The sequence below is a fragment of the Hemicordylus capensis genome, chromosome 4, assembly GCF_027244095.1.
Source record: "Hemicordylus capensis ecotype Gifberg chromosome 4, rHemCap1.1.pri, whole genome shotgun sequence".
NCBI classification, from domain to species: domain Eukaryota; kingdom Metazoa; phylum Chordata; class Lepidosauria; order Squamata; family Cordylidae; genus Hemicordylus; species Hemicordylus capensis.
Genome location: NC_069660.1, coordinates 176,233,410 through 176,361,978, shown reverse-complemented (window position 1 = coordinate 176,361,978; position 128,569 = coordinate 176,233,410). Strand labels below are relative to the sequence as shown.

Sequence of the window (128,569 nt, the reverse complement as noted above, 5' to 3'; positions counted from 1 at the left end):
GTACTACACTGCCCTTTATTTTGTTCTGTGGGAAGCACACTGTAAAATTTTAATAAAATGTTATGTCACCTGGAGGTCAAGAAGATACTCCAGCTTGTACCAATACTGGAAAACATGGGAATCACAGCATGTGCATTCATCTGGGGTTTCTTGGGATACTTTATTGTGATCCACCTTGAGCTTAACCTGGTTATGGGAAGGTAGCATAGAAATATTTATATCAAACCAAACTTGTGATGGGGTTGTCTACAAAACTAGAAGTGTTTGAAAATAACTTTTGTACACAATAGACCATACTTCCAACTTTTTCTGGCAAATTATGCAAGTATGTATTTTAATTACTACAGTGTGGTATATTGATTTATTTATTCAGATAGAAATTTCAAGAGGGGAAAAGCTAATCTTTATTCATCAGCACATGCACAATGTTATTTTATTTATTTTATTTTTATATTTTATATCCCACTCTTCCTTCAAGGAGCCCAGAGTGGTGTACTACATACTTAGGTTTCTCCTCACAACCACCCTGTGAAGTAGGTTAGGCTGAGAGAGAAGTGACTGGCCCAGAGTCACCCAGCAAGTATCATGGCTGAATGGGGATTTGAACTCAGGTCTCCCAGGTCCTAGTCCAGCACTCTAACCACTACACCACACTGGTTATGTATGTGGTGGAACATAATTGCTCAGTTGTGCAAGTGCAAACATTGCACAAACTGAGTTGCATGTCTGTGCAGCTATTATATATAATGGCTGCACTACTGTGCAGCTTGCACAGTTTGTGCTTGCACAAAGGTGTTCTTGTGCAACTGCATAAATATTACATTCCATCATATAATGTTGCACAGTATGTTGATTGAACGATTAAGTGCCGTCAAGTTGGTGTCGACTCTTAGTATGTTAGCCATTGCAATTATGTGACTGACTTCAACACTAATTCCAAAATATTAGTCGTGTGACATACCATAACCTTAACCAGTCTTTTAGAACTGAGTGTTTCTTAATATAGTTGGCATTCCTCCTACCTAGTTCAAACTGCAGTCCTAAACACACATCCCAGGAAACAATTCCCATGGGCTTTGCTGATATTTCTGGGCAAACATGCTCAGGATCAAGCTGAAAGTTATGGAGATTTCTCCTCAGACTAACTTCAGTTGAAACACTTAAACAGGGAATACACAATGTTCATGGTATTACAGGGGGAAGAGGAGGCACTGCTGATCCATTCACTAGTTTTACTTTCCAAACTGGGTCCACATTATGGGGAGACTAGGGATGTAACATTTCTGGAGATTTTGAAGCCGTGTGTGCGCGCGTATTGTTTCTGTGTGAGTGTGTGTGTGAGAGAGAAACACACACCCCCACGGAATCTACTTATCTTTGTATTGTATTTAAACTTGCATTACTCTTTTAAAGACCCAAGATGAACTATATAACTCCTTTTACATAAGAGTTTTCTTTTTAAAAACAAAGCAGTTATACTTTTACATTTCATAACTGTAAAGCTAAAGTGTGCCGTTGAGTAGGTGTCGACTCTTGGTGACCACCCTGTGGTTGTCTTTGGTAGAATACAGGAGGGATTTACCATTGCCTCCTCCCACGCAATATGAGATGATGCCTTTCAACATTTTCCTATATCACTGCTACCCGATATAGGTACCAGCAGGGATTGAACCAGCAACCTCATTACTGTACCAAATAATTACAAGTATATACTGTGCTAGAGACCACCAGCCTGCAAACTGCTACAGTCTGAGGAACTGTATTTGAACAGTCTTCTTCTGAGGCTTTGGTGCCCACAAAAAGCCACTTGCAGCATCTGCCCCTGTTGACTTTATTTTAACTCCACACAAGCAAGCAGGACAATAGACTGCTTGTTTCCCTGAAAGAAGATGAAACATGTCACAGTTCTTTGAGGTGAGAGAATACCCCCAAGAGGGGGCGGGAGGCCAAATCAGCTTTCCATATCAAAGAGAAAGACAGGCTAGAGAACTAAGGAAGGGGCAAGGCTGTGTTCCTCTAACAAAAATGACAGTGTGTCCTGTGAGGGGCAAAATGTATCTTGGAACGGAAAGTTGTAGTTTCTGTTAGAGGTGTGCATGGAACTGCCACCTGCCAGTTCGAAGGTGGGGAAAATATTTTTAAAGACGAGGGAGGGTGCTCTTGCCCCTCCTGCCGCATTTCCCCTGCTGGCACTGCCTATTAAAAAGGTCTGGCGGGGCAGCAACATACCTCCTTGCTGCCCCAGTGCCTGCTCGGACCAGAAGTGCACGCACAATGTGCACACCAGGCACTTCTGTGAAAGGGTCTCCGAACCAGTTCATGCACATCCCTAGTTTCTGTATCTAATATTTCTCATTGTCTTACATAACACATCTTCATATTATATAGTACAAATTAGACAGCATTTGGAAAGGACAATGGGCAAAAAGCGATAATATTTTAACACCATGCCTCATGAAGTGTTTCATGCATAATTCTTATAGAGAAAATATCTCATAAGAAGCTTCACCCCTGCCCTCTGAAACGGGGAGATTTCAAAATTTCCTGTCTCTGGTCTTGGGGGTAAAAAAGAGTTTTTTCCCCCCTGGACCTTCACATCTTTAATGGAGAGGAATTCTGTATTACAGAACAGAACAATGTGGAACATTAAGTATTGTATACATTTAGTTGAGTTTAAGTTTTATTGTTGTAACCACAGGCGATAACACACAACATATTTGTATTAAATAACTAGAGCCAGCACTGTAATGCTACCTCCAACATTAACTGCTGGCATGGGCAGAATATCTGTATAAATCAGTTGCCTCTGGAATACTGTTTGAACAGAATCTCACACCCTTAACATTTCTCTCCTGGTGCTCTAAATATCCTCTTTGAGCAGGAGTGAGTTGAAACTTTGAGCATTGATTGCAAATGTATTTTTCTAGAGCGTTTTCTAGTGTTGGTTCATTTTTGTAATGACTTATCCCGTGCTACAGCCCATGATTGCAAAACCACACTGCACAATTTATTTATTTATTTATATTTATTTTATTTATTCTGTTTCTATACCGCCCTTCCAAAAATGGCTCAGGGCGGTTCACACAGAGAAATAACAAATAAATAAGATAAACAAAATGGATCCCTGTCCCCAAAGGGCTCAGAATCTAAAAAGAAACGTAAGACAGACACCAGAAACAGTCACTGGGAGTACTGTGCTGGGGGTGGATAGGGCCAGTTACTCTCCCTCTGCTAAATAAAGAGAATCACCACATTAAAAGGTGCCTCTTTGCCAAGTTAGCAGGGATTTAATTTAACAAATTAAAATAGTCTTCTGAGTCTAACATCCCTATTGCACACCAAGGTTCACAGCTTGTGGGGGTCCCATCCACTATTATACAATGCTGAAGGCTCTTTTGCACCTGTGTCATGCTATATTCCTTTCCTTCTCCCTGTTCTCCTCTCCCAGGGCATGCTATGCCTACCTTGCCACAGTTCCATCCCTGGGCCAGAATGAGTTGATGGACACTACCCCTCTTCCCTCTCCCTACTGGGCATGCTCTGCCTCTCTCCGCCCATCCATCGCTCACTGCCATTGTAGCAGCATGAATCCAGAATGCTGGACTAGGACCAGGGAGACCTGAGTTCAAATTCCCATTCAGCCATGAGACTTGCTGGGTGACTCTGGGCCAGTCACTTCTCTCTCAGCCTAACCTACTTCACAGGGTTGTTGTGAGGAGAAACTTAAGTATGAGAAATGATATCAGTTACTCTTTGGCTGCTGCTGGCTCCCCAATAGCACTCTGGGCTCCTTGGAGGAAGAGCGGGATATAAAATGATGATAATCATACAAATAAAATTAAATAATAATATAATACTGCTGTGCTGTTGCCCTAGAGGCAGCCACTGCCTCACTCACCCACTGTTCTCTAGTCATAGGTGCCTTTCCAGCAGAGTACAGCTGGCTGGCTCATCCACCTATATCAGTTACTCTCTGGCTGCTGCTGCTGGCTCCCCAGCAGCACTACACTTGTCCACTTTGTCTCTGTGCTGGAGAGACAGCAGCAACCAGACAGCAATGTCTGAGTAAGCCAACAGGCTGCTGCAGGAGCATAGCAAGAGACCCTGGCGGATAGTAGCCAGATGCCTACAACAGTGGCAGTGAATGATGGATAGGCAGGTAGTCCCGAGCACACCTGGGAGGGGGAGGCAAGAGGGAAGAGGGGCATTATCGGCGGGGGGGTGGGGGATGAGGCGAGGCTGCTGAGGTGAGGCAGCAAATTTCTCCCTGATTCAGGTGAGGGCTGAGAGTTTAAAAAGATGGAGCGAAATTTTGTTTGTTCTAATTGGAAACTGAATAAGAGAGTTTTGAGAGGGTTGAGAGTCAAGAGTCCTGGAAGTCAGGGAGAAGTCAAGCAAGTCTGCTGGAACAAGTCAGAGCTGGAGTTTGCAGAAGAAGCAGACTTCTGGAAGAGTCTGCTTGGAGGCAAGTCAATAGAAGAAAGTCCTGGAAGTCAGAATTAAATCAAGTCTGCTGGAGGCAGAGCTGTAGGTTTCAGAAAAAGCAAATAAGTCTGGAAGTCTGCTAGAGTGAATCAAGGAAAGCAGAAAGTGAGCAGCCAGCAAGAAGAGAAGCCTAGCTGAAATCACTAGAAGAAAAGGAAGAGCCAGGCTGGATTGAGCCCCAGACCTGTGCTGTAATCAGAACAAGAGACTATCCTGCAAGCCAGAAGCAGGAAAGAAAGCACAGAGGATTCTGAGGAGGGAGCAGTATAGAGTCAGGCAGTAATTGCCTTTTTTCAATTTTTATTTTCTCTGACCTGCTCTGTTAGTAACTGTATTGAAACTGCATTTTTGCTGTAAAAGTATTTTTTTTAATTGAACTGATTTTTCCCCCTAAAAAGTAAACATTCTGGTTATATATATAAAAAAATTTCGAGGCTTGTTGATTGATCTCCACCCCACGCATATAAAGCCTTTCCACACTAGTAGAGTTTGGGGTTTTGGAATTTTTTTGAAGGCCTGTTGTAGTGGACCCAGCCATACCAAAAGTCCACTTGGTGGCAGCAGTAAAAGAGTTAAAAGAAATAGAGGGCTGTTCCACCACACATGCTGGCAGCAGTGGGATCTGTCACCCATTGTAGTGAAGTGGGATAGCTGTTCCTCCACACACCTCTATAGAGAAGAACTTGCTGAAGAAGAATCAACATGGTTCTACCTCAGTAACCTTCTAGAGTTCTTTGAATATCAACAGCCATTTGGATAGAGGTGATCCAGTTCTCTGTAGACTTCTGATTTCAAAATGTTGTTGACAAAGTCCCTGACCAAAGGCTCTTGAGTAAACTTAGCAGTTGTAAACTTAGCAATCATGAGATAAAAGGACAAATCCTTGTATCAATTGATAACTGGTTAAAGACCAGGATGCAGAAGGTAGGAAGAAATGGAAAATTGTTGTATGGAAGCAAGTAAGAAGTGATGCTCCAGTATTGATTGTGATGCTTCTTAACTTGTACATTAATGATATTGGTTTAGTGATAAGCAGCAGCATGGTGGCCAAAATTTTAAATTATATCAAACTCTCCAGGGTGGTTAAAAGCAAAATGGACTTTCTTCCTTTCTTTTCCTTTTCTTTTTTTTACACACTACAATAGACAAACATGGTTATCTTTTCAGAATTGGTTAAACAATTGCAAAAATTTGATTTCCTCAGTATAGGATTTGGAATGGGAAAGTGGAAATAGAATAAACTTAATACAACACAGTTGGTAAATCACTAACTTTCAGAATTGGTTAAACAATTGCAGAAATTGCAATGCTAGATTTCAGTTAAAGGTGAGAGAGGCAGGAGAGGGTTAAATAAATAAATAAATACATACATACATACATACATACATACAACATGTTGCCAACTAATTGGCTGTTATGCTCTGCAGATTAAAGCTCAGTGTTCTGGAGAAGAGAGTGTGTTGGGATTTGGAAGTAATGCGTGAAAGATGGTCCATAAAGTATGTCATACCTTCAGAGGCACTTTAACCATCTCATTCTCCCTTGTCACACTTTGTCTCAGTTTAACCAATATCCTATTCCCTCCTTTGTCACAACTTTGTTACCCTGAAAGGTGACAGAAGTCTAGATCACTGGCCCAATTATAGATAAGAAGATCTCCTTAGGAGAGCATTTTCCAAGAAAGGGACGCTCTTAATTTATTTTTAATTTTTTTTATTTAAAACATTTATATACTGCCCAAAATGCAAGTCCCTGAGCAGTTTACAACAGAACAATAAAAACAGATAAAAATATTAAAACATTACAACAATTAAAAATTAAAATGTTAAAACTATTAAAAACACAATTAAAACAATATCTAATTAAAAGCCTGGGTGAACAAATGAGTCTTGACTGCCTTTTTAAAGGTTGTAAGAGATGGGGAGGCTCTTATTTCAGCAGGAAGCATGTTCCAAAGCCTCGGGGCAGCAACGGAGTAGGCCCATTCCTGAGTAGCCACCCGATGAGCCAGGGGCAACTGCAAACAAACCCCCAGATGATCTCAATGGGCAGTGTGGTTCATAGCAAAGAAGACATTCTCTTAAATACCCAGGGCCTGTTTAGGGCTTTATATGTTATAACCAAAACCTTGTATTTTGGCCGGAAACTTATTGGCAACCAGTGTAGACCTTTTAAGATAGGAATGATATGGTCTCTCCTAGATGACCCAGAGACCAACCTGGCTGCCGCATTCTGGACCAACTGCAGTTTCTGGACTATGTACAAAGGTAGCCCCACACAGAGCACATTGCAGTAATCCAGTCTGGTGTTGACCAGCAAATGTACTACTGTTCTGAGGTCATTGATCTCAAGAAATGGATGCAGCTGGTATATCAGCTGAAGCTGATAAAAAGCACCTCTGGCCACTGCCTCAACCTGGGACCACTGCCTCAACCAGGGAGAGGTTTGTCCAGAAGCACCCCCCCAGACTGTGTACCTGTTCCTTAGAGCCAATCTGTTTTGATCACATTGTTTGCTCTGTGAGTATGTACACACACGTGCATGTATGTAAGCAAATGGCAGGCATTTTTATTTAATTATGGATTTCTATATTTGCCTTTCAAATACACATTTACCAAGTCAGTTTACAGAAAAGCTCTACTGCGGTCCTGATCCAGATCAGGACTCCCCTCATGATTATTTGTCCTGGGAGGGAAGCTGCCATCTATGTCAATTCACCAGTGCTCTGTCCCTGGGGTCAATAGCAGCTGTGCTCCCCCTCAAGCCAGATCAAGACCCCAGTGGGATGAAGGGTTAATTTATCCCTTCCCTCCCTATAATGGTCCCAGAACAGATTGGGATATTCTGTAACTGCTGTCTGCACACAAAAGAAGAACATGTAAACACTAATCAAGTACCATCTAGTGATCAAAGTCAAATCTTATTTAACAAGTTGAGATTGCACTGGTCAACATGAGCTTAGGCTGAAATGGATTTAAGAACTGTTCTGACTCTTCCCTCTCCTAATTGCCAATCAAGGCAACTAAATGGAACCCGTCTTCAAGTTCTAAATGGAGACCGCCATCCATTTTGCATAGGGAGAAAAAGAAAAATCCAGTCTTCCTACCCTTTTCAGATGGTGCCAGTTCTATGCTCTTCAAGGCTTCCCCTAATCTTCTATTCTGATCAGTATGATTGCACTATTTTTGGACTGCCTGGAACCTCTGGAGTCAGGGTGTATATAAATTAAAGAAATAATAATTATTATGGAATCTTAGACCAGTTTGTAGTTTCCTCAATTAAATAAGAGGGAAGAGAGGAGTAATTTAAGAATCCCAAAAACTGGGCAGGAATTTCTTCCTTGGGTCTGACTGGCTTGTGATTTTGCTGTATTTTAATAAACGTAGATTCCACAGCTTGTGACCCATTAGGTCAAATGCAATTTGTCAACTATGTATGACAGTCAGCCTGTTTTTACTCTCTGCCTGAAACTACAAAAGGCAGCAGAGGTTAAAGCCTGCCTAGGGGCACTAGGCAAGCTACAGAGAACATCTAGTGGACTGCATTCAGCTCAGTGGGTCACAAATATGTAGGCCTATATTACTATATATTGTACTTGGGCACATTTCCCATACTATACCATGGTTCCTTCTAAAGGAGACCCAGTCGTATTACTTAGACATGTCAGACTTCCCGTTAGAATACTTGGTGATGGAAAGTCTTGCCTTGGTGCAAAGTTTGGCCTAGATGCTCTCAGGTCCTCACACAGCTCTTACAATTCAATGGGTAGCCTGCAAGAAGCAAAGAAAGCACTCCTGTCCTTTTCAGACTGACAAGGTTCTACTAGATTTGCTAATAACAAATTCCAAAATATTAATTAAAACAGTACACAGGATGAAGTATTTTAAAAATATGACACAAATAGGAGTTTATTCAAATAAGTTGTCAAGGATGTGGTTTATTAAAGAAAAGGCATGACAACAAAAGCAATTGTACAAGATAAAATGTTGTGGATTATAGACTACTAGGCTGGGCCCATATATGCAAGTTTGATTTCTGAAACAATATAATTTATCCCCATATCCTAATTTCTACTTAAATTAATATTAAATGACATCTTACATGTAAACATGTGTAACAGTAGCCTGGTGGTCCTTGCAGAAAAAGAAAAGCCTCTTCCAGTGGAACAATCAGGAGCAGAAAAGAAGCAGAGGAGAGGATACACTTAATTATACGCCTGCCTTCAGTTTGCTTTATGAGTGACCAGTGAGGTATACATATACACACTAGTGGCTCCTCTTCTCCAAAATGCCCCATCCTGAAGCTGCGTTTCCTTAGGAAATGTAGGCATTTTGCATTGTGTACGTATGTGTAACCTTGACCTCATAGAAGTCATCAAATTCATCTTCATGTGAGCTATGCACTTGAGGACGCAAAGCTGCTTCAATATCGGAGTTGCTGTCATCAGAATCACCCCAGAAGGCTGGATAGTAAGGGAATGAGGGGCGGGGGGGGGGGGAGAGACTAAATATTTATCTTCTCCATCACTGATTAATATTATTTAAGATATTTATACAGTTTCTAACAGACCACAATTAGGTCATACCACAAAAATTAGAAGAAGCAATACGATAACTCCAAAATTTCACAGGTGAAAATAGGTACTTGTGTACTTACAATTAGTGATGTCACTGAGCTTTGTCATTATCTAGTTATGGATATGAATGTGGTGTGTTTTTATTGGGTCAATTCAAACCCTCTCTTGTTCTTCTCTGGTTCAGATTAAAGGGATAAGGGAGTGCCCCTTTAGTTAAGGCAAGTAGCAAAAAAGGCTTCCACCATTATAAGCTTCAAGATTGTATTGCTAATAAATATGTCCCTGCTAACTTGGCAAAGAGAAACCTTTTAATGTGGTGATTCTCTTTATTTAGCAGGGGGAGAGTAATTGGCCCTATCCACCGCCAGCACAGTACCTCCAGTGACTGTTGCTGGTGTCTATCTTATGTTTCTTTTTAGATTGTGAGCCCTTTGGGGACAAGGATCCATCTTATTTATTTATTATTTCTCTGCGTAAACCGCCCTGAACCATTTTTGGAAGGGTGGTATAGAAATCGAATAAATAATAAATAATTATGACATTTGTTGAGGTAATAACTTGAAACCTGGCATGCACAATCTACTTGATGAAGTTTATAAAATGTGCCTAATTTCAAAGCAAAATTAACACATGGACCCAAGCGCTATCCAGGCATTTTATATATTTCTTTCACATTTTGGTGAAAATGACTATGCCCTCTTGTCTAGGAAGGAGGTCTGTTTGGTGATGTTTCGAGCAGCAGCTCAAAAGTTATTAAGGTTTTCCTGTCCCATCATCGCCTATGGCAAGTTGCAGGCATCCTGCCTCCAATCCACTGCCCAAGGTTGTCACCTCACCTGCCTTACTGCTCGCCACTCCCTGCCTTGCCACCTGTCACCATTTGTCAGCCAGCCAGCCAGCGCAGGGCTAGGTGGCTGGACGGGTTCTTTTCTCTCTCACTCGCTTCAAGTGTGTCAGAAATAAAGGAACCCATCCAGCAACTGTGCTAGCTGACTGGGAAATGATGGTGGGTGGCAAGACGGGATGGGGGGCAAGATGCCTACAATTTGCCCAAGGTGCAGGTGCTACTTGAGGCCATTGCCTCACCTTGCCTCATTGGCCAGCCACCCCCAGATTGGAACACTTTCTCTATGGAGAAAAGGCTAAAGTGTTTGAGGGTTTCTAATTTATAAAGAAAAAACAAGGGGAGATATGATATGTTTATGCAGTTATGCACAGTGTGGAGAAAGCACTTTCCCCTCCCTCTTTTATGATATTAGAACCCAGAGTCACCCTATGACACTACATTCAGGACAGACAAAAAAACAACAAACAAACAAACAAACAAACAAAAAACAACCCAGAGAGAGAGAGATAACTTCTTCACATGATGCATAATTTATGTCTAGCCATCCCCGCTAATGTCATCTTGTGGCAATGACTTCCACAAGTGAATTGTGCATCATGTGAAAGAGTATACTTTTGCCAAAAGCTATTAGCCACAGCAGCTAGATGAAATCAGATACCAAGGAAGTTTCTCTCCAAATACTAGAATTGGGGGAGGCTATTGCCTTTAGGCCCTGCTTGTGGGCTTCTCAGAAGTATCTGGGTGGTCATTGCTGGAGCTTGGAAGCTGGACTAGATGAACCCTTGGCTTGATCAAGCAATATGTTCTCATAAGCCTTGTCAGAGGAAAAGGTCTTGGCAACCCTAACTACTCCTATCATACCATCATTTGTACTCACCTTTGGATTTTGTTGTTGTAGTTACCATTGCCATCTGGTTTGCCTCCCTATAAAAGAAAATATTAATTTAAAAATGTATTGACAATCTCATACATCAATATTCCTGCAACTGTACTCAGATGTATTTTGACACAGTTATGAAACAGATCACATGGCGTAAGAGAACAGATTTAACATTTATAAAATCAGTGGGCTAGCTTGAAAGCATCCTCACCATGTGAGTTGTAAGACAATTTCTGTAAGTTTACAGCACAGTTCAAATTCAAGCAGGGAAAATAAAGCTGTGAAGGATGCTTGCTTATTGGCTAGTACTTGTGACACTACCAACATACTTTCCCATTCCAATCTCCATGCAATTGTTCAACCCTTTTTGTGGTTCTTTATAATGTGAAGAAGGATAACAATATACACTGTTGTCAATATGACAATATATACAGTATTTGGAACGTCTTTTTAAAAAAGTGGACAGCCTTTCCGAAGAACAAGAGAAGTGGCAAGACTAACTTCTGAATCAGCATGTGACATGCGGAATATATGTGTGCAAGGCAAGTTGTGAACTATACTATGGGAGAAGGACCCACTGTGAGCAGTATTAAAATGTAATATCTTCACTCCAGCAACAGTTGGAAGCATAAGCCTGCAAATATTAGATGTATATTTCATAAGAACTTCCTTTAATTTGTACAAAACAGTAACTCTGAAGATCAGCTCCACCAGTACTGTAAAAGAGTGTTGAGAATTACTCTTAGCTGCTAAATTATATCCCTAAATTTCCTGACTGAACACACCTGAGCTAAGTTAACAGCCTAGGTCCTAATGTGCTTGAAACATGATTCAGAAGCTGAATCGTGGCACAATCCCTTTACAATCAAGGGCTTTACCAGCCGTTTTAACGTGGAGGATAGCAGGTCCATCCTTGTTCCTCCTCTACTCACTGCCATTGCTACACTCCCCCAGCTGCCCCTGTGCGGCACCGGCATGCAAATGGCCTCCATGCATGCTTGAGGTCAGCAACTATGCTGGTCCATAGCAACTATGCTGACCATGCAAATGGCTGCCATGCATGCACAGGGGCCATTTGCATGTCAGTGCCACATGGGGGTAGCTGGAGGAGAGTGCTGCTCATGTGTGTGGGATAGCTGAAGAGAGCGCCAGCAGTACAGCAATGACGGTGAGTGGAAGAGCAGCAGGGATGGACCTGCTCTTCTCGATGTTAAAGGGGCTGGGAAAGCCGTCAATTTTAAAGGGATTGTGCAACGATTTGGCTTCCGATTCACTACGGCACATCCCTGCTAAAACCTGTTAGAAGAAAACTCAATTCCTCTCCCCATGTGCTTAAATATCCTTATTCCCTGGTTGAATAAGTATTGACAGAACCCAACATTTGAGTTCCCATTGCCTCACCCCTGTAACTATTGCAGGCTTTCGGCTCCCTTTGATCTACCTTGATGCAAATGCAGTCACAATTCTGTTCCGCTAAATTAATGCTCTTATGTCTAGAGCATCACAGGCCCTTTTGAATCTGCCAAACAAACTGGAATCATTTTGATCTTTTGTGTATTGCATGTGTATTGTGTTGCCGCTGCTGCAAAATAACCTCACAAGGAGCCATGATGTAAGAGAATTAACTATTCTGTTAAGAGTCTTGTTATAAAGCACTGGAAAATGGACCTCCAACCTATTTTAGTATGAGAGATCTAATAAAGGAACGAGGATATTCTCTGACAAAGACTGCTCAAAGACAAATATGAAACATTTTGGTCAGGACACCAAAACTGCTTCAAGAGTATATCAGTCTGCAAACACTGGTTAATCATGACTAACTCCCATTCAAATTAATGGAACTTAAGTTCATCGTTGCTAGCTTGTCTAACTGATTTCAATGGTGTTTAGACTAACTATTCTGATGCTGCCCCTCAGCTTTAAAATCACAGTACATATTGGTCTGAATCAGGGTCCATAAAATATTGGTCTCTCAATAGCACTTCTATGGGGCACATTTTAAAGAACCTTAAAAGGCAAATTGAAATAGCCTGACTTCCACACAGGCCAATTCTCATGTTCTTTTAAAGGCCTTTTTACATGAGGAGAGCATGTACAAGCAAGAATAAAGCTGTTACTATGTTGTGGGAAGGGGGAAACCTTTTACTTTAGTGGGACTTCTTGTGTGAATAAAAAATCTCCTAAGGTATATCATTTGATCAGGTTTATGCTAAATATTTTTGAAATTTTATGTTTAAATGTTTAGTTTATGACTAATTTTAGTAATTATAAAAATACTGTTTTATTATTAACACTTTGAGTGTTTGGACTACAGCATTTCATACCTTTAAGGGCTAATTTAAGGATGACATTCAGTAATCCTTGTAACAGCCTTGTACAATATTATGCCCACTGCCTTAGTCAGTTATTTATCACAAAATAATTTGCTGATAGGAAAGGGTGCCAAGGCTGAGGGAATAGGGCCTTAAGGTGAGTTCTTCACTGAAGTGATCTGTATCTGGTCTGTAGGTCACACAACACTTTTACCTGCATGGACAGCCATGTGTGCAGAGCCCACTGTTTCACACAAAGCTCTCTGGAGAGGGAGGGGCCATAGATTTTAATAAAATGCACAGGCACATTAAAATGTTAGTTGAAGGAGAAAACAGGTGAGAAAGGCTCCTGACAGGCAATGTTTACATTTAGAAGCCAGAAATCCAATCAAGATCATGATCTGGCACTGTGTAGCTTCATAATTAAAGGTAAATAATCTCTCTATAAAAAGAATCTAGACAGAACATGGAAGAAGGCAAATTCAAATTTATAGAACAGTATTGTAGAACTACTTCTCCTGAGCAGGTTTACTACATACTGAATGTGAGACTTATGAAGTGAGATACAATTCAAACATTGCTTGTTCACAAGAAACTAGTAAAATATAAAAGTACATATACAGACTTTCTGCTAATTAATAAACATGGGGGGGAAAACTGGTACTTCTCCAAAATTAACAATCTGACATTTGATAAACATAAGTTCAGTTATTTAGGGTCAAGCTACATATTATGTGTAGCTGTGTATTCCTTTTCCCTATGAAAAACACCTGCAGGAGATTGGAATCTCGGGTGGAAAACTAGTGGAGGTGAGGGGCTGCTTGACTAGTGACTGGCAGGGCAAGTGTTAAGCATCTCCTCTCCCTGCTGCTCCTCCTTACAGATCTAGCTTTGAATGGGTACTTTTCTTTCTTCCATAGGAGAAAATGCTGGGGAAAAGAATTTGGCCCTTGGAGTCTCGCCAAATAATGGTTGTTCTTCGTTTTTCCCACTGCAAATTGTATCACAGCTTTTTCAAAGCAGTCTCCCAGATAGTGGCCCATTTGCATTAGGGACACTTAGTAGCAGGCCTGCTCTTTAAGGGTTGGTCTGTCATAGCTGAATCGTTAGCTGTTTTTAAGAGACTGGCAAGTTGTGCACTAGAGACTACATACAGTAACTGTTGCTGTACCTCCATCTATGTTGCTTGGACACAATGATCTGCCCCATCACTGCTTTTCCTGAGATGTTAGTTAATGAGCCCTCTTTCAATGGGGAAATATATCTATGTGGTTTTTAACCCCTTTTTATTTGAAGTCTGGGACATGCACATGGAGTGCTGCTGCACAGGTGCATGGAGCCACCTAAGATTCAAATCATGTTTTCCAAAATAGTTTACTGCATCTAGTTAGGCAGATTTTTATTAAATATTCTGATGACCATCCTCAGGAGTTCCTTCTGTGCTTAACCACAATTCTGACCAGCATTGGAGATAGAAGATAGTTTGAATTACCACCTTCTACAAATGGGGGCTGCAGATGGCACAGCATAGAGCAGGTCAAGAGCCCCCATCTTTGGCAAGCTACCATGGTATTGCAGAGAGGAAGACACCAGAGTTCTGCTGCCAGAGTCCCCAACTCAAGATCCTACTGGCTCATTCTTCCCCCTCTGAATCCAACAACTGAAATCCCAAGATGACTCTGTTTTGTACATTAATAATTGAAATCTGAAAATAGCATGTCCAAACCAAAGAATACCTTGCCACCCAGTACTCAAGTCACAGTGAGGATGTGGCTGCATGCAGGGGGCAATTTTTCCTTTCCCTCAAAGTCTGCTGTGCAGCTAGTCACAAGGACAATCATAGGGCTGGACATCATATTTTTAATCCTGGCATTTCTAGAATGCAAACACAGTGCATTCATATCAGAGCTGCACTCAGTTGTGGTCTTCCTTTTATTTGAATGTGGAGTTTTGGCAATTTTCTTAGAAAGCATCAACATTTCAGCTTGTTGCATGGAGTATCTCTGGAACATTTGCTCCCATCAAATCTGCAGAAGTCCAAATGAATCAATATGCTGATGACTGTAAAGTGGATGGTTTACCATAGCTATTTCTGAAGGACTTACCAGGGAACAAATGCTGGAGAGTATAAGCACACATGGCTAAGGAACTCTTTGGGAAGGGGTGGGTCACAGCCCATTAGTACAGCACAAGTCTCACGTGCAGAATGTCCAAAGTTTAATTCATGGAATCTCCAGATAGGACTGGGAGAGCACAGAGCTACATGAACTAATGGGCTGACAGTATAGGGCATGTTAAAAGCAGAGATGTAGCTACAATTGAACAAGGGCAACCCACCATCTCTTGCACCTCTTTGAAGATTAAGTGGGGGGGGCGGGCAGGGGCCCATTTTCACTTTTTGTTCCAGAGTGCACTTCAACCTTGCTATGCCTCTGGTTCATAGGCACCAATCAAAACGGCAGGGGTAGGGGGTAGGTGTCATATATGCTGGCCAAGTCATAATGAAGTAAAACGAATGGAGAGTGACAGAACCAAAAGGTAAAGTTGCACATCATCACAGGCAACCTCACAATATACACTCCAGGGGCGGAGCCACCATTGGGCCAATGGGTTCAAAGAACCCGGGCCGCTGACCAATCAGGGGCCGCAAGAGCGGCCCCGACACGCCCCCCGTGTCTGACGTCAGACGCAGGGAGGCTAGTTTAGCTCCCAAGCGGGGGCCGCACGGCCCCTTCAGGAGCTACTTAGGCTGGGCTTCGTTTGCTGCGCTCAACCAGGAGCGGCTCTTCCCTGCCTGCCGAAGGGGCCGCACTCCACATGTAGCCTACGCGTGAGGAGAGAAACTTGGTAGTGTGCTGCTGAGCAATCAAACTTGAGGCATGTTTGCACCAGAGTAAGACACTTTTCCAACCGCCCCACCTTTCCTGAGTTGTAAATCCACTCAAAAAGGCTGATTAAAATTGTAAAGGACCAAAAAGAAAAATAACCTTTATTCAAAATACTACAGACTGCTTCAGTCTGGGGCTCGCTTTCTCTCAGCTTCAGTTACAGATAAGATTAAAAAAAAGAAACACACCATACTTTCAAGAATAATTCAAAAAGAGCACTCCAGTTGATAGTTGGAGTGGTACACTTTAAAATCTTGCTTACCCAGTTGCAAAGATAATTCAAAAAGCACCCCCAGTTGCCAGGAACCTTTAAAAGCACCTTTATAGGGTACAGAGATTTCTACAGAGCCCTGGGTGGATAAAAGGGCTCAGGCTAGGGTTTCTTAGAAGGTTATGTTACAAAATAAAACACAACAAACAGGCTTCTGCCTGAGGGGCATGGCCAAGTAGGAATTTCAAGTCTTGATCTCCACTGCATATGAGCAGATTTCAGCAAAACAAAAAATGCCAACTTGTAATCATTTTTTGGTGAGAACTGAAATATATATTTAGGAGTCAACCCTATTCCTCCCAACCACTTCTCCATTACTTTTCCATAACTGTTTATGGCCCTATGAAAATATTAAAATATTCATTTTGTTACATGGGATATAATTATCCTCCTGCCAATTGGAATCAGGCACTGTTCTTGTGCTGATAGATAAATAGCCCAAAGTCATTGTCAACAGAGAAGATTTCTTTCCTCAGCTTAGATTTGTAATTGCTTCATTGTTATAATTTGGAAAGCAAATTGGACAGAAGCACTAAATAATGACAAATGAGAGTTTAATTCCCTCAGTGTTTGTGGGCTGGGGATCCAGAAATTCATATATTAGTTAGATTTTAAATTGATAGCAACCTTATGTTATTATAAATGAAAATATTCAAGTGAAATAACCCATTATTAGCATTATATCAAGATCTCTACAGATTTGCTAGAAAAAATTGCAAAGAAATGCCACTTTTGTTATTAAATGACTGCATGGTTCATGGGTAAAAATGTGAAGAGATTCACATCAAGATGGCACAGTATCACCAGAACTCTCATAGCAATCTTTAAGTATTTTACAGTCCACTCCAGAAACTAAAGGTCATTATTTTAACTGAAGCTGTTTTAATTCCGCTAATATTTATATCACTAACCTCATTTATACTGGATGAAACTGACTTTAAAATCAAGCACTCTGACTTAAATAGGTTTATGGGTCAGCGGTCAGTATGAAAAGATGCGCATCTATTTGCACAAAAATGGGGGGCAGGGGCAGAATAACTTAGATGCATACAGTAAAATAAAACACCGATATATTCAATATATTAAAAGTATGATATTATGACAAAGAGGAGAGGTGCATACCTCCATTTTCCATTCCCCAAGTTCTCCAAAGGACCAGGCTAGTGAGCACATTGCTACTCCAAATCCCATACCAGGTTCTCTCTTCTTCCCACATCATCTCAAGAAGAAACTTCACTGTTCTTTCCTCTAATTCTTCAGCATCCAATTGAGGGCAGTTGCCTCCTGTTGCTTTCTCACAAGTGGAAAGCATGGTTGGTTACCCAAGCCTCAGCCCCTTCCTTCTTCTACAGGCTGCCTCTTCCACAGCATCAGCCCAATCTCACCTAAAACAAGCTTGTGACTTTTTAAAAAGCCACCATCTGACTGTCACACTTCTTGCTTCCCATCTCACTTCCTGCCCCCTCTTTCCACTTTTAGGTAAACCCAAAGCCATCCAGTGCCAATCAATGTCATCACTTCAGGATGTCTGATGCTGCATTGTACAAAGCAGCCTCCTTGCTGGACCAGGGTCGGGGCGAAGCAGATAAGAACCAAACCTTCTAAATGAGATCATTGTAATTTCTGCAACATAAATAATTCAATACTCAGATATTCAAAGAAGTTCCTTTAGGGGTAGCGGAAAGAGCTTTGCTCTAACCCTGGAGAGAAAAGCAAGGAAGACTATTTATCCAGCAAGCCACTAGAGAAAAAGTGAAAGAGGGGTGAAAGAGATAATATATAAATAGTATCGTATACATGGTACTGCAGAAGCCTCACTTCTTAAGCTACTTCAACAACAAAAAAGGCATAATTCTGCTACTTGAGTGGTTGTTTGGTACTCCAGTGAAACAGCAGTGCATTCCACAGCACTGCAGGTATTCTAGATTTTCAGAAGATACACTTAAGACAGAGAACTGTCTGTGTTAGCCTGCATTGAATGTCAACCATTGATTTTAAGCAGCATGTGTTTGGTTTTTTTTAAATTGTATTTTAAATTGATATTATTAAAGTTTGAATTATTCACTTTGTAAACTGCTTGCACACTTTGTTGGGAAGGGTAGTTTAAAAAAGAATTAATGGTTAACATCCAGACTAACTTTTCTCATTGATTTGCATGATGCCAAGCTGGATGTTGCCCAGTGTCTCTTTTGTGGGTAACTCTTTAGTAGGTGGCAATTCAACAGGATCCCTATTTGTAGGATTAGTTACATGGTTTGTTTGTCGGTTTTTCCGCTCCCCATAAATGACATCATATCTGATCAGATGCTCCTTAGGAAAATGGGCATCCCAGAACATCTCATTGTTCTCATGAGAAACCTATACACAGGACAGGAAGCCACACAGTCCAGACAGAACATGGTAAAACAGACTGGTTCCAGATCGGCAAAGGAGTAAGACAAGGCTGTCTGCTTTCTCCTTCTTTATTCAGCTTATATGCTGAACATATACTGAGAGAAGCTGGATTGGAAGAAGATGAGCATGGTTTTAAAGTTGGAGGAAGAAACATCAATAACCTGCGCTACGCTGATGACACCACTCTAATAGCTGAGAATGCAGATGATTTGAAAGCTCTAGTGATGAAAGTCAAGGAGCACAGTGAAAAAATGGGACGATGACTAAATGTAAAGAAGACTAAACTAATGACAACCAGCCTCAGAATTGATACTTGTATTTATTTATTATTTGTTTAACATATTTTATACCACCACAAACTTATGTCTCTGGGTGGTTTACAACAAAACAAAATAAATAACAGAAAAAATTAAAACATTAGTTAAAATAAATGACAACAAAGAAGTTAAAACATTACAACAATTTAAAATTAAAAAAAAATGTTTTAAAACAATGCTAAAACTATTAAAAATTAAAGGCCTGTTTGAAGAGATGCATCTTTAAAGATTTTTTTAAAAAATTGTTAAAGATGGAGAGGCTCTTATTTCAGCAGGAAGCACATTCCAAAGCTTCAGGGCAGCAGCGGAGAAGGCCCATCCCCGAGTAGCCACCAGACAAGCCAGTGGCAAATGTAGCTGGACCTCTCTGGATGATCTCAGTAGGCACTGGGGTTCATGACGAAGAAGACGTTCTCTTAAATACCCAGGGTCCAAGCCATTTTAGGGTTGGTTTATAGGTTATAACCAGCACCTTGTATTTTGCCCAGAAACTTACTGGCAGCCAGTGCAGCTCTTTCAATACAGGAGTAATATGGTCTTCCTAGATGACCCAGAGACCAATCTGGCTGCCACATGATGAACCAGCTGTAATTTCTGGACTACAAAGGCAGCCCCACATAGAGCACATTGCAGTAATCCAGTCTGGAGATTACCAGCGTATGTACCACTGTTCTGAGGTCATTTATCTCAAAAAATGGTCGCAGCTGGCATATTAGTCGAAGCTGATAGAAGGTACTCCTGGCTCATCCTCATTTCTTCTGCTTCTCCTACGTTCTGTACTGGTTCACCCCCCTTGTTCTCTGTCCTGGCTCACCTCTCTACCTTGGCTCCACCCTCCAGGTCAGAGACTGGTGTTGATGCCGCTGCTCTTCCCCCCTCACCTTCTAGGTATGTGCAGTTTTGCTAGCCCCTGTGCCTCAAAGCTGCACACTTGTCCCAGCACCAAAAGCAGGCAAGCTTGAGTCCTGGAAGGGGAGCACAGCAGTGCCAGTGAGAGACGAGGCAAAACTGGAAGCAGCACATGCTGCCAGAGACCGCAAGAAGCAGTGTGTACCAGTCCAGGACAAAGACAGAGTGCACACTGCTTGATGCAATTTCCTCCCTCCCGCAAGGAAGTCCTTAGGACCCAATAGGAACAGACAGGTATTCTTGATGCTCACCAACACAATTTATTGGGCTTGTACAAAGTTCCTGGTGGTGGTTATCATCACCCCTCCCTAGCCCTTCAACACCCAGTAGGATGCTTGTTCTCTCACCCTGTTCCCCGCCACATGTCTGTCAGGCCTCCCATATCTCAGGTGGACGGTCTCTGCTCTTCTTCCAGCCTCAGGGAAGGCTTTGCTCTCACTCCACATAATCTCTTGGCTATCTCCTGTTGTAGCAGGTACCCAGCTTTTTCCAGCTCTGCCACCATTGCACATCTTGTTGGCCTTCTTATGTACTGGTGAGGAGAGGGTGGTGCCCAGGCCTTGCCTCTGGATTCCAGGGGGGATGGGTACATCACCTGACCTGTGGGCTCTCCGGCAGTCATAAGCTTAGTCCCACAATGCCCCTAAAAACATGAAGCTTGGATTTGAAACAGATGCTTGAGAGAGTGTGTAACAGATACACTTCTCAGAGATATGGAACTAGGAGTGTGCACGGAACCGCGGAGCTGCGGTCCAGCACTGGGGTGGGGGGTTCCTTTAAGGGCAGGGGAGGGTTTACTTACCCCTCCCGCCATTTCCCCCCTCCAGCACGTGTATTCTCATTAGTAATTGGGGCGGCAGGATACCTCCCGGCTGCCCCTTTCCCCACTTGGCTTCAAAACGCTTCAAGAAGACATTTGCGCGTGCGCATGTTGCGTGCTTCACATCTCCGTGACGTGCACGCGCGTGCAGCCACACACATGCGTGCACGTCGCGGAGACGTGAAGCGTGTGCGCGACGTGCAGCCAAGCGGGGAAAGGGGCAGCTGGGAGATATCCTGCCGCCCCAATTACTAATGAGAATATGCGCACCGGAAGAGGGAAAGTGGTGGGAGGGGTAAGTAAACCCTCCCCCACCCTTAAAGGAACCCCCCACCCCAATCCATCTGAACCCCAAACCGCCCCTGTCCGGACCGGTCCAGAGGCCTGTAGAATGGCCTCCAGACCGATCCGGGCACATCACTACATGGAACTGCCAACATCTCCATGTTGAATGTACACCTGAGTTTGCTGCTACATAATATGTGAAACAGCCTGCACAGGGACAGAGACCTTTGCCTATTTCTACATAAAGTAGTAAAAGGAACAGAATTCTCTATCTAAAGTTACTTAGTCTCACTATCAGCTTAGGAGTCCTCCATCCAACTTGGATTACAGTAACATCTGAAACACAAGATTTCCACAAGGTATCCGTTCTGCTGGGAAATGAGTCAGTGATCAATCTCAGTTGTATGGTAGGAGATGTACTGTGCTATCAAGATACAATGCTAAAATTTCAATAACTTTGTTTCCTATGCTTTGGCTAAAACTTTTATCATTTCCAAAGATGACAGGAGAGTCACTCTTATCATAATTATCAACTTTCATCACATGAATCTTATCTGTGGATCTCATGAACATTTGTTGATGCAACAAGGGTGTTCAATGAACTATGCAATTATGGGGTTGATTGACTGAATAAGTGCCGTCAAGTTGTTGTCAACTCTTAGCAACCACATAGATAGATTATCTCCAGGGTGATCTGTCTTCAACATGGCCTTTAAGGTCTCTCAGTGGTGCATTCATTGCTGTTGTAATCGAGTCCATCCACCTCGAGTCTCATCACCTGGTTATCCCAAAGTAGTACAAGATCAGGGAATAACCTAAAACTGCAAACCTGCACCTTAAAGAGGAGTGCAGCCCCATGTGATGCAGCTGCACAATCTATATGTAGAACAACTTACTTTCTAACAGTACTTTCTGTTTTATCTGGATTAAGTTTCATTTCATTTTTATTTAGTTTTACATGTATATCCTACTCTTCCTCCAAGGAGACCAGATGCTGGTTATTTTTATCCCCCCGCAACAACCCCGTGAGATAGGTTAAGCTGAGAGATGACTGGCCCAGAGTCACCCAGTGAGTTTCATGAGCTATCTATGACTTAGTAAAGAGCCTGACTCCAGTATACCTAAGCCTGTGCATATCCTAGAAATGTTGACATTCAGCAGATAAGTGCAGAACAGAACCACCTGTATACATTTATCTTGTTCTGCATAACTACAAAGTGTTTATTCTGCTCAAGGAGCACAGTGAAAAAATGGGACTACGACTAAATGTAAAGACATCTGAACTAATCATAACGGGTACAGCAACCAGCCTCAGAACTGATAATGAAGACATGGAAGTGGCGGACATCTTCTGCCTTTTAGGATCAACCATCAACAGTAAAGGATCCAGCAGTCAAGAAATAGCACTTGGTAGGGTTGCAATGAAGGCCTTGGAAAGGATATTTAGATGCTGTGATATGTCTACACCTACAAAGATTAGAATTGTTTGGACGATTGTTTTTCCCGTGACACTCTATGGATGTGAAAGTTGGACTTTGAAGAAGCAAGACAGAAAAAGTACTGATGCTTTTGAACTCTGGCGCTGGAGAAGACATTTGAGGATACCATGGACAGCCAGGAAAACAAATAGATCATAGAACAAATCAATCCAGAACTTTCACTCGAGGCACAAATGACCAGGCTCAAACTATCAGACTTTGGACACATTATGCAAAGACCCAGCTTCCTTGAGAAGTCTATAACGCTGGGGAAAGTTGAAGGAAAGAGAAGAAGACAACGACCAGCAGCAAGGTGGATGGACTCGATTACGACAGCAATGAATGCACCACTGAGAGATCTTAAAGGCTATGTTGAAGACAGACCATCCTGGAGGTAATCTATCTATGTGGTTGCTAAGAGTCAACACTAACTTGATGGCAATTAATCAATCAATCAATCAAAAGGAAGAGAGGCACAGAAATTAAGGGAGGTACAGAAGAAGGGACCCCTTAGAAGGAAACCTTTCCATGAATGATGAACTCATATCCCCTTACACAGGAGATATTCCTCCAGGAGGTGGGAGCCTCCAAGTAGTTGGCAATTCGATCATTAGGAGTATAAAGATGGGTCTGTGACCCACATGTAGACCTCAAGGTAACTTGCCTCTCTGGTGCAAAGGCTGCAGATGCCACACTGCATCTAGACAGGCAGGGAGGGGAGGAGTCAGCTGTCGTGGTGCATGTCAGCACCAACCATGTTGGGAAATGCAGTCAGGAGGTCCTGGAAGCCAAATTTAGACTGTAGGCAGCATATTGAGGTCCAGGACCTCGAAGATAGCATTCTCAGAAATGCTACCTGTTCCACGTGCAGGGCCAGTGAGACAGGTGGAGCTGAGGGATCTCAATGTGTGGATAAGGCAGTGGTGCCAGGAGAAGGAGTTTAGATTTGTTAGGCGCAGGAATACATTTTGGGACAAGACAAGCCTGTATAAAAGAGATGGGCTCCTTACGGTGCAAGGGTGTCAGTGCTTCAGATAAAACATAAGGGAACATAATAGAACCAGGTAAAGTGCAGACAGGTGGATGTGCTAGCTGGTCAAAAAGATGAATTGGCCATAAGAAAGAATTGCACTGTATAGGTGCTTATATGCCAATGCCAGAAGTTTCCAAGCTAAGATGGGTGAGATGGATTGCTTGGTTGCCAGAGGCGTATCTAGGGAAAATAGCGCCTAGGGCAAGCATTGAAATTGCGCCGCCTGTCCAAACATCTGACACCCATCTTTCAGATAACTTTACCATAATATCCGCTGAAAAATGCAAGTCTGAAGGTCACATACAAGTCACATATCTGAATATGTGTACAGTGACTTATGTTATATATATATATTTAAAAAAAATTACCTGTAGCCCCTTTGGGGGGCTTCCTAAAGGCCATGGCTGGGGTCTGCAAAGGTCCCCTCCTCCCCCCTGCTGGCCTCTAGGGCCTCACAGGAACCATTTGAGCATGTGCAGTGGCCATTTTTTAAAAATCTTTTTTAAAATGGCAGCTGAAAACAAAATGGCCACCATGCATGCTCAAGTGGCCTCTGTGAGGCCTGGTATGGCCTAGGGCCTCACAGAGGCCATTTGAGCATGCACGGTGGCCATTTTGTTTTTGGCAGGCTTTTTTTTTTTTTTTTTAATTAATTTTAAGAAATGGCGCCCCCTTCAAGTGGCGCCCGGGGCACGTGCCCTGCCTGCCCCACCCTAGATACACCCCTGCTGGTTGCTAATGAAAACATAGATATAGTGGGCATAACAGAAACATGGTGGAACAGTGAGAAACTGTGGGACACTGTTTTTCCTGGTTATAAACTCTATAGTAAAGACAGGGAGGGATGAATTGGGGGGTTGAGTCACACTGTAAAAATGGGTGGAGTAGCATTGTTAAAGATGGGATAGAATCTAACAAGCTAGAAAACCTAGGAAACCAGAGTGTTCCAAAGAAACACTATGGGTGACAATTTGGGATATGCACAAACTGTTTCATGCACTCCCAGGAGGTGGAGGTGGGGGCCTTTAAGGAGAAGGGAGGGTGCCCTTACCTGCCCCGCCTCTTTTCCATCGCTGGTGCTCTCCCCAAAAGTGTTGCAGCAGGGCTGCAGCATACCTCCCTGCAGCCCTGGTCAGTGTCGTTTCAGGAAGATAAGGGCACCCTCCCACACTCCGGGAAGAGCACTGGTGGGGAGGAAGCAGTGGAGCAGGTAAAGGTACCCTCCCTGCCCTTTAAAGGTCCTCCCACCTTCGAACTGGCTTAAATACCAGATTTCCGAACCATTTCGGCGCTCCAGAATAGGAGCGCCAAACCAGTTTGTGCACATCCCTAGTGACAATACAAGGCCTGAAAAGGAATGTGCTACTAGGAATGTCCTACTGTCCTCTGGATCAAAAGGCTGAGTGACTGGGAGTTGGAGAAGCAAGTCAGGGAGGCATCAAAGAGAGACAGAGCTGTAATAATTTATTGTTCATTAAAACAATCCCAAGGTGGTTCACACAAAAAAATTTAATAGACTATAAAAATTACACAATTAAAATATTAAGCTAAAAATATAAAAGGTGGTCCATCAGATATCCAGGGCCCAAACCATTAAGGGCTTTAAAGGTCAAACCAGTACCTGTAATAATGGGTGGCTTCAATTACCCACACATAAACTAGGCAAATTCACATGCGGTTATTGACAGAGATGCCAAATTTCTAGATACGCTGAATGACTATGCCCTAGAACAGCTGGTCATGGAAGCATCTGGAGAGAAGGTGACCTTGGACTTAATCCTGAGTGATGTACAGGACCTAGTACGAGATGTCAGTGTCAGTGTTGTGGAACCTTTAAGGAACAGTGATCATAATGTGATCAAATTAAGCATGTATGTGAGGAGAGAATCGCCAAGCAAGTCTAACACAGACACTTTGAATTTCAGAAGAGGAAACTTCTCTAAAATGAGGAGTTTGGTGAAAAGAAAACTGAAAGGAAAAATCAGGAGAATCACTTCACTCCAGAATGCATGGAGTTTATTTAAAACCACAATAATAGAAGCCCAGTTTGAATGTATACCCAAAAGGAGGAAAGGTACCACCAAGTCTGGGAGGATGCCAGTATGGCTAACAAAGTAATGTCGAAGAAGCTATAAAGGGGAAGATGACTTCCTTCAGATATTAGAATGCCTGCCCAAATGAAGAGAACAGAAAGAAATACAAACTCTGGCAAAAGAAATGCAAGGAGACAATAAGGGATAAGAGGAACATTTAGCTAAAGGCATCAAGGGGAATGACAAGCAGCAAAACTTCTTTAAATAAGTGTCCTGCTTAAAAAAGCAGGAAACCTGCCGGGGAGGTAGTTGGACCATTAAGATGATGAGGGAGTGAAAGGGATTATTAAGGAGGATATGGAGATTGCAGAGAAGCTGAATGAGTTTTTTGCATCTGTCTTCATGGCAGAGGATACTGAACATTGTATACCTGCGACTGAACTGAGGTTCTCAGGGACAGAGGCTGAATAACTGAGTCAGATAGAGATGATGAGAGATAACGTTTTAAACTGTCTGGAAAAATTAAAAATTAACAAATCGCGAGGGTCAGATGGCATCCACCTGAGAGTCCTTAAAGAACTCAAATGATAAATTGCTGACTTCCTTGCAAAAATATATAACTTGTTCCTACAATCAGGCTCCGTACTGGAGGATTGGAAAGTAGTCAATGTAACGCCGATTTTCAAAAAGGGATCCAGGAAATTACAGGCCAGTAAGCTTAATGTCTCGTCCGGGCAAATTGATTGAAAGCATTCTTAAGGATCAAGTTGTTAAGCACATAGAAGAACAGGCCCTGCTGAAGTAGAACCAGCATGGCTTCTACAAAGGTAAATCTTACCTCACCAACCTTTTGGACTTCTTTGTGAGTATCAACAGTCATGTGGATAAGAGTGATCCAGTCGACACAGTATACTTGGATTTCCAAAAAGCTTTCGAAAAAGTTGCTCATCAAAGACTCTTGAGGAAACCTAGCAGTCATGGGATAAGGGACAGGTCCATGTGTGGATTGGTAGGATAGGAAATAGAGTGTAGGTAAAAATGGAACAATTTTCTAATTGGAGGGGAGTAAGAAGTAGTGTCCTTCAGGGATCTGTACTAGGACCAGTGCTTTTTAATTTATTCATAAATGATCTAGAAGGTGGGGTAAGCAGCAAGGTGGCCCAATTTGCAGATGACAATAAACTATTTAGGGTAGTGAAATCCAAAAGAGATTGCAAGGAGTTCCAAAAAGATCTCTCCATACTAGGGGAGTGGGCAACAAAATGGCAAATGCGGATCAGTGTCAGCAAGTATAAAGTGATGCATATTGGGGCACAAAACCCCTAACTTCACATATATGCCAATTGGGTCTGAGCTATTGGTGACTGACCAGGAGAGAGGTCTTGGGGTTGGGGGTGTAGTGGACAGCTCTATGAAACTGTCAACTCAATGTGCGGCAGCTATGAAAAAGGCCAATTCCATGCTTTGGATCATTAGGAAGGGGATTGAAAATAAAGCTGCTAATATCATAATGCCCTTATACAAATCTATTGTGCAGCCACATTTGGAGCACTGTGGTCACCATACCTCAAAAGGGACATTATAAAACCAGAGAAGGCGCAGAAGAGGACAACCAAGATGATCAGCGGCCTAGAACACCTTCCTTAAAAGGTAAGGCTACAATTCCTGGGGCTTTTAATGAAGTATAGTGTGGAGTGGATAGAGAGAATTTTTTCTCTCTGTGTCATAACACAAGAACCAGGGGTCATCCTTTGAAACTGATTGCCAGGAAATTTAGGACCAACAAAAGGAAGTACTTTTTCACACAATGCATAATGCAGTTCAGTGTCAGCAAATGTAAAGTGATGCATATTGGAGCAAAACTCTCCAACTTCACATATACGCTGATGGGGTCTGAGCTGTTGATGACTGACCAGGAGAGAGATCTTGGGGTTGTGATGGACAGCTTGTCTAAAAAAGACCACCCCACCCCCGCCATAATGCTAGAAACAGGGGTCATTTCATAAAACTGACTGCCAATAAATTTTGGTCCAATAAAAGGAAGTATTTTTTCACACAACACATAATTAACCTATGGAATTCTCTGCCACAAGATGTGGTGACAGCTACCACCCTGGATGGCTTTAAGAAGTGCTTAAAGAAATTCATGGCAGACAAGTCTATCAATGGATACTAGTCTTTTGGCTATAGGCCACCTCCAACCTAAGAGGCAAATACCTCTAAATACCAGTTGCAAGGGAGCAATAACAGGAGAGAGGGCATGCCCTCAGTTCTTGCCTATAGGCTTCCCAGAGGCATCTAGTGGGTCACTGTGTGAAACAGGATGCTGGACTAGATAGATCTTGGGTCTGATTCAGCTGGGCTGTTCATATGTTTGGAAGGAAGGAAGGAACTAAATAAAGGAACTTTGGGGCTTGTGGGCATGGAGCTGCAGTAAGAAAGCCCCAAAGATGGGAACATTTGAATTTTACATTATAATTTGAATTAGTAAGAGGGGGAAATAATCTTTAAAATTATTCAGGAATAAATGTCTGTCCCCTGCCCCGCCCCCTGAAAAAAATTATACAATTATGCAATACAGAAAGATAATACTTTTAATAGTCACATTCCTAAGCTTTGTGGTATACTTTATTTATATTAAAAAATGTGGTCTCTTTTCCACAAACCCTAACAATTAGGACAGAAAAATGGAATAAGGAACCACAATGATTACATTAAATAATTTATATTATTATATAATGCAAATTACATGTAAATTAATTTGGTTTGAAGCAAGGCTAAGAATTAAAGCTGCTGTAATTTAGCAAAGAAACAGTGACCCCCAATGGCCATTGTGACTGTCTGCAAAGACTCAGCTAAGGCACTTATTAGAGGCACGTTCATCAATAGATGCCTTAAACATTACAATTTGAAGTAATTAACACAGACAACCATCACTGATAACCAGCGATTTACTCAAGTGAACAAAACATTTTGAAAATTACCTTCTGCTTAAGCAACAAAATTGAAGACAGCTTACTTCTGGAATCCAGCCTAAAGTCAACAATGCACATTAATTGTACACAATGTACGATTAATGTATCTGCATTTTGGTTTCCAATATAGCTTTAACCTTCAATAATTTTGAAATCTAGCAAAGCAAAGACACCTAAGAAAAAGACATTACATCTAGCCAAAATTGCAACAATAAAATGCTACTGACCTCCACTGGCTGATTGTATTGCTACAGAACTACAAAATGCCACACACATTGCCTAGGGGCTGTTGGTTTGGCGATTAAGCACAGCTAATGATATCCTTCTCTCCAAATAATTTTCTTTATTTTAAACACACTTTGTTGCCTCTGAGAATATAGTAAAAACTTGAAATAAAAAAAGTTAATCTCCTCGTTGAAGCATATTTATATTGAACTGTAGAAATCTTGCGAGAAAATGATTTTAAGCGAAAGGACAAGCGGGTAATATTTGCTGGTGAAGAAAGAGGAAGCTGTGGCATGCACCTCCGAACAAAAGAGAACAAGTGGCCTTCAATCGGAGAGCAGCTCCCTATTAAGGCTCACTCCTTCGTACATTATGCCTTTCATCCCCACTCAACCACAAAATGATTTTGCTGTAGGACACACAATGGTGCAAAAAGATTTACATTGAAAGAATCTTTAATAATAAACTGTTGCAGGTCTGCCTACTTCCCCCATGATTTATAATACAATAAACATTGGATTCTATTAAGTCTCATGCACTGAAGTTGCACTGGAAAAAAGAACGAATATGAAAGCACTCAATTCTTCCCATCTCCAGTGCCATAATAGTGAAATGAGCATGGATAAATGTGCTAAGAGTATCTCTTTGCATCTTTTATATCTGGTGTGTATTAATCTGTAAAGCTTATTAAGAAAGTCATTGCTATGCAAAGCAGCACCCAATCTCTTTCTCTTGCTTTTCAACAGAGTGCAGTGTTTAGCCAATAGGACTTGTCCGCTGCCCCTCATTCTGCATTCATAACATGCAACATTTGCACAATGTATCTCTCAAAGACTGCTGAATAGAAAGCCTTAATACTCATGTAAACAACTGCAAACCAATTACTTAATGAATCAGGCCCACGCATAATGAGGTGCCAGACAAAGAGCTATAAATGCATTTTTGCGCCCAAGCCTCTGCTTTAAAGTAAAATCCCTCAGCTGTAGTTTGGGCTTAACTAGCACATCATAATTATTGTCTGTAGGACATCAGAGGAAGCCATTTTTTTTATTTAGGTCCATCAGGGTATTTTTCGAGGTCACTCATCAGCTCAGTGACTAAACATTGCGGGGGGGGGGGGGAATTAAAAGTACCACAGTGGTACTAGACGGTTATGTTTATTTTCAAGTACTGGGTTTCAAGACCACTTGTAAAAGCAATAAAGCGCAAGAAGTGACTACAATAAGTGGAATCCTTAGACAGCAACCTCTAAGAAATTTCACTAGGTCCCAATTGCAAATAAGCACCTGTGCCATTTCCCATTCTTTCACACTTTATTCCTGCATTGTGCTTGTAAACATCTTTCTAAGATGGATGTCAAGTGTAAAGCATTAAGTATTACTAACCAATTTGGTTCAAAAGGGCATTTTATTTCCGAGTTATTCAGAAATCTAAAATGCACAGCATTTATTTATTAATAACAAATACTTCATACTGTACCATGAAATGTATTCTCTCAAGAGACTGAGGGCACAAAATCATATGGTGCAGTAAATAATTCCCAAAAATCTATCTGCCATGCATATGAATTTTCAGAAAATAATTTCAGTGATACGGATTTTGCATTGTATGGGAATCATTTCAGATATGCTAGAAACTGCTAGCTCATATTATAATGCAAACCATGCCCTCCAGAACATTTTTTTTAAAATGCTTGTGATATTTATACATATGCCTGTTCTTCTATACAAGACATACAAAATGAGATTTTGAAATTAAAGGCCTGATTATTCTTCCATTAAAGTTGCTGAAGGGCAAAATCTAGGGAAATGATTACACAATCTGCTTCTGACCAAATAATTGCTAAAAGCTACTTTGAATTTTGAGGCACCAAATATTATTCCCTCAAATTATTATTCCCTCAAACAGCAACTACCTTGGGAAAATGGGATTTTAACAATAATTTGTTAAAAGGAGATTATTTTCCAGCCCCACCTCCTGAAATTCAGATATAGGTGCTGGTTTTACAGCTCTTACTAGCAAATTATCCTTGTTCTCTGGAAATCAGGATTTCATAATCAGAAATTTTAAGAATGTTATAGGATAAAAAAATACAATATATATGCATGAGTATTCCTACATAGTGAAAGGCATTATCACACTGTAATTGTGTGCACACACACACAGGTATCATAACATAGGCATCTAAATGTCAGTTTCTAAGAAGGAGCCACATAAGTAAGTATAAGCAAGCCATGGAAGTGCTTTAACAAAATTATACACCACTCTAAAGCCATTCCAAAACCACATGATTGTTTACTATGCTTTATTTTCTATTACTGCTTGATTGCTAGTAATTTAATTCATGCTGCTAACAGGGGAAAAAGTGTAACTGTTACTCAAAGAACTGAAAAAAGATAAATTACACCCCGTTAGGAAAAAGCGAGGACGTTAATTAAATGCTCTCAATTTGAAAATACAAAGAAGAAAGTAACAAATAATCTAGTATCAAATACTCCTTTCAGAGGACACAAAAATAGGTATTGAGCTGAAGCTCATTTACATCTCAACTACATCCAGAAGATGACACACCACTTTATTTCTTCAAGACTTTATGTTTTACGTCTGCCCTTTTCCTGACAACTTCCATTGTCTGGTCTCTAAGTAGTCCTACTGAGAGCAGCTGTACACGCTAATTTGTGGTTCACTGAGATGTCAATTGAGTCTTAAAATGAGAAAACAACAGCTGCAAAACAATACCTGGCTTTAGTGCAAATATTTTCTAAGGTGTATGAAATTGTAAGTTGTTGTTTTAGAGAAACACAAATCTGAACCTTAGCCCTAGGATCAAAATATTGTTGCCAAAGCACCATTCACTTTCAAGAGGCATTTCTTGCTAGCTCAAAACTATTTAGGAATGAAGCGCTTTAATGACTTTACCTTGACAAAGGGCTTCTTCTTTCCAGAGACGAACAGCTAGCTTCTGAACTGGTTCCATTGGTTTTCTGTTCTTTTAAATCACTGCCATCAACATTCAAACCTATAATAATGGATAAACACCATACACTTTTAATTAGTAGTTGCCTAAGTTATATTAAGACAGCTACATACAGTAACTTCTGACCCAAAGAAACCAGTGGAAATAGACACTATATGGGTAGCAGGGAAAACAGTATGTTGCATTATTTATTTTGAATAACCCTATTTGTTAAAATTGTTTAGTAGAGCACAACAAGAAAATCCCATAACCTTTTCCAGTGCTTCTGGGGAAAGACCCAGTATATGCAATGTATTCTTAATACATGGCAACAGCTTGTAGAGAACAAGACCGAAGTTTTAATAGAATTCTGACAAGATTTTATTTTTTTCCATTAACAAAACAAACTCCTCATAAAACCCATACCGAAAAATACATTATAGGGCATCATTTCTTTTAATGTATAGCAGACTAATTATACACACACACATACATATACATATATATGGTGTTACAAATATCCATCAATACATACTGCCATTGCCTTTTCTTCAATATATTATGTTTTCTGCCCTGCTGTTCAGAACAATATTACTCTATGTATACCATTTAATGTTCAGTTGCTTCCAACTCCTGAACCTTTTACACGTCTGTGACCTACACAGTCACAGACCAGCTGAAACCCTTTAAACAAACTTTCAAATGGCAAAAATGTGCATAAAATGTGCTACTGATCTGAGTTCATATTGTGTCCCTTAATAAATATACAGCAACTATTGGGATCATCTTGGACTAATGGCTCTGGAAAAATGAAGATGTGAAGCTTTCCAGGTAGGAAAATTGGAGGTGGGGGAGCAATGCATGCTTAAAATATAAGACTTTGAGGCTCTTCTCACATGAAGGCAAAACCAGGCTAGAGAAGCCCAGCCCAGTTTTGTCTGCATGTGAGAACCACAACTCCACGGCAGCAAACCCATAAGGGAGCTCCGGCTATCAGCCCAGGTTAAGGGGGCAAATGAGCCATTAGCCCAGGCTAACAGATCATGTGTCGGTGCAGCGCATCTCTGTGCTGCACCCACACACCAGAAGCCTCCCAACCAGCACCACAATACTAGAGGTGTGCACGGAACTGTGGTCCGGCACTGGGGTGGGGGTTCCTTTAAGGGCGGGGGGAGGTTGTACTTACCCCTCCCGCTGCTTTCCCCCCTCCGGCGCATGTATTTTAGTCAGCAATTGGGGTGGCAGGATACCTCCCTGCCGCCGCTTCCCCCGCTCAGCTGCAAAAGGCTTCAGGAAGCCTTGTGTGCGTGCGTGCAACGTGCGCGCGGCCACGCACACACATCGTGGAGACATGACACACACAGTCCACCCAAACCGCCCATGTCCAGACTGGTCCGGAGGCCTGCAGAATGGCCTCTGGACCGGTCCGTGCACATCATTACACAATACTTCCCATAATGAACCACACACTTGTGCAGTGTATTATGGGAGTTCCAGGGGCCTCTCTGCCGCCAGCAGAAGCCAACAATTGTCTGGGCAGGCAATCCGACCACCCAGGAAAACAAGAGGATAATCTGCAAGGCAAGTAAGCTTTTCGCGGCTTCCTCTCCTCACCCCTTCGAGCCCTTCTCACAGATCATTGTTCTCTTCAAGCATTCTCATAGCACCAGGCATATGCATAGAGGCCATCTTAATTTTATAGATAGATAGATAGACACACATATACACACACTAACAGCCCTGCTGGATCATGCACAAGGCCCATCTAGTCCAGCATCCTGTTTCACACAGTGGACCACCCGATGCCTCTGAGAAGCCCACAGGCAAGAGGTATGTGCATGCCCTCTCTCCTGCTGTTGCTCCCCTGCAACTGGTATTGAGAGGCATCGTGTCTCTGAGGCTGGAGATGGCCCACAGCCACCAGACTAGTAGCCATTGATAGACCTGTCCCCCATGAACTTGTCTAAGCCCCTTTTAAAGCCATCCAAACGGGTGGTCACCTCCACATCCCATGGCAAAGAATTCCATAGATTGTGTGCTATGTGAAAAAGTATTTCTTCTTGTCAGTCCTAAATTTCCCGATCTTCAATTTCATGGGGTGACCCCTGGTTCTAGGGTTGTGAGAGAGGGAGAGAAATTTATCTCTGTCCACCCTCTCCACTCCATGCATAATTTTATACACCTTGATCATGTCTCCCCCTAGTCGCCTCTTTTCCAAGGTAAAGAGCCACAGATGCTGTAGCCTTGCCTCATATGGAAGGTGCTCCAGGCCCCTGATCATTTTGATTGCCCTCTTCTGCACCTTTTCCAGTTCTACAATATCCTTCTTAAGATACAGTGACCACAGCTGTATGCAGTACTCCAGATGTGGCAGCACCATAGATTTGTATAAGGGCATCATAATATTAACATTTTTATTTTCAACCCCTTTCCAAAGGATTCCTAGCATGGAATTAGCCTTTTTCACAGCTGCTAAGCACCAAGTTGACACTTTCAATGAGCTGTCCACCATGACCCCAAGTTCTCTCTCCTGGTCAGTCACCGACAGCACAGATCCCATCAGCATATATGTGAAGTTGGTGATTTTTGCCCCAATGTTCATCACTTTACACTTGCTTAAATTAAACCGCATTTGCCATTTTGTCGCCCACTGCCCCAGTTTGGAGATATCTTTTTGGAGCTCCTCACAATCATTTGTGGATTTCACTACCCTAAATAGTTTAGTGTCATCTGAATGTTTGGCCACTTTGCTGGTCACCCCAACTTCTAGATAGTTTATGAACAAGTTAAAGAGCACTGTCCCAGTACCGATCCCTGGGGGACCCCACTTTCTACCTACCTCCATTGTGAAAACTGTCAATTTCCCCCTACTCTCTGTTTCCTATCCTTCAACCAGTTACCGATCCACACATTAACCTGTCCCCTTATCCCATGACTGCTAAGTTTACTCAAGATCCTTTGGTGGGGAACTTTATCAAAAACTTTTTGGAAGTTCAAGTATACTATGTCAACCGGATCACCTTTATCCAAATGCCTGTTGACATTCTCAAATAACTCAAAAAGGTCAGTGAGGCAAGACTTTCCCTTGTAGAAACCACGGTGGTTCTCCTTCAGTAAAGCCTTTTCTTCTATATGTTTAACAATTTTGTCCTTAAGTATGCTCTCCATCAATTTACCCGGCACCAAAATTAAGTTGACCGGCCTGTAATTTCCCGGATTCCACCCCCCCCCCGATTCCTTTTTGAAAATTAGTGTCAAACATTGGCTACTTCCCAGTCCTCTGGTACAGAGCCTGATTGTAGGGACAAGTTATATATTTTTGCTAGGAGATTGGCAATTTCACATTTGAGTTCCTTCAGAACTCTTGGGTGGATGCCATCTGGCCTTGGCTATTTGTTAATTTTTAGTTTTTCAAGACAGTTTAAAACATCTTCCCTTGTCACCTCAAACTGGCCCAGTTCTTCAAATTCAGTTCTGGAGAGGGTATATGGTTAGTATCCTCTGCCATGAAGACAGATGCAAAGAACTCATTCAGCTACTCTGCAATCTCCTTATCCTCATTGTTTAAAGTGTGTGTGTGTGTGTGTGTGTGTGTGTGTGTGTGTGTGTGTAAATAATATTTAAACATTATCAGACATCCAATGAGAGGATACCTTAAGGTTGCAAGTCTAGACAAATACACTAAGAAGCAAGCCTCAGAGAACACAATGGAACAAACATCAGGTTCAAAAAGATATAGAAAGTCAAATATTTCAAAGGCAATTTAATAGTGAAACAATGTGCTCAAAGCTGATCTTTCAAAATGCATTTTTTCTACATGCTTTTATTGCCATAGTCAAATGCAAGTATGCAGCATGAAAATATGGCTGTACTTGTTCCATGTAACACAGCAAGGAATTTAAGAGTATGTGTAGAATTGATTGGTTGATAGGAAGTTTTCTTAACTGCTGTTTTCAGAATTAGCAACTCTATTACTATTTGTTTGTTTATTTGTTATTTGATTTCTATACTGCCCTTCCAAAAATGGCTCAGAGAAATAATAAATAAATAAGATGGATCCCCGTCCCCAAAGGGCTCACAATCTAAAAAGAAACATAAGATAGACACCAGCAACAGTCTCTGAGATACTGTGCTGGGGGTGGATAGGGCCAGTTGCTCTCTCCCTGTTAAATAAAAGAGAATCACGATGTTAAAAGCTGCCTGTTTGCCAAGTTAGTAGGGGTTACTAGTCCTACAATTGTCTTGATTTTATTTGCTGAGTTACAGTTTTAGGGAGGGGCCATAGTGGTAGATCACATCTTTATGTAAGGAGGTCTCAGGCACAATGCTTGGCACCTCCAGTTAGAAGAAGGTTAGAACAGGACTAGAAAAGGCTTCAGCCTGAGACTCTGAAGAACCACTTGCAGAGCATCTCTCCTTCTAGTTTAAGGGTGGGGGGGAAGCAGTACAATACCAATAGTACAGTTAAATAAGTTTGGCTTTCAACAGCTAACCCCAGCTGTTGAAAGCCAAACAAGGCTTTCTAAGCCATACTTTCAAAACACAAACAGGCTTAAGTTTTGACAGAGCTCTAGAAGAAGGCATCCACTCAAAATGCCTCTCTGTCCCTGTGTTTTCTTCAAACTCTCAGTCCCTGTGTTTTTTTCAAACCTATTGCACTCACAGTATAGTCAATGTGGTATTCTAATTGAGAACCACAAAGGGATTTGATGAAGCATAAGAGAGAGGGCAGTCTCTGAGATGTGTATGACCCACACATTTATGTGCTACACAGGTCAAATGTGCTTGGAAATCAAATGATAAGCCATGTTGACATTTCAGCAGGACCCGCCATAGATTTTAGGGAGCTAATTAAACCACCCTCCATGAGCCCCCATCCTACTTCCATGAGCATTGAAACAGAGTTGCTCTACCTCCACATGAAAACTATGAGCTCAGAAGTGGTCTTGGGCAGGGGCGGAGCCACCATTGGGCGAACAGGTTCAAAGAACATGGGCCGCCACCGATCAGAGGCCATGAGCGTGGCCCCAGACACACACACACCCCACATTTGACGTCACACACAGGGCCAGGGGGCTGCGGCCGCACATGGGCCGCCACCAGCCTCTCTACACTCCTGGTCTCGGGCATCAACAGTGAGCCCTTCTGAGGGCCGTTAGTAGTTGCCCAGTGATGTCAACTCCTGATGCCAGAAAAGTCTACATTTTGCATGTTGGAATCTTGATTTATTTAAACATGTGTTTGTAATGTACTCTTTGTGACCTAAATCCACTGTTCCCTCTAAGGCGTGCACACATGCGCGCGCTCACAAGTTTTCTGATGTCTGCTCAGTTAATTTTAGATCAGCTCGAATTAGGAAGGCCCCACTCTGAATGCATATGTGCTCACACTGCCTTGATACTGCCGCCCAGAACAAAAGTCATTCCGCACAGAGATGAAAAGAATTAGAGGGACCACTGCCTACATCTGATCTGTCATGAGGCGGATTGCCCCATTGTGCACCAACTTAAGCTTCCAGAGATTATGGTCAGCCACACACACACACACACACACACACACACACACAGAGCGCATGTTACAGTAGTATAGCCTTGAGATTACAAAGCCATGAATTATGGCTTCTACATAGACATGGTATTGTTCCTTAGTATATTAAATAGCTTGAGTATACTAGAGATATTCATGACAACTGGCAACACTCTTGTGCAATTCCCATTCATTTAAATGTGGACTGTGCAGGAGAACTTCCGAATAATTTATTTAACAAATATGTTAAATAAATTAAATAAATAATAAATTGGGCCCCTTAAGATTATTTTTGCAGATATAGCCTCCTTGATCTAAATCAATGAAGTCAAGGCCTTTGCTTCTAATAGATAGTGCCTGCCCAAGTCAATTTATATTCTGTTCTGAAGGCTGGGCATGCCTATACTTGTGTTCTGTGCTGAGCTTGTGGTGAGGTAGTAGCATGAGCTCTGAAATAAGTGTGCTGAGACTGACAGAAAGGAAGAAAGCTATGTGGAGCTGAACTGGATACCTTGGCCCACTGGAATATGGTTAAACTTACTTATTTATTTGTATACCACCCACTACTGAAGGTTCTAGGCCATTTACAACAATAAAACAAACCAAGAAAGTTTAACAATTAAAACATAGAAAAAGATCAAATTAAAATACCATAAAAACTTAGGATCCATAAACTTAGGATCTACAGTCCATTGATCTCCTTTTCACAGGAACCAACATAGGCAAAAGCCTAGGGTATACCTGAGAGTGCCCCCAGAATGTCTCTTCAGAAGCTACCAAATAGCATGCTGCCTCTTATTATTTATTTATTTAAAATATGTATACCCTGCCCCTCCAGGACACTACTGCACTTCATGCCCTTGGCTGCATATCCACATCAGAATGGTTCCATACTGAGGCACCAACAAGCATGATTCTCTGCAACAGGGAGGAGCATGAAACCAAGGTGGAATCTCCTGAGGCAAGTCTCAGCACAACAATGGTAATGCCTGGCTTTAGTTGTTTAAAATGCATAGTTTCATATGAGATGTCTAATGCCACTCAGAGTGGTGTTGGCTTGTATTAGATATTCCAGTGTACAAGCATGTTGCACGATTAGTGTTGTGGCAGTCTGAAGCTTCAGCTTATACTATCATAACCATGTAATGAAAGGAAATTCCACAGTCTGGCAATTTCAACTGTCGTGTGAATGTCAGAAAGCATGGCCAATCAAATCCTTGTTCTTTCTCTTGCAAAGTGTGAAGTCACCTCTCCATATGACCTTGCTTGTTTCTGTGAATAAAATCCTTTGGTGCTCTCTGAATGCACAATAGTGGAAATGTTGGACAAAATGTAGGGGGGGAGGGGGGGTGCTGATGCTATCCTGACTAAAGCTGCATGAATTCAGTCAAAGGATGCAAGCCCGTTGGCCATTTGCATGGTGATGCTGAACAGGGCTGCAAGGAGGAATGCTGCAGCCCCATGCCCATGCTTTTGGGGAGAACGCCAGTGGGGGGAAAGCGGTGGGGCAAGGATGGACAGGTAGGAGGCACCCTCCCTGCCCCTTATAGCAATCCCACCGCCCTCCCAAGAGTTGCAGAACCAGTTTGATGCACTTCCCTAAAGAGAGTCAAGCACCTCTTATGCTAAAGTCTCGAAAGACATGCAAACACATAGAAAGGAAATGCCCATTAAAAACAGGACCAGGAAAGAAATAAGACTGCGAGCCAAAAGACCACAAAATACTTTGCAATGCAAATATAATGACACGGTCTGATGAAAGTTAAAGCACGTTTAAGACTCATTGATTTCAATGGGACAGTTTAAGTACATGTTTAACTTTATCTCACTGTAACCAATTTGATCTGAAAATGCTTAACTTCCTGGCCAGATCATGCCTGAAATTTCAACAATACGATCTTAAAAGAAGGAGGAAAGCCCTCAATGAATTTGGTTAGCTAATTGATTAAATAGTAAAAAACAAACCATTAGAAAGGTCAAATTGATGTGTTCTTTGCACATGGCCACCGTTTAAATATCTCAGTATCTGTAGTATTTTGTCATGAATATTATTTTCTGTTTGCTGTATACCACCTCTCTACTAAAACTATATATAGTGGCTAGTAAGTCAATCAGATAGAAAAATATGGCTTCCCAGTTCCCGTTCATAAGATGGGCTAGTAAGAAATCAGCCACTGTTCATACTAAAACTTTTTATAACATCACTCTCTAATAGAATTATACCAAGAAACTGAATAAGATTATGACAAATATTTATATACTGCTTTTCAACAAAGGTTCCCAAAGCAGTTTACAGATAGATAGATAGATAGATAGATAGATAGATAGATAGATAGATAGGCTCCCTTTTCACAAAGGGCTCACAATCAAAAAAAGAAACATGAAATAGACACCAGCAACAGCCATGGCAGGGATGCTGTGCTGGGGATGGATAAGGCTTGTCCTCTTAGCTGAGCAGGGTCCACCCTGGTTGTATATGAATGGAAGATCTGATGTGTGAGCACTGTAAGATATTCACCTTAAGGGATGGAGCCTTTCTGGGAAGAGCAGAAGGTTCCAGGTTCCCTCCCTGGCAACTCCAAGATAGGACTGAGAGAGATTCCTACCAGCAACCTTGGAGAAGCTGCTGCCGGTCTGTGTAGACAATACTGAACTAGATGGACCTATGGTCTGACTCAGTATATGGCAGCTTCCTATGTTCCCAAGGCCAGTTGCTCTCCCCCTGCTAAATAATAAACATTTGAAGCTTCTACTAGAATAAACTTACGATGAAGAGAGCTGGTCTTGAGGTAGCAAGCATGACTTGTCCCCTTAGCTAAGCAGGGTCCATCCTGATTGCATATGAACAGGGGACTTGATGTGTGAGCACTGTAAGATCACTGGTGGATTAAAGGAGAGGCAGTAGAAGCAACTGCCTATGGTGGCAAAATTCCCTCAGTGGCAAATTTTGGTCTGGGGGGGATTAAATTTTTTTTGGGGGGGGGGAGTTCAAATCTGTGTTTTAACTTTAAAACCACTGCCACGCTGCAGCATGGTGGAGAAGAGGGCGGCGATACCCCTCCTTACCTAAGCCCGCCTAGCTCCCAAATGACAGCTATCGCCCATATGTGCAAAAAGGCCTGAAATCAGGTGATAGCTGTCATTTGGGAGGTAGGCAGGCTTGGGTAAGGAGGAGTATCGCCACCCTCTCTGCTGCCACGCCGCCGCACTACTGTGCAGCGATTTAACCCCCCCCCCCTTTGCCGCTGGGGTGGCAAATCTTTGGCTGCCTACAGGCGGCAAAGAGCTTAATCTGCCCCGTGTAAGATATTCCCCTTAGGGAACGGAGCCGCTCTGGGAAGAGCAGAAGGTTTCAAGTTCCCTCCCTGGCTTCTCCAAGATAGGGCTGAGAGAGATTCCTGCCTGCTACCTTGGAGAAACCACTGCCGGTCTGTGTAGACAATACTGAGCTAGATGGACCTATGGTCTGACTCAGTATATGGCAGCTTCCTATGTTCCTATGATGCCTCTAGTAGTTCACATAATGCAGAAAAGCCTAAGAGCATTTTATCTGTGAAGTTAAAATGGAGACCTTGATAGGAAACATGGCATGTGAGGAACATTCATAGGGCAATTTGCTCATTAATGATGACCCCAAAAGAAAATAAAAAGGCATGTGTGTCTTTTTATGCATCATTATGATGAAATGAAGGTGGCCTTATAATGGTTTCCTTATCTGTTCCAAAACTGGATAAACAAAGTGTGGTCTGGTTGCAATCACCCTCTCTGCAGACACTCATTTTGCACTGTTATGTTTAATTGTTCGTTAGAACTGTAGTATTACTGATGGCATGTCATCCCAAAAGTACTTGTGTTATGTGAGATCTTCACATTTATAAATATATAGAGAACACAGATGCAACACAAACATGAGAATGGTCTTGAACTCCATCTCTTTAACTTCTGTTGAAACACTACTACTATTATTATTATTATTATTATTATTATTATTAAATAATAATAACACAATACACCAGATATAACTGTAGTCAAGAAGAAAGAAAAACAAGTCAAAATAATCGACATAGCAATACCAGGGGATAGCAGAATAGAAGAAAAAGAAATAGAAAAAATCACCAAATACAAAGATCTACAAATTGAAATTGAAAGGCTGTGGCAGAAAAAGACCAAAATAATCCCAGTGGTCATTGGCGCAGTTACAAAAGACCTTGAAGAGCACCTCAACACCATAGGGGCCACAGAAATCACCATCAGCCAATTACAAAAAGCAGCTTTACTGGGAACAGCCTATATTCTGTGACAATATCTATAACAACAGCAACAACACTGACAATAAAATTCTGGCATCCCAGGTCCTTGGGAAGGACTCGATGTCTGGATAAAACAAACCAGTCAATAACACCTGTCTGACTGTGTAAAATAATAATAATAATAATAATAATTTTTAAAAGCAACAAAAATAATACCAAATTATTTATACCAAATCATACCAAATATATACCTTATACCAAATCAGGCCAGTATTGTCTATTCTGACTGGAACAGCTCTTTCAGGTCTCACACAGAGGTCTTCCCAGTCCTGTTACCTGGAGAAGATGGAGACTGAACCTGGGATCTTCTACATGCAAACAATAAGGCAATTCTCACGACACAAGCTGCCTTGGTTACCTCAGGCAGCTTGTGTCGCCTGGAGTGCTGAGAACCTTCTGCTCCTAGCCGCTCCAGTCGAGGGTAGCCTGCCTTTTTAACCCAGCACTTTACCAAGGTAGAAGGACCTCGGCAGGCAATCATCTGGGCAATCACTGCCGGGTAGCTGGGCTTCTCTCTAGGCTGCTGCCATTTCGGGCAGCGAAAGTGCAGTGGCTACTCTACTGAGAGCAGCCACTGCACTGCTGGGGCAGGTCACACTGGGATGCGGGAGGACTTCCTCCTCCGGATCCCAGCTCTGGACTCCACCGTGCCACCGCTTGTCCGGGCATGTGGCGGAGGCCAAGTTATCTGCAGGGGAAATCAGGCAGGCTCCTGCCTTCCCCCCAGCCCTTCCAAGCACGCGGCTTGGGAGGTTGTGTGCACAACCTCAGTGTGTTCTATCACTAAGTTAGGGTCCCAGTGATCTTCTGATGCATCATTCAAGAAACAGTCTATTAACATCATCAACTCCGAGGCTCTCTACTATTGCAGAGCTATTAGCTGGTAAAGAACACAGACACTATTTATGTCACTATAATGACACTAAATGGAGCCAAACTGCTCATATCACTTGCATCTATAACATTAATGTGTTCTGCATTAAAAGTGGAGAACAGCTTTGCCTGCTGGCCTGCAGCTAGTATCACGGTTTTTCAGTATTATTATTATTTTGTATTTGGGCATTTTATTTAGCATCTATCTATCTATCTATATCTCCTGTATTATTTTCATTGGAGAGGAAAAGCAGTAAAACAATAAATTAAAAGTAATTAAAGAGATTACCAATCCCACTTACTGACATGAACAGGAGCTTCCCCATCCCCTAGATTCACTGTCACCAAATAACATATTGTGCACAGAGAAAACTCATATCATACGACGTGAGTTTCTGACATCTTCATAATGCCACATGTAACCATTAATACATTGTAGGGGTGTGCACGGAACCGGTCCGGCACTGGGGTGGGGGGGTTCCAATAAAAACAGGGGGGGCTCTACTCACCCCTTCCAGTAAAAAAACGTATTTCTTGTACTAATTGGGCGGCAGGGTGCCGCCCGCTTCAATCTCCTGGCGCGGGCTCCTCGTATCCATCGGGGCGGCAGGATCGCTCCCAGTCCCTGCCGCCCCCTTCAAGTTAAGTCCCCCTCGGCTGGCGGCCGCCCCCTGAAGTTCCCCAGAGGTCCCCCGCCACCCCCTTCTTTCCCAAACTACCCCCATTACCAGAGGACGGCAGGAGAACTCCCTGCTGTCCCCTTCCCCCTTGCCGGCTGGGCTGCAAATGGCTTCTAGGAAGCCTTTCGCGCGCGCGTGCGCGAAAGGCTTCCTAGAAGCCATTTGCAGCCCAGCCGGCAAGGCGAGCGGACGGCAGGGAGTTCTCCCGCCGCCCGCTCGCTAAAGTAAGCGCTTACTTTAGCGAGCGGGCGGCGGGAGAACTCCCTGCCGTCCGCTCGCCTTGCCGGCTGGGCTGCAAATGGCTTCCTAGAAGCCATTTGCAGCCCAGCCGGCAAGGGGGAAGGGGACGGCAGGGAGTTCTCCTGCCGTCCTCTGGTAATGGGGGTAGTTTTGGAAAGAAGGGGGTGGCGGGGGACCTCTGGGGAACTTCAGGGGGCGGCCGCCAGCCAAGGGGGACTTAACTTGAAGGGGGCGGCAGGGACTGGGAGCGATCCTGCCGCCCCGATGGATACGAGGAGCCCGCGCCAGGAGATTGAAGCGGGCGGCACCCTGCCGCCCAATTAGTACAAGAAATACGTTTTTTTACTGGAAGGGGTGAGTAGAGCCCCCCCTGTTTTTATTGGAACCCCCCCACCCGAACCAAAACCACCCCGTGCCCGGACCGGTCTGGAGGCCTTTAGAATGGCCTCCGAACTGGTCCATGCACATGACTAATACATTGGAAAGCCACACCATGAGATACGTAGATGTATGTACATTGCACAGCCAGTCAGTCTTCCACTACGAGTAACACAAGTGTTTGCTGCTACATCTGAGCTGCTTAGGTCTTCTACTGCTACAAATCAGTGGCTGATATCCTTACTAATGAAGCACATGCATAAGGAAGGACTCCACAGTTGCAATGGGGGCCCATGCACAACTCCTCCAGTCTCTCTATGTGCACACTGTTGTGCAAGTAGGTGAAATTTCCCAGCTCTTCTCACACTCCAGAAGCAATCTGTAAGAGAGAAAACACATTGCTCACCCTTGGCATCATGTCTTCTCTCTTACAGATCATTCCGGAGTGCAGGCAGAAAGCTTCACTGCTTGCACCATAGCATGTGTGCAGAGGGACTGGGGGAGTGGCAGGTGGGTCCCCATCACAGCCCCACAGTCCCTTCTTGTGCCTGCTCTTCATTGGCTGGGATGTCAGTCAGTGTTTCTGTCCTTGGAATGTTCATGATTAAGAGGTCTCCTACAAAACAGGGCTGAGTCAACCAGAAGAACTTTGAACGGTTGAAATAAACATCAGTTTGAGCAAACTGAATGCTGAAAAAAGTGCAGTCTTCAACAAAAACAAAGCACACTTAAGGAAGCCACAACCTCTAGAATAAGTTCTTCATAGTCATTTATTCAGCAGCCTAACAACAGTATTTACCGTATTTTACGGACTATAAGACGCTATGGACTATAAGACGCACCTTAATTTTAATCCAGTTTTTCAGAGTTTTAACATATTAAACTGTTAAAACATATAAGACGCTCCTGAATTTTGGCGGATATTTTTCGAGGAAAAAAGTGAGTCTTATAGTCCATAAAATACGGTATTGAAGATTCCTGTAGTAATTTTGCTTTTATGGATAACTTTCTATCCAGAAGCCGAAACGTTTTGCAACAGTTTTCATGTAGGCCAATACAAAGTATTTGGAAACTACTTTGGCTTATGTATGACTGATGGACTTACTAATGTTTCAATATTCTATACATTTTAGAAGACAGAATGTGATCTTTGTATATTATTTTATTATTCACAATATCTTTAGGTGTACATACTACCACTTACAGATTGTCTTACAGTCAAAAATTCTTCCAGCAATGCTTAATAATTTAGGTAAGCAAGAAATCATAGGAGGAACATAGGAGGCTGCCATATACTGAGTCAGACCATTGGTCCATCTAGCTCAGTATTGTCTACACAGACTGGCAGAGGCTTCTCCAAGGTTGCAGGCAGGAATCTCTCTCAGCCCTATCTTGGAGAAGCCAGGGAGGGAACTTGGAACCTTCTACTCTTCCCAGAGCGGCTCCATCCCCTGTGGAATATTTTATAGTGCTCACACATCTAGTCCCCCTTTCATATGCAACCAGGGCAGACCCTGCTTAGCTAAGGGGACAAGTCATGCTTGCTCCCACAAGACCAGCTCTCCTCCCTAAGACCAACTCTCATCCAATGAAGCTATTCACAAGTTCTATCTTGGAGATGCCAGGGAGGGAACTTGGAACCTTCTACTCTTCCCAGAGCGGCTCCATCCCCTGAGGGGAATATCTTATAGTGCTCACACATCTAGTCCCCATTTCATATGCAACCAGGGCAGACCCTGCTTAGCTAAGGGGACAAGTCATGCTTGCTCCCACAAGACCAGCTCTCCTCCCTAAGACCAACTCTCATACAATGAAGCTATTCACATGTTCAGGCAAAACGTGGCTAAGGAAGCCCAGACCAGTTTTGCCTCTGTGTGTGGGACTGGGCCTGATCCTGGGGGCACCTCACAGGCAAACCCACCTCCACAGCCACACTGTAAATCAAGGTTCGGAGAGTGAGTGCTCTCCTAACCCCGTTTCTCTGATTGTCTGCCAGCTATGGCTGCTTGCAGACTGTGGGGATCCTAGCCAGTTCTGGGAGGGGAGATCCCCATAATACATTGCACATTTTTGCAGTGCATTATGGGTGCTCTGGGGACTAGGGGTGGCATGTCCAAGCAACCCGGCCCCCCAAGCTACCGGAGGCAGCCAGTAATCGTCTGGGTGGGTACTATGCCTGCCAAAGATAGAGCCCTCAATCGTCTGTGGGGAGGTAAGCTTTTTAAGGCTTCTTCCCCGCTAACCCTCTTTCCCTTTATCACTGCTTGTGAGAAAGCTCTCATTATTGGGCAAGGAACATGTTCCAGCAGTTTAGGGCTGCTCTGTGTGTTATTTACTCAGACAAAAGCCTGTTCTTTTTATTTAATTTAACGTATTTATATACTGCCCATTACCAAAGTCTCTAGGCAGTTTACAAGAACAAAACAAACAAAAAAGATTAACACATTTAAAACATATATAAAGTCAAAACAATCAACAAAATTCAACTAAAAACATCAAGTGTACCACAAACAGCATATACCTCATAACACATGAACTGCAGTTCAAGTGTCATCTCCCCTACCCAAATCCAAATTACAACTTCAAATAAGCCATGCAATTTTAATTCTTCCTTCAGTATTTGGACAAGAACTCTTGTGGGAAGAGCAAGGAAAGGGGAATAGTGAATCACAGGAATAGACAGAAGAGATGGGGATTATTAAGTCAATAGCAAAGGGCAGACACTCAAGATTCGTTGCTTACTAATGGGCTATTTCATTTTAATAATCATTCAATGCGTTCCCACTCAGCTTGAATAATTAAGTCATATGCATATGCTGTCAACTTACAAATTTGTTCAGATCTTTACCAGAAATATTAAGCTCAATGTTTTGGCCCGTCTTTTTTGCCTTCTACTGTGTCCCACTATGGCAACAGACAATGTTAATTCTCACCATAGTTTCACCCATTATTGATCCATGGATGGAAGCAACCTTACATGTCTGGTTAAGTACTAGTTTTTCTTTACTGTTTTTGTTATCAAGGCTTCTGAAAACCCCTAGTACACTGAATCCTCTGGATCAGGGATTCTCAACGTTGGGTCCCCAGATGTTATTGGACTTCAATTCCCATAATCCCCAGCCCCAGTGGCCTTCATTTGGGGATTATGGGAGTTGAAGTGCAATAACATCTGGGGACCCAACATTGAGAATTCCTGCTCTGGATCATCCCTGCAAACATCTTCATAAGCATAACATTTTTTACTGAAGCATAACATTTTTTATTCTAGATGTGACACAAAGCAAGCTCAAATGGATAAGTGGAAAAACCTGAACACGATACATGTTATCATATATCAAGTATAGAATCAGAAAGCCAGCAAAAACAAAAACAAAAAAACCTAAGATGAATAGGAATGATCATGAAAGAAAAATAAAGAATCAGGAAGAGGAAGAATGATTTGTGTTATATTCGTCACTAGCACCATACTCCTTCCGTTCTCTGTTTAGAAAGCCTCTTCCAACAGCAGAACAGCCAAAGGATATGTCAGGCCATGTCCTTTGGTTATCACTTTCTAAAGGTTGTTTAGTGAACTCAGTCTCATTAAGAACCTTCAGATAAAACATTTCCAAGGCCAAAGCAGGAGCACCTAAGCCACCAGGGAGCCTCCCTCTCCCCCTTTTGTGTCCCCCTCACCCCAAAATCAAGTTAGAATTGTAGTGGTGTGGAAAGCTACACACATTTTATTCCAAAATGGGAAACCCTGTCTGTTGGACACTAGGTGGTGCTGCAGTTGAAGTGGATGAAAGCTACTTTACTTCTTAAATAAAATATAGGGAACCCATATCTGCTACTAGAAGCAAAACATCTAAATCCTTGAATCTTTCAAGTACTTCCAAGAAAGGGGTACTGCTGAGGGGTAACTAATCTGCATTAAAAAGATTGTGAGTGTGCCCCTTTAGATGGCAGTAGAAATGTCTATCCATTAGGTTTTCCAAATACTTTACATGGTAAAAGACAGCCCCACGATTGAATAATAATCAATTATTATTTGGATAGATGGAGGTGACAAAACCTCCTGCTTTCTCAACAAGGAAAATAATGTTAATTTTACTATTGCTAGGACTCATAGTATTCTCTACATGTGGCAGTTCAGCTCTTTCCTTCCAGCAGCAGCCCCTAACCACCACCACCCACCACCCCTGCCACAAAGACTTCCACTGGGGAACTACTCCATGAAAAACTCATGCTTCATAGACTGGGATTCTTCCTAGAAGAAGAAAAATCAGTCTCACAGTCACACTCACATACAGTGTGTGTTCATGGAAGCACTTTGCCCACACAAATCTCTCTGGATCCCTGCCTATAACAGAAAGACAGAAAGAAATTATCAAAACTAAATTATTCATATTCCCAATTTCTATTTAAACATGCAAGCTTTTCTAGTGATACACATGGATTTTTAAAGTTGGGGATGTAAATCTATCATCAGGCTATGAAATCAAGATTATGAAAAATGAGAACTCTATTGTATAGCTAACTGAAAATTACTCTTTCGTGCTTTTTCAAAACAGCAGTAAAGATCTAATCTCAAATAAGGAAGGAATCACAACATATAAAACTTAAGCACACCAGTATCTGTTCTGTTTCTGCTATTCAGATCCCCTGAAATCCAAGTGTTCCTTTAAAAAGCACAAGACACATAAATTGGTTTTTGCATGTCCAGTACCTGTAACTCATATGTAGTCTCACCTACACTAGAATGCACAAATTTACATTACAATTGCTATTTTCTGCTTCCTACTCTGTATTAGCAGCAATTGGTGCTATACACAAAAATAGCCTACAAGAGGCTCAAAGGCACTTTTAGGGTGCTTCCACACTAGCTGGTTTTCTCAGCAGTTGTCATATTTCATTCACTCAATTATTATGGGCAATCCAGATGATGTCTCTGAGAAAAAACAGGTTGCTCACCTGTAACATGATTTGTAAGTGATCCATAGACATTAATAAGCCTGGGTTCTGCGCCGGCACAGAGGAGAACTGGTCTTGTGGTAGCAAGCATGACTTATCCCCTTAGCTAAGTAAGATCCACCCTGGTTGCATATGCATGGGAGATTTGATGTGTGAGCACTGTAGGATATTCCCCCTTAAGGGATGGAGTTGCTCTGGGAAGAGTAGAAGGTTCCAGGTTCCAAGTTCCTGGCATCTCCAAGATAGGGCTGAGAGAGATTCCTGCCTGCAACCTTGGAGAAGCTGCTGTTAGTCTGTGTAGAAAATACTGGACCTATGGTCTAGCTCAGTATATGGCAGCTTTCTATGTTCCTGGGGGTGGAATATCCAAGCTCCTCACAGCACTCACGCACCATCCCTTGCACTTGGTGTGACCATTTATTTCAGCAGCTGGAGTGCCCTTCCTTTGGTTCCTGGATGACTGCCTCCATACGACAATCATCCTACTAAGTCTTCCAGAGAGCACAGGTAAGTCTTTATCTACTCACTTACTGCTGCAGGGAGGATGGGAGAGTCTTATGAATGTCTATGGATCACTTACATATCATAAGTTACAGGTGAGCAACCTGTTTATCTGTAGCATGTAGGGAGGGGCACAAACCTGTTCAGAGGCCCTTTTACGGGCCTTCAAACAGATTTGAACCAGCCCGAAATCAAATAAATAAATAAATAAATAAATAAATAAATAGTTTCACAAAGGGTAGTTCAGATGACTATGTTGCTGCCTTACAGATATCTTCCATTTGGATCCGTGAGGCATGTGCCACTGATGTTGCATAAGCTCTAGTAGAGTGAGCTCTAATTGTGTGTGGGAGTTCTATCTCTGAACCTTGTATGTTAAAGAGATTAGTTCTACCAGCCAATGGGATTGGTGTTGCCTTGTTATTGGATGGTCCTTTGACCTACCCTTATAGGCTACAAAAAGTTGTTTACTCTTACGTTAGCTATTAGTCCTATCTAAGTAAAACAGAAGTGACCTCCAAACAACCAATGAATGTAAAGATGTCTCTAGAGGCATTGTAGGGTTTCTGAAAAGTGGGTTTCTGAAAAGTGTAGGTAGCATGATATTCTGATTCAGATGGAAAATCTGACACCACCTTAGGATGGAGCAAAGGATCCATCTGCATGTGCAGCTTGTCAAGATAAAATTTTATCTATGGCGAGTCAGTTCTTAGAGGTGGCTCAGTCAGAGTCAAAAGAACCAATGAAACACTCTACTGTCCAACTGGTTGTCCAGCTGGAGGATATACATTATTTAACTCCTTCAGGAATCTTTTGCAATCCTGATGAGAAAACGCAGACCTTCCATCCCATCCAGGATATGGCTACCAAGTGGACCTTCAGGGAAACATTAGCCAAATCACTGCTTTTAAACTCATCAGATATAAAAGTACTTGTCTAATAGTCACATCCTCAGGAGTAAAACACTGTACACCTGCATACAACTGAAATCTCTTCCACTTGTAAGCATAATTATTAGGGATGTGTACAAATGAATTTTTTTGATTCGATTTGTGCCCAAAACAAATCACCCCTGATTTGTTTTGTATCCAAGACTACCCCCTCCAAATCACGCCCGATTCGATTTGTGTTTGCTTTGCTTTGATTCAGATTTGGACTGATTCGGACCACCCAACAAAGTCCTAGGGGCACCAAATTTGGGTGGTAGGTAAGTCCCCAATGGGTGCCCCCATCACCCAAATTTCAAGGTAGTGGGACACTTGGTTGATTTTTAATTATTTTTGTTTTATTTTACTGATTTTGAACATTTCCACCATAGGAAATAATGGGGATTCGAAGTTGCCATATCCTAACCCTAACACGGATCCCCAGCTTTCTTTCTTTTTTTAAAGCTAAGCTTTAGCAGAAGTGGAGTTGTAGAAGTGGAGTTACGGAGCAAAATGTGCAATAATTATTTTTCAAGTGTTTGGATTCTTTGATGTCTAATAACTTTTCCTCATAATGAATCTCTATGAGGAGTCATTGCACCCCTTCATTTCTTCTGTTCATTTTGACTGTCACTGGACAGTGCCAACTGTCAACTGCCATGTGCCAAATCTCAATTTGATTCAAATCAAATCGCATGTGATTCGATTTGTACCCGAATCTAGTCAATGAACCACAGAGGTGATTTATTTTGTCTCCAGATCACCCAAATCAGCTAGATTTGTGTACAAATCAATTTGTACCCAAATCAATTTGCACATCCCCAATAATTATGTCTAGTGAAGACCTTCCCTTCATTTAAAAGTATTCTACCTAGAAGCCGACTCCCCAAGCTGTCAGCTTTAGAGGTCTTAGATTTGAATGTAGAATTTTATCCCCATCCTGGGACAGTAGATCTAGACAGTGAAGCAGTAGCCTGTACCCGTGTGCTTATTATCGGAGCAGAAGCGGAAACCAAGCCACCAAGGGATCAACAGAATGCAGGACACATCCTCTTGGAGAACTCTGGCCACTACTCTGCCCAGCAGAGGATAAGGAGGAAACATGTAAAATACTCCATTCCTCCAGTTCCGTTGAAATGCATCCCCTGTTGGAGGTTTTATTATTCTTATTGCATAGAATTGCAGGCTTATGGTCCATGTCACTTCTATGCGATGCCTCCATTGAATGTTTTCCCAGACCTGCTCTGGAGCAATATTTGGGGCATTTTTTGTTCTGTTCTATTGCTAACAGGTCCAATATCAGATTCCTACAGCAGTTGAATATTTTTGTTATTTATTTCTTATGGATCTTCAATTTGTGGTGCTGCAAGCCCATTGCTGCCCTGCTTAAATTGTCTGCCAGAGTATTTCCTGTTCCCTTTATGTGCAGAGCATTCAGGTAAATCTGCCAAACTCTGCTCCAATTCCACAATTGCACACTGAGGGTGCAGAGCCATTGGGTGACCCTACCCTCTTGCCTGTTCAAGTAGGCAATGGCAGTTGTATTGTCTAGTTCTATCTGTACCACCCTCCCTTAAAGTAAGGGAAGGAAATATTTTAATAAGTGGAATACTGCTAACAGTTCCAGAAACTGTATGTAAAACTCCCCCATGTTTCCTGCATTTGGCAACCCCCACAGTGTGCCCCCCTATCCTGAGAGAGACACATCTGTTGCAGCCCTGGCAGTAGGAGTCGGAACCTTGAATTTAATCCCCTCCAGCAAGTTTCTGTCCATAGATCCAATGCTCTTTTTTTGTGTGTGTCCAAGATTGACCTAATGTACTGTACCCTTTTCACAGGGTCCAGATGTGACTTCTTCCAGTTTACCTGGATCCCCAGGTCTTCCAGGAGATGCAGTACATACTTTATCTGAGAACGTAATCCACTTTCCTCGCCTGCTGTCATGAGCCAATAGTTGAAGTATGGAAATATCGTAATTCCCTCCATTAGCAGATAAGCTATACTGAGCAGTACTAAGCGCATCCCATGCAGACTGTGCAGCCTTTGTAATGTCTGGGAACATAGGTAGAGCAACCGGTTGTGCAGAGTGAGAAGCTGCCATGAAGTCATAGACAGGGTCTTTAATTTCTGAAGTCTGCTTTTTAACTTCAGACGCAAAATTTCTCAGACACCTGCACATGATACACCTTCAACTCCTCAGTGGGGGAAATGGAAAGTCTAGACGGTACATTTTCATCCCAAGATGGGTCAGAAGGGTGTTTTGTTACTGCAGATTTACTATCCAAATCAGAGGAAGACGTATAGTCTTTCCCAGAGGAGAGTCTATCCTCCTCTTGAATTGCCTGAGCAGATGTATCTGAAACACATGTACCCTGCACATGGCTGGTCCCCCCAGAGATCACCAGCATGTCCTTAACAGGCATAGCATGAGTCTGTGAAACAGCCGTTAATGTAGGCAGAGACCCCAAGGAAACAGACCTTTGTGCCTTCCACAGATGGTAGTCATCATAGACATATGGCAAGCCTGGAGATATAGTGCATCAATATTCTTGAACTCTAGTTGGTTTTCTACTGCAGCTGTGGTGGTAAGAACAACCCAGTGATGCAGGTGAACTCCAGTAGCTGAAGCAGCTGCAGTGGTGCGAGCACTGTATAAAAGCCCTATGTGCATCACCCAATGCAGAGGCATGACCCAAATGCTGAGTGCTTCTTGGAGAGTAATGTTTATCTGGAGACACAGAAGGAGTCTTTGGAAATCGAGTAACATCCTCCTCAACACCATTGTCCACATCTAGTCCTTGATTTTAAAATCTTCTAAATGTCGAAGCCAATGGAGTGCCTTCAGTAGTTTCTAACAGAGAAAGCAAAGAAAGCAAAGAATGGGTAATAGCCTAATTTAGACCAACGGCTTCCCCCATCAGAATTTCTCTCTCAACATCGATGGAGAAGGGTGACCATGTGAACAAGACTCTGTTCCCATCAATGTTGATGGATCCAGCAATTGACACAAGTGTCTTGACGTAGTCACTGTCGACACTGGGTCCGAAGCCTGCTCCTTCAACACTGTAATTGACTAATCGAAATTGTAGATGCTTGCTGACGAAGGGTGCTTGATTGATGAAATTGAAGGTGCTTGTGGCTTAGTCGTCACAGCTGACTCTGATGTCAATATCTGCTTCAGCACTGGCAGTGGAGATGCCTGCCCCACTGTCCTTTGAACCCCTGAAGGCGATGGTGTTCAAAGAGTGGAATTTGATGGCAAGGCATCCGGTCTTCACTTCTGCAACAGTGACTTTGAAAGCAGTTCCTCATCCAAGGATCTTTTCTTTTTCTTGTTTCCTGTGGTAACTCCCAGAGGCAGAATCGTTCAAGACCTCCACTGGGAGTTTGAATACATGTTCCCGTGATATCAGTCCTGAAGCTGAAGTAGATGTCGATGGTTCAGTTGGTGTCAACACCAAGGTCGATACCAACAATGGAGGCTGAGGGGAGCGCGACATCAGTGTTTGGGGGTGGGGGACAAAGCGCTTGCTCATACAGAGCTGCTGGGTGTCAAAGTGCCCAAAATTTTACGAGAGACATGCAGATCCTGCAGATCCATGTGTTATGATCCTCACCTAAACAGAATGAATAGGAATCATACCGACCCATTGAGGGCAACTTTCCCCCACAATCCTCACACTTCTTAAAAGTTTTTCCAACGTCCATTGAGAAACTGGAAACCAAAAGCCACATCAAACCAGGAAAATAGTCCAAATCCGTCAACGAAAACCAATCAATTTAGCAATAAAAGTAGTCAGCAACCAGTCCAATAAGTCAAAAATGCTTCAGACAACTATCACTCTCCCGCTCCCCCTCACTCCCTCTCACCAGAACCAAATTCAACAGAGGAGCCCTAGACAACAAAGTGAACGCTTCAGTAGTCAGAAAAGAACTAAAGGAAGGGTGCTCTAACCACCAAAATAAACAGCCGCACCGAGCATGAGGGGCAGTGTATGAGCGTCGTGAGGAGCTTGGCTATTCCACCACAAGGTCCCGCCAAGTGCAGAACCCAGGCTTATGAATGCCCTATGGATCACACTACAGATCTGTTGCATCCCAGTGTTGTCCTCTCATCTGTTGTAAGATCTGGCTTCTGGCAATTGTTTCAATTATAAATGCAGAGTATAAATGCAACTGCAACACTAGCCTGCCGAGTTTAGACTCATGAAGTGCCATCTTATAGAGAAAGGCACTCTCTCTGGTAATCCTGACCTAAGCCATTCAGGGCGTTAAAGGTAATAACCAGCACTTTGTACTTTGCCTGGAAACATATTGGCAGTCAGTGTTTAAGAACAGGCATAATGTGCTCTCTCCGGGATACCCCAGAGACCAATCTGGCAGCCATATTTTGGACTAACTGAAGTTTCTGAGTTTATTATCATCTAATCCATTACTGCCTATAGGCAGGCATTTAAGGGGCTAACACCACTTCCTGTTATTGATGACAAAGAGAAATAGATTTGGGTGTCATCAACAACACCAAATATTGATATACTGCTTTTCAATAAAAGTTTCCAAAGCAGTTTACATAGGGAAATAAATAAATGTACATGCCCATCTGCAGAGGATCTTGGACAACACACTGTTTCTGGGCCTGTTCCAATCTGGGTTTAAATCTGGCTACGGGACTGAAACTGCCTTGGTTACATGTGTGAATGATCTACTCCAGGAACTAGACAGGAGGATTGTCCCTGTTGGTTCTGTGGTGGCACCAACTCTTGGAATGTCCTCCCCACAGAAGCACATATGGCCAGTCAACCTTCATCTTTTACAGTGTCTAGTTAAGAGGTCAAAACTCATTCTAAACAAAATATATCAAATCCATATTATCATAATAACACAGGAGAACATCATTACTCGCATGGCTTCCGTTCCTCACCTACTGCCACAAGCAATGGAACCACAAGTAACGAGTCATTATTACTATAGGGAAAGTGGGGTTAGGTTCCAAAGTGGAGAGGAAATGGGGGGAAATGTCCTCAAAACAGCAAAATAACTCAAAAAGGCTTACTGTGGCGTGCTCTGCAGGGTGCTTATGTGGCCAGGAATCCCCCCCCACGTGCCCAGGAATGCCCCGAAATGCGCCCCCCCCCAAACCATGAAGAATAACAGAAAATAGTTTTAAAAATCCACTTTTGGAAGAAGCCACAAAATGGCTCCCCGGAGACAAAATGGTGACTGGAAGTGACATCCGTGGTTACTTCCGGCCCTCTAGGAACCACGGATATGTGGGTTTCAACCCCTTTGTATCCGTGGATACTGAAAACGTGTGTCAATGAGACATCCTGCGATATGCGGAACTGCAAATAGCAGTTCCACAAATAACGAGGTTCTCTTGTATTTTGTTCACATACATACTACCAAGTTAAAAACTATTTCATCACTAAGGACATCAAAACATTTGATACTTTGTCTAGATTTATAGGTGGCATCCGTTTTTGAAAGAGAAATAGCTATGTCTAAACCTTTACAATTGATGTTGACCTCCAAGGTCTATATACCATTATGCTCTTTTTGTCAATGTACCTGTGAATCAGGACTTCGGTTACTTCTGAGAAAACTTCTGAAAATAATCATTAGCAGATTCTTGTCATTTCAGTAAAGCTTGGACAGGATAGTGTCCTATGTTATTTCGATTGTATTTATAGGGTTGCATACAAAGTTTTCCTTTGTCCAGAGGATAAATGAAAACTTTGTCCTCTGAACAAGAGAACTTTTCCTCCTTTTGGAGGAAAGGAATCTTTAGATACAACTAATAAGTAATCTGATACCTGGTAAAAAAACACTGGAAACCAACAGAACATATCTATGTGAATAACTTTCACTTCCACCCCCCCCCCAAAAATAGGGAGAGTGTACAACCTCCCCCTTTCCTGATATTTCATTGCAAACACTTTTCGCATTAAAAAATTCCAAACCAGTTATTTAAAGACGTATTCTTCAAGATTTCAGGGCTTTGTACGTATATCTATATATTAATATAAAAATATTTACATTTGCAACATGTTTCTTCTTTATAAAAGGAAGGAATTGCTCATTTATTTACTATAAATGGGCATCTATCAAACATGCCGATGTCTTCAGTATCTCTTGGCCAAAACTGCCAAATTATATTTGATATTCTTTATTTTTAAAAAATGACACAGCTGCCAGAAAGAAAGACCTTAACAGGTCCCAATGAAACCTTATTGCAAAATATTTTTAAATTACCAGAGTGCCTTTGTAACAGAGGCACAAACCCAGCTTCTTGTCTGGCACAATTTTCCCCCTGCTCTTATTCTAATGATACACATTCAATTACTACAGAAAAGAAAAGAGTCAAATCAGAAACATCTGTAGTTTGCCATATAATTACTGATTCTTCCCCATGGAGACTGACCTTTGTAACACCGATACCAAGACCTGAAAGGCTAAAATGACAGAGGATATTCACAAGGTTTTAAACGTATAACATGATTACAAGGAATTAAAATAGGCACTGTTATTTTCCATCTTGGTTTATGTTAACGTACGCGTGGACTTTATGATCTTATGTTTAATCTCTGTGCTCAGTATGTAGTAGCTGAATTTACTCACTATTAGGGGGATTCACAAGCTGCTGAAATGCAATGTTTTGATTATATAATAAAGTCAAACCTTGCATTTGAGGCTATTATGCAGCCATTACTTTTACCTGTAATAGGAATCTTTTCCACCAGGCTTTCTTCCTTGCTCTCATCTTCACACCAGCTTGTGACTTCTGTATGTGAACATACACAATAATGAAGCACATTTCAAAGTCACAGTGATCAGACCAGTTTGTTGTCTTTTAAAGCCCCATTCCCTTTAATTTTTCACTTTTGTTATCTCTTGTTTATTGATCTAAACTGTCCATTGCAGTTCTTTATAAAAGGACCCTACTGTGAACTTTAGTCAAATATGCTGCTAGCGTATTTCTGTGCAGCCGCAAAAAAAACCACACACACACAAAACAGTAAACCAGCCAAATACCTTGAATAGTTTGAGTCTTGAGACTTTTTCCATTTTTTACAGCGAGGATAACTTCACCGTATTGCCCATTAATCCAAAAGCAATATTTGATATACATAAAAACAACTGAGCGCAGTTAAATCACAGTCTCTATCTTTTATTGATAAAAAACTAGTAAGGAAACCTAAATGGGTTTGCTTATGTTTACTCTGCAAAGGAGCTTGTGCCCTAATTGCTTGTCTCTTTTGCCTTTGATGCAAGGACACACTGAGCAAGTCACCATGTCCTGCTCCTAAATCAAATCATTTCTTTAGCAAAACAAATCCATCTAACAGACTTTTTTCCCCTTTGACATTTGGAAAACCCAACATGACTTTTCTCAGTATGGGGCTTTCCCCCCCTAAGAATTGGGGAAGGGTGTATCTGTGCTTTCCCTGTACTAATACTTTAGAGGCACATTTGTTCCTAATGTACATTTCTTCAGTGTTTCCACAGAGAAGCACATTTAATAATGTATACCCACTTCTGTTGCATAATATAAGTTGTTATTAGTGGCCAACATTTGCACAATGTTCCACCTGTGCTTCCAGCCCACACAGGCTGCTGTTCATGTGAAAGCCAGCACCAGTGACAGGTTGTAGAACTACTTAAAACAGGGTGTGGACGCTTGCGTAATATTACTTCCATTTAAATACTTGTACACTGCGCTGACAACGGGTACAGCAACCAGCCTCAGAATTGACGATGAAGACATTGAAGTGGTGGATAGCTTCTCCCTTTTAGGATCGATAATCAACAGTAAGGGATCCAGCAATCAAGAAATACACCGCAGACTAGCACTTGGTAGGGTTGCAATGAAGTCCTTGGAAAGGATATTTAGATGCCATGACGTGTCTACACCTACAAAGATTAGAATCATTTGGAGAATGGTTTTCCCCATGACACTCTATGGATGCGAAAGCTGGACTTTGAAGAACAACAGGTTACTCACCTGTAGCTTTGGTTTTTCTAGTGGTCATCTGTACTTGTACACAAATGGGCTATGCGCCTGCGCAGAGACCTCGTCAGGACCTAACAAGCTCAATTCTCCTGCTTCGGGCCGGAACCCCTCCTCCAGGTGCTATATGTGGCTGCGCCACTCCTCATCCCCTCAGTCATGGAGTCCAGCTTCAGTAAACCCCACGGGGGGGACAGGAGGGCGTGTAGAAGTACAGATGACCACTAGAAGAACCAAAGTTACAGGTGAGTAACCTGTTGTTCTTCGACATGGTCTCTGTCTTCTACACAAATGAGCACATAACAAGCTAGCACCCAAGGAGGAGGAACGAACAAAAGCAAATATAATCTGCCAGAAATTTTTATTTCAGAAACAAGTACATCAACTGAAAATAGATTTCAGGACACTCCTGCCAAACACAGCATCATTCCGTGCCCTGGTATCAAATGCATAATGGTGGATAAATGAATGGGGCGAGGCCCAAGTAGCTGCCTGACATATAACGTCCAACGGGACCGCATGATCAAAGGCTACAGAGGCCGCCACGGACCTAACGGAATGTGCCTTAACTGTAGCAGGCAACTGCTTATGAGCCAATTGATAACGAAGTTCAACTGTGGAAACTATCCATCTAGACATGGACTGGGCCGAAACTTGTAGACCTTTACATGGCCCATCATATAGAATGAACAAGGAAGGAGTTTTCCTAATTCGGCAAACCTCTGAATTTAGAAGGATAACGCCCTTCAAACATCCAAACGGTGTAACCTTCTTTCCGCATCCAATTAAAGATTTGGAAAAAACACGGGCAAAGTGAGCAAGGCCGAACGGTGAAACATGGACACCACTGTAGGCAAGAATTGGACATCTGGCCATCTTGTCCTTATGGAACTGAAGGTATGGTTGATCAACCCTCAGGGCTCTCAACTCACTGACCCTCCTGGCAGAGGTAACGGCCACCAAAAAGGCAACTTTACAGGTCAGAAGACGAGCATCAATTGAATCCAGAGGCTCAAATGTCAGGTGTAGCAGGCTAGCCAATACCACTGACAGATCCCAGGAGCCTGACATGACAGGATCGTCTGGGAACATATGAGTCAAACCTTTCAGAAAACCTTTTACCACCAGATCTTTAAACCATGAAGCCCGGTCAGTGGAGGAATGTGCCACAATTGCAGCCAAATACACCTTAAGGGATGAAAGCTTTAAACCAGATTCCTTAAGGGACAACAGATAATTACATACATCTTGTACAGATGGATTAAAAGCATCAAACCCATGCAGGGAAGCGAAGGAACAGAAACGAGCCCATTTGTGATCATATGACTTCCGTGTGGACTGTTTTCTAGCAGCAACCAAAACTTCCTTAAGTCTCAATGGGAAGTCGGCAAGACCTTCCACGCCATCAGATGGAGGGATCGAACATCCAGGTGGAGCACCCATCCCTTCTCCTGTGACAGCAGGTCCAGCAGGGCAGCTAGGCACTTCCAATCCACTGCCAAGTGCTTCAGGGCTGGAAACCAAGGCCTTGTGGGCCACCACAGGGCTATCAGGATCACCCTGGGCCAATCCACCCTTTTTGTTCAGGACCCTCGGAATGAGGGGCAACAGGGGAAACACATACAGAAGACAGGACGAAGGCATCACCTAGAGAGCCCTCGCCCTCCCCTCCCCAGAACAATAGAGGGCACCTTGTGTATTGTCCCTGGAAGCAAATAGGTCCAGAGTGGGACTCTCCAATTTACAAATATGTCCCCAACACCCAGGTGTAATGCCCACTTGTGGGAGACCACTGTCATTCTGTTCAGAGTGTCCGCTTGGAAATTCAAGGAACCTTGTACATGAATCACCTAAGGCGTTACCGCATGTGCCATGCACCAATGCCAAAGGTCCAGAGACAGAAACAGAATGCTCGTCGAGGACGTGCTGCCTTGTCAATTGACGTAGGCTTTTGCCGTCATATTGTCTGTTTGTATTGTCACTGCGTGACCTCTGATCATGGATAAGAAGCCCCTGAGAGAGTTGAAAATGGCCAACAGCTCCTATAATTGATGTGGTGAGTCCTCTCCCTGGGGGATCAATGTCCACCCAGATGAAACCCGTCCAGGTGTGCCCCCCAACCGACCTCCAAGGCATCTGTCGTGACCACCCAACAGGATCAAGGGGCCTGAAAGGGAGTACCGACACTCCGGTGCCAAAATTCCATCTACCACTCTGCTGTCGCCCGTACCCATTGAGGGTATGTGTGCTCTCGATGGCCCTGATCCCAAAGGGGATCAAACACATCCAGAAACCATCTCTGAGTGATGCGCATCCAAAGACACGCTTGAGGCAGCACATATGGGGTAGCCGCCATGTGACCCAACAGGTGCTGTACTGAGTGCATAGTCTGTGGACCTCCGGCCAAGAAAGCCGCCACCAGCTTCCAGAGAGCATCTATGCGGCCTATTGGAAGGAAGACTTTTTCCAATATCGTGTCGAATATCAGCCCAATGAACTGAATCCGTCAGGTCGGTTCTGAGATTTTTTGAAATTTATTTGGAACCTCAGGTCCTGTAGGGTATGCACCACGATCTCGAGGGCTTCCAGTACTGCACTTCTGGTGCTCGCCTAGATGAGCCAATAATCTAGAGACGGTAGCACCTACAATCCTTGCTTCTTTAGGAAAGCCACCACCGGGGCCAGAATTTTGTAAAAACCCTTGGTGCCGTCATGAGGCCGAATGGCAAGGCCTTGGATTGATAGGGGATCCCCCGATCTGAAACTGCAGGAAGCGGCGATGCTGAGGGCGTATCAATACATGGTAATATGCATCTTGTAAGTCCAGGGAAACCATCCACATATTCTTTTCCAGGATGGTCATGATGGTCGGTACCGACAGCATTCGGAACCTCTTATAGACCAAATGTTTGTTCAGAGCCCTGAGGTCTAGACTAGGGTGCTGACCGCCATCCAATTTTGGCACAAGAAAGTACCGGGAATAGAACCCGGGGCTGTCTGGGTTAGTGACCTTCTCGATTGCATCCTTTGACAGGAGAGCAGCAACCTCCTGATCCAACTCTGGGGTGTATGGTGTCACCACAATGCCGGACACCGGCTGTGTCCCGCAAAACTCCAGGGCATAACCCAAATGAAAGATTGTAAGGATCCACTGGTCTGTAGTCACTTTGTCCCAGCTCACAGAGAATGGAGCTAGGTGAGCCCTGAAGCACCCCAAGTCATTGCTTCTTTTGGAAGGTATTCGGGCGCTGTTTCTGAAAGCTTACTGGGCTGGCTACCCAACTTGTATCATGACTGCAACTTGTTGCCCTGAAAGGACTGTCCCGAAGGCGACTGTTGCTGGGAAGGGGCCTTCTGTGGTTGATAAGGTGACCACTTGGCAGTTCTCTGCAGTTTGCTAGCTGGTGAAGCATATGACATGTGCTCCTGAACCTTCTGGAGCATATCATCAGTCTGTTCTGAAAAGAGGCTAGAGCCCTCAAAGGGCAGGTCCTCGACCCTAGCATGGGCCTCATAGTTCAGTCCTGATGAACTCAGCCAAGCATGTTGTTTGAATGCCACTGATGTGGCTATCACCTTAGCCGCACATTCCACTGAATGTCAGGCCAAATAAAGTCCCTGTTTTGCCACCTGAATGGCCTCACAGAAAAATGCTTTTGCTGGATCCCTCTTGTCCTATGGGAGGAGATCCAGAAAGGGACCCACCTTCTCCCACAAGAAGTGGTTATATTGGGCATTATAAGCCTGATAATTGGCTACCCTTAAGTGGAGGGCTAAGGCCGAATAAAGCCTCCTCCTGAAGGAGTCCAGTTTTCTGCCTTCTTTTTCGCTCTGTGCCGACTGGCTGTAACCTTTGGTCCTTTGCAAAGAATTTGCAATAGAATTTGGTGTCGGATGATTTTTCAAAAAGGTCGTATCATCCTATAGTTGCACCCGGTAAAAATTCTCTAAATGCCTGTTTGGCTAAGAAAGCATCGCTGGCTTCTTCCAGTGAGCCTGCATAACCTTTAATAATTCTGAGTTCAGGGACAAGGTGACCAGTACCTTGGTCTCCGAATCAAGAATGCTGAACAACGGGTCCAGTTCTCCCTTCTGCTGGTTACCGAGGCTCATGCCCAAGGCCGAAGCCATCTGGGCTACATAAGTGGAGTATAGCTTGAGGTCCTCCGACAGGGAGACAGGTTTTGAGTCAGACTGTATGTCGAGCGGGGACGAGCCCAGGGAAACAGCTTCAGAGTCCTGGGAGCTAGAATTGCTCTCATATTTGGGCTCCTGGGGTCTTGTGCCACAGGCATCGATCCCGAAGAGGAGCCGGGTTTGCTGCCCGGATTGTCCGGTATCGAAACGGAAAGTTCTTGGACAGGTACGGTAGCTGATGCACCACTGGAACCGAAGGGGGTGGTTTACAATGCTCATATCGATCCCTAGAGGGGTGTTGTGGCGAGTGGAACCATTGCCTTCCTTCTGAGTGTGAGGGGGGTTCAAGCCAACCCCTCATCATTACAGGTTTTCCATACGTGGAAAGGAAGAAACAAAATATTGTAAAGAAGCAGGGAGAAAACAACAAGAGGATAGCAAGATCCTACTCATTGCCGAGCTGCAGACTCCATGATGTTCACTGAAGCACAGGCAAAGAAAGACTGAGACCACGTCAAAGAAGCAAGATAGAAAAAGCATTGATGCTTTTGAACTTTGGTGTTGGAAAAACCTTTTGAGGATACCATGGTCAGCTAGGAAAACAAACAAATGGATTATAGAAGAAATCGATCCAGAATTTTCACTCGGCACAAATGACCAAGCTCAGACTATCATACTTCAGACATATTATGTGAAGACCCAGCTCCCTTGAGAAGTCTATAACACTGGGGAAAGTTGAAGGAAAGAGAAGAAGAGGACAACCAGCAGCAAGGTAGATGAATTATGACAGCAATGAATGCACCACTGAGAGACCTTAAAGGCCAAGTTGAAGACAGATCAGACGGCACTTAATCAATCACACTGTGCTCTTGCGCAACACTTCTGGGGCTAGAATTCACATGTGCAGCAATTCTGACAGGTTGGAAATATAGGTGTTGCCTTGAGCAAAATGTCGGCCATTATTTTTATATTTGTAGCCTTCCTTTCCAGAAAATTATATCCAAGGCTATTAACAATTTATGAAATAGTAAACCTATGCACACTTACTAGGGAGCAGGCTTGTGCTATTGGGAATATCAGAACTCCTGATAGCACCATTCCCTCCTACAGCCGGGGGGGTGGGGGTGGGGGAGCTGATCACGAGGCAATTGCCAGATAGTACGTGGGGGGATTCCTGGGAGAAGCTCTGGAAGGAACTACAGTCCCCAGGCAGCCCACACTTTTATCCAGCCTCCCCATGCTAATTCCCATCTTCTCCACAGATGCTCCCAGCATTCTTCCCACCCACCTAGCCTTCCCCACATGAGTGCTGGGTCAGGATTTAAAGAACCACCACCGTACTACCTGAGGCAATCGCCCCACGACTGGCTACCTTCCCATCAGGGGCGGAGGTGGGGGGGGGAGAGGGAATGGCAGTACCAGGAGTTCTGATACTCCCAACAGCACAGGCCTACTAGGGAGTACATCTCATTGCAGTCAGTGGCACTTGCTTCTGAGTAAACATACTTAGGGCTTCAAAAATAGAGTAAACATGCCTAGCCACATTCATAATGGGACAACACATAATTGCATTTCTAATTTAGACTGGAAACAGTAAAGGTGTCAATAAGGTAGAAGTAATTACAACTGTTAAGCTACAGACAAAAGCAGCTTCCTCAAATACAACTAAACACACACACACCTATTCACACCAGAGGTTTAGGCCTCCACAGCACATGGAGAACATTTAAAGAGAAAGGTCCCTTCAACTATACAGAACATTCCACATATAGAATTCTGTATCTAAATAAGTGTAATGAATAGCAACTCCATATATCCTACAGAGCCATATCCCTCTAAACACCCATATGCCCACTATAGCTACTAGTCTGGGGCAAATACCTCCTTACGTATGCAAACACATTCTAAGGCACTGAATGTTACAATAAACTGAACATGCATCCTTTAAGAATATTACCTTGTTCCTTTGCACTATTATTGCCAAGCCATTGTGCATATTTCTCTTGCTTTATTTTGCTATTGTCTGATTGCAAATTACAAGATGTTTTGTTGCTACAAGCAAGTGACCTGTCTTCATATTTTTCTGGAAAGCTCTCTTTCAATAACGCCTACAGCATTAGGGAGGGAAAACATTACTATAATAAAAACAACTACATGAATATTCCCTTTTAAAACTCTTGTTAAGACAAGAAAAGCTTAAGAAATTGCTATGTTACCATACTATTTAGCAGTATTATAATCATAAATATATAATTAAACACATTCTCAATTTTAAAAGATCAGCACTAGTTCCCTCAGACTTCACCTTGATATATTTTGAACAGAAGCAATGAGTTTGTGTGTTTCGAGTACATTTTATTACATTGCTACTTCATCAGCATTCTGGAAATGCAAACTATGACTGCCAATCTGCCTCCTGAAGGGATCTTTCAGAAAGCACTTTTTTTTCCTCACCTCAACCCCAATCAATGACTTTCTTTAATCAGAATGCTTATGTTTTGTGTCTGTAAAACCTTTGCTGCCAAGTGATGTTTTATTATAGAGCCTGACCAACCATGAGTGGATTGGATAACTCTGGTCCCCAGATGAGTGTCTGGAGAACAGATAGTCTCTGAGAATATAGAAGTGGGTCATCCCTGATATATGCAAATTATTATGACTACAATCAAACACACACTTACTTGACAGTAAGCCCAACTGAACTAGGCAGGTCTTACTTCCAAGTAAATATGTATAGGATCTTCCTTTAAGACAGACAGACCGACACCCCCACCGCTCCTGACTTTTTAAACCAGATACTCATCCCAGATTATCACGGCAGCATGAGATAAAAAGTAGTAATATACTCTATATTCTGCCTTCAAGCTGATACTATCTGGAGAAAGCTCTCAGAAAAAATATCCTTCTTAAAAGGTGTTTGTATCTTGTTAATATTGGATCTGTTAGGTGCTTGCTGAAAGGTAAGGGTCTTTTGTCATTTAACTGATGATTGCTTCTTAGACTATGAATGCACTCACCACTATTCAGAATCTCTAAATGCCAGAAAAAAGACTAATCATATTAGCAGCAATGAAATGAGTACTGACCAGGCCTCCTTGTTCATGTCTCTCCAAAACCACTAAGGTACCAAACAGATCTTCTGCTTCTTGTCCAAGTAAAACATGGTGCTTTTGCAAAAATAAGGCATGCTTGCTAAAACGTTCCCATATCATAGCAAAGTAAGGTGGCAATCCAGATCTACAGAAAATTAAAAGTAAATATGATAGGCAAAACAGACTGTAGCAATACAAAATGAAAAGTAGCTATTTTGGAAGCTATTGTGGATCTTCAAGGGAGGTTTGTCAGAGGGTGCCTCCGGCTCTAGACGACTCAAAGGAGAGCCTTCTCTGTGCTCCAGAGCTGTGGAACTAAATGCATTCCAAGTTATAGGCATTGAACGTACAAACAAACCTTTGGAACACAACCTGTTTGTAAGTTAGGGACTTCTGTACTGCTTCAGCTTCAGATTTGATTTTACATACCTTTGACAAAACAGATATAAAAATGCAGAGCATCCTCATCCCTACTCTTTTCCTAAATCTGCCTTACCACCAATCTAAGTACACATGATAACATGTGTATCTAGTAGCCCTTACTAACTGCATAATTGGTAAAGTATCTCCACATCACTATCATCATGATGGAGAGGTCTGTTTATATCTGTTTTGTCACAAGAGGAGAGCTGGTCTTGTAGTAGCAAGCATGACTTGTCCCCATAGCTAAGCAGGGTCTGCCCTGGTTGCACATGAATGGGAGACTTGATGTGTGAGCACTGCAAGATATTCCCCTCAGGGGATGAAGCCGCTCTGGGAAGAGTAGAAGGTTTCAAGTTCCCTCCCTGGCTTCTCCAAGATAGGGCTGAGAGAGATTCCTGCCTGTAACCTTGGAGATGCCACTGCCAGTCTGTGAAGACAATACTGAGCTAGATAGACCAATGGTCTGACTCAGTATATGGCAGTTGCCTATGTTCCTAGAGGTCTAGTTATGGCTGCCTGCCACCGGCTTGTCTGGTGGTGACCCGGGAGCCTTCTCTGTGGTTGCCCCAGGGCTTTGGAATGCACTTCCTGTCAAAATAAGAGTTTCTCCATCTCCGACTGCTTTTAAAAAGGCCCTTAAGACACACCTGTTTTCTTATGCTTTTAATTAAAATGAATTTTAAACTGTTTAATTATTTTATTCTGTGAAATAATATGTGTTTATGTGTTTTAATTCTCTTTTTATATTGTATTTTGGATTATGTACACTGCCTAGAGATACATATAACAGGTAGTATAGGAAGGAAGGAAGGAAGGAAGGAAGGAATAAAACACATATAGAGTTCAATTCTAGGAAGCCTTTGAAGAATAGAAGTTCTCAGATTGATAAACAGACCAACACCACTTTTTGGTTTTCCTTTGTTCTTATTCTGTACACAGACTGTACTGTCTGGAGATCCCACCTCCTCCTTCATCACAATGAAACAGAGAGGAGATTGATCCTTACTTTTGGAGCCAAAGAGGTCAGTACTGTAGTAAAAGTAAAGTGTGCCATCAAGTCGATTTCGACTCTGGGTGACCACAGAGCTCTGTGGTTTTCTTTTGGTAGAATAAAGGAGGGGTTTACCATTGCCTCTGCCTGCACAGTATGAGATGATGCCTTTCAGCATCTTCCTATATCGCTGCTGCCCAATATAGTACCAGCAGGGATTCGAACTGGCAACCTTCTGCATGTTAGTCAAGCATTTCCCCATTGGAGTCTTTTTTTGCATGAAGACCCCAGTTTCGATCTTTATCATCTCCAGGTAGCGAGATTGGATTGGCCTGTCTGAAACCATAGAGAGCTGCTGCTACTCAGAGCAGGCAATACTGGTCCAGATCAGGGCTGCACAACTCAAATGTCCCAGTGCGCTTGGCGGCAGCAGAACAAAAAGTTTACTGGTGAGATCCTCTTTCTTCATTTGGTGTTGAAAGGAGGGAAGACAATTGCAGCACTAAAGCAAGTTATTGTTTGGCAGCTTTTTCTCTTTAGGGGTTGGCTTGCCTGCAGGCCAGCAAAAGGCCTCCAAGGGCTGGATCCAGCCTGTGGGCTGTATGTTGTGCAGGCTTGGTCTACATTGACTGAAGATCTGATTCAGTATAAGGCACTTCATGTGGTCATATTAAGTATGTAAGGCACAACCATTATGAGATTTATAAATTAAAAATCAGCCCCTTGGATTGTGCCCAGAAGCAAATAAGATAATAAATTCGGGGTGATCCTAAGGCACTAAGGTATTTTGTTTTCTGCAATTCCATTGTATTAGGCAGCCAATCTCAGTTAAATACTAGTTGCAGTTTCCAGATGGTCACAGGGGAATCCCAAAGAAAGTGTGCATATTACAGTATTTAAACCTGAAAGTTATGAATGCCTGAATAATTGTTGCTAGATCCCCATCTCAGAAAAGGAGTTGCAGACCTATCACCAGAGAGCACTGATAAAAAAGCACATCCTTGCAACCTGAAGTATATGATGGAAGGTGGATAGGAAGGTATCATAATATGACTGTCAAACAAGCAAGCAAAGAATAACTCAAGGGAAGCCTTACTCCCCTATCCCTAACTAGCACTGGTTTGGAAATTCAGATTTATCCACTCTTTTCTAGAGAAGTGGAGCAAAGTACTGTCTGTCTCCTACACTCCAGGAGCTGACTTCTCGGAGGCTAGGCACATGCTTTTCATAGAGAAACACACAGTTATTGTTCAAGACGTCCTTTAAAATATTCTTCAATGGTACATTTTGAACTGTGAAATCATATACCTGAACTTTCAAATGTATGAGTTCCCTCTTGAAATTCTTGGGTTTCAGTATTAGCCATGCATTCTTATAGGTCACGTGCAAGTCTTAACAATGATCATACCTGATTTGCTTTTCATTGAGTGTTCCACTTTTGTCATTAAGCATTTTCTCTGGTAGAAAGCATCCATTCAATGCACTGTGCAATAATCTCTGAAGCTGATGAAGGACAAGTGCTTCACATACCTCAAGGTATTCTTGTTCTAATCTGCCAGTTTGATTACAGAGGCTATGAAATAAAAACAAGTACTTAATGAAATGTTTACTTAAGCCAATTATAACCAGTTATACACTATTCTTCTCCATTGAATTTACTAGTTCTCATGGCATATGGATCAATCTTGAACTGTAATAAACAATCAGACCTGGAAGAGATCAAATGTCATCTAGATCAACCCTTTCAGTTGTAGACTATTGAGGTCAAGAAAAGTCATTTCCCCAACCCTCAACACACTAGCAAGTTGACTTTTCCCCCTGGTGCCTGTCATAACTAGAGACAGGATGTTCAAATCGGATGGGCAAGCACTCCCAATTAAGTTTCCTTTAGGGAAGAATTTGATTATACCTTTGGGAAAGACTAATGGAGGCTTTGAAGGAAAGGATCAGAGCTTTTGCTGGATCTGGGAGCAGACCAGTACAAGGATTTAAGAAAGGGCATGAATGCCCCCAACATTCTGAGTACCCAGAATGTTGGGGGCAATATGCTAAAATCATTGTAAACCGCTTAGAGAGCTCCGGCTATAGAGCGGTATATAAATGTAAGTGCTATTGCTATTGCTATTGCTATGATATAATCAGAGTGATGAAAGAGGTAATGATTTTGGCAGCAGAATGCTGGATGGAGGTGAGGGCGCTGAGGTGAGACAGAGAGGAGAAGGCTGCAGTAATTAAGGCAAGAGATAATCAGGGCATGAATTAGGGTTTTCACTGAGGGAGCAAAAAGGAAGGGCCACAATTTTGCAGTGTTATAGAACAAGATACAACATGATTTGACTACAAATTGGGTATGGAGAATAGAGAGGCGTCAAAGATAAAATCAAAGCTTTAAGTCCATTCAACTGGGTGGGCAGTGACATTGTCAATGTATAAGAAGAAAGTGTGAGGAGATGGGGCTTGGGAGGAAAAATGAGAAGTTATGTTTTGAATACATTGAGTTTGAGAGGATGATGAAACATCCAAGCAGAAATATCAGACAGAGGTATGGGACTGGATGGAGAAAGTTCTGGAATAGAGAGGTAGAGCTAGGTGTCCTCAGCATACAGGTGATACTGAAAGTAATAGATTTGATAAGATCCCCCAGAGATAGCAAGTAGAGAGAGAACATCAGAGAACCCAGAATAGATTTTTGAGAGAGCCCAGCACAGAGACAGGAGAGAAGGAATTTCTCCCTGTGGAAATATTTATTTATTATTTTATTTATTAAAAATATTTCTATACCACCCAAAATATCTCTGGGCCGTTTACAATTAAAATCATTTAACACATTAAATCAATTAACAACTAAAATCATTTAAAACATTAAAAACCCAATATTAAAAATTTAAAACCATGAATCTAATTAAAAGCCTAGGTGAATAAATGTGTCTTCAGTCCCTTTTAAAAAATTGCCAGAGATGGGGAGGCTCTTATTTCAACAGGGAGCGCATTCCAACAACCGGGGCAGCAACAGAGAAGGCCTGTCCCTGCGTAGCCGCCAAACGGGTTGGCGGCAACCTCAGGCAAACCTCTCCAGATTATCTTAACAGGTGGTGGGACTCATGGCGAAGAAGAGGTTCTCTTAAATACAAGAGAAATACAATCTTAGACAGAAATTATACAACATTTACTCGACCTTCAACTTTGGACTGTTGATATGTGTTACCTGTTGAACTGTTTTCTATCAAAGAAGTGGCAAAGAAGAGGAGGTTTTATCAATCTGATCTAATTTTAATTAAATGTTTGCAGTTTAATGAAAATTCCTTGGAAGCCCCCCTCCCTTACCAGTATTCATTCATTCAATCAATCAATCAATTTCTATATGCAAATCATTTTTAGCTAAAATTAAGTAAATGATTAGGGAGGGTTGTTATTTGTTAGCATTTTTTCTTCTTTTTTCATTCAAATATGTAATCATTTATAAGGATCATTATTAATTTTTGTTGTAGTTTGTTTTGGGAGGGGGCAGACTGGAGAGTACTTGATAGCTCCCCTCACCCCCAGCCACAGCCCCTCTCACCTCAGAGATCTCTCCACCCTCACCTGAGCTGCACTCCTGCTCCTCCATCCAGTTGCTTCCATCTCCCTCACCCCTCTTGGTTACTCCTCCACCCTCACTCCTCTTGGTCGCAACTGCAGCGTAGCAGGCGCTTATTGGCCATGCTGCAGCCCCCTATCCCCAGAGACCTCCCCACCCTCACCTGAGCCCCACTCCTGCTCCTCCCACAGGAGCAGCAGTGGTTGACCGGGCCCTTCCTCACCCCCTGCCCACTATCCATATGTGTGTGTGTGTTTACACACACACACACACACACACACACACACACACACCCCTCTCCTCTACAACCAAGAACATCTTCCAACCCTTAACAGCTGCATTCCAACTGACCTTAACCATCACAGGCTCCTCCTCCCTATCTGAATATGGAATCCCCACTGTCCAATCACCATGGTGCTTCTGCCCTCACAGGATCCTCCTCCTTATCTGCATATGGAATCTCCACTGCCCAATCACCATGGTGCTTCTGCTTGCGAACTCTCATGAGAGCTGCCACACACGGGATTAGCCACAGGTATGCCTTAGATAAATGTATATATAGATAACAATATCTACCTTATAACGGTTTCCAGTTCTGCTGCACTCACAGCTTTGCTCTGGTATAATGTCAAACATTCAGTTGTTTCACTGGTCACCAACTCTTCTATGAATGTCAGCACATGAGATAATCCTTCAAATGACAAGCATTCTCTAAAGAAATAAAAACAAATGCTATTTACAACCTATTAAAATGTTCATATTAAAAAAAGGAAAACATGAATCCAACTAGTATAAGAATAGCTTCCCGGGGCATCTGGAGGGCTACTGTAGAAAAATCAGGATGCTGAACTAGATGCTTGGATGCCAGGATCCTTGGGCCTGATCCAGCAACGCTCTTCTTAAGTATATAAGCATAAAGTATATACAGTAAAGCATACTTTAAAGCAAAGAGTTTGAATATTTTGCTCATTCTGCCTCTGCATGTAGTGTATAAGCTGTATGGTTTTTAAAATTAACACAAAAAATGTGTTGTGTTTCCATAGTACTGAGTATAAACAGCCATGGGAGCAATACCTCCATCTTAATGTGCATATTTTTAATATGACACACAGTTTTAAAAAGCTATAAAGCTTGAAATATGACAGATCATTCTCTAAAAATAAATATAAACCTATCTTCTCAAGCACCTATGGATATTTTCCACTTTGCTTCGAACTGATGCGGTTCTCATTTCTGAACTAAAAAGCATAACAGAAATGAATGCTGCATAAAAGTCACTTTCAACTTTCTTTAGCCTCAGAACATTCTCTTCTGTTACATAACATATTTAAGAGAACATCTTCTTCACCATGAACCCCACCATCTATTAAGATAGATTATTTTGAGAGGTTTGTCTGCGGTTGTCACCAACTCATTTGGTGGCTACTTGGAGACAGGCCTTGGACTTGGAATGCACTCCATGTTGAAATAAGAGCCTCCCCATCTCTGGCAACTTTTTAAAAGGCACAAAAGACACATTTATTCTCCCAGGCTTTTAATTAGATTTATGGTTTTAAATTTTTAATGTTGGTTTCAAATGATTTTAATGTTAATGGTTTTAAGGTTTAAATGATTTGAATTGTTTGATTTAGTTTTGATTTGAATTGTTAATTGGTTTTATTTAGATGTTAACTGCCCTGAGCCATTTTTGGAAGGGTGGTATATACAAAAAACATAAACACAAACACAAACATTACATGCATATGGCTAGAACTAGATGTTATGGCAGATATAAGGCTGCTGCTGAAACAAATGTGCCTAACTTCTCTTTACCATAATAACGCTACTAACCCCTGCTAACTTGGCAAAGAGGCACCTTTTAACATGGTGATTCTCTTTATTTAGCAGGGGGAAAGTAACTGGCCCTATACACCCCCAGCACGGTACCTCCAATGATTGTTGCTGGTGTCTATCTTATGTTTCTTTTAGATTGTGAGCCCTTTGGGGACAGGGATCCATCTTATTTATTTATTATTTCTCTGTGTAAACCGCCCTGAGCCATTTTTGGAAGGGCGATCTAGAAATCAAAATAAATGAATGAATGAATAAATAAATAAATAAAACTGCAATACTATGTAATCATGTTGTGAGTGTCCTTGCCCCACACGCAGCAATCCCCCACATGCAGCTTCACACTGAGCAGAGGCACGGAAAATTCACAGCATAAAGATATCACCACATATACTAAGCATTCCCAAGTAATATGGGAAGAGGAGAAGGAGACAAGGGTGCTGCTGTTTTCAGTCGCAGTCCTGCATCTGTGGGAATTTCTAGTTCCAGCATCAGTTTAACAGTGGTGCTTGCAGGAGGACATTTTATGGATCTAGTGCTCTGCAAAGCTGTGCTACCACTAGCAGAAAAAGAACCACCCGAATGTATGCTGCGCAAGGAATTCTCATTTGTACATACAGGAAGACCTCGATATTCACGGGGATTCCATTCCACAGTTGTACCGCAGAGATGAAACCCACAAATTCGCGGGGGGTAGGTTTTCAGTCGGCTGAAAATGCTTCAAAATTGCCAAAAATTGGCCAATTTCCAGGGGGAAACATGGGAGGGATCTCCTTACCGTGTTTTGTTGTTCCCCCTGAATCATGCGGTGCTCCTGGAATGCCCCCAAATCAGCCAAAAATTGCCATTTTTAAAAATTATGATTGTTTTAAAACAGGCGCCATTTTGTGGCTCCAACAAATAAAATGGTGGCAGGAAATGACTTCCATGGTCATTTCCGGCCACTTCCAACCTACAGATATGCGAGGCTGACGTGTCCCCCCACCCCGTGTATGCCGAGGTTAGGTGTCTTTTTCCCGTCCATTGATACACAAATTCACAGATAATGAATCCGTGGGTAACGCGGTCATCCTGTATATGGGCTTGTGCCAGAGGTTGTACTAGTGCGAAAACTAGTGCGTGACTGTGCACTATGTCCTTGCACTAGCGCAAGAGCATTTATACTATGTAATCTGGACTGTTGGGGCAGCCCCTCCCCCAACCTCCCCAGGAGTATAGAAAGACCAGTGTTCCCTGAGAGGAAGGCAAGAAAGGAGGCACCCAGACCAGGGAGCTCTTGTCCTCAGCTCCTGAAAAGACCAACAGCCTGAGGCAATGTTTCATTAAGCTGTTATTTGCTTCTTTCAATATTGTAAACCACTTTGGGTGCCTTTGTCAAGGCAGAAAGGCGGTATAAAAATGTAGTAAGTAAATAAATAAATAAATAAATAAATAAATAAATTTTGTCCTGATATAATTATTAAATAATATGAACTGTTTTTATTAGACTATTCTAGGATAAGACTTATTTAGTTTATTTTTTTAAAAAAACCCTCCAAAAACAGAAATTGCATAACTCATCATTAGAGGAGTTAAATGGATTTCAAGCACACGTTTGAACAAAGAAGCAATGAAGTTCTTCGCATAAGCAGCCCTACCAAGGCTTGGGCAGTTCTACCTAGGTAGGGCTGCTCATGTGACATGCTGGGATCAGGACCGATCCCGGTGCTGCCTCCCAGGGTACACTGGGATTTTTACCTGGTGTTTTACCTGAGTTAAAGGTGCAAGTGCACCCCTTTACCCAGGTCCAGGGTCATGTGTGTGCAGACACAGAGCAAGGCACCTAGAGCACCCAGCTTGAGGGGAAATTCCTCAATATACCACACTCCTTATGCGGTACACTTAGGGATATCTGGAGGCCAGGTTGCATTTTCCCAGCCTCCAGAATTCAATGCTGCCCATAGCAGCACAGATCATGTGGGCACGCGAACCACACATCCCACACATGGATCGAGATCGTCTGTGGGGGAAGGTAAGCTCGGTCTTGCCTTCCCCCTGCATCCTCCTCACCTGCTGAAAATGGTCTGGAGAATGACCTTAATGAGCATTTAGCCTGTTTTAAATCTAAATCCAGGACTCTACCAATATATACGCACTACACACACACACACTTATTTTCCCTACAGCTATATCAATGGAAAATGCCAGTGACTGCCCACAGATATAAAACTCAGCTGAGATCTAGGGGAAGTTTGTAGTAAAATGATACTTCTATAATGATGCAAATTAAGATTTAAGCAATTTAACAATGGGGCATTGCTAATCCTTTTACAGAGGTGTAAATAGCCATTCAGTTTTTTTATTTCAGACAGCCTTCTTTGTTCTGACATTCAGCAGCAGAGCCCCACAAAGCAAACACACAGCTGGGCTATAAACCTTACAGCAGCAGCAACATTCAATAACTTCATCAAAGTTTGGTTTAAAAAAAAAAAACTTATTTACAGCATTAATGTGTATTATGGATTACCCTCATGAAGCTGTAACATGTTATCCCAAATTGCTAAACAGTACAGCAATGTACTTCCACAACAGTGACTGAGAACAGTGCAAAATGAAGATGGTGCGGGAGTGAAGTTTTCAAGTTTAGACTTAACACACATCCAACCAGTGAGAACACACAAGCAGTTCAACAGAGCTTTTCATCGCGCTGAAGTCTTACAAAATCTCTATTTCAGCTAGCTCATTCCCTATTGTGCTCCTCCCTCTGGGTGGTCTTTCCAGGGTGCCACTTGAAGGGAATACATTAATAAAAAGGAGGGGAAGGAAGGGACATATAAATAAAGAAAAGCAAAATGGATGACATGATGCAGCAGGCTATGGATCAGGGGTCAGCAAACAAGGGGTCTTTCTCTTTTACAGGTTGCTTCCTGGAAACAGTCTGATTAAGCTGACAGCTTGAATTATGTGTTACATTTTGTAATGCACAATCCATCTGTGCTAAGTCCTCTTGAATGCAGCTGAAGCAGCACAAGCAAAGGTCCCTGCCTTGTTCCTTCTTAAACATGAGTTTGAAATACTCATTATCTTCCTAAGTGCTAAAACTAAGAGGCTGGACTTTTTAAGGCTCTAAAAATGAAGCACAGGTTAGTTATGGGAACTGGCAAAGCACAGGGCAAGCTTTTTAGCCCCAGTTCAGCAATACTGACATATGCACATTTTGCAACACCCTGTATTATTCAATATCTTACTTGCTGTGTCAGTAGTAGTTATGGGTTGACAACCACAAGACAGTACTATTTAGACATCTTGTGGAAAGCTCAGTCTGAGCACAAAAACTGAAATCTGTGGAAGAAAAAAACCTGGATGTTTCACTGGTGGAACCTAAAGATGTGTGCGTTGCAATGGCACAGTGAACAAAGCAGAAACAGAAAATGTAAATGTGGTTTATGTCAGTGAGAACTAAGCAGCCTAATTGTGCATAGGGGGTAAAACCTTAAAGAGTTTTTAAAAAGATACACAATATAGCAAATTATGTATAAAATCATCTCCATTTATTTATAATAGAACAGCACTTGAACTAAACACACACAATATAATTTTAAAAGGAGTTAGGACTGGTAATCTTATATCTATTTATTTAGGCAGATATACATATAAAATATATATTTTCCAAATTTAATGTCTGGAAAGCATGAAATGCCAAATAAGCTAGAACACTTAAGATGATCATTGTGTATCACAGAGGTTGCAAAGACAGTTTGTGTACAAATAGCTAATTACACTAAAAATAAAAAACCTAGCATAGCTGAATCAAATACCTGGCTTCTTATTGATTGATTGATTGATTGATTGATTGATTGATTGAATTTATATACCGCCTAGTATAAAAATCTCTTCTCTTAAACCACAGTTTACAGTAGGGATGAGCATGAACAGGTTTAGTGCTTCCTTCCTGGAGCACTGGACCTGTTCGAATGCTGGTTTTCGAGCCAGATTGATGGGCAGCAGGGGGGTGCCTTTAAAGAACAGATAAGGTGCTCCTTACCTGTCTGCCCCCTCCCCTCTGTTCTCCCGCTGGAGCTTGAGTTTGAAAGAGACGCTCAAGTTTGCAGCGTTCCTTCCTGCAGCCCTGATCTACATAGGCACACACACAGCCAGGGCGCACGTAAAACCAGCCATTTGCATGGTCAGCATACCACGCAACAGGTAAGGAGCACCCCCTGCACCGCACCAGGGAGTCCACGAACTGTTCATGCACATCCCTAGTTTACTGTGTAGTCAGAATTCAGAAACTGTGGTTTAAGCAATTCCAGAACAGAATATCAAACCAGGATCAATATCCTGGTTTGTCAGGATTACGTAAACCTCTGTTTAAGCAATCCGAGTTTGGATGTCATGGGAAACTGTGGGTTAAAAAATAAATAAATCATGAAGTGTTTAATTCCGCTAGGTGGTCAAAGAGACTAGCAAAGGGGACATGCATGTGCGTATCAGCTTGTTCACGATCCAACAAACTACTAATATTGCGTCTCCTGAACTACTATCGATTGCATCTTCTGGCATAAACAAAGATACCTGAAAAAAGCAACTTTCCTAAGACAGTGGATAACATCCAAACTAAGCTATTAATGACAAAGTCCCACTAAAATTAACAAGACTTAGGTTAGTCTTGGCTAATTCATCTTATTGATTACAATTGTATTTAGTCATGACTTGTTCCTGATGTTGCTCCTTGTGGTGGTGGACAACTAATGGTCCAAACTACCACAAAAAGCCTGGGGGGGGGCGGAATTGGAGAAGCAGGAAGAAGATGAAGAGCAATAGGAACAATTATGAGTGCAAACTTGCAAAGAAATCTGACACCTGCCCGCACTGGGCTATGGACAGTCAGGAGAATAACGAAGCTGCAAGAGAAAATTCCATTGGAAATGGATTGAGTTGAAACAAATATATTATGCTAGAGCTTGCAGGACACAGGCAGGACTAGGAGGGGAGGCAGAGAAAATGAGAATAGGCAAGAAAGCTGGGGTGCTGGTAGCTGAAAGACATCACAGAGAAGTCTTCATACAAGGCAAGAATCTAGCTGTTGCCTGGGCAAGGATCCCGGCTTAAGTCAGACACAGTAATAAATGAAACCAAGAAATCAATAAGTTACCTAGATGGATAGTGCTGTGCTAGAACCCAAGAGAGTAATGCAGATGTTTCAGCCCTCTCTCTGCCACCTCACATGGCTTACCACAAGGGACAGTAGAACAGCACACCCATTGCTCTCAACAGCACCTCATCATCTACCAGTATAAATCTGCAACGTCAAGGGCAGAGCTTTGCTTGATCGTCTTATGGAGAAAGCAGGTTAAAACTGCTTGAGGATCAGAAAGGAGCGGCAAAACCTTTCAAAAAGGTTGTCCACACCTACATTAGATTGTCAGTAGAAATAATGCTCCAAAAGCAATAGCAGCTGAAAGGAAAGACGACACAAATGGCTTTGTTTTACCTTATTGCAAGACTAGCAGATGAACCTTCATTTGAGATATGACATATTGTTTCTGAACACTGATGTTCTTCTTTAGGAAGGACTTCCTTGTCCTTCCTATTGGAAGGACTTCCTGATGTTAAGTCCCTCTTGTCGTCTATATCCTGGACACTTTGCTGTAGCTTTAATGGATCCATTTCTTCATCCTCCTCACTCAAAGAAACAGTAAGGTCACTGCTTTCATCAAAACTTTCATCTTCCTCCTTCTCTTGTGTATCTCTGTCTAGCTGCAGGCCATCTTCCTGAACTGTAAACAAAAACTGAATAACGTTATTTGTACATTTAAAGAATGACAGCATGGATTTATTACCTTATGTTGCAAGACCTAAAAAATGCATTTCAAAACAAACAGCCCAACAAGATGACACGGATGATAATGTTAGTTATCACAGACCATAGGGGTTATCAAATTTTAAACTATCGTCTTTCAAAAATAAATAAATTCAAACATGACATACAGAAAATCAACATAATAAAAGGTTAGAAAGCTAGATAAGAAATCTAAAAACAAAGGGTCAGTTTAGATGTGACCTTAATTAAATTTAACCTTAATTAAATTTGGCTAAGGTTTATGAAACAGAGTTGCAGATGATCATCAATCTTGGCTTGTTTATCTAAACCAGATGTTTCCAATAGGGAGCATCAGGACCCCTAAGGGTACCCCAGGGTACTGAGAGTCCTCCTGCCTCACCACTCTACAGCCACACAATTTGTTTCCCATCTGAGGAGCACATGAAACAGTTGTATTGAAATTAATGGGACAAGTTTACTTGTCCTATTAATTTCAGTGGGCGTACTTATGAGTAATATAGTCTGGATGTTAGCTGTAACCAGAATAGCCTGTCTCATAACTGTAACATTGAAATGTGTGTGTCTAGCTATCTATATTTGTAGTGTTAGAAATATATGCACTAAACACACTACCTGACATGAAGGTTTGAGAGAAAAGGGGTACATTTGTTTAAAAAGGTTGGGAACCCCTACTCTAAACAATGGTTTCTAAGTGGCCTGTCCATTGTCTTCACCACCCATGAAGGGCCTCATATGCAATCCCAGGCCTTGTCCAGTCACTCATATGCAATCCCAAGCCCTTGTCCAGTCACTCACTTTCCAGTTATTGGTCCCAATTACAAACGGGGTGGGCTTACCTGGAACAAGCTTCCTTGGTTCTTTCAGCTCACTTTCAGAGTTCTCCAGATGCTCTCTGCTCCCTACAGAAGGGAAAGCAGCTGTAGTGCTAATCCTCTTATCCCTAAACTGAAGTCTCTCACCAAGCACAGAACCATTTCTTACCTGATCCTAGGCTAGCGGAAAGCAACGTTAATTCCTATTGGGGAAAGCTGAGGGATATTGAAAGGAGCCAAAAGTGGAAGTGAAGTAATGGTGGGACAGAATTAACTAGAAGTCAATTATCTAGGTTTAGATGATGGGAGGAGATAGGCAAAATAGCGCCTTTTTAGGAAGCGGAAGCAAGGCAACCTGACAGTGATAGCATACCTGAGCAAAGGGAAGACAGAGTGACACTCAGTGAAGGGAAAGTTGTATGGGTGGAAGGGGAAACTGAGGGAAATGTCCTTTTTCAGGAAAAAAAACCATGTGTGTGTGTTTTTTAAAAATGGGGGGTTGAGGGACCTAGTTTGTTCTGGTTTTATTCCAGGCCATCACACCTCTAATCGTGGCTATAAATAAACCACAGTTAATGCCATGGTGTGGGTTCAGAGGATAAAACTAACTTAGATTACATAAAATAAACTGAGGTTCCGTGTGACTGACATCTGAACCGACTCAAAGTATAAACAGAATATAAGTATTAATCATCTCACAACCTTCTTAAATAATGTTTCTAAAACTTATACTATTAAAAGACTCTTTCCTTTTTGCCTGCTGGGGTAATTTCCACCAGGACTTGCCACTCCCAAATTACACCAACAATCAACTGTCAGGTAGCAGGAGGAAAGGATGAGACCAAAAGGCCTCTTTCACTGACCTGCTTTGACCTATTTGTATATTATATACTTTTCTGTGTTAGTAACCTACACTAAAATCCTGACTAATGAAGCACTTGCAGAAGGACATTGCGCTAACACAAAGCTGTTGCGCTAGCTACTTGCACTACATCTGGAGTTTGCATTCTAGACTAGTATTGTGCTACCATAAGCATGCTTACACTTGTGCAACAGCATGCAGCCACAGCACATCTCATTGGTTTTAAAAGGATCTTTTGTACAAATTGTGCACACATCTGGTTTTTAGTGTACCATATGATTCTCTTGTGCTACTGCAATTTTTTTTCATTATGCAAGTACTTCATTAGGCAGAAAGTTAGTCAAAATATACATATTAATAAATATGAGGAATATGTGTGCAATTGAAGTTATAGATATCTACTGCTGATCTCTACCTCAAACTAAAAAAATAACAAAGAACAGTGCTAAAACATGTAATCAAGAAGCTCTGATAAAAAAGATCAGTTACACTTCTGGAGTCTCATTTAATTTAATTTAAAAACTACAAACATATCTCATAAATAATACGGAAAGAAACTGAAACGAGTCCAACATCCATCCCTGGATAAAATACAGATCTCAGATCAGACATGGTGGATCTTTGAAGAGGCCAATTAGAGATATATTTGAACTGAACTGCCCCGTTAAAAGTGCTCAAGTTATTTTATTTTATTTTGGTTTCCTATATCCTTTGAAAGAGACAGCTACAACAGAAAACAATGCTTGTTTGCCAGAACAAGGGGGAAAAACTCCTATAAAGTTGCACTCAAATGGAGCATATAAGTGACACAGAACAAAAGTCTCTTGCATGAAGTCTCACCTCAGGAGCTCAGGCAGTAAACCATATTGAATGCAAGCAGTGGATACTCCCAAACTGCATCTCTGTCCTCCTTGTACTTAAAGCACTACCACTTCTTTTGCATTCATAGATCTTACAGTGATGTGTACCACTATAAAAATCCCACTAGACAGGAGGCGAGCCTCCTCCTCCCTCAGCAAGACCATCACAGTAGAAGAGCATCCCCCAGCAACATCATAACTATACCTGGGATTTTTTCTCTTGAGTGCTCATTGCCAGAAACAAGCTGCTCAGGGCAAAACATCAGTGAGATTGGCCGTTTAGATCTCTGTTCATTTAGTACAGAGTGCTCGTGTGACAGTATTTTCTCCACGGATCTGCAGAAACTGTCACTTTGAAAACCGGTAGTTCTGTTCTCAGGACTTAATCTTCCATGTAACAGGGAGTTAAGTTCAGGAGACATTTTGCTTTCCACAAAATTACTACTGCAATTATTTGTCTTGCTTTCTACTGTTAAACAGCAAGTTATTCCATTCCCACATGATACATGGGATGTGACTGGCATTTCTTCACCCATCGGCAGATATGTCTTCCCATCTATTTTGTCAGACTTATTTGAGCACTGTAGATCACTATTAGTTTGTACTACACAGCTGTCTGTCACATAACTACTCTGTGATGGCTGTCTATGTGAATGTGGGTCAGAAATTGAAAAGCTCTTTGTGAGCTGGGAAGATTTCTGCGGCGCACTGAAATCTTCAGCGCTTGAGACAGCTGACATTTGGCGGCCCATAAAGATTGTTGCTGTGCGATACAGTCCTCTTGACATGGCTGTCCTGGTGTTAATTCCTGCCTGTCTTGCTTCTGGCACCATCTGAAAAACAGTTTGAAATCAGAGTAATTTTTCATCATTGTAGATGTAGAGTTTTTTAAAATGATGTCCTTGGACTGGGGGAACAATGTGCTATTCTTTTTAAATATACTGTTTCTTCACCTGAAAGATTCTCTAGGCCTAAGGCAGACATGTAATGTGGACATTTTACCCAGAAGGTTTCTTATGCAAGCCCCGATGAAATGAATGGGAAGCATACAGTTTACATTCATTTCAATGGGCTTTGCACAGGAGAATGTCCAAGTGGATTGTGTCAAACTCTTTTGTAAAATTCAAGTACACACTCCTGAATGTTGCAAAGTACTTTGTGCTTAGGTATCCTCAAGTCACACTAAAATCAGTAAAGATGGAGACACTTAATAATTGTGAACAAACAAAAAACCCAAACAATATAGAAGGCTACAGAGAGTAACTTGCTATCAAACTTAGCAAATAACCTAAGATTATTTGCTACAAGGCTTATCTAAAGTTAAATCACTGGCTTTATTATTTATTTATTTATTTATTTGGAAAACTTTACCCTCCCTTTCTAATCAGAGAAAGCTCAAGGCAATTTACATGAACAAATAGAGCCAAACAAATACACATCAACAGCAACCGAGAATTAAAAAACACCAGCATTAATATGAAAAGCAGCAATGACACAAAAACAACAAAGAGAACCAAGCAACAAACACACCTCAGAAACTAACTCAAGGCTTGGCAAAACAGCCAGGTCTTTAATGGTTGCCAAACAGGGTTGAGAGCAAAACGGATTTCCCAGGTGTCCTAAGAGTCACCACTGATTAGGACCCCTCTCATTTTACTACCAATCAAGCTTCTACAGGTGGTGAAATGCACAGGCTCTCCCTGGTTGATCCTGATGTGGGGGAGCGGGAGACAGTCCCAAGTCCCAACTACAGAAAAACTTTCCTGATTATTTCAATAGGCAGTGGGGTTCATGGAGAAGAAGACATTCTCTTAAATATGTAGCCAGCTAAATGCTGCCATGGCCAGAGAGACCTGGAACTGACTGTGCACATAGCTCTCTGTCTCCATTTTGAATCTGAGAAATTCAATTGTATCTACTTTTAGCCCAAGTCAAAGAAAGAGATTATGAGGACAGAGTACTGCAAGCCTGATGGAATATCTAGGTGTTTCAGACTCAAAGCAAAAGGACCTACCGGGACAAAAGGCTATTATATTTTATATTAATTTATTGTTGTTGTTGTTGTGTTATTTTGTTATTGTTATCATCATCATCCAGCTTAAGGCCAACTGAAATGAATGACAGGCTGTGTCCTTGCACCAAACCCATTCATTTCAACGGGATTTGTACAGAACTTGCCAGTGGATTTTGTCAAACTCTAAATGTTCAAATACTGGTAGATATATATCTGTTCACTTCCACTGAGTCACTGAGTCAAGCAATATATTGACCATTTAGTAGCTGGTAGCTAGGGGAGAGGGACCCCGTGTTCACCGTCTCTGGCGACCCCTCAGAGTGAGGGATATACTGAAGAAAATAGGGAGGGGTGGTGTTGGGGGGCCCTCAGAAGCTGGGGGGACTGGGTTCTTTGAACTCATCTGCTCAGTTATAGCTACAATCCTGACTATTAGTAATCGGAAGATTGTGTAGTTTTAAATTTACATGAAAATGCACAGCTTGGCACCATCCACCAGCTATTGGACCAATGGCTACTGACAGTCTATGCCACCTTCCAGTAATAAGATCATCAGTGAAAGGAACACAAAAACATTATGTCCCCACTTACTGGCCAGGGGACTAACAGCTGCTGGGAGCTTATACTGCCCTCTCTCTCATCACAAATGCTATCTGAACTACCCTGCGTTGTGTAAAAGGCTCTGACTACTTGGGAGTTGTTTATAAAATTAACAGGGGGGGAACTATTTCTTAGGTGTCCCCCCGCCTGCTGTTTTTAATGTTACATTTTAACTACAGTGTAAGTGCCCTGAATCTTATAGATGGGAAAGGACATACGTATTGGCCAGGATTAAAAGGGTTGTGCACAGGATTTCCATGAGAGCAAAGAATTTTCCAGCTTTCCAGAAGCCTTTCCCATACTCCCTGCTGTGTCCCTGTACTGCATAATGTGCTTCTCTGGAGGGTTTCCAACTCTCAGGAGCAGTTTTTCTTGGGGTGGGAGAGGCTTCAGGAAAGCTAGGAAATTATATGCTCCCCAAAACCCCATGAAGCCTGCTGAAAGCACTTTCACACATTCTTGGGGCTGTTAGAATCCCAGCTGTTATGTATATAGCATCATTGTTGGACATGGTGCTTTACAGAAGGTAAGAAAAAACATAATGAACACACATCCATGACAAGAATTTACTTTGTAGCGGTACGGCAGAGTTTCTAGTATCCAGGTAGTTATAAAACTAGAGCAGAAAAGGAATGTTTTCTTGAGATCAGAAACTCATGACAAACATTATCATACCCCCTTTTTTAAAAAAAAGCACAGGAAAAGTTAGTATTTCAGAACTCTAACTATATCGTTTCATCTGAACTAAATGCAATTCATACACTGTTGAAGGCCTACTTATATAGGTCAAGGTTGGGGAGGCTCATTGCTCTGTGTATTAGGAAGAATGGCCTAAATTCAATGTTTTTTTCACTTTTTAAATCTACAGCAGGGGAAAACATCTATAAACTCAGATTAACGTCTGCTAACGCAATGAAGAAAGAAAAATGAAAACCTTCCTCCTACTATTAAAACACACACACACAAAATAGTGTCGCCTCTGTTTCTTTTCTGATAAGAGTCTTAAATACCAAACAGTTAAATGCATAATAACATTTACTGGCAGCAAGACAGCCTGCTTAGCTGATACATAAAGCAGGTAAAAGGAGGAAAAGTTAATTTCTTGGCTGAATGATTCCATCGGTAGCTATAGGGCAAACTAGAAAGTCTTTTAGTAAAGTAGCAGTTGATTCTTCTATCAATCTGCAGCACACATACTCTTCCAAGGAATGCATTAAATATGAAAATCATATCCTGTTATCATCTGTTTCCAGCTTTCAGCCCAGTAAGCTTTCCTTAATGAATGCTGTAGCCTAAGGGACAAGCATGCTGTTGGCTTTTCTGAATAATGGAGTGATGCTACCCATTTTGGCTTATTACAATATCGACTAGCTGAGGGGGTTTCACACATAGTCACAAGTGACTACTCTTGCCAGCATGCTCCAAGTTATTACAAGATGTTTTTAGACATTTCATCTAAAAGAGCTTTCCTGCTTTTAGGGAAGAAAAACAGCTCTGGTCTTGAACTGTATCATTTATATGGAGATAGGAGGAGGGATTAGAAGCCTGCATTACTGCAGATATATAGCGGAATATATTTAAGTATTCCTTGTCAGCCTTTGTCTGCAGCTTAGATATGCAATCTTTTCTTTGGGGGGAGAAACTTCTCTTGGGGGGAAAGATCAAAATGTACAAAATTATAAATGCTACATACTGTGTTTTGGCTGTAAGTTTAAAGATTTTGCTACACTTTTTTGAGTTTAACACATAAGAATACTAGATGAACTGTATATAAGCAGAAGCAGGAGCTATTCTTCCCACTTTCTAATTACACAATGAAAGGGTTTGCTTTTTCAGCAGTGTTGCACAGTTTAAACTGCATAGTGGAAATAACCATACAAGAGTTTGGCAACAAGTTTTCCTTTTAACTAAATAAAATAAAATCCACGAAAAGCTTCTCAATTAATAAAGATTACAGGTACGATCCAGCCAGAGCTAAAGACTTCTAAGTCCTGTTGATTTAAATAGGAGGGTCTTAAAGACAACTCTCCCATTGAGATCAATAGGCTTTATCGTGAGTGTTAAGCACTGGCTGGATGTGTTTTACATGCTTTAAACATCTGTTTTCTTACCTGCTGTTTAACATAATATTTCTCATCACCTTTTAATGTACTATTTTTCTGAAATGTCAGCCTGCTTTCAATTTCTTGTTCATATTCTGCCTAATATAGAGAGAAATGTTATACATTAAAATTAAGATTAAACCAATTTAATTTACACAAGTTACAAGGCAAGGTTAATCAGGTATACATGTCTCAAATTTCAACAGAAGAGGAGAGGTAAGATATTAATTTTCAACTCTCCCATTCAAATCAGTGGGACTTTCAAGTGTCTTACTTTTGCGAGATTGCACTCACATATAAATACAATTGTATAGTATATGCAATAATACAGATAAACACATTTATTTTGTTTTTGAAAAGAAATGGCGTCAGCACTTTGAACAGGGGAACGATATTATCAACTTCCAAACAGGTATAGCATAATGGTTCCAAAATTCAAACATTTGTTATGCAAATTGTTTTCATTTTCCTCCAAAACCTAGTACGCTGACTTGTATGATATTTCTTTCCTTTCCCCATTTCCCCTTCATGTATGAGCAACCATATACCATACAGCCATATTCATTACGACCTTACTATATATTAGGTTGTCTTGCTATCCTTTATCTGTTTAAGGAAAACGTTTTAGAACTTTTAATACCATTTCCTGATCCTGCCACCCACATACAAACCTCACTGCAAGACAGTTTCATAGGATTTCTCTTTCAAATGGCACATGTAACCAGCTATTCTCGGCCGGGGTGGGGGGTGGGCGGGATTCAGGTAAAGATTGTCCTTGCAAGGTACTTACAAAAGGTTAAGAACTATGAACTAGACATCAAAATGAATCCCAACAAAGAGTTGGGAGACACGAAACAAAGGAGGATGAGGTCAGGTTCAAAGGCACACAGCCCACCAATCAAACAACTTCATATAGAGTATCAATAAATGGAAGACATCAAAGCAAAATAAAGAGCACAGCAGGGCCAGCATCCATTAGGCTAGGGCTGCACAACATTGGTCCTCCATCTGATGTTAGACTACAGCTCCGATCGTCCCTCACTATTGGCCACTGTGGCTGGGGAAGATGGGAATTGTAGTGCAACAGCAGATGGAGGACCAATGTTGTGCAGCCCTGCATCCCAGAATGCTTCAACAGCTAGGATTAAAAATAAATAAAAGATCACATACTACCAAAAAACAAACAAAAAACCACCCTACCTCAAAGCCAAAAATTTGTAATGGAAGAGTTGAGTGATTTTTTTATTCCTTTAGATCCAGTTTTATTGGTTATAGAACCAAGACATCACCACAAGATTACCGCAAGAGAATTCAATGCACTTTGTGCCCTCAGCCCTCCATCATTTCCAAAGCTACAGGGACACGTTGGGTCAACACTTAATTCTAAGAAAGGATTTTAGGACTAATTGATATCTGAAATCTCAAAGTCCTCAGTATGTTTTTATCACCATTCAAATTCAGATTTTATTAATTACAGTACAGAATGGATTACCTTCAGCTTCTGAAGGGACTCTGAACTTGAACCAAGCTTCCGAATATGCGCTTCAATGAAATCGAATTCCTTCAACAAATTTTGGTTTCGGAGCAGAGATTTCTTCTGACGCTCACATATTTCTTTTAAGTACTTTTTAAGCTTCGTGTATTTAGTTCTACACAAGATAAAAACAAAGATACACAAGGAAAAACAAACACATGCTGCAAAAAGGGTATATAGTTATGAAATCTGTTTTTAAAAGACAAATGTTGGTTGCACATAGGACTCTCTCAGAAACCCTGTCCAAAACCATTCTTAGAAAAGTCAGTGGAGAAAGAATTCCAATATACCATTAATTGTGTGATTTTCACTTTAAAAATACTTATCAATTTCCTCAACAAAATGTTCACAGCTACAATTAAGAAAATAAAATGCCTATGTAAAATAAGGGCCATAGCTTGATTCACTCCAAGTGCATGGTTAAAAGTATTCTCACAAGGCCCAGTAGAGGCCTCTTTCTCCCCACTGCCCGCCACTGATGTGTATACAAATAGCACAAAGAGTACTGTAGGGAAAAGCAAGTCCATCTCTGTGCCATTCAAGTTGCTCCTGCTCTAGGGCACAAGTAACTTTTATGCTGCAAAAGAAGTGGCACCCACACTTGAACTGGTTTGCATTCCTAAGATTTTTGTTACAAGCTGCTGTGACAAGTTAATTGCATATAAATCCAGTTTCAAATATGATAATATCTGTATACTTGGTTGCTTAGCTTAGAAATTTCCCTACAACTTTGCAGGTTCATTCATTTCCACTTCTCAGTAAAAAGGACTCTACTGAAATAATACATATTTTTAACGGTTTCATCTTATCTTATTCCAAGGTTCTGGGTAATTTCATACACATCTATAATTTTAGCCCTATTCAGACGTTTCAGACAGTGTCCACATGTACAAATCTGTATGCACATATAGTTATTAACACGTTATGTTGAATGAATGTATAGCAATACACTTCCTTTCTGTATCATGCATTTGAAGGACCTGTACCAAGGCTGGCTTTTAAAAAGGACCAACACATTAATACAGAAATATGTACAAGTGTAAAGACATGGATGTACAATGTAAGGTCTGATAGGGCTTTTATTTTAAAAGGGGGAAGGGAAAGAACAGTTATTACTAGACACACTGTATATGCAGAATGAGATTATTTTAAAAACAAGGAAATATAAAAGAATAATAAGAGTTTGAAGTTATCCTCCCACCACCACCACTGCCCATAGACTTCCATTACCAGTTTCCACTCAAAGAAATAACTGTTTCCCATAAATGTATTTATTTATTTATTGAATTTATGTACCACTTAATATAGAAATTGCTAGGCAGTGTACAGAATTAAAACATAATGTAAAATATAAAACATTTAAAATTCATAAAAAGATAAAATAGATTACAAAAAACATTAAAATTGAAAAATTTGGTTTCAGTTAAAAGCCTGGGAAAATAGCTACGTCTTCAGGGTCCTCCTAAAAACAAACAGAGAAGGAGATGCTCTTATTTCAGCAGGGAGCGCATTCCAAAGTCCAGAGACCAATCTATCTGCTGCATTCTGTACCAGCTGTAGTTTCCGAACTACATACAAAGGCAGCCCCATGTAGGGTGCATACAGTAGTCAAGCCTAGAAGTTACCAGCATATATACCACTGTTCTAAGGTCATTTTAAGGGCTGCCTCTGTACACAGTTCAGAAACTGCAGTTAGTACAGAATGCAGCAGCCAGGTTGGTCTCTAGGGTTGCCCGAAGAGATTATATTACACCCATTTTAAAAGAACTACACTGGCTGCCAATAAGTTTCCAGACAAAATACAAAGTGCTGATTATTATCTATAAAGCCCTAAATGGCTTGGATCCAAGGTATTTAAGTGAGCACCGCCTTCTTCATCAACCACACCGCCTGTTAAGATCATCTAGGGAGGTTCAATTGAGGTTGCCACCGGCTCAGTTGGTGGCAACTCGAAACCGGGCCTTTTCTAAAGTTGCCCCCAGACTCTGAAACATGCTTCCTAATGAAATTAGAGTTTCCCCTTCTCGGAATGTTTTTAAGAAGGATCTTAAAACATACCTATTTAGTCAGGCTTTCAGTTTATAGTTTTAAAGCTTCAGTTTTAGAGTTTTTATTGTATTTTAAACTGTTTTAATTATGTTAATGTTTTAATGGTTTTATATTGCGAACCGCCTAGGGACATTTTTGTACAGGGAGGTATATAAATGTACTAAATAAATAGAATAAATAATAATACTTTTCTCTAGATCTTCACTGCTCTCTCAGCCCCAAATCTTCCCTCTGGTTTATTTTTATTTCTATTTATTTATTTATTACATTTATATCCCGCTCTTCCTCCAAGGAGCCCAGACCTGTGCACATAGTTAAGTTTCCCCTCACAACTCTGTGAAGTAGGTTAGGCTGAGAGAGAAGTGACTGGCCCAGAGTCACCCAGCAAGTATCATGGCTGAATGGAGATTTGAACTCAGGTCTCCCCAGTCCTAGTCCAGCACTCTAACCACTACACCAAGCTGTGTTAGCCTGCTGCAAAAAAAAAAAAAGAACAAAATATTGTGGTTCCGTAAAGATTAATGATTGATTGTGGCACAAAATATAAAGATTCTGCCACAAGCTAGGGTCTCATGGTGCCTTAAAGACTATTTATTTATTTATTAAATTTATACCCTGCCCAAGCTTACGTCTCTGGGCGGCTAACAACAATTAAAACACATATAAAAGTTAAAACAGTCAAACATAACACATATAAAAGTTAAACAATACAATAATTGAAATGGTTCATGTGTTCCTTACAAAGCCTATCCTGGCCCTTCTCCCCCACTCACTTGCCCTCCCTCTCTCTCCCCTTTCCCTCCGCTCTCTATGCCTCTGTGCTACCCTTGGCAAAGCCTACTCACAACTATCAACGTTTTGTAAATGAAGTCATTACGCTTGTACCCCTGTTCTCATCTCCTGGATAACAGTGCTTTCATTCAAACATTTCCAAAACAGCAAGTGCCTCTTGACACCATCCATTGGCAGCCTTCAGTTGGAGGTACTGCTAGAAAGAGAAGCATGCAGCCACCAGCAGCTGTTGGTCCTCTGGCTGGGAGGCAATTGTTGTGGCATGCCATGGCCTCCAAGGGCATGTTGGCAGCTTACCACTGCCACACAATAAGAAATGGAGCTGCATATGTCTGCATGCATATGCAGGGAAGCTCTGGCTTCAAACACCCCATGGCCCCCTGTTGCTAGGACGTATTGTTTTGGGGCTACAAGCAGCACCTCACCATGTGATTTGGAACTGCAGGCTTGCAGTCTCCATCTTGGCTATGAGCTCATGAGACTGTGAACTCCGCACATGCTCATATTGGGCAAAGCTCTTAAGTTGGTCACTTAGCACGGGCAAACATGGGGTAACTGTTACCCTAGGCCAGTACAGAAAGCGACTGCAAGATATAACCCTATGGTCCCTCTCTGTATAGAGAAGGAAGCCGGCTGAGCACTTCCTTCATCAAGTTAAGGAGAGAGACTATTTCTCAATAGAATAGTAAAACTCCCTTTCTTTGCATAAAGGATTAGTTTCACTAATCATATTCACCATGAATTCAGGTAAGGCTGAAGCACATCCACCCAACTACTGCTGCACTAATGGTCTGTCACAGACCAGAGGGAATGGCCGTTAGTTTAAAAAGAATCACTATCTCCCCACCTGTAAGGTCTTCCTGGTGTGCCATATAAGCCTTGAGCTCGCCCATTCACTCCAGCCCATACAAGTTGTTCAAACCATTTCACTTTATTGTTCATTGAGATAACATCTACCAGTGAGCAAATCAAGCAATATTAATTCTTTTGTCAACCATGGATGTCAGCCCCAAAAGCAAGGAGGTGTGACCCGTGGATGGCTTGTGGATTTTGCCTATTTCTACCCCAAACACCAACAAATAGTGTGTGTGTGCTTTAACACAGCTACAGGTACCAGGTACTACAGGTACAGTACCATCAGCTACAGGTTTTACTTCAGTCTTGATTCCAACTCAGATCCCAGTCTCCAGTTTGTACTTCTCTCCAGACCCAAACCATACACCATGCTTGGCTGCCCTAGAGAACTGAACCCTAGAGACCCAGCCACCTCTGGACTTTTCTTGGAACCAGACACTATCCTGGTTTCCCGGCTTGTGAGTGGCACGCTTGCCTCTCCTTTCCCCTGCTTTCCTACCTTGTCCCTGAGAGGAGACCCGCCAATGCACACTACCCTGCAAGTGTAACTGACACACCACCAGATATTGGATTACTGTAGGTATTACTAATTGCCTATCTTCCTAAATCTCCTTGCCCCCTCTCTTTAAGTCTAAACCTGCTCTTCAGGCCCTTTTGCTAGCCAGCCCTGAGCTGATTCTGTAATACATTAATAATTACTAAGCTAAAATGCCTCTTGGGAAGATTCCAAATTAGCACTATTAGTTAATATCTTATTCCCTCCTTAAACAATTTTTCTCTTCCTGTACCCTCAAATCCCTAAATAAATCTGATTGCATCACATTCCATCTCCTCCTCAATTTCCAAATTGACCAAAACTTTGCACCAAAACTTTGCACAAATTGATACTCTAACAGACTGTTCACTAGAGTTTTGCTGATTCCCCACACAAGCCCAAAACAGTATTGGGGCATTCCTCCAACAGTCCAGAACAGTCCTGTTAACACCCCACCCCAAGAACTCCCCAGAGTAAATAGCTCCAAAAGATGGAATCTGGCATCACTCAGGCAGATGATGTGTGAATAAGTGGAAGAAGATTTCAGTCCAGGGCCGTAGCTACAGTTAGTCCTGGCCCCTTTACTAGATTTTCAACTTGTATTAATTTTTAAAAATAATTATCTCTCTGGCTTTTCACTCTCGGAGATATAAGGAAAAGCATAGCAGCACTAATTGCTCAGCAAGATGCAAGCCTGTTCCTGCCTTTTGGTGTTCTAGCTACCGAGTACAGACATACTGGGATAACTGCTAACACTCAACAATTTTTAAATGTTTCCGTAATTACTGGAGCTCCTTGACCCTCAAGCCAGGCTTTGAGAATCCTGCTGTATCTCAGAAGTGTGGGGAGGGAGTTAAGACACCCTATTCCTCCTTCACTAACCTGGGAGAGAGGACTGGCTCCTCACCGGGAGACACAAGCCCCACTGCCACCTGTCTCTACTGACCTTCCACATCACTGGTGTAGGCTCCTCTAAACATCCCAGCACAGGTGGGACACTCTCCCGGAACCCACCTTGCTTCCTGTCCTGCCCCTGCTGCATTTCCCCCAATTGTTTGCTGCCCCGATAGCTCCGGAGTTCCGCCCCTCTGGGCTGCAGCTGCTTCCATCTCCGCTGGACCCTCCCCTTCCGGCTGCTCCATCCAGTGGCATTCCAATGCTGGGGCAGGGGCTCCATTCAGAGCAGCCAGGAAGCTGTGTGCCAGGCCAGCCCTGCCCAGGTGCAGGCCCATTGCTCGCCATCCTCCTGGCCCATCCTGACATCAAGGCTGGGCAATCACCACAAGCCCACGTCACAAGCCCAATCCCAATGACGCCACAAGCCTGTTCCCGATGGCGCCCTGCCCGTCGCCCAACCGGAGGAACAGGCCGTGCAGTCATGTGCTGGCATGAGGTCTTGACAGTTACAAAATTCAATTTTACTATATCAATATTTAATCCAATAAAATAATTTAATATGTTTAATAATTAAACATATCAGGCTACGCGGGGATGTAGCAAGGTTCGAGTGCACCCTGGGACAAAAAGTAAAAATGGGCCTTTACCCCTCCCCACCGTATTGTTTTCACAATGTGAATTCATATTGTGGAGAATTCACAATTCTCCACAAGGTGGAGAGCAAAGAGCAAGTTGTCACCCAGCCAACGGGCCCTCCCTCAAGGGCCCAGGGACATTTGTCCCCCACCCGCTTGTTCAATTGTAGCTATGTCCCTGGGGTTGTCTACATTCAGGTTTCAGCTGTTCTGCATCAAATCTCTCTCTTTCACCCCAAGGGTAACCTTGGACCCCTTCGCCAAAAAAAACCCTAAGGTGATCAGCAGCAGCCAGTGGGAGGATGTTGTGCTGGGGTTCGGCCACTTGTTCTCCCCCTGCTAAGTAAGAGAATGATCACTTTAAAAAGTGCCCCTTTGTTCAGCTACAAGGGCCTCCCTTTCCCCTCTGCTCTTTCCTTCCTTTGTTCTGGTTTTCAGTATATATTGCAGGTTTCTCTGCCCAGCAGACTTAACCATTTAGTATTAAGTTTAGAGGACAACACCACAATATCTTTTACATATGTCGGCCAGTATTGTAGTGTAATTATTAAATCAATTTCAAAATTTAAACATGGCAGTATAAAGTTCTAAGTCAAAATTTCCTAATTGCATCATATTACATAAGAATTACATAATATAATGTATTAAATATTAAATCTCTTATTAAAACAAATACAAGTCCTGTTGAAATATTCTTACCTGCAAGTATCAGATTTACTGTATTCCAGCATTTTTCTTTCCAACTCCATCCTCTTTGCTTCACTGAAAAACAATACAGAATGATCAAATTGCTGTACAAATGGAACTCTATAAGTTGCTTTAGAGTAAAGACATGTTGTTCTGGAAAGAACTATTCTGCCTACTCTCCTTTCACTATAATCTTAATTGATAATTCACAAGTTAGCCCACTTCAGCTAACTTGTGAACATTGGAAGCACAAGTGGGATAACTTGTGGACCACCTAACCGATTTGGACCAAATTTGTTGCAGTAGTAGTGAGTGACACAAAAGGACACCTCAACAGTGTCATTTGTGATGATGTCATCCACCCCAATTCAAGATGGTGGACACGTAAATGTTTGAGGCACAGTCCCAGTCCCTAATGGTAATAAAAGGATGAGCCTGGAAGCTGCACTACACTGTAACAACATGTTTTGCCCCATATTTCTGCAGAAAAGGAGGCAGGGAAAGGATAATGTGAACCAGCTTTATTCTTCCAGAAGATCAGCAGTATTTTGTGGCACCTTAAAAACTAACATACTGATTGCAGCATAAGCTTTAATGGAATAGAGCCCATTTCAGTTTTATCCCATAAACCTGGAACAGAGAGCCAAGGGTTCAGATGCAATCTCTGCTCTGGGTTCTTTGTGTAGCTTTGAGCAAGTCATCAGTTTCTCCTTTATAAAATGGTAACACCCTTGCTCACATTACACCCTAAACCATATCAAGGTCTATTTCCTTACCTTTCTACCCCAGTTGTTTGCTACCACTTTTGTCACTACTACCACCATCCCTTCCTGTCACCTCTCCAGTACTTCCAAGTCACTGTCACATCTCACTGAGACAGAAGGCACTGGTTCTAAATCTGCTCTTTCAAGTAATCAGCATTCGATTAATTAAGATTCCATTAATATCAATGAAGCTTCTTCACCACTGACAACCAGCTGTGAATGCTACATGACTTGGTGGACCTAATCTGCACCTAACACCAGGACTTACCTTTAACTGCCAAACTACACAAGACTTCCATTATTGTATCTTCTGGCATCTTTTGTAAAGCCTAAAAGTGGCTGCAAGAGAGGGATCACTAATGAAGCCACTATGTCAGGACCTTGGTGAGGTCTCCTCTACTGGGAACAAAGAAAACCCAGCCCCTGCAGGAGCCTCTAGCATCAACCAAGATCTCGGAGGAAAGACATAGAAGGACAGCTGAGACTTGCCTCAAGTAACCAGGATATCAGGGGACCCCACACAGCCCCATCTGTATCCCTGGCACCACTCTAAACGTTCATTATCCCCAGCACCCCAAGAGCCTGGACCACTACCAGATCTGGACCACTACCAGATCAGGGCCAAGGTCCAAAACCGGTGGAAGCAGGCGCATGGCTACCATGGAGCACAGGGGACAGCCATCCTCTGGGTGCTACTGCCCTGAGCACTTCTGGGGGCCATCTCTGCATCCTGTCCTAGCTTCTGCTTCATCCTTGACCTTCAAACCAGACTCAATTTGCCTCCCTCGGGCTATAGGCATGGATACACCAGCCTATTGTTCTGCTCAGCAACAGCATTTCACTTGGGAACTGCTAGTCTGTATTGTCTTTTAAACCTTTAACCATTATGTTGTACTCACAGTTGCAGTAATGAATAAGTGGATTTAAAAAGAAAAAAAATTTCAGTATAGACACTTAATGGGTTATGCGAAGGCCATCAATATCAAATACAAGATAGGGTATGATCAGAGTGGTTTCTCCCTTCCCATTTCTGAGCCCCCACTCTCCTCTCCTCTCCCCTCCCACTCCTCACACACACAGCTAATATGCACCTTTTATACATCAAGATATGATTGTTTAGTGAAAAGGGAGATTTTGTGAGCAAACAAAATTGCCATGGGTAATTAAAAGAGAAACTAATGGGTGGCCTTTGCCAGGGTCCTTCTGTACCCCTCCTGATTATTTTTATTTTTTAGCATTTGTACTCTGTACAGAATGTCCGATCTACAAAAAGATTAATGATTCAGTCTCTCCAATTTGTGGATTCACTATCATTATGACTGTTTTTTTAAACAGATGTTGAGTGCTTAAACACTTTAACTGAAGCATTTTTCATGTACAATTGCCTTATTTATCAAGCATTCTTCTAGAGAAAGAAACAGCAGAGGTTGGGGGGTTTCACAGGTGGAATTAGCTTGTGAAGGTTGAGCCTTGACCTTTGTGGAAGGGTATCAGTCACTCTTGGCAGACCTTACTTGTCTTACCTGAAAGTCCTTTATTCTCTTACAAAACACTTTTCACCTCACTATTTGCATAGCATCCCAGGCCCTACTCTGCCATCACTAAGCAATGAACTCCATACAGCATTACTACACCACACATAAAAATACCTCCCTGTTTATTGTAAATAGGTAACAACAATAGAAGCATTGTGTGGAAAAGGGCAAACTATCTACCACAGTAATACGTAGAGGGTAATTTCAAGGGTAACTGAATCACCCAAATTACTTCAATAACTGTAGCCAAGAGCAAATGTTTAAGTTAATGATAATATCTATACTCAAAGGCAAGAGGTATGACCTACTATATTTAGGTCACATTTAAAGAAAAACTTGAATTATAGATACAGTCTGAAACATTCAAAATGCTTAAGTAACATAACCATCTTTTTTAAAAAAATTCCTTTCTGCACTTAGTGCAATATTATGCAGATTCAGCCCAGTGCACAAATCCTCAACAAGCAACTCTTTTCATGGGCGGGTTCTGAAACCAATAACAGCTTTGGCCAATTTCTGAACCACTCGCTATTCCTCCACCAACACTGATCTTCCACCAGACGGAGGGAAAAGACCATCTGCATCATACTTCTGAGGACAATAAACTTCCATGTCTTGCTTAGACACAGAAACAAGTTGACCAATGCCAAGCAACTGGGTCAATTGCTAATCTTCCTGTCAAAACGTTGCAATGGGCAAGTTCAGACATCACACACAACCACAGTTAAATCCTGATTCCATGCAATGTTCTCGAGCCTTGGGAGAACTTGGTCCCCTCTCCCCTCGCCATGTAAGCTACAACAGCCTTCTACTTCCAATTGAGGTTAAACACAAACCAAGATCTGTAGTAACATCTGAACCAATTAATTTTGGTTTATTCTAACCAAATTCCCTAAAATAAACCTAGATCTGAAATGTGCTTCAAACCCTTCAGTTCAGTTATTGTAGGGAAGTTGATTAGAATAAACCAGGACTGGTCAGTTTGAACGTCACAACTGAACTTGGTTTGTGTTTACCCTCCATTGAAAACAGAATTCTGTTGCAGGCAGGGGAGGAGGAAGTGCATACTTCAGAAGTTCAGATGTCACATGGAACCAATATTTTAACCATGGTTCCATGAGACATCTGACTTGTTGAATCTCTTGTGGCTTTCCTAAATTGTTACACTCCTCTTGCTATGGTCACCTAATATATCTGCTAATCCCACACAGAAAATTTTTCTCACTTATCCTGTTACATTTTATTTATTCCTGCCTATTCAGAGCACTCCTGAAGTTTTCAAAGATTTAAATGAACCATTATTAAGAAGCTGATGAGCCTGTCCTTCCTATATGTTATGCTCTTAAGAGTGTATCATCATTATAATACAGCAGTTTGCAAAACATAAAGCTTCTCAACTCTGACTTGTTTGTTCCTTGATTTCATGTGTATTAACAAACAATTTACAGTTTCATTCACACAGTGCAGAATATTAAGCAAGCAAGATAAAAGAGGAGTCATACAGTACATGCCTCAGCATGTTTAAAGGTAAAGTTCCGCCATTGACTCCTGGCAACCACAGAGCCATGTGGTTTTCTTTGGTAGAATACAGGAGGGGTTTACCATTGCCGTCTCCCGTGCAGTAGGAGGTGATGCCTTTCAACATCTTCCTATATCGCTGCTGCCTGATATAGGTGTTTCCCATAATCTGGGGAATATACCAGAGGGGATTTGAATAGGCAACCTCTTGCTCACTAGGCAAGTTACTTCCCCACTGCACCATGTTTATGCAGAAGTGAACACCATAATGATATCATCCACCTCGATTCAAGATGGCAAACATCTGAACTTTAGAGGTATAACTGAGAACTGATTTAGACCAAATTTGATACAGCTGTATGGACACATAGGAACACCTCAAATGCATCGTTTGTGATGATGTCATCCACCCCAATTCAAGATGGCAGATGCTTGAATATTTGAGGCATGAGCGGGCTAACTTGTGAACTGCCTAACTGATTTGGACCAAATTTAGTCCAGTTGTAGGGACAATGAAAGAAAGGTAGGCAGGTTAATTCTTACTATAACAACTTGTTAAGTATTTATACATTATTTTTAAAGCAGAGATCTAAAATTGTCAAATGCATACAGGCATTTGAAACATATATATAATACAGATACACTTATTAGAGGGCAGAGTTTGGCTGTGACTCTCTATAGAAGGAAAACTTTGTATACCTTGAATTCATTATGTGTAATTTTTTAAACTGCAATCTACTTTGAGCTTCCACAGAGAAGCAGAAGATAAGTATGAGAATAAATGAAATAAAATTCTTTATGGTGGCAATACATCTACGCCTGTCGCTATGGACAAAAGCAGTATATACACCTGTCAAACTGGACACTATCATTTGCTGCAAATCTATCCCAGCTCATATCTTGGGACAGAATTCCTTTAAACAAGTATTTCATTGTAAACGTCTGAAAACTAGCAGATTCTTGACAGCCTTGTAGACCTCTACTTTGTAGAAAACTGAAGAAGCCATCCCCATTGAAGATTTCTCTGAAGTAAGCAATACAGTCACTTCTTCGATCTTTCATACAGACGAGTTTCCTTTCATATATTCAACTGGCAGTGTTGGCAGTTGATATAAAGGTGACCCTTCCCCAAATTTCTCAAAGAAATCCTAGCCCACATTGTATAATGTTAAGCTTCGCACTAGACTATGCCTCTTGCATCCAACTCTGCTGTTTTAAATGCTTCACACAGCTGATGAAGTGGAGGGTAGCCTACTTTATGCTATAATAAATTTGCCAGTTTTTGAGGTGCCACAAGACTTTGTGGCTGACATACCGTGCAATGCTCTGGGTGTTTTTAGCACAATGCAGACACTGCTACATCCTTCTAGCGCAAACTGCAAAAGTGCAAATGCTGAAATTATACAATGGAACTTGTGCAATCACACAGCCACTGGAAATAACAGCTGTGCAATTGCAGAAATCCCTTGCACAATGTTGGCATTTTCACAAGTACATGCTCTTGCACCTTGCATTAGGAAGATGCCACAGAGCCCATGTTGTACTAAATGCATGTCATGGAGCGCTGCACAATAGTCTTTGTTGTTTTATTCTAACAGTGTGATCCTACCCATGAATTAGGGCCACTGAGTGAGGACATGATCATGCCTAACCCCACCCCCCACCGGTACAGCATAATACAATGAGGTCAGGAGAAAAACCCAATGTAGTTTGTATTTATTTATTTAATTATTCATTCATTCATTCATTCGATTTCTATACCGCCCTTCCAAAAATGGCTCAGGGCGGTCTACACAGAGAAATAATAAATAAATAAATAAGATGGATCCCTGTTCCCAAAGGGCTCACAATCTAAAAAGAAACATAAGACAGACACCAGCAACAGTCACTGGAGGTACTGTGCTGGTGGTGGATAGGGCCAGTTACTCTCCCCCTGCTAAATAAAGAGAATCACCACATTAAAAGGTGCCTCTTTGCCAAGATAGCAGGGCTCCTTGCACCAATGGGAAGAAATATCCTTGCTCCAATAGGAGGAAACTGCCAAATAACCATAAAATAAGCAGCACTCTAACAGTGCAAGGACATAGGAAAACTAGGACATTGCAGGGGAGAAGCCGTTAGGTAGAATCCTTCGCTCAGTCAGGAATCAGTCTTGCCTCCACCACAAAATTGGTACAATATTCTTTTTAGCATGTGAGCCCTGTCAGGACAAGGAACTGTCTTCTTTAATTTTTATTTATTTTTCTATGTAAACTGCTTTGAGGAAATTTGTGGGAAAGCTGTACATAAATATTCATTGTAGTTGTATTATGCTGCAAAACAGGTGGCACTCTCTTTGGAGTCAATGACGAATCCCAAGTAGATGACTCAGATTTTTGGAAAATGTGGATGGTGAGGGCATTTTGGAGGAGTCAGTAGCAATCAGGTGCTCCTTAATGGGGTGGGGGAGAGTCCTGTATTCAACAGTATCTAGGATGCCACATTTTAAGCCCCATGGTTCAATTACCATCCTGGGGAAAGGCTGCAATTTTTCAGAAACTGCTATATTTATAAAGGAACTTGAGATTTGCAGCCCTAAGAAGTTTTGAATCACCACAATATACACCCGCACAACTGGAAGACTGCCACTTTTAAGCTGGATCACAATCGTCCCCAGGCCAGTGCTTCATTTTGAAGCAAGTCACTCGCAAACATGCTTCCCCCTACACCTACAGTTACCAGTATTTGTGAAATGATTAAGAAACTAGTGTGTGTACTCCAAAGTAAGCTTCGGGGCACATCCTACACTCACACAACTGCAAGACAGTATTTATTGATTTAACACATTTCTATACCACCACATACGCAAGTCCCTGGGCGGTTCACAATCTTGTAGTACCCTACCAGTTGCCCTAGCACCATATCCAGCCCAATGCTTCATTTGTGTGCAAGTCACACTCAAGTATGCTGCCTTCATGCCAATAATTTCCAATATCCATAAAATGAATGCAGGTAATTGTACGTACCAAAATAAACCTTGGGCTCCCCCAATGGCACACCTACAATACCAGGAGACTGTTCTCTACAAGGTTATCCAGCATTGTTATCTGGCCCAATGCTTTGTTTTTTGCAAACCATTATCAAACATTCTTGCCCTGTATCCATCTTGGAAAGCACATGTATAAATGAAAAAAGAATTAGAGGTGTTCACTGCAAATAAAGCTCTAGCCCACCCCAGTCATCTACACAAGTGGGAAACTGTCACCTTTGAGATGTCTTACCTTCTCCACCCTATATGATTTGGTGCTGCTGCCATCACAAGAAGTTTTCTCTATAACAGACAGCCTTTATGATCAGACAGCGCATGTTGGCATGAGCAGCAGTCAAACTGTGGGGATATAAATTCTGGCCACCTAGATTTCCAAATTCAGCCTATTGTTTCCATTAAGGCTTAAGCCCATAATCATTTATATATACATTTTTCAAGTAGGAACAGCATGCTTAAGAATGGCTTGTGCAAAAATAAAACCCTGGGCCTTAAGTGATGCTAGGGTACTTGGAAGGTAACAGTCTCTTCACTGTGTTGTGTAAGATTTGGAGAGGCCCATATCACTTATTGGGGGGGGGACTCTGTCCCCCCACAGTTTCTTGTTCCTTCATACATATATTTTCAAAGTTTGTTGTGGGGGACAACACACTTGAGTGTGACCTGAGCATAAATGAAGTTTTTGGGTGGAAATTATTCAAGGGCATCTTGATAGGATACTGAGGTCATTTACACAACCTTCAAGTCAGGTGGGAAGAGAAGGCAGGAAAACATCTACCTTCCCCCCAGATGATCCTCAGTCTGCTTCTGGCCAAGGGGCTCACGGACCCACACAAGCAGCTCTCTTGGGAGCCATGCAGCCATCTGTAGGTCAGGGAAAAATAGCCCAGCCTCCAGAAATCCTTAAATGCACTGCACAAGGAGCCTAGGAACATAGGAAGCTGCCATATATTGAGTCAGACCACAGCTCCATCTAGCTCAGTATTGTCTTCACAGACTGGCAGCGGTTTCTCCAAGGCTGCAGGCAGGAATCTCTCCCAGCCCTATCTTGGAGAAGCCAGGGAGGGAACTTGGAACCTAGATGCTCTTCCCAGAGTGGCTCCATCCCCTGAGAGGAATATCTTAAAGTGCTCACACTTCTAGTCTCCCAGTCATATGCAACCAGGGCAGACCCTGCTTAGCTAAGGGGACAAGTCATGCTTGCTACCACAAGACCAGCTCTCCTCTCCTGAGCAGACACATGACCGGGGACCCAGGGGTAAGGGCGCACTTGCATCATTCTACCTGGGTAAAAGCTGGGGTTAAAACCATGGGCTACCCAGAGAGGCAGAGCCAGGATTGGCCACAATCCCAGCGCTTCACATGAGCAGCCCTAACCAGATAGGGCTGCCTAAATCTGGGTAGGGGCTGCTTGTGTGAAGAGCCTCACTGTCTCACAATTATGAGGGTGTATGATGGGAGGGGGGGGAATGCTCATCTTGAGAAGCATACACCCAGTTCCGTATTTGTGTCATGTTGACTGATGGGGGAAGCATTTTTGCACATTTTTTAAAAAATTTATTACATTTATATTCTGCTCTTTTTCCAAAGAGCCCAGAGTGGTGTACATGACTATACGTGACTGGCCCAGAGTTACCCAGTGAGTTTCGTGGTTGAATGGGGATTTGAACTTGGGCCTCCCTGGTCCTAGTCCAATACTTGTAACACCCCTTAGGCTGCACCAAAACAAAGCACTAAACAGGACATGGTGTTAGAGCAGCTCATAACTGACAGTCTTTCACTAGTATGGCTGTATGGTTCGGGGTAGCTCAAAACTTATTTTAGGCTGCAAGACCCAAGTTCCTAACTCAATTACATGTATAGCAATTGTGCCTTGATCCCTACACCACCAAGGGAACTCCCAAGCAGAAGGAGTTATCAGCCTGATTTCTACTGCACTGTAGGACCACCTTTATAATGGTTGGAGACAGAAGCTGCTACTCATCAGCACACATACCCGAGGAACCAACAGGGGCCTGGCTAGCTCTAGGTACAACAGTTACTTCGGGTTTCTGAATTTCTCTGACCAGAAAGCAGTCGAGTCCATCTTGTCTTCAACTATGCCTCTTTTTTCCTGTCCATTGACCCTCATCCACATGATCTGTTACTTGACTGCTTACTTGCCCTTGACCATATCTTCTGCCTCTGGCCTTCCAATTCTTGTTCACCTAATCCAATAGCTGATCACCAGTCACTTTTTGCAATGGCTTTACCTCCAGTCTCTTGATCTCTGTCTGCCTGGGAAGAAATTGGATCCCAACCCATTCTGACACTTCTCTCCTCAGGTAGTGAAGAAACTGTATAGTGAAATAACAATCCTCCCTTATTAAACAGGAGACAGCAATGGCCTCACATAAAAGACACACTGTTATCTGATTATCATAAACCGCTGAATACAGGCGAGTTCCAGTGAAAACAACAGATAGCATTGCCACTTTCACTGGTCAAATTCACACACTCCATTCCACCCACTGGTGGTCAAAATCTCAGGACACATTTTTCCTTGCACAATAAAACCCAGGGCATATTGGGGTGACCGTATGGAAACTAGAGAACCACTACAACTCCCTATTTAGTATGGTTGAATATTGTTCCCATGACCACAATATACCCCTTAGTCCTCTTAGTGAGAAAGTGGGGTACTAGATTAAGGCATATTAAATAAAAGAGCATTTAACTGCAATAGATAGTTCCTGGGACTACATTTGTGAGTGAGAAAAGTGCTATCACTCATTTCTAGCTACAACCTGCAGTCTACAATAAAGTATCTACACAAGTAGTAAGGATAAGTAGGAAGCCAACATTTCTTCCATGGAATTACGGCCTTTTTATTCTAGAAGACCAGTTGTATCTTTCCAGAGTGCACGATGAACAGTCATGTAATAAATGCAACACTACCCACAGAGATGAAGCGATGGGGATAAAAGGTGCCACTGTGCCTCTAAGCTCTACAAAGGTATAGCAGCCCTGCAGTAACAAGGAGGCTAAACCCATATTCCCCATATTTGACACATAATGCTGTTCAATGAAAGTGGAGATGATTAGCAGACAAAAAATTACCACTCCTTGTTATTCATGTAAGCTGCCTATCAGATCTCTCTCTCTCACACACACACACTCACACACACACACACACACACACACACGGAAAGTGGTTCTTCATCCACTTCAAAGCACACAGTCTAAAATCCTGCCACTGAGGAGGTAGCAAGGGGAAGAGGAAAAGTTCTAATAACTCCAACTGGGGCTGCACAAAATTAGGTGAACAAGAGGTGTTCCAGGACAATTATCTAGACCCATTTCAGACTGGCTTTCGGGTGGGCTATGGGGTGGAGACTGCCTTGGTTGGCCTGATGGATGATCTCCAATTGGGAATTGACAGAGGAAGTGCAACTCTGTTGGTCCTTTTGGACCTCTTGGCGGCTTTCAGTACTATCGACCATAGTACCCTTCTGGAGCGTCTGAGTGGGTGGGAGGCACTGCTTTACTGTGGTAAAGTCTTATCTCTCGAGCAGATTCTAGATGGTGACCCTCGGGGACTGTTCTTCAAAAACTGAACTTCGGTATGGTGTCCCTCAGGTCTCCATATTATCTCAGATGTTGTTTAACATCTACAGGAAATGACTGGGATTGATCATCAGGAGATTTGGTGCAGGGTGTTATCAGTATGCTGATGACACCCAAATCTATTTCTCCATGTTAACATCATCAGGAGAAGGCATAGCCTCCCTAAATGCCTGCCTGGAGGCAGTGATGGGCTGGATGAGAGGCTGAGGCTGAATCCAGATAAGACGGAGATACTTATTGTGCGGGGTCAGAACTAGGGAGATGGTTTTGATCTGCCAGTTCTGGATGGGGTCACACATCCCCAGAAGGAACAGGTACGCAGTCTGGTGGTGCTTCTGGACACAAAACTCTCCCTGGTGTCCCAGGTTGAGACACTGGCCAGAGGTGCCTTTTATCAGCTTCAGCTGATACGCCAGCTGCATCTGTTTCTTGAGATAAATGACATCAGAACAGTAGTATATCTGCTGGTCACCTCCAGACTTGTCTACTGCAATGCACTCTATGTGGGGCTGCCTTTGTACGTAGTCCAGAAACTGCAGTTGGTCCAGAATGCGGCAGCCAGGTTGGTCTTTGGGTCATCTAGGAGAGACCATATCACTCCTATCTTAAAAGATCTACACTGGTTGCCGATAAGCTTCTGGACAAAGTACAAGGTTTTGGTTATAACCTATAAAGCCCTAAACAGCTTGGGCCCTGGGTATTTAAGAGAATGCCTTCTTCTCTATGAACCACACTGCCCATTGAGCTCATCTGGAGAGGTTCATCTGCAGTTGAAGTGGCTACTAGGAGACGGGCCTTATCCATTGCTGCCCTGAGGCTTTGGAACATGCTTCCTGTTGAAATAGGAACCTCCCCATCTCTTAGAACTTTTAAAAAGACAGTCAAGATGCATTTGTTCACTCAGGCTTTTAATTAGATATTGTTTTAATTGCATTTTTAATAGTTTTAATGTTTTAAATTTTAATTGTTGAAATGTTTTATTCTTTTTATTGGTTGTTTTTATTGTATTGTTGTAAACTGCCCAGAGATATGGATAAACACATTAAAAGTGGGTGTGTATGGCTGGATAGGTAATTAGGCAAAATGAAAGGTGCCTTGTAGTCTGTGGACAGGTCAAACAGTTACTTCAGGCAATCTGTCAAAGTGTCACTCATGCACTGGTTGTCATACTGTACTCTCTCAAGTTCCTTGAGTATGTAACCCCTTACCTGCTCCCACGCTGGCTTCCCTCACAGGCACAGCTTGATTGTGCATGTGTACTGAGTTGAGGCACACCATGGGATTGTTTCAGCCATCAGTGTGCATCAATTGGTACCTGCACATGGGTAACTTGTTGGTGCACAACATTATTGTGCTTGGAGAATGGCAGCAAAGTCAGTAGGCTCACCGGGCGAGTGTCTGTTGGCATTATACTGTTTTGTTTCTGCAGCTGTTGTTTATTGTGGATTCTGCTGCTGGGCATGCATAGGATTGTAAAGATTTTACTCCACTATGAGTCCTGGCATAGTGACCACTGGCATTGTAGTCCGACAGGATTGGCCCATCAGTTTCAAAGAGAGGAATACAGAGACACATAGAGGCTGTTCTCACACGCAACCTAACCGAGGCTAAAGAAGCCAAGCCTGGGTTAGGCGGAACATGAGAACCACCAGGATCAGGCCTGATTCCAGTGGGGCAGCGCCGCCTAGCCTCGCTTTGTAGCCCAACTGTTAATGCTCCCTTGGCCCAGGCTATAGGCTCATGTGTTCATTGGGGCTGTTTAGCCACAGCAAACAAAGAGACAGGAGGCTACAGCACCTGTCTCCTAGGGAAATCCCTCAATGCATTGTGTGTGTCATGCAGTGCATTATGGAATCTCCAGAGGTCTCTGGAGACATAGTGCATTGTGCGAGTCCCAGCCTCCAGAGCTCTGCAATGCGGGCACATAGTGTGGATCATCTGGGAGCATGCTCCCAGAAACAGGCAGTCATCAACTGGGGGGAAGGAGAGTGTAACCAACCTCCCCCGCTGCCCCACCAACCTGGTTGTGTGAACGACCACAATTTTTTTTTTTAAATGGTTGTTGATCTCTCCTGGCTCAAGAGTGGAACTCCATATCCAAGTAACAGGCAAGAAATTACATTTTACTTTTTTCCCCCAATGACAGCATTTTCATTTTCCTCACAAGTATTCTACCTACTTTATCTCCCACTCATAGTGCCTGTTTGACCCTGTTAAGAATAAATTCAGTCAGAGTGGATATGCATTTATTGTATTCATATTTACTGTGGTGAGAGTGTGAAGTGAATCTCTTTTGAGGTCCTTTTCTAATTTATTTTTAAAAATCTATAATGAGGAAGACATTTCACAATGCTCACTCACTATGCATCCAAGTGGCAGTCATCTTGAAAAAGATCCAGCTAATTTTGGAAATGCATCAATGGGATCTGTTAGAGTGATTCAACTGTGGTCTTGGCCCCAAAATGAAGAAAGGCATTATCTCATTCAAACTCATCAGTGTCTTCCATGGCTCTTTCTTCTCCAAAAGCAATGCAACCACTTGATCAGAGCCTTACAGTAGAATGCTTTCAAAAGGCTGCTTATCTGCATAAAGCGCTCTCATTCACTCATTCATTGATTGCCCCTTCCCTACTCAAACAGGCTGGACCCAGGGAAGAAGTCACCTCACCATTCTTGATAGATTTGTCCAGTTTTCACAGCAGGCTTCATCTTACAAGTTACCATCATAGCATGTGATATGGGCACGACCCCATTTAAAAGGGGCCACAGCAATAACTCAAACAGTGATGTCATAGTTTATGGCATTATCTGGGCCAGGTTGCCACTTACCTTTGAGTGAAACATGTAAAGCAAAACCTATACCAGTTCACAAGCACACACAGTTTGGCAACTGGAACTGAGACAAGGAAGCTGATGCATAGGCTACAGGATAACAACAGGGGCACAACGGTGCAGTAGTCAATTATATCAAGGCACATATAAACTGCAAGACAACAGAGCACAGACCTACCTAACCTAACCCTATACTTGTATAAAGGTAAAGTGTGCCGCCAAGTAGATTTCGACTCCTGGTGCCCACAGAGCCCTGTGGTTTTCTTTGGTAGAGTACAGGAAGGGTTTACCATTGCCTCCTCCTGTGTAGTAGGAGACGATGCCTTTCAGCATCTTCCTATATCACTGCTGCCTGGTACCAGCAGGAATTCAAACCAGCAACCCTCTACTTATTAGTCAAGTATTTCCCTGCTGCTGCGCCAGGAAATAGAGGGAAGGCAATGAATACCATCAGTGGAAATGAAACAGAAAATCTTCATAATCAAGGGGAAAGTCCAACTTAAAATATGACTTTAAATCAAGCTTCCCATTTGTAGTTTTCCTAAACAAAAGTGCATGTTAACTGCTTTATATAACCATTAAAATATGTTGACTGATAACTACATAGAACCTTTATTCTACCCCAAGGAATTACGATTTAACCAAATACAAATGTCTTAAACCCTTCCTCAGGATTTTAAAAAAGAATTGAAAACTCATCTTTTTAGAGAGGTTTTTAATGTTTTATCTACAACTATGTCTGGTGGGTTTTATACTTTCAGTTTTTAAATTTGGTTTTAGCAGGGTCCTTTAAAAATTTTTACTATTATTATATCACTATTTCTTGTGAGCTACCCTAAGCAGTATGGACAGTAGGGGCAGTATGGATTGGAGGGAAAGGACATAAATATTTTAAATCAATAAGAAATTACTTAAACCGGGGATGCCCAACTTCATCGCTCCAGCTGTTCAACAGCTCCAGCTGTTGTTGGACTACAATTCCCATTATCCCCAGCAGCAGTGGCCAATGGTCAGAGAAGATGAGACTTGCAGTCCAATTGGAGTGATGGAGTTGAGCAACCCTATATCAAACAGCAAGCTTATCTCCTTTGATCAAAGGCAGGAAAATAAACAGCAGAATAACTGATACATAGTGCAGTGGTTAGAATGTATGACTAGAATCAGGTTTACATAACCCATTTCACCATGGAGGTCAGTGGATGATCTTGGGCCAGGTACCATCTCTAAGCCTAACCCACCTCACAGGGTTGTTATAAGGATAACACTGGAGTGGAGAGAGGACTATGCACTGTTGCCTTGAGCCCCATGGTGGAATGATGGATAAAAATGTAAACAAATAAAAATAAAAATAACAAATTAAATGAGTTTTTTTACATTTCTTTAATGTGTAAAATAGAATAAAATAAATGACAACATATCTTACTATCAAACAGCAATTCAGCACACCCACAGGTGCTTAAAGAACAGTTAGCGATGAATGTTATACAGACAGCTATAGGGGTTTCATCAGGAGAGCAGGTAGGGGGAGAACTGAAGAATGAGTAAGAAGGGATAGTTATAAATTCCCAATGGCTCAATCTAGGAAAAATAAATTTAAGAGAGGATTACTCTACTTAAAGTTCCTTATGTGGCTGATATTTATTAATTTTTTTATTTATACTTATATCTCGCTCTTCCTCCGAGGAGCTCAGAGGAATATGGTTATTTTTATCCTCACAACAACGCTGTGAGGTAGGTTAGGCTGAGAGATACATGACTGGCCCAGAGTTACCCAGTGAGTTTCATGATTGAATGGGGATTCAAACCTGGGTCTTCCCGGTCCTAGTCCAACACTCTAACCACTACACTATGCTGGCTATATTTATGTGACAAACACAAAAGATCCTGCAAGTCAGCTATTGAGGGGGATATTGTGGTGATTGAAACAATATTCAACCATCCTAAGTATGGAGTTGTAGTGGTTCTCTGGTTTCTGTATGATCACCTCAAGGTGCCCTCAATGTTTTATTCTGCAAGGAAAATAAAGCCACTCATTTCCCCCTCCTTCCTTTTCTCCTATCCTTGGATTGGTTGCTTCACCTTGGATTGGTTGCTTCACCTTGACTGTTTCCAGCTGCTTGAAATAGAGCATTGATAATGGTGTTTGCACACCAAAAAACGTTTGTTCGGTTTTGGAAGATCTGTCATATTTTATTTTATTCTATTTTACACATTAAAGAGGTCTAAAACACTTGTTTGGAGAACAGAAATTTGCACATATCACCATTATAGTCTTATTTAAAAATCAAATGAACAGAAGAACTACAGATAATACGTATCGAAACACAAGATATGAAAAATTAGAAATTTTAAAGTGCATACATCAAAATATTTATCTCAGAATCATTAGGCAAGGACAAATACCTATTCTTACTATTTCTGGAAACAGTATGTGATGCATAGCTTATTCACCAGATAGTTTAGGGACGTTAGGTCAGCACTGGGCCTAATCTCCAAAATCAGGGATGTTCAACTGGCAGCACCTGAAACAATTATATATGCCCTCTATCAGCGCAACCAAATTTAAACTGTGATGCTTTTTTTTAAATTTTCACGTATAAGGAAAAGGAAACAATTTTTCATGCTGTAAGAAACAAGGGATATTTCACACTTCATTTATACATCTCTATTTTATTTTATTTATTTATTTATTTATTTCCACCATTATTATTATATTAGATATTGTCTAACAAGCACTCATTACTATGAAGCCCTTACCGACAGATGGCGCCAATTGTACTATACAGCCTGACTATCTATGACGGGTGCATTTGTGCAGTGAAATATACTTCTGCCTCCTGGACCACTGTCTCAAGAAAGGTGGTCTCTCCAAATATAGACCCGCCTTGGGGTTGTTTTTAACGAAAGGCGGTATATAAATCTAACAATAAATAAAATAGAAGCTTGGCATCCTTGTCCTAAACCATGATTAGAAGAAACAAACTGTGCTGCAGGCTTTCTCCCTCTCCCCATGTGATTTCCTCCTTCCCTTCCATCATTTGCTTTGACCATAGTGTAGTGAGGGTCTAAAATGTGGTGAGAAACCTGATGTGGCAGAGTTGCTGAACCTAAGCAGGCACAGACTGGCAACCTGGATAGCAGACCCATGTAGATGAAGGACAATAAATACATAATTCAAAGACACTGTACAATGTTACATCTGCATCAGCACTATCAGTGCTCAACACTAACCACATTCCTTTATAACCAGGGTTTACAACCCACTTTAAACTCTAGTTTCCAGAACAATCCTAGTTAGCATTAACCATGCTTAGCATCAATAAAAACAAAAATGCTACACCACAGAAGTGAGTGGAGAAATTGTGCTGGAAAGGGGAGGAAGAGAGAGCAAGTTATTGGCATGCTTCCAACTGGGAATATTATATCTGTCTATGCCTTAGTCTTTCCTCCTGATTTATTTAAGACTGCATTAGGATGGAATCTACAAACAGAGGGGGTTTGTAGTACTATGGAGGCGCTGTAAGAAAAGGCAGTTCTGGGGAACACTTGAGAAGTTCCAGCTCAGAGCATGTCCCTTCCCACTGTGTCTCCTGCTTCTTCCAAATAAGGTTAGGGGTGGTGACACGGGGAGACAGGCAGGCTGTCACGCCCTCGATATCAGACAGCAAGGAGGAAGGGGAAGCTGTCAACTTTCTAGGCGATGCAGGAGTGTCTGATGGGCAGAGCACGGCTGTCAGTGTTCATGAAACAGCTGAGGCTAGTTTGGAAGGGATTCAGAACAGGCACAACAACCTGAGGCAGCAGAAATCGTGAAAGACCAATCTGAAGAAGAACTATGCAACCAGCCCCCGCTAACTCCACAACAGTGGCGTGTCACGAGACGCAGGGATCAACTGGAGACTATTAGGAGAAGCAAATGCCTGTTGCAGAGGGCTGATAAGCCTTGAATTCCTGCCAGCTGGGAGCTCTCGGCTTGCACTATAAATCACGTCACCAGTCTTCTACTCACTGCTGAAAAGCAACATTCATCATCCCTTGTGTCAACAGCATGCAGCCAAGTCTGGTCAAGACGAACTTCCCGAGCCGTATCCAGTTTCAGCAGCTTCGCTTTGTCTCGTGATCTTCCCTGGCAGTCGGCCAGACCTTGACACAGGCAGCCCATAGGTCTGTGGCACGCAGCCAAAAAATGGGGGCACATGCTGCTTGTGTTCAGTGCTAATAACACCAATGGTTGGTAAGTAAATTCAATATTCATAACTTAAGAAGCTGCAGGGCTTCAACAGTTAGAGGCAAAAGATTGTCCAGGCAAGCTCAGTGGATTATTCTGATGATGTGAAGGATGGTACCTCCTAGAGTCACAGGTGAAATCTCAACATCTGTGATGATTTGCTAGTCCCTGGTAGGGATGCTCACAAACCTGTTTGGAGGCCCTTTTACAGGCCTCCAAACAGGTTCAAACACAGGGCCGGTTCGAAGTTCGAAGGCCCCAGGGGTTGGCGCTTTAAGGGCGGGGGAGGGTGCACTCACCCCTCCTGCCACTTTCCCCCCACCAGCGCCGTTTGTTCCTAAAAACCTTAGGGGTGACAGCATATCCCCCTGCCACCCTGTTGCCCTCATCAGCTGGAAGTACCAGGCACGCATGTGCCTGTCATGCACATGCGCATGCAACAGGCACATGGGCACACACGCACCTGGTACTTCCGGCCACTTACAGCCAATGAGGGCAACGGGGTGGTAGGGAGGTACGATGCCGCCCCAAAGGTTTTTAGGAACAAACGGCACTGGTAGGGGAAAAGCGGTAGGAGGGGTGAGTGCATCCTCCCCTGCCCTTAAGGAGACATCTCCACCACCTTCAGACCGCGGAGGCATGGTTCTGTGCACATCCCTAGTCCCTGGCTCACAGTATTGTGTCCATAATAAATATAGTACATGATCTATGCTTGACATCACAAGGCATTTTTAAACCCAGAATTCCTCCTTTACACAGAAAATGAGCATTTAACTCATGTTTGACACTGGGTCTTGTGTTCCACAGAGGGTAAATGATTCTGATTTTAAAAGATTATAACTGTAGGACTTTATTTTAATGTTTATATTATATTCAGATTTCATTTTAAACCACCTTTTATTTCAAGAAAGAAAGAAAAGCTTACTTTAACTTTTTACAAGTTCTTGTAATAAAAGTAGTTTCCCAGTTTTTAAAGATCTGCTGAAAGATACCTTTTCACTTGATTAATATAAATGACTTATTTCAGCCCTAATAGCATAACATGTTTCCTAGGAGTAACAAATTCTCTCCCAAACAGAAGCCATAAGTATTTGATTTTAAAAATAGAATAAATTCTCATAGAAAATTACTCTAAAAGTTTGAGCATACTTTTAACCAACAAGGTTTTTCATAAAATATTTGTCAATTTCATATTCTTGCACTGTTTTAACAACAATCTCTGCTGTACTGTGACCCATGTAGGATTAAATCCTCTTGTAGGATTGAACTGGATCACTTTCAGTTTGTTACTTCTGAGGATGTGGACAAACTGCTTTGGACTGTACACCCTACCACCTGTTCTCTTGACCATTGCCCAACTTGGTTTATTTCATCCGGCAGTCATATTATCAGAGAGGGTCTGGTAAATATCATAAATGCTTCTCTGAGGGAGGGCAGCATGCCTCCTTGTCTTAAGGAGGCTATTATTAGACCTTATTTGAAGAAACGTGCATTGGATCCCTCAGAGTTAGCTAATTACAGACTAGTTGGTTGGGCAACGTGATTGAGCGAGTGGTTGCTTCTCAGCTCCAGGCAGTTTTGGATGACACTGAATATTTAGATCCCTTCCAAACTGGCTTTCGGGTGGGCAATGGGTCTGAGACTGCCTTGGTTGGCCTGATGGATGATCTCCAATAGGCGACCGACAGAGGGAGTGTGACTCTGCTGATCCTTTTGGATCTCTCCGTGGCTTCCGATACCATTGACCATGGTATCCTTCTGGGTCGCTTCAAGAAGATGGTATTGGATGGCACAATTTCACGGTGGTTCTGTTCCTACCTCTCTGGAAGATTCCAGATGGTGTCACTTGGAGACTGTTGTTCTGAAAAACGAGAGCTAAAGTGTGGTGTTCCACAAGGCTCCATACTGTCTCCAATGTTTTTTAACATCTACATGAAACCGCTGAGATCATCAGGAAGTTTGGTCTGGTATGCTATCAATATGATGATGACACCCAGATCTATTTCTCCACACCAACTTCATCAGGAAATGGCATGGCCCCCCCAAGTGCCTGCCTCGGGGATGATATTGAATCCAGACAAGGCGGAGGTACTGTCTGTAGGGAGTCGGGATCTGAGAAATGGTTTAGATCTGTCTGTTCTGGATGGGGTTACACTCCCCATAAAAGATCAGGTTCGTAGTCTGGGAGTGCTCCTGGATCCCAAACTCTCCCTGGTTTCTCATGTTGAGGCTGTGGCCAGGAGTGCTTTTTTTATCAGCTTCGGTGGATACGCCAGATACAACCATTTCTGGATATAATTGACCTTAAAATGGTGGTACATATGCTGCTGGTAACCACTAGGCTTGACTACTGTAATGCACTCTACATGGGGCTGCCTTTGTACGTAGTTCAGAAACAGCAATCGGTACAGAATGAGGCAGCCAGATTGGACTCTGGGTTTACCCGAAGAGATCATATAACACTGATTCTAAAAGAACTGCATTGGCTGCCGATATGTTTCTGAACAAAATACAAAGTGCTGGTTATTGCCTATAAAGCCCTTAGCGGCTTAGGTCCAGGGTACTTAAGAGAGTGCCTTCTCAGTTGTGAACCCTGTTGCCTATTAAGATCATCTGGAGAGGTCCGTTTATGATTGCTGCCAATTCATTTGGTGGCAACTTGGGACCGGGCCTTCTCTGTGGCTGCCCCAGGGCTTTGGAATGTGCTCCCTGCTGAAATAAGTGCATCTCCTCTGTTTGTTTTTAGGAGGACCCTGAAGACGTACCTGTTTTCCCAGGCTTTTAACTGAAATCTAATTTTTAAATTTTAATGTGTTTTTAATCTATTGTGATTTTTATCTGTTTTATTAATTTTAAATGTTTTATATCTTATATTATGTTTTAATCTGTACACTGCCTACAGATTTCTATATTAGGCGGTATAGAAATTTAAGAAAGAAAGAAAGAAAGAAAGATATACAACATTCCACAAGTAAATCACATAGCATAGTCTTTATTTCGGGTCTTTGACCAGCATAACAGCAAAATAGACAAAAACGGTTCAATCTACCAAGCAAATCCATCCAGTTACCAGTTAACACCTGACTTGATCCTTAAAAGGTCATGCCAACCAAAATATATATAATACCCAACAACAATATTTAGAAACAGTATTATTACATTTTTAATATGTTCACTAATACTATGCTGGGCAGTATCCCATTTGGCAAAAGCCATCCTTTAAAGTGTGAGGCTGCAAAGAATTCAAATAAAACAGATGGGGACGGAGCAGAACCGCATAAAGAGCAGACGGGAGGCTGTGCCAGCAGGTCAAAGAGTCAAAGGAATAGCATACATCAGGGGAAAGATTCAGTGTATAGGTGCTTGTATGCCAATGCCAGAAGCCTCCGAGCCAAGATGGGTGAGCTGGAGTGCTTGGTTGCTAATGCAGAAATAGACATAGTGGGCATAACAGAAACATGGTGGAACAGTGAGAACCGGTGGGACACTGTTATCCCTGGGTATAAACTCTATAGAAAGGACAGGGAGGGGCACCATGGATGAGGGGTAGCACTGTATGTTAAAGAAGGGATAGAATCTAACAAGCTAGAAAACCTAAGTGGACTGGAGTCCTCCACAGAAACCCTGTGGGTGACTATACAAGGCCGGAAAGGAATCGTGCTACTGGGGACATGCTATCGCCCTCCGGATCAAAATGCCGACAGTGACTGGGAGTTGCAGGAGGAAATCAGGGAGGCATCAAGGAGAGGCAGGGCTGTAATTATGGGTGATTTCAACTACCCACACATAGACTGGGTAAATTCACATTCAAGTCAGGACAAAAAGGTCAAATTTCTAGATACGCTAAATGACTGTGCCTTAGAACAGTTGGTCATGGAACCGACCAGAGAGAAGGCGACCTTGGATCTAATACTGAGTGACACCAAGGACCTGGTGTGTGATGTCAGTGTCATCGACCCTTTAGGGAACAGTGACCACAGTGCCATCAAATTCAGCATACATGCGGGGAGAGAATCACCAAGGATGTCAAACACAGACATTTTAAATTTCAAAAGAGGAAACTTCTCCAAAATGAGGAGTACGGTGAAAAGAAAGCTGAGGAGGGAAATCAGGAGAGTCACTTCGCTCCAGAGTGCATGGCATTTACTCAAAACCACAATGCTAGAAGCCCAGTTAGATTGTATACCCAAAAGGAGGAAAGGTACCACTAAGTCCAGGAGAATGCCAGCATGGCTAACGGGTACCGTCAAGGAAGCCATAAAAGGGAAGAAGACTTCCTTCCAAAATTGGAAGGCCTGTCCAAACGAAAAGAACAGAAAGGAACACAAACTCTGGCAAAAGAAATGCAAGGTGACAATAAGGGAGGCAAAAAGAGAGTTTGAGGAACATTTAGCCAAAAGTATCAAGGGGAATAACAATAACTTCTTTAAGTACATCAGAAGCAGGAAACCTGCCAGGGAGGCGGTTGGGCCATTAGACAACGAGGGAGTGAAAGGGATTATTAAGGAGGATATGGAGGTTGCAGAGAAACTGAATGAGTTCTTTGCGTCTGTCTTCACGGCAAAGGATACTGAGCATATACCTATTCCTGAACCAGGCTTTTTAGGGATGGAGGCTAGAGAGCTGAGTCTGATAGAAGTGACAAGGGATGATGTTCTAAACTGTCTGGAAAAACTGAAAGCTAACAAATCACCAGGCCTGGATGGCATCCATCCAAGACTCCTCAAAGAACTCAAATGTGAAATTGCCGACCTCCTTGCTAAAATATATCACTTATCCCTGAAATCGGGCTCTGTACCAGAGGACTGGAGAGTAGCAAATGTAACACCGATTTTCAAATAGGGATCCAGGGGCGATCCGGGAAATTACAGGCCGGTTAGCCTAACGTCCGTTCTAGGCAAATTGATGGAAAGCATCCTCAAGGATAAAATTGTAAAGCACCTAGAAGAACAGGCCCTGCTGGGAGTGAGCCAGCATGGCTTCCGCAAAGGTAAATCTTGCCTCACCAACCTTTTGGACTTCTTTGAGAGTGTCAACAAGTATGTGGATAAAGGTGATCCAGTTGACATAGTCTACCTGGACTTCCAAATGCTTTTGACAAAGTTCCTCATCAAAGACTCCTGAGGAAACTTAGCTGTCATGGATTAAAGGGACAAGTACATGTGTGGATTGCTAACTGGCTGAGAGACAGAAAACAGAGGGTAGGTATAAATGGAGAGTTTTCACAATGGAGGGAAGTAAGAAGTGGGGTCCCCCAGGGATCTGTACTGGGACCAGTGCTTTTTAATTTATTCATAAATGATCTAGAAGCAGGGGTAAGCAGCGATGTGGCCAAATTTGCAGATGATACCAAACTCTTCCAGGTAGTGAAATCCCAAATGGATTGTGAGCAGCTCCAAAAGGATCTCTCCAAACTGGGGGAGTGGGTGACAAAATGGCAAATGCGGTTCAATGTTAGCAAGTGTAAAGTGATGCACATTGGGATGAAAAACCCCAACTTCAAGTATATGCTGATGGGATCTGAGCTGTCGGTGACGGACCAGGAAAGGGATCTTGGGGTTGTGGTTGACAGCTCATTGAAAGTGTCTATTCAATGTGCAACAGCTGTGAAAAAGGCAAATTCCATGCTAGGGATCATTAGGAAGGGGATTGAAAATAAAACGGCTAACATTATAATGCCCTTATACAAAACAATGGTGCGACCACACTTGGAGTACTGCATACAATTCTGGTCACCACATCTTAAAAAGGACATTGTTGAACTGGAGAAGGTACAGAAGAGGGCAACCAAGATGATCAGGGGCCTAGAGCACTTTCCTTATGAGGCAAGACTACAACACCTGGGGCTTTTTAGTTTAGAAAAGACAACTGCGGGGAGACATGATAGAGGTCTATAAAATCATGCATGGTGTGGAGAAAGTGGAGAGAGAGAGATTCTTTTCCCTCTTACACAACACTAGAACCAGGGGTCACTCCATGAAATTGATTGCCAGGAGGTCTAGGACTAACAAACGAAAGTACTTTTTCACACAACGCGTGATCCACTTGTGGAACTCTCTGTCACAGGATGTGGTGACGGCCAACAACCTGCATGGCTTTAAGAGGGGTTTGGATGACTTCATGGAGGAGAGGTCTATCAATGGCTACTAGTCAGAGGGCTGTGGGCCACCTCCAGCCTCAAGGGTGTGCCTCTGAGTACCAATTGCAGGGGAGTAATGGCAGGAGAGAGGGCACACCCTCAACTCCTGCCTGTGGCTTCCAGCTGCATCTGGTGGGCCACTGTGCGAAACAGGATGCTGGACTAGATGGGCCTTGAGCCTGATCCAGCAGGGCTGTTCTTATGTTCTTATGCTAGGATAAAAAGCATATTTCAACCACCCAGTAGGTTCACATGCTCTACTGGGTGGGCGGGCAGGTGGGGGGGAAGGCTTCCCAAACTTTGCCTTCCCTCCAGACGATTGTTGCTTTGTTGGTGGGAGCGCACACCACGCTCCCACACGATTAGCTCTGCTCCATGAAGCACGGAGCAGGGCAGAATGACTTGAGGCCAGGCCTCATTGCCCCGGTGGCCTCTGGGAAGCCCACAATGCACCACTCTACACACACGCTGCATTGGGGGATTACCCCAAGATGGGCGCTCTAGATGCCTGTCTCTGTGTCCAGCCGGGTTGGAAGCAGCCCATGCTTGCCCATGAGCAAGTAGCCGGGGGTTAGGCAGCACTTGCTCCCTTAACCTTGGCTAACAGCCGGGGTAAATAGCAGGGCTAGGAGGCACTGCCCTTTGGCAGTTCTCACGTGCAGCCTAACCCGGGCTGGGCATCCCTAGCCCATGTTCAGCTGCGCATGTGAGAACAGCCTCAGAATGTTCTAGAATACATAGCAGCTTGCATGTAGGCAATTGTATTCATGGATAGCAATCGGCAAATTTTGAACATAAATATTAAAACCTGCCTGCACTTTAACTCTCAAGTACTTGGGCCACATATAAATTTCGGTCACTTTTTTTCCAGTAGTGTCACATCAACACAACCCAAATACAGCACACTCTGAAGTATTAGCTAAATTTGTGGGAAAGTGTATGTAAGGGGAAGGTAGTTTTACATTCAACCATGAAATACCACGAAATTCAGAACTTGCAGAAATAATTCCAGGGGCAGCCCAATATGGAGCTTTTTACCAGGACGATCATATTTACAAGAACGTGTTCTTCATCACAGCGCATGGCCCAGTTTTGAATATAATTGCCTTAGAAGATTACCAATGCTTCTAGATCAGCATTTCACTCCCAGGAGCAGCAAACTAGCCACCAGTGGGAGCTCATAACCAGGACATAAAAGAGATGGTCTTCCCCTATTGCTTGCCCCCTAAATCAAGTATTCAAAGGTAAACTGACTCTATATATGGAAATTCATTTAGCTGCCATAGGAATATAGGAAGCTGCCATAGGAATATAGGAAGCTGCCATATACTGAGTCAGACCATAGGTTCATCTAGCTCAGTATTGTCTACACAGACTGGCAGCGGCTTCTCCAAGGTTGTAGGCAGAAATCTTTCTCAGCCCTATCTTGGAGATGCCAGGGAGGGAACTTAGAACCCTCTGCTCTTCCCAGAGCGGCTCCATCCCCTAAGGGGAGTATCTTACAGTGCTCAAACATCAAGTCTCCCATTCATATACAACCAGGGCAGACCCTGCTTAGCTAAGGGGACAAGTCATGCTTGCTACCACAAGACAGGCAATCCTCTCCTGTCACAGCCAACACTGTCCTCCATGCACTTATCTAAACCTTTCTTTAAAGTCATCAGAGGCAATCTATACATTAAACAGAATGAGGTGAGAGACCACATTTGCATATATGAATGTCAGACCACATTCATCCATATAAATCTGCCAGGGTCCTCTGCTCATCATCTCAGGCCCTGCTCATGGCCCCGCCACTAAAAGAGATCTGGGTGGCAAGGACTAGAGACAGGGCCTTTTTGGTTGTGGCCCCTCAGCTTTGGAACACCCTCCCTGAGTGTTTTTTAAAAACAACTGAAACATCTTTTTAAAGAAGCTTTTTAATGTTCCATCTTTGGTTATATTTGGTAGGTTATTTCATTTTTATAATTGTTTTTAGCTTTTTAAATAACTTTTAATTTGAAACAGCAATGCTAATTCTGATTGTGGTTTTAGCCTAGACTTCTAACTTACATTGTATCTATTTTACTGTTGTGAGCTGCCCCAAGCAATAGTATGCTGGAGGAGCGGGGTATAAATATTTTAAAGAAATAAAAATAAATTTGAAGATCATCATTTTGCATAATTCAGCATGTGAGAGTTCCCTGCATGTAGTAAACTAGCATATCCAAAAGAAAGGTGATATGCTAGCTTACTACATGCAGTGAGATTCACATGATAGTGGGCCATTCAAAGATATTATCCTTTCACCTGCAGTCTAATATACTTCAGCTCGTTGCCCCATTCTTCCTGATCTACAGATTGGCTGCAACGTGATGTATAAAAACCTCAACAAACTTTAGCAGCAGAATCCTGAGATGTCAGATTGGGCTGTTTCACTTCATATACTGCTTCACATACCATTTTTGAAAACTCCACTACATTAACTCCAGTTAAAGCTCCATATAAGTTTAAAACACAACAAAAACAAACATATACAACAACAACAACAAAATGTTTATATACGCTTTTCAACAAAAGTTTCCAAAGCAGTTTACATAGAGAAACAATAAATAAATAAGATGGCTCCCTGTCCCCAAAGGGCTCACAATCTCAAAAGAAACTTAAGACAGACACCAGCAACAGTCACTGGAGGAATACTGGGCTGGGAGTGGATAGAGTCAGCTACCGTACTCTCCCCCTGCTAAATAAAGAGAATCACCACGTTAAAAAGGTGCCTCTATGCGGTTCTAGCCCAATCTGCTCTCTGTATGGTAACTTTCTATTTAAACTGCAGGTAACTCTTTATTCAAACGTTTCATGTACACCATCTTCAGGCTTAAGATGGACAGTCTATTCTGCACACATATGGCTAGGACCATTACTACTTCCTGTATCGTGAGTCAGCAGGCAGAAAGCATCCTCCCCACCACCGCATAGTATCCCAATGGCTTCCTACAGGAGCACTTATAATCATTTTACAGGGAGTTCAATGCAGACTCTGCATCTCTGTCCTAAACAACCCCGCTGCAGGCCCTCTACTTCCTTGGAGTACATGATTTATTTAACCCCGCGCAACCCCGAATTCCTTCATCAGCCACCCACCCACCCACCCTCTTCCCTCTCTCACAGACGAGCCCTGCGGGATGCTGCTGCTCCTTGCCCTAACCTGACCGGTCGTGTACCACCAACAGGACGCGCAGGCCCCGCCCCCAGAGGCACCAATCGTTCTGGACTATACCAACTTGGGGCGGAAGGAAAGAAACCCGTTAAGGCGAGCCGTACCATTTTTCCCGAGGCGAAAGACTGAAGGGACTGACAGTGTGCCGATCTCACCTGTCCCTAAGCTGCACCTGAAGGCGACAAAGCTGCTGATCATAACCACAATCGCCGTTGCTGCAGTCAGCCGCCAAGGGAGTCCGGGCGCTACACATGCCACCGACACCGAACAAGCACGGCCAACAGGCCGACCCACCGTTGTTTATTTTTCGGGGTTTCTATGCTACAAAATCTGTTCCCGACATGCACCACGACCAGCTCTTGTCTCTCCTCCCTGCAAGCCAATCGCTAGCCAGAAAAGGAGGGGAAGTCACGCCCTTCGTCCCCCCATCAGAATTGAAGAGGAGGGAGAAGAAGATGATGGACCTATCCGCTCATACCCTAGTCTAATGCATCTTTACTCGGAAGGAAGGAAATCTCGTTGAACCCGATGAGGATTGATCCCAGATAAGTATGCTGGATCCTGAGTACAATGACGCAGAAGCAGTTTCCACTTCAGTTCTAAAAAGTGTGCTATAGAACTGTAGTCTTTTTAAGTGTGTGTTTCCGTTTCTCAATCAGTGGCGGTGGTGGGTGTGGGATTGAGGGGCACAGAAGGGGCAAAGTCCATTTATGGGTGGGCAAGCTGTGTCCCATTCCCACCTGTTGGATTTTTGAAACAGAAAAGGGGAAGGCAGGAAGAGCAAACTACTGTCGAGGCGGGGCAGTTGCCCCCCTCAAATTCTTCAATCTGGCTGCATCACCTTGATTATTCATTTAGCATGCAGCCGGATTTCCTGTTTGTTTACTCGGAAGCATGGAGTAAACCAGGGAGAGCAATGGCACTTCCTCCCAGCTAAATGTGCGTAGGATTGCTGACTAATGCATGGAATAGTGTTTCCAGTTATTTTTTTCTTAGCTGTATCTTAAAAAAATCTCATTATAATAATAAAATCAGCCCCCAGAAATCCAGAACAAGGAATGCTCTTAGCTGGACAGAGCCACATCTCAATGAAAAACAGAAATGAAAGAAGTTGAATCTGAGCTAATTTATTCTCACTAAAGACTTGCATGGCATAACGAGATTCTGCTATTTATTGTTAATGTTCCATAGAAGTCTCATTTTTTTTTAACATTTGTGGTATTTCAGAAATTTTGAAACTGAGAAGCTGTTGTTATTGAGCCTCAAAAATTGTAATTATTCATTCTGGCAATTAGCACACAATACCTCTGAGGAACTGAAAATAAAATGTTGAAGGTTATGCCAGACGTGATCTCGCCATAGCTGAAATTCAGGAAGTTTGAAATGGAAATGTATACATAAATGTTATTACGCAGTGCAGTAGCATAGGCTGCATAGCAAGTGCATGGAACACATTAGGAGATGACAAAAATCATTGTACCTCTCCCCTTGGGCTTGGCACTATCAGACATATACAAAAAGGACCTAGTTACATGTTACAGAGATAGATATCCATATCCCCTTCACTCCGATGCATCTGCCTAGTTGTTGTGCCATGAAGTCGGTGAAGAGGAAAGTGAAGAATGAGCTGTTGCCCAGCCAGCAGACACCCCCACCCCCCAGGGATCCAGGGATATTTGCCCCACCTTATTCAATTATAGCTATGCCCCTGTAATTACTTCATGTATCTGCAAGTGGGCTCTGGCCCATGAAACCTGCCACAATAAATGCGTTTGAAAAACTCTTGTTTTTGCTGCAGCAAACTAGCATGGCTACATTCTTGTATATTGCTTAGTGGTATAGAACAATCTCACATAAATAGCAAACAGTGTAAAGATGGATTAAATTCAGTTTTAAACAGTGATGTTAATAGCCCAATTTTAGTCTTTACTGAGAGGTAAATTCCACTGAAATCAATGGAACACTCCTCAAGAAACATAGTTCAGATTGGACAATATTTCCATTTTTTAATCCTGGCAGAGATTCTGTGCTCTAAATAGCTGAGTAATAGGCAGAAATTATACATGTCACTTTTGCCACCAATGTATCTGCATGTCTGGAAAGGTTTTTAGAGAGCATCCATTGCTGTCAATAAACTCTTGTATAAAGTAAAGTAAATGTGTACCGTCTAGTTAGTGTCAACTCCTGGCAACCACAGAGCCATGTGGGGTTTACCATCGCCATCTTCCATGCAGAATGAGATTATGCCTTTCAGCATCTCCCTATATCTCTGCTGCCCGATATAGATGTTTCCCATAGTCTGAGAAACATACCAGTGGGGATTCAAACCGGCAACCTCTTGCTCCCTAGGCAAATTACCTTCCCCGCTGTGCCATTAGGTGGCTGATATCTTCCTAGTAACATTTGGTAAAAGAAAGACAACATGAAATCATCACAGTCAAAAATTTTCACTGCTACTCCAGTTCATTGACTGCCACTTACAGAGAGAAGGGAAATGATGAATATGATTCCATCACATCACATGTTTCTTTTCTCAAATGTTACTAGAGAGATGTGGGGGCAGAGAAAAATACAGATCAGTGGTATCCATGTACCTTCATATTGTGCAGTTAGATCCCAGGTTTCAGTACAAATAGCTGCTGCAGGAGATAAGGATACCTCTCTAGGATAGTGTGAGGTGGAGATTAAAGAATGGAGAGGACTGTTGAGAATACATTGTTCCTCAGAACATTGGGAGCTTTGACACCTCTATACAAGTGCAAAGAAAATTAAATGAATCTTAATTCAGATAGTAGTCAGACATTCATTTTGGAACTTTGAGCATCTGTGGAGCTTCTTATTTTGCAACTGGTTTCATGTATTTAATACTCAATGTCCAAAGTGCAGAATAAATCAGAAAGATCTACTACTCCCGACCAACTAGAGCATCTGGCTGGCCACTATTAGAAACAGTATGCTGGAGAGAAATTCTGGATCTGATCCTAAAAGGCAATTCATATGTTCTTAACAGCATCCCCCAGCATTACTGGAAGAAGAAAAAGTAGTAAAAGAACCCACCACCTCTTAATTTGTTACTACATGTTGTGAATTTGTTTCCAGCTCCGTTGCATTGCTCGTCACCTATGCTTGTCCACAGCTGGCCACAATATTACCGAAGCTGCACTGGATCTTTAGAGAAAACCACACACTTAATGGACACAGCATATCTCTGATCCACAAGGCTGGCTGGCAAGTTAAACTGCATAGCCGATATATAGTGTGCAGCCCAAGACAGAATAGCCCAAGATAGAACTACTACAGCCCAAGATAGAATAGATGTAACAAATGAGAAGAAAGCCACTCTCCTTTCCAAAAAGTCTAGATTGTGGACTTGCAGACAGTGACAGCCCCCATCAAACCTAAGTGCGGCCCCCTGACTAATTGTTTATTACACCTGTCTGTAGCTTCGTGCACAGTCCCCCTGGCACCATTCGGAGATTACCATTCCCACCATGCAATGCTATGTTTTGTCCAGTGCTGGTGGAGTTCCTTTAAGGGAATGGACCTTCTTGAAACCTGCACCACCTTGGAAGGTGCGCACAGAGCGCTGGGATGTTTAGCCCTTCCCAGCATTTTCCTAACAGAGCTCTTATGAGAGGGCACCATCTCTCCTAAAGGGTCCTCCCAGCACTGAAAAAAATGCAGCAGTGGACAGAGGTCAGCTCAGTAGTGTACAGAGGTCAGCACAGTGGGAAATGGCTCTTGCATTGAAGGTTTTTTGCCAAAGTGGCCCCTGCTTGAAAAATAGCGACCATCACTGCCACAGAGCCATGCTCCATGACACAAGCAGCAGCTACCAAATGCCATTTGCACAAGACTGGACAAATGCATACAAGGCATGCACAAAGGCATGACCAAGAAGTAGTCACCATGAGACCACAATGCCTAACACTGCCTAGGGTGTGTGTAGATGTGTTATACCTATTCAAGTTGCTACTAGTTTTCTATTGGCCATCCCATTTCCTTTTCCTTTGGAAAAGAACCTTCTGTTCAAGATAAAAGAAATCTGCTTCCTTCTGGACTTCCACAGTAAAAAGCCCATTAATTCCATGGAGGAGATTCTACTCAAATGCTACCAAGCATCTGGATAAAGACTGTACTAGCCTTTGAATGTTCCTAGTTCTATTGGATCTGTATACTCATCCACAAAAGTTCCCATAGCAAACTCCCTACTCTGTGTTTTTTGTTTTGGTTGCCAAACTACCTGTTTTCACAAACTGCTTGATTATTTTGTCCTGGGATATACTTTTTCCCAAACTCCTTTCTGAAACTCCTTTTCAGAAGGAAAGGAAAGAGTTCAGTCTATGCAAGGAATATAGAGTAGGAGTTTGGTTTATAGATCTAATTATTTTTTATTCCAAAATCCAGATTAGAGTTCAAGAATCTCATCTAAAATCTAATAACTTTGATGTGTCATTTGTCCAGGCTGCTGGAACAAATGATCAATGTGTATTTGGTCTAGATTTTGGAGAGAAACAATTTTGACCAATGCATCAATGTTCAATATTGTTTCATGGGCATTATTTCACCAGAAAGTCTGGTGTGCCTTGAAGTGACAATTCAATCAACGTATCTGAGAAGAGTGTATGCTGTTCATTTCAATGGGGACTGCACAGCAAAACTTCCCAGTGGATTGAGCCTGATAGGTAAAGTCTTTGCTGCTCTCATTGGCACTAAAAAAATCTGCCTTCCAAGGTGGCAACCTTACCTTACCTAATGATAGGGCTGTCTTGGAACTATGAGGTGGAATCAATAAATAAGGTGAATTTGCATTTCCCCCCCTCCATAAACATATGCACCCATTATGTACTCATTACTACAGAACCTGTTACTGCATACCTGAACATGTAGTACTCATTTTTGTATACAGTTGGCAATATTTTCACTCACAGTTTTCAAAAGGCAGCACCTCTGTCAGATTGCACCACAGTTGAACATCAAAGTGCCAGTCAGTGAAGCTATTCCCACAATGAGTAGAAAGCAGGCTAAGGGAACCTAGCCTGCTTTCTACTGATCGTTGGAACCACCAGGCTCGTGGGTGAGCCCGGTGGTTCCAAGGTGGCTAGCCTGCCTAATTCCCCCTCCCCTTAAATAAGGTTAATGGGGCGAGTGCTCCGTTAACCTCATTTTTTTACTCGTGTGCCGCCGCAGTGTGCGGTGACACATGACTACACTCCCAACCAGGAGGCTGCCTCGGGGGTCTCTCCAGAATGCTCCATGTGCTCGCACAGGGCATCTAGGTACTTCCAGGGGCCGCGCAGGCCCCGATCCCCGCAGCCCCCACCAGCTCCTTGATGGAGCTGGCAGTCATGTGGGTGGCCGATCTGGCCGCCCAGGGCTTGGAGGCTGCTCATCTGTGGGGAGAGCAGGCCAAGTCTGCTTTCCCCACAGACCCGCCAGAAGCTCTTCTCACTGATTGTGAGAAGAGCTTCAGTGTGTAATTGGGAATGGGGCTATTGCTCAGTATCTGGTTTGCATAGAGTATCTGCTTTGCATGCAGAAGGCCCCAGCTTTAATCCCTGGCATCTCCAGGTAGGGCTGGGAAAGACTCCTTCCTGATATCCTGGAGAGTTGCTGCCAATCATGAGTAGACAATACTGAGCTAGATGGGCCAATGGACTTGGTATAAGGTAGTTTCCTATATCCCAATTATTTTTACTGTCAGAAGGTGTTAAGCCAAGTGAAATTTACTGTAGAATGTGTGCACAATATGAGAACAGTTGTTCATCATCAAAAACCATATACAAGTGGTGTGAACTCTTCAGAAACTGTCACACAAGTGTAGTGGATGAACATCAACCTGGTAGACTGGTGCATAAATGCCATACATAATTGACTACACTCTTATCCAATATTTTCTCTCTCTGATGGAATCAAAAAGCTTGTCAGTCACTGGAATAAATGTGTTAAGATAGGTGGTGGTTACACTGAAAAATAGTGCATGTTCGTGTTTCTGGAATAAACAGTTTTTATGCTATACTTCAATTTCCCTTATTCATTGACTCCCCCTTGCAAAAAGTACTTTTAAGGCAATGATAACAAAGAGAAGATTGGCTGCAAATAACACAGAAAGTCAGTACAAAAGGGGCAATCTGAAAACTATATTTTCTGCTGTACCAAGAGTTAGTGGCTTTGGGGTATAACCCGGAAATTCTATCACTCCACAGGTTTGCAAAATTGGGATTTGCATAAATTCAACTGTGATCTAAATTTTTCTTTTTAAAAGCATGTTTGTGACTTTCCTTGATTTTGATGTGCAACTAGAAATTCAGCTAAACCTTCCACACCAATCAGGACACAACTGAATATATTTTCATCCCCCCTCCCCAACGTTAAACTGATAATGCTTGCCCTGATCGCTATTTAAAAGATATACAGCAAATTTACATAATGCCCATATAAGACTTTTGTTAATGAATCAAGTCCTAAATGAAGAGCACTATAAATACATTAGTAATCAAAGAGCAAATAAGACCAGTGAACATATCTCTGCAGAGCAGTTGTGGGGATCCATTTTGTACTGTCAGTGTCAATGCATGGAAAACAGTCTTAATTAACATGTTGAATTTAATGTTTAAATTTTAATAAATTTAAATGCAGTGAAATGCTTTCATTCTGGGTTACATTTCCTTGAAACTAGTAATTACTTTCTTCTGATGTACAAACACCAACTATGCTGTGCTATTGAAAAAATATGTATTTTGCATACTACAGTATCTGTCAGATGAGCTCTTGCAATTCTGGGTTCAGAAGAAGCTTATGGTAAAAGCTGCAAGTGTTAAAACTTGAAGAACAAGGCTATATTAGTTTTAATCTTCAGATGTTTTGTAAGAATCTTAGGGACTGAGCGAAATAAATCATCCTCTGAAAAGATATTCATCCATTTCAGAATAAGTTTGCAGCTGCTGTTTAAGAACTAAAGCCAGTTCATTTTCAGAAATACCCATTCAGATAGTTGTGCAACATGCAAAGACTGAACCAATCACACAATCAGGCTAGAAAAAAGACTGTTTTTAAATCCTTTGTTCCGCACACACAGTAGACCAGAACTTTCCAGACTGCCCAATCAATCCTTTTCCAAGCAGAAAGTCACCCTTCTGATTGATTGAATCCTCCAAGGAGTTCAGAGTAAGATACATAAGACTACCACATCTTATCCTCAAAACAACCCTGTGAATGAATTTAGGCTGGAAGACAATGACATGTAGAAGGCCATCTGACTGGCTAAGAGGGGATTTGAATCCAAGTCTTAACAGGTTATACATTCTAGACACTACTTTACATTGATTATGCTTTGTTTTGCAGGGAGCTGAGAACCCATCTTGCTCTCACTAATAAAAGTTGATACTAGAGTTGCAACAGGATTTCATGGAATGCAAAATTTTAAGGCACTTTTTCAGATGCCTGCCTAGAAGAACTATTTGAGGGAAGCAAAAGGAATGTTGATATGGCTAGAATAACTTTCAGGAAGGGTTCAGAAACATCCCTACCTGGGACCCTGACAAAACACTGATGGAGGTCTTTAGCCAAGCTATGCTGCGGTTGTCATTGGCCTCTCACCAGCACTGAAAGTCCTCCCTTTGGGGAGTCTGGAATTAGTAAGGAAACCTTCTGTCAAAAGGCAAAGATAATATGGCCTGGGCCTAACATCATAATTGAATTTCTCTCAAACTCGAATTGAACTACTAATTCAGGCCAAGCCCTAACAGCAGTAATTCTGTTAGGGACCATAAACACCCAAAGGCTTTTGCCAAATGTGGCTACCACGAGCAGGTAAGCAGATTACACAAAAACATTTTTCAGAAGATGGATTCCAAAAGAAAATCTTTTAAACATTTTGTTTTTTCTAAAAGTGGCAGCTGTATTGGATTTTGTGAGCAGTTCTATTTCGTTTCTGCTGCCAGGGGCATTTGCCTGCATCAGGCCCCAACCTACAGCTCTTCAGCTGTTGTTGTCCTACAGCTCCCATCACTCCCGGTCACAGTAGGCAGTGGCAGTGGGCCAGCATCTGTGCAAGAGCCACAGTTAGACCCAACCCTACCCCCTGGCCTGTATAGCTTACAACCAGACATGCATGAAAATCCCTAGAAAAGACAGGTGCCTTATTTTTCTCTCTCCCCGTGTGTCCTGTTTCTATATGTGGATGAGCATAAAATCAGCATAGGCTAAAACTCTCCCACTTGTGTGGGCTAGGGATGTGCACGGAACTGTGTCTCTGCAGTTCGAAGGCAGCGGGGGTGCCTCTTTAAGGGCGGGGGAGGGTGCACTCACCCCTCCCACCACTTTCCCCCTGCCAGCACTAGTTCCCAGTAAAAACTTTCAGGGCAGCAGCATACCTCCCTGCCGCCCCTTCCCCGTCCTCAGATGGAAATGGCTGGAAGTACCGGGAGCACATGCGCCCATTGCATGCATGCACGCACATGGCAGACGGCATGTGCACTCGACGGGCGCCCAGTACTTCCAGACGGGGATGGGGCGGCATGGAGATATGCTGCCG

At 42.4% G+C, this 128,569-nt stretch overlaps 1 protein-coding gene across 5 annotated transcripts; it reads right to left on the bottom strand.

The window, feature by feature from the left end:
- Window positions 1-8,361: 8,361 nt before the first annotated feature.
- KIZ (kizuna centrosomal protein) lies at window positions 8,362-120,423 on the bottom strand. 5 transcript variants are annotated; one of them, XM_053245805.1, is made up of 15 exons: window positions 120,189-120,421; window positions 93,200-93,262; window positions 86,696-86,852; window positions 85,213-85,302; window positions 80,693-81,320; window positions 78,790-78,852; window positions 77,603-77,888; window positions 70,876-71,010; window positions 68,131-68,295; window positions 65,303-65,453; window positions 64,174-64,324; window positions 56,787-56,852; window positions 31,648-31,747; window positions 10,786-10,832; window positions 8,362-8,947 (listed from the first exon to the last, which is right to left on the bottom strand). In XM_053245805.1, the coding sequence occupies exons 1-15, from the start codon at window positions 120,284-120,286 to the stop codon at window positions 8,799-8,801; spliced, it is 2,349 nt and encodes a 782-aa protein (XP_053101780.1). In that variant the 5' UTR covers window positions 120,287-120,421; the 3' UTR covers window positions 8,362-8,798. The 5 variants fall into 5 exon arrangements, with proteins under 5 accessions (XP_053101780.1, XP_053101782.1, XP_053101783.1 ...); XM_053245807.1 differs by having other exon boundaries at window positions 120,138-120,321; XM_053245808.1 differs by lacking the exon at window positions 120,189-120,421 and adding an exon at window positions 102,282-102,345.
- Between the last annotated feature and the right edge of the window lie 8,146 nt (window positions 120,424-128,569).

What these genes read in the sequence shown, in the direction of transcription:
- KIZ (XM_053245805.1), bottom strand. Translation starts at nt 120,286, where the DNA reads ATGTGTAGCGCCCGGACTCCCTTGGCGGCTGACTGCAGCAACGGCGAT. An exon ending in CTCAAGAGAAAAAATCCCAG is followed by an intron (nt 78,853 to 80,692) that starts GTATAGTTATGA and finishes TCCCTTCTGTAG; the next exon opens with GGAGCAGAGAGCATCTGGAG. An exon ending in TAATAGTGCAAAGGAACAAG is followed by an intron (nt 56,853 to 64,173) that starts GTAATATTCTTA and finishes GTTCACATACAG; the next exon opens with AAGTCACAAGCTGGTGTGAA.